The sequence below is a fragment of the Poromitra crassiceps genome (genome assembly GCF_964638095.1).
Source record: "Poromitra crassiceps genome assembly, chromosome: 1".
NCBI classification, from domain to species: Eukaryota; Metazoa; Chordata; class Actinopteri; order Beryciformes; family Melamphaidae; genus Poromitra; species Poromitra crassiceps.
The window spans coordinates 122,168,040-122,305,902 of NC_139623.1; the positions used below are offsets into that span (position 1 = coordinate 122,168,040).

At 43.6% G+C, this 137,863-nt stretch overlaps 3 protein-coding genes across 3 annotated transcripts in view; 2 read left to right on the forward strand and 1 right to left on the reverse strand.

Annotated features, from left to right (window-relative positions):
• The window catches only part of sra1 (steroid receptor RNA activator 1), a 59,953-nt gene extending 44,810 nt beyond the window's left edge, over positions 1-15,143 (forward strand). The window contains exons 5-6 of the mRNA XM_083649831.1: positions 3,385-3,493; positions 12,489-15,143. Of these exons, the coding sequence (XP_083505957.1) occupies positions 3,385-3,493; positions 12,489-12,787 (408 nt within the window). The 3' untranslated portion in view covers positions 12,788-15,143. The remainder of the gene's footprint in view (positions 1-3,384; positions 3,494-12,488) is intronic.
• Positions 15,144-37,015: 21,872 nt separating this feature from the next.
• On the reverse strand, positions 37,016-102,489 carry camk2a (calcium/calmodulin-dependent protein kinase II alpha; the record flags this gene model as incomplete). Its single annotated transcript, XM_083646698.1, has 18 exons — positions 37,016-37,113; positions 40,366-40,594; positions 41,843-41,937; positions 43,287-43,362; positions 49,213-49,261; positions 51,192-51,232; positions 54,434-54,476; positions 58,344-58,427; positions 58,597-58,719; positions 58,897-58,991; positions 67,341-67,424; positions 68,426-68,528; positions 68,720-68,792; positions 71,695-71,760; positions 73,308-73,362; positions 88,105-88,164; positions 99,230-99,324; positions 102,428-102,489. 18 exons carry the CDS (start codon positions 102,487-102,489, stop codon positions 37,110-37,112), a joined length of 1,437 nt encoding a protein of 478 aa, XP_083502824.1. The 3' UTR covers positions 37,016-37,109.
• Positions 102,490-119,505: 17,016 nt separating this feature from the next.
• On the forward strand, positions 119,506-130,922 carry rps14 (ribosomal protein S14). The gene is made up of 5 exons (XM_083639594.1): positions 119,506-119,559; positions 123,991-124,142; positions 124,533-124,694; positions 125,679-125,755; positions 130,789-130,922. The coding sequence occupies exons 2-5, from the start codon at positions 123,994-123,996 to the stop codon at positions 130,854-130,856; spliced, it is 456 nt and encodes a 151-aa protein (XP_083495720.1). The 5' UTR covers positions 119,506-119,559; positions 123,991-123,993; the 3' UTR covers positions 130,857-130,922.
• The last annotated feature ends 6,941 nt before the right edge of the window (positions 130,923-137,863 follow it).

A 137,863-nucleotide genomic window follows, 5' to 3' on the forward strand; every position in this document is an offset into this window, starting at 1 on the left:
AATCTCAGGCAGAACTCACTCTCAATTCTTTTATTTTGAACTGTATTGACATCAGACATGTAAATATTATTCGTTAGGACACAAATGACAAAAAAAAAAATATATATATATATATATATATACACATGAAGTGCTTTTTTTTTACATTCAACAATACAGTTTACTCGGTGTGAGTGAGTGTGCAGACAGACAGACAGACAGACAGACAGACAGACAGACAGACAGACACACCGACAGACAGACAGACAGACAGACACACACACACACAACACACACACACGTATCCCCCTTTTAGATTTCTAACCCCACATAGGATAAGCAATAACCACGCCCTGTGGCGCTGGGATTGGCCAGGAGCAACACTGGAGGGCACGCAGCCCAGCGATTTCATGAACCAACTGAATAGCTCTTGAGAAAGGACAGCGGGCTGCTGTGACTGCCGCTTCTGCCTTGTGCCTTGCTGTTGTGTGTTTATTTTGTTTATGTTCTGGTCCACCCGTCCTCGTCCATGTCTCCCTGTCATATCCTTCCTGAAATCGTTCCCGTTTTCCCCTCGGCTATTCAACACGTCCTCACCGCCCTCGCAAACTGATCGATCATTTCCTCATTCCTCCGATGATCAAACACATCTCTTGATTACTTTCTCCGTTTTCTCCCGGCTGGCACAGAGAGAAGGCGACTCCAGCTCGTGCAGCGCGCCGAGGCGCGTTTCAATGGCGTTTCTCCTGTCTGCACAAGGAAGCGTTACCCGTTTTCTGCTTTTCCTCTTGCTCAATTTCAAAACAACAGCTGCGGTATGTGTTTGTTCACGTGTTGTCTTAGATGCTAGGGACATGATACTATGTCAGAGGCTGGGTAAGTGTTTTGAAATACGCCCTGCAGTAATAAAAACAAAAACACGTCAAACACGTCATTGGTGGGGAGGGCTATTTCTGATAACACGTCAAAGACGTCATTGGCGGTGAATGAGTTAACAGGTCAAGTGACACAAACAGCCAATGAGCTGTGTGTATTGTAGCGCTATATTGGTAAGAAAATGCTTGTGATATCATGGGAATAGGCTTGGAGTTGTGAGGAGTCAGGAAAGGGTACAGGGGGAGTAGGGGATTTACTATCTTGAAATCCCATAGTCTTTGGGTACAATGTGACGTCAGGTTGTACCACATTTTGTGCAGTTTTGAGGGCAAAAAAAACAGTGTTCAACCCATAGAGGGCACTTATGCGGCTGAAAATGATACAAATGGTACAATGGCAACAGTTTGGTCTCAAATGTGGAAATTCTGACCAGAATTCTTCACACACCACCCCCAAAGTCATTGGTTAAAAGCTGAAGTGCTGAGTGACACGCACTACAGGATAATCTTCCCAGATTATCTTCCCTAGAATCTCAAACATGCACACACTACAAGATTTGTAAATGTGGCGCACCACGCACTACAGGATATTATTAAGATTATCGGCAGGATAATCACCTTGACGCCCCGGTCCATACTCGTTTTTGGGGTTCCAGCAGTGACCAAAGCGCTCCGCCCCCACCTCACCTCTCTCTCTCTTTTTCCCTCATTTTCATGCCCGTCTCGCCAAACAAATGAATCTCACGGTAGTTAGCATGCGTGTAAACAACGCGAGTCTATTGTCTGTACAAGTGAGAACACAAACACATGGGCTACCAAAATATATTCCCCTGCTGCATGCCATGATGAGATCGGCAAAAGTTTGGATAGACTGGATTGCTTCCTGCAGCAACAATGCCTTTTTCCCCCCACACTGCCTGATAGACAGGTAGGACAGCCTCTGACTGGCAGGGTCTCAAACTACGATATAACAACTTTTTATTCATTGGTCATTCATTGTGATATAAATTAGTGACATTTTCCCCCAAATCCTCATGGTTCTGTGCTGTTGGTATTTGGTAGCCTATCTGATGCCTGCAGTGCAGCGCATCAAATGAGCCGCGTCAATTAACGATAATGACGGGAGTCTCGCGCAGCAGGCAGAATGATGTATTCGCGCAGATTTTCAGTCCTAAATATCAAACATGTTTGATATGATCGGGACGGCCCCGATGAATGAGGCTGTGAGCAGATCGGGAGGCTTAAGATTGGATCTGCAAACAGCTCACACTACAAGATAATCGGTGCCCGAACGTCGGGCCCGACCAAGCTTGGCAAGCTGCCAGGCCAGATTTCTCCTCCGATTCTCGGGAGGGGGTGAATCGGGCATAAATCGGCCCGAAAATCCTGTAGTGTGAGCCAGCCTTAAGAGAATAGGCGGGTCTTGCCAAGTGAAATCCAACTCCGGTGGATTCATATTACTATTGCTAACATTAAAATGAGAGACGACAAACAAATGGCGATATGCATGGACTGAATACGGGTGGAGTTGGGTCAGTCGCCAAACCGTTTGACAATTGGTGTGACAAATGAACCTGTTTGCTCTGCACTGTCACACATCTGCAGAGAGAAAGATTTCTTTCCACCGTGAGGTAGGCTGGCTCATCCCAGACACTGGAGCCTTGTGATTTCCTGTATCACAGAGGTTATATATAACGTTACATCTCTGACGTTACAGCTACTTTGATCTGGTTCAAACAATCATAACGTGCAAACGCATATCAGTTTGCATCCCTGATGTTTACAGCCTGGTAAAAAAAATCAACTTGCAGACAGTCAACAATGGCACCCAACCAGCAGGGGGCCCTCAGAGTGAGTGGTTGAATGCCCTTATTGACTGAAACACTGCCCTCACCGTGCCGTGCTGCACCGGCACCTCATAGGCAAGGCAAAGAAATCTAGTGCTAGGTCTGTAGCTAATTTCACTGTTCATGACAACTATACAAGGACAGGGGGGTGAACTTTTATATAACACCCGTTTATACAGTCTGTGGCTGCAAAAAAATCTGATTGTACAGTATGAAGTCAATGGGAAATGACCCTACTTCTCACTTGATCTATGACCTCAGTAAACACTTTCCTAAGGAGTTTATGCCTCAATCGGTAGGTTCAAGTCTTCTTCAATACAGCGTGATGTTCATTTAGTAAATTATGGTCCCATTTAGAGTCAAATAGACGATAAAGCAGACTATGCTTTGGGGCGTGATTGACAGGTCGACTGTCCAGTGATTGTGCAGCTCGCTGATCATGGACCAATAGCAGGCGGCGCTGCGGCTCGGTGAGAAACCCCTGATCTCATGCTAGCTGCTTCTGGCTCCAAATAACCAAGATGGTGACGGACAAAATGCCAAACTTGAGGCTTCAAAGCGAGAGTCCACAAATCAATTAGGTGACATCACGGTGGCTACGTCCATATTTTTATACAGTCTATGGTGACGACTGACCCTGTGACCTCTGTGTGACCCCTCTGTGGCCTCTGTGACCCCTGCAGGCTCAGGTGTGTGATGACGTGGAGAAGAGGCTTCGTCTGCTGGAGGTCACCTGGAGATCAGGAAGACTCTCCCTGCCCGTCAGACGACGAATGAACTACCTCACACTGGGTAACCTGTCTGTCTGTCTGTCTGTCTGTCTGTCTGTGTTTTGGACTTTACTCTAGTCAGTCTAGCCGTACCGCTGTTCATGCCATTCTCTTTGTCTCTGCATACGTACTCTGCCTCCTCTCTGGATTTCTGCCACACTTAATAGCGCTGTGTCTCTCTTCTCAGTCCACAGCTCTGTTTCTCGCCGCACCACCTGACCACCCACATCCCTCCTCTGTTACTTCAAGTAGGACCTTCTTCATTGCTTCCCGAGAGTTGGGTCGATTTGCGGTTTTGCCTGTTCGATCCGGTGTAGGAGCTTAAACTGGTTTGATTTCATGCCAACCGGCTGAACCGACATGTTTCATTATGCCAGGTCCTGGCAAATTAAAAGGAAGCCTCAGCAGCCAGCGCCGACGGCATCACACGGCTAAATCCAATTTGTATTGCATTAGTAATAGCAACATGACAACGTGATTGATCTAATGTTTCTTAGTTATAGTTTGTTTCTAAATGGACTAACGGAGTCACTGAGAGTACTGCTGAGGCGAAGTCAGCAACATGAACGAAGGAGATCAAATTTAACTAGAGGGGGATGGGGGGAGATGCACACAGCGCACTGACAGCCTAAGCCTTCTACTTCAACACAAACAAGGGGCATTTGCCAATGGCACGAAATATAAACGGGACAGTGCTACAGTGTAGAGGGAAGGCGTGCACTGAAGCAGTCACCACTCACGTGGCTAAAGATATGGTGTCCTTCAGAACAGTGGAAAAGGAGTTTTTTAAATCCATGTTTTTGACACTCAACCGTCAATATGATCCACCAGTTGCCATCCTTGAGCTGTGTTTTTGTTATTATTCAGTTGTTCTGCTTCCTTTATTTAGTGTTATTGGTGGTTGGAAAACCAGCTTAGAGGGGCATTATCACCACCAAGTGGACTTGAGTCGCACTACAGTCATTTATTGGTTCCACTCGGGAGTGCACGTTCAAGTGCGACGCCTAGTGGAAAAATTCGGTATACGTGTTAGGTGCGGTTTAATGTATAATATCGAACTGGTTTAAAAAAATTTACACCGGCCCTCCCGCTTGCTGTCCACATTCCTCCTCTGTTACTTTAAGTAGGACCTTCTTCATCGCCTCCCACTTAGAATAGAATAGAATAGCCTTTATTGTCATTGCACAGTTCCCCATACAACTAAATTAAGAGTGCTTCAGCTGACATTGCATTAAAATCAGACGTTAAAAAAACATTAAAAACATTTAAGAAAAGCAAACATTAGAACAGATGAGGACACAGGACACCTAGACGGGGGGCAAAAAATCAAACAAAACAATAATAAAATACTAATAAAATACTGCTGAGGTAGTAAAAGAATATTGCACGTTTGATATATTGCACATGTTCAAGTATTGCACTGAGTGGGAGTTAACGGCTGCTGCTGTTTAGAGTCCGGATGGCCCATGGGAAGAAGCTGTTTTTCAGTCTTATTTGTTCGGCTCTTGATGCTCCTGTACCTCCTGCCCGAGGGCAGCAGGCTGAGCAGGTGATGACCAGGGTGGAGGTGGTCACGGGTGATCCGCTCTGCCCTGGAGAGACAGCGGGAGCTGGCTGTGTCATCTAGGGAGGGAAGAGGACAGCCAGTTATCCTCTCGGCTGTCCTGATCACCCTCTGTAGCCTCTTCCTGTCAGCTGCGGTGGAGCCAGCGTACCATACTGTGATGGAATACGCCAGTACGCTTTTGATGGAGCGGTAGAAGGTTACCAGCAGCTTCTCCTCCAGATTGTTCCATCTGAGTACTCTCAGGAAGTGGAGTCGCTGCTGGGCCTTCTTTACCACCGCTGCAGAGTTGACTGACCAGGCGAAGTCCTCAGATATGTGTGCCCCCAGGAACTTAAAATGGGGGACCCTCTCCACACAGTCCCCATTGATGTAAAGCGGGGCAGGGGCACTTGCAGTCCACATCCCTCCTCTGTTACTTCAAGTAGGACGTTCTTCATCACCTCCCACCTGACCACCCACATCCCTCCTCTGTTACCAGTGTTGTGCATGAACGCGCTCTAATGGCTCATTTCCACCACATATAACAGCACAGTACAGCTCTACTCGACCTGGTCTTACTCGGCTCTACTTGATATAGACTCTGTTTCCATAGCAAGTTTACTTGCCTCAGCCCACACCTGGTCGTCATAGCGACCGCATATCTGCCCTCCGCCCATAGCCGAAGTAGGCTATAACATATAACGTTAAAATTTAATCCATACACAGAACTTATAAACTGTTTATGAAATACTGGTGCCTCTAAATGACCTACAGTGTACATGGGCAAATGTGACAATCGGCCAGGAGAATGGATATCACTTTGTTGTTAGTCAAACTCACATGCATGCGCTGCGCGAGGGACGGGGGTTGCGCTATAGGGACAAGTAAAGCCTCTACCCCGGCGGTCTCTCACCAGACAAGACCGCGGCTTCACTAAACCCCCGCCTGCGGCCTAGCGGAGCCGACGCTGCACACAACTACAAGGGCTTCCTGAGGAGCGGACTTTTTCTCTCTCAAAACAATTGAAAACCACCGCCATGTTAAAGCTGAGTAAGGAGATCGATTTTATTTCACCAGAGTTGAAGGCAGCAATACAAAAGACTGATGGAAATAACATAACGGAAGAGAAGGTAAGCCCCACTAAACTGGTATGCAGCATTGACAGTCAGTAGATAGAGTAAACACGATTCTGCCTGACCAATCAGTCGTCTACAGTGTTTTCACGTCACCGTATGGTACCGGGTCCACAGCGCTAGAACCTCAACAGAGCAGGGACCAAAACTAGCACGACGCAACCCCGACTGTCCACGTTTTTGATCGGTGGAATGAGACAAAAATGCGAGACGAGCTGGGCGGGGCCGCGCTGATACCAGCAGTGGAAATATGCCATAAGAGCAAGCTCACTATTTTCATGAGCGGTGAGCTGAGCGCACCTTTTTGCAAATCCATGAGCGTACAGTGAGCTATGCTCACACCTGGGGGGGTGAACGGCCCTATTATCGTTCTTTTTCTCGCTCTCTTACCTCGATAATTACCCATTGTATACGTGCGTGTGCTAATTTACAGAGGAATAAAACCGGTTTTCTTTTCGCCAGGCTGCTGCTGCTCTCTACCCCACCCCCACCCCCACCCCTACAAATTCAGGCTGCACGTAGCTAGTTCTAACGTAGCTTAGCGCGCTCTCAATCAATCAGCTGATTCTCTGCGTCTTATACATAAAAGAGGAGGGTGTTTCATTCTGGAGTATAGAGTGTGTGAGGCGATCGGTTGAGTTGTACAGTCGCCTCGACGCGAGACTCAGCCTTCAGTCTTCATTCTGAGTCTCGACTTGCAACCCTTCATTCCACTGCAGGCTCGGCTTATGTCGGCTAAAATGACAATAAAACTGTACCCACCTCCGACACAATGTTGTTATCCAAGATTTGGGTCCCATGGTATTCCCAAATATTGCGTAGTTTCCAAGAGCCCTTATTCACATGCCAGAGCCAAAATGTAAACAGTGCAGTAGGCTACTACACCCTCCCAACCACTGAGCACCCAACCGATTCACTTGATCCCATTCCCAACAGTTGCATGTTATACTGTGGAATCCGCTTAAAGTGATGATTATACTAAAACGATCTATATAGATGTATAATAGCCTATAGAATAATAATATAATTAATTACAACATACAATACAATATATAGCCTACCATAAGTACCAAATAAATATGAATGAATGAATGAATGAATAAAGTTTATTTCGCGCCACATCACAAAAAAACAAACATGCGAAACAAAACAAACATACGATAACATATAAGATACAATACAAGAATTAGGCATATATATCTATAGGATATATCATTTAGAACAGCTGCCTGTGACTAACTGGACTGGGGGGGGGGGTGAATAGCTATGTAGGCTACTGTATTGTATTTTTAATTGAAAATTGTATATATATATATAATTGTATATTTTTTACTTTAGAGCAAGATAAAATACCGTAAATTCCGGACTATAAGGCGCACCGGTCTATAAGCCGCACCTTCAAAGTTGACTATTTTTTTCTTATATAAGCCGCACCGGTCTATAAGCCGCGGGTGTTTTGATGTTTAATTACCATATGTAAGGCTTCGTGCACAGAGGGGATTGTCGGGAAAGAGATGGCTGTTTGGGGAAGCTCCCATTTATTAACATTTCAACAAAACAAAAGTCAGGTCACTAATCCCCAGACAAAATCACACATTGTGAGATGCTTAAAAATCACCATCGGCGGGAGCTTTACTCCCCAGCCAAGAACACAAGTGAAATTCGTTCTCTCGTGACCTGTGGTTCTCAACGTGATGGACGATTCACCTTTCTTGTTAACAGTCCTAGTGAGAGGCAGGTCGAACGTCAAAGGCACTTCATCCATATTTATGATCTGCTCCGGTCCGATGGAATATTCCTTGATCTTTCTTTGTGTGAATTCGCCGAAGTTTGTAATTTTCTCCTGGTAGTCGGGAGGGAGTTGCTGACACAGTCGTCCGCGCCCTGACGGACAGTCCCTTTCGTCTCGGGTTTGTGCATGATCCTTTGCTGCTGCTGCTGTTGTTGTTGTTCCTGTCTCGCTACTGTCTCAGACATGGGCGGCTTTAGCTCAGGAGGTAGAGCGGGTCGGCCAATGACGCAAGGGTTGGCGGCTCGATCCCCGCTCCCTCCCAGCTGCTGTCGCTGTGTCCTTGGGCAAGACACTTAACCCTCCTTGCTCCCGATGGTGTGTAGGCACCCTGCGCGGCAGCCTGCCGCCATTGGTGTATGAATGGGTGAATGTAGACTATCTACTCATTGTAAAGCGCTTTGGATAAAAGCGCTATATAAATGCAGACCATTTACCATTTACCATTTACATGGCTTTCAGGCTCAATCGCCGCCATCGTCGTAACACAGCCAGTTCTCCATCTTTTGAAGCATGATGTTAGATTACAACGAGCTAGTTGTGTGGCTTAGCCTTCCAAAATGTTGCTGTTAGTTTTTTAGAATGTAATACATAGAATTGGGAATGTTACATTAAATTTCATTCAGACTGTCTTTCAGGCTCAATCGCTGCCTTTTTCCCCCCGGAGCGAGGGAGGAGGGAGGGTGTTTTACCGTAGTGGCTGAGAGAGAGTAGTGGCACAGTGCTCCAATCAGGTCGCGAGGCACATTTTTTGCAACATCATCCAATCAGGGTCTCGCTCTCATAATGTCTGTCTTGCTCTCGTTCTGCCTCATACCAACATCCATAGATTTTGGAGGTTCCCGAGTGGCCGTTTGCTGGAAAAATCCATAGATAAGCCGCACCGTTATATAAGCCGCAGGGGCCAAAAAAGGCCAAAAAACGGGAAAAAAGCCGCGGCTTATAGTCCGGAATTTACGGTATGTCTGCTCTTGTTGAAGCTTGGGCTAAAAGCTCCTGAATTTTACATAAAGATGTGTTTAAAAAGCTTTTGCGTGTTAAATGCTATTGTGTGTTACGTTTTCAGTGCTGTGCAATGTGCCTTTTCTCTGGGGAAACAAGAAGTGAGCTTGAAATGAACTGAGCTGCTCATTTTTTGGGACTGTGAGCTATAGCTCAAAGTTCAAAATATGAGCTATGAACAATCTGCATGAGCTGAACTTTGAGATAGCTCTATTGAAGTGTGAGCTTGCACAACACTGTCTGTTACTTCAAGTAGGACTATCTTCATCGCCTCCCACTGGCTGTCCACATACCTCCTCTCTTACTTCAAGTAGGGCGTTCTTCGTCGCCTCCCACTTGCGGTCCATTACATTACATTACATTACGTCATTTGACAGACGCTTTTATCCAATTTATCCAAAGCGACTTACAATAACACATTTTTGTCAGCAATAGAGCAATCAACTATGCAACACAGTCTATGACAACTACAACTTCTGAAGGAACAGTGGTACAAGTTTAGTTCAGGTTAGTTTTTTTTTTTTTTAAGAGAGAAAGAAGTTAGTTCAAGAAGGGCCCAGATGGAGCATGAGAAGGTGTGTCTTTAGTCTTTTCCGAAAGATTGGCAGTGATTCAGCTGTCCTGACCGAAGGTGGAAGCTCGTTCCACCATTGAGGTGCCAGGGACGAGAAGAGTCGCGAACAGGATGAGCGACTTTTGAGCCCCGTAGTGAAGGAGGGGCGAGGCGTCCTGCAAGCCGTCCACATCTCTCCTGTTACTTCAAGTAGGACCTTCTTCATCGCCTCCCAGTTGCCGTCCACATTAGGGGTGGGAATCACCAGATGCCCACGATACAATACTAAAACGATACTTGACTCACGATATGCTAGTATTGCGATATATTGAATATTGCGATATTTCGATATATAACTCGATATAACTCCTTTTCCTACCTTTTCCTTGACCTCACCGGAAGTAAAACATGCAGTGTTTTTTTGTATTGTTTTGTTTTTGCCCCACACGTAGGCTACATTGTTAAGCTTCTCTGGACTCAATATGCCATTGCAGGCGCGGACTGCAACATCGGGCGCTTCGGGCAGATGCCCGGTGGCCTGGCATGGCATGGCCTGCAAAAAAAAAAAATGTATATTAATACTTGGCGTCCAAATATCGATACAATATCGTCAGGCAAAATATCACGATACTATGGTGTATCGATTTTTTCCCCAACCCCTAGTCCACATCCCTCCTCTGTTACTTCAAGTAGGACCTTCTTCATCGCCCCCTATTTGCCGTCTGGGGTCCTTAAAGCCCCAATCAGTAAGATTTTTGACATTTTTTACTGTAATATAAGAGCTTTTTAGTCACAGGACATGGTAGATTGACTTTACATTACATTACATTACGTCATTTGGCAGACGCTTTTATCCAAAGCGACTTACAATAACACATTTTCTGTCAGCAATAGAGCAATCAACTATGGAGCACAGTCTATGACAACTACAACTTCTGAAGGAACAGTGGTACAAGTTTAGGTTAGTGGTACAAGGTTGGTTAGAGTTTTTTTTTTTTTTTTTTGTGTGTCAGAGAGAGAACGAAGTTAGATCAAGAAGGGCCCAGATGGAGCCTGAAAAGGTGAGTCTTTAGTCTTTTCTGAAAGATCGGCAGTGATTCAGCAGTCCTGACCGAAGGTGGAAGCTCGTTCCACCGTTCGACTTGTAATAGGGAGACCCTCGTCTTTATTTATCCCACACCGCCCTCCATTGGCCAGCCCTGGGACTAAGCAGTTTGCTGCCAGCGTCCCGTAGCAAGAAAAAAGAAAAAAGAAAAGGACGCACGCATGCGCTGTACAGCGGAAGCGCTGTGTTCATGAAAACAAGGAAGTAACTCGATTTGGATTTGCTACGAAAATGATGTTTCACGGAACTATGGATTATTATTTCATCACGTGGTGAGTACCCGATGTCACAACATGTACATAGAGCTTTCTGGCGCTGTGTTTTGTTGACTTTGAACGGCGATATCGTTATCGATACTATTGGACCCAGAGGGCGCAGTTTCTCCAACAGTAAAACTTGGAAAACTTACTGAATGGGGCTTTAAGGCTGTAACCACGGGGTACTTGAGGCTGTGTTTGTCTAACCATAGTTGAGGGTTTATTTGGAACAGGTTTTTACACCTGGATGCCCTTCGTGACGCCAATTCAAACGGGATTAATTTTCTGTAGGTTGACTCCCTTAGCCTATTCCTCTCCGAGGTATCCACTAGGCCAGCCATCCCCAACCAATGATACTTTATTTAATCTGTAATCAATTATTCATTAAGTAGCCTATTACAGACAGCCCCCACTTTTAGTTTCTGGTTTACGTGTGGTGCTGATGAACAGCTCCTTTTATCCACAAAATAAAAAGTGCCCTGAGAACGCATTATTTGGCCGCCATACTGTTTATGGTCGGATATAAGCCGCCAACATTTTTGAGAATTTGAAGTGGGCCATGAGCCGGAAAAGTGTGGGAACCGCTGCACTAGGCAGTGCCACTATTTAACCCATAGGTGGGGACTGGTTCATGTGAACCAGGGCATATCCACACACCGGTGGGCCTGCTAGGGCCACACCTCCTCCGACTCCCTTGTAGTTCAGCCAGGGTCCAAGACGTACCGGTTACCATGTGCAGCCACAAGGAGGCACTGCAGAGTTTGCAGTTAGACAGGTGATGTACTGGCAGGGAGAGACTGACGCCGGGATTGCACTGGTTGCATTTGCGTTGCGTTGCGGCTGTTCTCCGGTTTTGCTCCGTGCTCTGTGCTCCGCCAACACTAACCGGCTGCGTGCAGAGCACGTCACGGCTCCGCTCCGCCAGACAGCTAGAGTGACGAGATCGACAGGTTCTCACGGTGAAATCGCGCGAGACAATTTGTATGTTGGATAAATACAACGACAAACAGGCAGAAGATCATTGTTCCCAACTGGAGGAGCAGAGGAGGGGTGGACTTGCTTGGTGTTGTCCTTGTAAAAAGGATGTGTCGTGTCATATATTATTTTGTGGTTTTCCACTTCAATGATGAACTTTTCCTCATACATGTTTGTCCTCTGGCTTGATATTGAATGCTGTAAACACCTCTGCCCTGTTGATTTCATGCCTGGCTCCGCCCAACTTGCTGCGGCTTTGCTCCGTCATCCGTGAAAAATAGAAGCCTTGCGTATCTTTTTCGGAGAGCTCCGGATCGTCGGAGCTGGGACGGAGTAGACATGCAACGCAGCGGAGTAGGTGGGAGTTGACACAATGATTAGAGTGGAAACGTATCGGCTCCGATGCCGTACCGCAGCGCAGACGGACCGAACACGGACCTAGTGGAATGTAGGCGTTACGCACTCAGCTCTCCTGTTTGCGATTCCGCTAGCCAGCGGTGAAGGTTAAAAGTGAGAGGTGACATGCACGGGACACCTCACCAAGACACTACATGCTTCACAACAACCCCACCTCTTACAGTAGACAACAGTACTGTGTGGTGTCCAAGTTCTCTAAGCCCCCCCCCCCCTTTTCTCTCTCTCTGATTCTCTCCATAGAGTTGAAGTCTGGTCGGTGGGACACTGCCGATGAGATCCACCGCTCTCTGATGGTGGACCATGTGACTGAGGTCAGCCAATGGATAGTGGGCGTCAAGCGGCTCATCGCCGAGGCCCGGAAGCTCCGCCCAGAACTGTTGGATCCAGTCCAGGACCCCTCAGATCCAGTCCAGCACCCCTCAGATCCAGTCCAGGACCCCTCAGATCCAGTCCAGCACGACTCAGATCCAGTCCAGGACTCCTCAGATCCAGTCCAGGACCCCTCAGATCCAGTCCAGACCTCTATCTCCCGGTCCTGACTCCGGTCCTGACTATGGTTTCTCTTCACTCTTTTCAAAATTTGAATCTTTTCTTCAAAGAAGAATTTAGCTCTGTTCCAAACTGTTCCCTAATCAGTCCCTCCAGGATTTCACTGAGGTTTTTTTGTGATTGTTCGGATCATAAATGCTTGATTTTACAGCGGCTTTTCTCAAAGGTTGCAATGCAAATTGTGTGAAGATTTATGTGATTTATTTGCTGTAAAACTGTTTTGCCATTTTTGTCGAGAAATCACAAGAATTTCAAAAAATTGCAACCCCCGCAGATATTGTGGAGAATGTTTGAATTTGCTATAATTATTGTGATCGCAAAATCTCAATTTCCTGGAGGGACTGCTTATTACAGAAACCAAACAGTTTGTATGTCACCAAAATTAGATGTCCTCCAGTTTGGTGCATAATCCTACCAATGTCCAGCAACACGAGCGATCAGCGCACGACCTATTTGAAAACATCAAATCATGGTCATGGATAGGCAAGGAAAACAACTTGGTTAAGGTAAGGGTTTGGTCATGGTTAAATAAGAAAAGTCAAGTCAAGTCAACTTTATTTATATAGCACATTTACATACAGCGGCAGCCGAACCAAAGTGCTTCACAGGCGGGGGAGCAAAGTGCACAAATATAAATAGGTAAAGTGCAAAAATACTAATTTGAAGGCAACCTAATACAAAGTGCATATATGATGGCAATTAAAATCAGAAAGATAAGAGACTAAAACAATAAGACAATAAAACGATAAAAGCCAGGGACCTAACAATGGCTAAGTGGGTAAAATGTGGTTAAAGACTGAAACATACAGTACTTCTGCGTCCGCCTCGACTTGGACTTGGCCGGCGGCAGCTAGTCCTATATAGTCGAACGTCAGCTTGACGAGGGTCGAGGGGTCGCACGGGAGTCCCAAGCAAAATTTTCAAAGATTTCACTAGGATTTCAATGACTATAAGTTAGCCAAAGGAGAGTATGTAGTGCATATACTTGGTAATAGCTTTCGCTCTGTCCTGTTATCTCTTCATCTACATTATATTATACTCACGCTGTTCGCGTCATTTGCATCTAGTCATGTTTTCGAGGAGCTGCATGCAGGCTGCGCTGGCAGGCTCGTCGTCCGCGGCGAGGGGTTTGACGAGGAAGTATGTAAGGCCTTTCACGCTGGGGATCAAAACCGGGTCATCGGAATCCAAGGCAAACATATACGCCCATTCCACCATCTCGACCACAACACCCTTACTGCCCACCATTTTCTTTAAGGCACCTAATGCCTATATCACCCCCTGCTGGTTATGAGAGTTTTATATGAAATCATAGTGTGTATATATTACGGATAAACGATATGTTTTTTTTCAACCGATACGATAACCAATAAATATCTGCTGCTTCTCCTGGCCGATAACCGATATGATATTCCGATAATTATTATTAAAATATATATGCCGAGGCGATTGAGCCAACGCGGATTTTCCGGTGCAAACTAATGATTTGAAGCCTTTAGACCGAGATTGATGGATGAATGAAGCTCGTTTGTGTTTTTTGTGAAAACTAGCTGGCAGTCGAAAATTGACAGTTTCATCTTTTTTTTGTTAAATTTACCTTATTTGAAAGTACATCGTATCTCCGCGCCCGTTCGTTGTAGAGACTCGTGAATAGCATCGCTGGAATCGGCATCGAAAATTGACTCTAGATCTCTAATCTTGTCGTGATCATGCCGTTCTAAGATCGTTATATGACGCTTTGAGGTACACGCAAAGCAGCGAGGCACAGTAAATCCGATGCCCACGAAGGAGCCTCTCGGGCGGGGGAGGCGGTCAGAGCGTCATCCGTGGAGGCCAGTTCTGTGCTCTCTCGCTCATGGCCTAAATGGCGTCGTTCAAGCGTGTATTTTCAGCCGGATGTTCAACTACGGATATGAGGTAGGAGGAATGGAGTCAGGAAGGGATATGGATCGATAAAAAATAAGAAAATAGTTAATTATAAATATCAAAAACAAGTACTAATATCAAGATCCATGAAAGTTAAAAAAAAATGCAAATTTGCAATTCTCAAAAGATGGAAGATGGAAGAAAGTAATTCCTCCGTGAAAAATGTGACCAATCCAAAGCTACGATAATCCCACCACCCCGCCACCAGGTGGCATTCATGGAAAGGGGAAAAAATCATATTTTGTGTTTTCTACTGAAAATTTTATTGTACAGTAAATACAGTAAACTGGCATTTGAGGGGTTAAAATTCAGTAAGCATGAAATGTTGATATGAGGTATGAGAGATGAAGTTACCAATGGATAAAAATCAATAAAAAAAAAAAAAAAAAAAAAATTAAGACTATCAAAAATAAGAACTAATATCAAGGTCCATGTACACGGACCAGTGGACGGTTAAGGGTTAGCGGGTTAGCGGGGTACAAAAGTTAAAGTCCCTGGAAACCAGAAATATTTTTTTATTATTTAGCATTTTGAGTTTATCACATCACAGGAACCTATGTTAATAAGCCACCAGCCAAATTTGAACGATGATGAACATCGCAAAGTATATAAATTTAAGTTTGACAGTCATAGCAAAAGTCATGAGAAAGAGAGAGAGAGAGAAGGAAAGAAAGAGAGATGGAGTGTGTGTGTGTGTTTGCGCGTTGCTCGGCGAGAGGAAGACATCTCTGCCGCTGCGAGTGCACAGCGCTACTGTGTGTGTGTCAGTGTGTGTGTGCGTGCGAGCGTATGTGTGATTCGATTAAATCTTATGACGTGATAAGATCATGCATTTTAGCACCGCGCGCACCGCTCTCTTCAATGAGGAAATGGAAATCCAGACCTTGTAGAAAAGTGTCGATTTTTGGGGTTAGTGTTGAAAGTAATGTAAACCACTTTCTGAGGCACACAATTACTCACATAAGACCCTAAATTTAATAGAAGGTTTTTGTGGATTTTGGTTTCCAGGGACTTTAAGAAAAAGATAGATGTGTCTCAGAGAACAGTACAGATTGACTGAGTTTGAGTTTGATCAAAGGTTTAAAGTAGCTATGACCAAAGATTTCCTGCAGCACTAAAATAACTTATTTTGGACTTAAAGCCCCATTCTGTAGTTTTTCTATTTGGGGAAACTGTGCAGCCAATGCTACACTTCCCTGTTTGCATGTTCCAAATATCAGCCTGATTTGACTGTTTCTGCTTGTACTCTCTACTCTGTTGACCTTTCAGCAGTGTTTATAACGGGTTCACTGGAAAAAATAGCTCCAAATATCCACAAATGTTGTTGTCTCGTCTTGTTTCAGCGAGACAAGTAGCTAGGCACACTCCTAATCAATCGTCCTATACGTACTTCACAATAAAATTATCCTGTTAGTTTATCAGCAGAAAACTCTTAATTTGAAGGAGTCAAGTCAAGTTTATTTGTATAGCCCTAATTCACAAGCATGTCTCAGAGGACTTCACAGAGAATATGTCTAGCTAAATCTAGCTGACACAACAATAGCAATTACAGTAGTAATAATGAGAACATGGTTGAACAATCATATGATAAAGAGAGGGAGAAAGGGGGATGGAAATGTGGGGGAGGAGAGAGCAGGGAAAGGGAGGAGAGCGGGTGGATGTGGGGGAGGAGGGAAGGGCAGGAGGTGGGGAGGGAACAGGGAATGTTGTGGGAGGAGAGAGCAGGGAAAGGGAGGAGGTGAGGAGCTGTGCAGGAAATGGAGTTAAAAGTTCCAGGCAACTTGACACTGTCAAGCCGCCATTCTCCCTATCAGAAGTCACTGTACCATCAAAATGTTAAAAAAAGTTGTTATATTAAACCTCCCCTCCAGTCAGCTTTTCCTACCTGTACAACCATTGATGTTCTATGAAAACGTACATGTGCGTGTCAAAGAACTCTATTTTATTTTATTTGACCTTTATTTAACTAGGTAAAATCAATTGAGAACAAATTCTCATTTACAATGATGATCTGGCCAAAAAGAAACAGTGCAGGTAAGTCAAATGCATCTAAACATCAATAAATACAATGTACAAGAGAGGAGAGGTACAGCTCAGCAGGTACAGCTGTCGACTAACGCATCCAGCACTTGAACAGGGCAGTCGCTTTCTTTCTCGCTCTCCCTTATCTCCCTTCTTTCCCTCTGCCTGCAACAACACCCAGAGCAAACTTGCATTCGTCTACTCGAAATGACAAATATGGATTTATTGGATTTACTAAGCTGGTCTCTCAACGCAAATCAACTAAACTTTGAGGAATGCGGGGTCCGGGGAACCCCCACCCTCTGCCCAGACGGATCTTTCGCCGCGGGATACGGGAAGACAACAGCGATTGACCCTAGGCTGTGACGTCATGAAAATTGAGATGGGCGGTCAGTGAATTTGAACTGTGAAAAATGGATTATATCTGGATCCACTGATCTGCAATAAGGAGAATATGAACTAAGTTGGGAATCAGAGACTTGACACCTGCTGTTGACTTTCTGGTCTGTGTGACCCTGGTCTGTGTGACCGAAAGGAATTCCAGGCAACCAAAACATTTTATCCTAATCTGGACTCTCGTACTGCCAAGGACGCAGCTCCTGATATTTCGTCTGCAACTGAGCTCCCCCCCCCCCCCAAACCCCCCGCCTTGTTCCCTGACAGCTCTTGCATCATCCCCCACCACCCCCTCTTCCTCCGATATACATCCATCTGGCGCTGATGACAGCGAGCCACTTGCGTTGTTTGAGGAGCTAGTGCAACGGTGGCGCTGCGCACGCGGCGACCCGGCTGAGGGCAGTAGATGGTCCTTTGGAATCTGTACATAATGCAACAAATGTTTATGTATTGTATAATATTGAAGTGCGCCTTTATTACTTTAAAACTAGTAATAATGTATCTCAATTCTGAAGTGTGCTGTTATTACTAATCTCAAACTAGTAATGATGTTGTAATTATCCACTACTGTCTGATGTGAACCAAAGTGCCCTTCTGGGACATGTATTAAACTGATTGATTGATTGATTGATTGACCTGTTGCAGATGATGTTTGAATGCATTAAGTGAGGTGAAGTGTGCTCCAATCGTTTGCTGCAGCAAAATGAAAGGAATTGCGGCCAAAGACAGTGTGGACTTTCAGGATGATCAGCATGATGAAGTCACTGGATCCGGGAAACTGAAACTGAAACTGATGCTCATCAAACCGAACTTCTCAGGGTGACTTAAAAATCGTATTTAAAGCTGGAAATAAGTTCCGCGTTGTAAAAAAACTGAATTCTCATTTAAATTGATAAGAACCAAAGCTAATACCTTGTTCCACTCATTATTCAATTGTAGCATAATGACTGTCTGTTCTCTCTTTGTTCAACTCTCAGAGCGGAAACAGTTAGTTTAGAGCCACAATATTGTTATAATATCAACAACCAACCAACATATATCAAAGCTGGTGGGCTTTATGGAAAGAGCGTGACTAGAACTAGTCAACAGTTAATCAAACTCGTCATTCAGTGGCGTTTTGCTACCACCTAACTAACATAGCTGCTAGCTAACGCCAGCTATTTACTGTATACAGTACGTATTATCTGAATACCATATGTCAGTCGTCAGACCACACTATAATGTCTGACGCATTCACCCCTTTTTACCAACAGCTTATTTTTTAGGACTTTGAGCCCAAAATAATGTTGCTTGTCAACAAATGCCCAAATACAATGGAGGGGGGCTTTAAGGTAAAAATGTTACATAGCAATTATTAAATGCAGTCTAATTTCCTTTCTTTTTTATTATTTTATTATTGTTCAGCTCTAGTCAATTTGACAACTCATATGATGGAGTTCCACCAATCAGGTGTGATGTAAGAGCGCTCTATGCAGTAATTGTCAACTTCATTTTAATGATGCTGATGATTCTTTAACTATCAAATGTAATCTAAACGTAAACATAACATGAATCTATAAAATAATGTTTGTGTGGTTCTGCAGCACTGAGTCTGCTGCAGCTCCGTCTGGGCATTCTGAGAAGACTAACAATAAATTGTGTATGTTAACAGTAACAAAGTACGATTATATCTCCATAACATTGTGAATATGAAGAATGAAGACATGCAGAATGTTTTGTGTGAGAGTGTACTTCAAACTAAGACATTGGTGTTAAGCGCATATTAAAGCTCCCATCTGGCTCCATCTGTTGAAACCTCCTCACTCCAACATGCTCCATTGTTGTCTGGGTTTGCTGTTTATTTTTGAAGCGTTTTCTGAACATTTTTGACGATCACAGTTATACGCTTCAAAAGTCCTAAAAGTTGTCCTCATTTGTGAAGACAGTGTTAATTCTGACAGCTAATTTTGAGTTAGTTTTAGTCATAGTCTTTTGTCTAAAATGCCATTTAGTTTTAGTCATATTTCATAATCTGTCATGTCGTCATCAGAAATGTTTTAGTTTTAGTTGACTAAATATAAGATTTTAGTCGACTAAATCTACGGTAGACTTAGTATTATTTAAATGCTTCTCTAGAATTTCCAAACTCATTAGAAAGATCTATTAATATGGTATTATTGAATGGTATTCTGAATGTGCAATACAGACACAGATTAGGGTTAGTTTTTAGTTGTTGACAAAAGTGTCAAAAGATTTCCTCATAGTTTCTGTCATCACAACTTTGTTTTTATTTAGTTTTAACGTCTAGTTAAAGTCAGTCACCAAAGTCAGTATTGCTTCGGTCCCTTAGCAAAAATAAGTGTATACAAGTGTACATTAGTATACTTATTTTAAACTTAAAATGAGAGAGTATACTTTCAGTTTACTTTTTATATACTTATCAAATATATACTTGATACTTGATTGAGATACACTTAAGAAAAGTATAAATACGTATTCTTGCCTTATACAGAAAGTACAAGTATACTTGGCTTGTAGTTGATTTGTTTTATTTGAAGTATAGCAGTTCTGCATATAAAATGGAAAAATCAGGATAACACAATAAATCACAGAGGCTTATTTCCATTATGGTCCCTTATAGTTGATAGATTATAGCCTATTAAAATACAACACAATGCAAGGCATAGCATGTGAAAGTGCAATCTCTTATTCCCAACATGGTCCCCCTGTTAAGAACAGGACATACAATACAATCAACAGCATTTAACAAAATAGTACTGATGACTGGTTTTGCAATCAGGAAGAGTTCTGAATCAATATCTGATATCATAATATTGTACAGTAGCAAGATCGTCTGTCTTTGCATCTTTGTTTTTTTCTGCCTTTGTTTGGACATATTTTGACGAACGTTGCACGCGATGCTGCCTGCAGTCTCTCGGCCCTGTCAAGATCATCAGCATCTTCCTTCATGGGAGAAATGTGAAAGTCAGACTATTAAAAAAACAAGACAGTGTAATAATGGGCTGCTTTCCCTGTGCAATCTTTAGCTATGGATAGAGCGAGTTGCTTACGGCGTGGCCATCAGGCCGAGCCGTCTAGAACAGGGTTGGCCCGTATGTCTGTGACATCATCAGTGACATCGAGCAAAGGTCGCCGGCAAAACATTTGTGGCCGTTTGAAGCCAGATCTAGAGGAATATCTCATTTTAAATGAATGATTAGATGGTTGTGATCTCATGTTTCAGTCTTAACTAGGGATGTCAACGGTTAACCGTTAATCGATTAACCGTCGCTAACGTCTTGTTCGGTTATTGCTGTCGGTCTATCAGTTAATATTAAAAAAAAAAAAAAAAATTTTTTTTTTTTTTTTTTTTTGGTCTATTTACTCAATGAGCTCATGCCCAAACAAGGCGTGTCTATTTAGATGCTGAAATGTTAATGCTTTTTGTGTTAGAAATTCTAACACAAAAAGAATTTGTGTTGAAATGTTGATGCTTTTTGTTAATGCTTGTTAATGCTTTTTGTGTTAGAAATTCTAACACAAAAAGCATTAACATTTCAGCATCTAAATAGACACGCCTTGTTTGGGCATGAGTTCATTGAGTAAATAGACAAAAAAAAAAAAAAAAAAAAAAAAATAATATTAAAAAATTATGAATTAACCGATAGGTTAATCGATTATTAGCGTCGGTTAATCGAAAGTGAAATTAACCGAAAATTGACATCCCTAGTCTTAACTATCAAGATTACATCAACCTGCCATGGGACTACAGGTGGAAACTAGCCCTTGGGCTATAACCTGGCATGTTTACTGTACGGCTGTACTGTTCATTAATGTGCAATGTCCCATTCTTTAAATAAATGAATCTGAATCTGAATCTGAATCAATATTTGCTCCTTTGCTAGCTCACTCCCATCACCACCTGCTCTCCCTGCAGGGCTTGAAATTAACTTTTTCGATCACCAGCCAATATGGCCACTAGATTTTAAAGTTACCAGCCAATGTTTTTCTTAAAATAAACCAGAATACGAGTGCCACTTAGTTAATTTAAGCATAAGTAAGCACTCAGTAAGTGGTGCAGCGGTGTGCGCAGGCGGGGAATGCGTTCTGGCAATAAAAGTTTGTTTATGTGCAGATGTTGTTGTTGCTGCTATTACCCTTCTTCTTCTTCTTCTTCTTCTTCTTCTTATCATTATTATCATCATTATTATTATTATTAGTTGTAGTATTACTGTATCTTGGTAGTAGGTCTGGGATTCCCAAACCCTGTGTTGAGGGTCACACAAGAACTAGTCTCGCTGGCCAGCCTCCTCTCCCTTCCGTCCGAGGAGTCTGGTGCCGCAGGTCTCCATAACTGGGATAAACCCTCCCCTGCTCTACTCTGCTCTCCCATTTGAGCGACTGTTTCGGTGGCAGCCGGATGTCCGCTCCCGGCTTATTACAAACTCTGTCATTGGCTCCGACCATGTCAATCAGAGCGGCTTCCGCTCCCTCCTCCCTGTGTGTCGCTGTAAATAGTGCCCTGCCGCCGCAGTGAAAACAATGTCACCTATTGCAACTATAAAATCTCCTGGACTTCAAAGAATCACAACAACCAGTGTAGTTACGGTACAAAAATATACAATGTTTTATTCAACAGTTAAAATACAAAAATAAATCTATCGCAGCCATTTATCAAATCACATGAGCACTTGCAGTTTCAAATATCTAGGTTTGCTTTCCTGGTCGATTTAGGCCCTCTGAGGACGCGCGTCATGAACAGATCTAACACAGCACAGCACACAGATTCCCAGCAACAGGAATTAACATTGCACACTCCACTGCAAAGACAGACATTTCATCTGAATACCACTGCACACCAATATATTACGGCAGACACACTGCATAAGAATATTATTTCACCCTGTTATATTATGGCAGGCAACTGCAAAAGACCACTTCAAACAGCACAGCAAACGGGACACAACGTTAACAGGGGGGCGATCTTAGGACGGGCAATCCCACAGATATTGAGTTGCAGTGTCACGTGACCTACAATGAGCGCGAGCTACATTAGCAGCGTTAAGCAGAAGGAGAAAATAAAACGAACAACAAAAAGAGAAAAGGATTTAAAATGTCCGTCCCAACTCACATTAGACGTTCACCCTGTTCCTTCAGTGAGTTGGGATAATATAAGTGGTAAGAGTACTTATCAGAGCATAGTAGGCAGGCTGAGTATAGCCCTCAACAATGGATCCCGGCTCAGCAGGCTGGAGCGACGGCGGGCAGACGAGCAGGCCCGGGCGCGATGGCGGCGGGGGTCGAGGCGGAGAACGTCCACACGGCCACAGGTAACAGGCGGGCGGAGAACAACAAGCAGGCGGCGGGCAGACGAGCAGGCCCGGGCGCGATGGCGGCGAGGGTCGAGGCGGAGGACGTCCACACGGCCACCGGTACCAGGTGGGCGGAGAACAACAAGCAGGCAGCGGGCAGACGGAGGACAGCAAGCAGGCAGGGATCCGGCACTCTGGCGGGGGACCGTCGGCAACACCAGCGTAGATCAGAGTCACTTTAAAAACACAGAGCAGGAACACTCAGCAACAAGTTGCGCCCATGACACGCCACACACTCACTGAGGTATAGGTCAGATCGTCCCTTTGTGGCGGGATTAGCGAGCGTTGTGTATGGGTGTCTGGTCGTCCTGTAGAGCAGCTCAGCAGTCTCAGCACAGCAGTAGATTGGCGTCGATCTGGTCCGGCCGGCTCCTCACGTTCACTTAAGAGACACAGAAGCAGGAATACTCAATGACATAGTCGCGTCCAAGACACGCCACACACTCACTGAGTGAGAATAGGTCAGACCGTCCCTTTGTGGCGGGCTTAGCGAGCGTTGTGTGTGGGTTTCATCTCGATACGGCCAGCTCCTCCAGTCTGCTCTCCCCGTCGTCTCCTTCTTCCTGGGTTTTGTCTTGCCCCCTGGACGGTCGGCGTCCTCCTTATAAGGGCAGGCTGATCACTCGCGTCCCGGGGCAGAGGGCGGATCACCTGAGAATCAAGTCAGCGAGAGAATACAGTGCCCCCCTGGACAATAATATACACCACACACCAAAAAATGTTTCTGGCTGCAGGAGCCCAATCTCTCAAAGTCATAAGCCACAGTTCCACTCGCGACAACAACAACGCTAACTAGCTAGCAAGCTAACGGCAGAAACCTACACGCTAGCTCATTGGTACACGCTGCAAAGACAAGTTGGATTGTTTGAAACTATTTTCCAAGGGCACTGCCGGTAAGAGCCGCCCATCGCAATCCCACTATGGAGACCTGCGGCGCCAGACTCCTCAGACGGAAGGGAGAGGAGGCTGGCCAGCGAGACTACACAAGAACAAAAATGCACTCTTGAAACAAAACAAAACAAAACAAATTTGAAACCAAACCAAGTTCATTTAACTTTTTACTTCAAACTTCCTCAGAACAGTAATCTCTTACACATTAGATTACTTTTAAAGTCGAGCTGAACCCAAAAATGACTTTTCTTTTCTTTTAGTTCAAATACCTGGGTATAGAGACAGTCTGCATGTGTGGGAACTCCCACAAAATGTTAAACGGCTGGCGCGCGAGTGGGGTAAAACCGCCGATATATCTCATGGGCTGACTCACCAAAAGACGGTGCTGCGGCTCTAAACTACAGGTTTGGGGGTTCTAGAGCAGAACACAAGACGTCTGCTCAGATGTGCGTTTACTGCGGTGGTTAAATCCCCGATCCTGTCTGCCTGGGCTGGGCTAACTTTGCTGAATGGATAGAACGGGGGTTTTTACCCCACCCTGACCACGCCCCCAGCCAGGCTGAGCCAGCTAACCCAGCGTCTATTGTGGGCGTTCCTAGAGCCTGTATGGGCGTTCCCAGACATGCCGACTGTCTCTATGCAGTGCACCTATTAATAATGTATGCCAAAAAAAAATCACAAACATTTTTCTTTTTCACTTTTTCACATCAAAAGTTCATTTTTCAAGATTTCATTCATAACAGTAATCTACAGTTTGCTGACGTCACCTAGTACTATCAAATGTCTACCCCATTTCAACCAATCATATCACGACACGGCAGCTGTCAATCAAATCTTCATTTCAGGATAATTTTCTCTTCCAAATGAAGAGATCAAATCCGATAAAGCAAGCTGCAGGGTGTCAAAATCGGACTGCAGATTTGAAAAGGCAATCTCGGCAGTGGTAGGCAGCACAGGCATATCGTATCATCAGCATACAAATGGTACTTACAAAATGTGAACTTGTAGTAGTAGTGAGGTCTCCAGACCATATTTCAAGCAGAAGGCCACTCACGCATAATCCGATCATCCCCTGACGACAGTCAAGTTCTAGCATAATGTGGTCAGTCAAAAGTCCTAGTATGACGTCTGCTATGACGTCAAATATGACGTCAGTTAATCCTCATATATATAGCAAGGGTTCTACGTCACCTCTCTCTCTCTGGCCGATCATAGCAGCAGTAGCTTCACGGCAGTCCATCTCCCTTGAAGCCGGCCTCCGAAGCGTTGTTTTGCCCCACCCACCTCCCCAGTCCGCCACCAACGAGTCTTGACTCCTGATCCCCCACGGGGGGGGGATCTCCTAGCCTATGCAGGTGCCCTCCTCTTGCCTCAAGAGCAGCGCCACTGGCCAATGGAGTCAAGCGCCAAAGTATTTGCCATGCATGCCGATTGCTAAATAAAGTTTGTCTAATCCTACCAACTGGCCTCTCCTGATTGAATTATTTATGTGGACTAAAAAAAGTATGTAACACATTTATGTGTGATGAATGGTTTACACTTTAGATTAGGGGATGCAGAAAGCCTTGTAAATTAATTGTAAATCATTTACACATAATTTATAACAGGTGAGGAACACTTTATTTACTAAATGTTTATAGATGACTTAAAATGCATTTGTGATATGTTAACATAGCATTTATTAATAATCTACAAATGTATATTCATGTTTTGTAAGTGATTAGTTCATCATTAACTAAAGGCTTATAAATGACTTACGACTCAACGTTATTATAAAGTGTTACCAAACAATCTAGATTTTGGATTTTAGGGTGAGCTGTCCCTTTAAGGCCAATTCAAATGAAAACAACGGCACAGCAACTTGGTCTGCAGAGCTCCATATCAGAGTCATACTATTTCTGTCACAATGAAAGGCTCACACCACCATAACCACAGTTGCAAATACTGTTTTGTAGACTACTCCAACAAGTGGTACAGAAGAATAAGGGATGAAGAGACGGAGTGCCACTACAATCAGGGAAGGAGAGGATGCTGACACGCTGACCATTGCTATATGTACGGTCATATTGACAGGGGCTGATTGGCTATTGAGGATGGGGAAATGAGTCGAGACACATCATAACCGACGTCACTGGGAGACACACATCATAACTCGACGTCACACTTGACTTATGCTGAGAGCTGATGGCTACTGTGATATGAGGTAACAAGACTGGTCTCCATCTTGAAACTAGGTCAAGAACATAATTTGTTACAATATTTCTTTCAGTACTTCGGTCCTTGTTGAAGTCATGCACCTGTGATGCCTCCACCATATGCCAGTTATCAGTCTTCTTGGCTAGTGGCTAATGTAGAGGATTAACCCCTATAAAATATTATTTTAACGTGCAGTCCTTTGATTAAGTGGTTTGTGACAATGTATGGAAGATAAAAATGAATGGTGTGATGAATCAAATACAAAATTAAATGAACCTAATATGATAACCTATTTGATAAACCCCATAAGCAATCTTAATAAGTAACAACCTACAAATATTAATAAGTGAATGTCCAGAATGAGAGTCAAAGCTAGGATTAGCCCATTTATTTTACATTTGCTAGTTAGAGAAACATATTAGTTTTTTATCACAAGACAATGATTTTATTTTATTTTATTTTATTATGGATATTAAAATACAACACAATGCAAGGCATAGCATGTGAAAGTGCAATCTCTTATTCCCAACATGGCCCCCCTGTTGTTAAGAACAGGACATACAATACAATCAACAGCATTTAACAAAATAGTACTGATGACTGGTTTTGCAATCAGGAAGAGTTCTGAATCAATATCTGATATCATAATATTGTACAGTAGCAAGATCGTCTGTCTTTGCATCTTTGTTTTTTTCTGCCTTTGTTTGGACATATTTTGACGAACGTTGCACGCGATGCTGCCTGCAGTCTCTCGGCCCTGTCAAGATCATCAGCATCTTCCTTCATGGGAGAAATGTGAAAGTCAGACTATTAAAAAAACAAGACAGTGTAATAATGGGCTGCTTTCCCTGTGCAATCTTTAGCTATGGATAGAGCGAGTTGCTTACGGCGTGGCCATCAGGCCGAGCCGTCTAGAACAGGGTTGGCCCGTATGTCTGTGACATCATCAGTGATTTACGACATCGACCAAAGGTCGCCGGCAAAACATTTGTGGCCGTTTGAAGCCAGATCTAGAGGAATATCTAATTTTAAATGAATGATTAGATGGTTGTGATCTCATGTTTCAGTCTTAACTATCAAGATTACATCAACCTGCCATGGGACTACAGGTGGAAACTAGCCCTTGGGCTATAACCTGGCATGTTTACTGTACGGCTGTACTGTTCATTAATGTGCAATGTCCCATTCTTTAAATAAATGAATCTGAATCTGAATCTGAATCAATATTTGCTCCTTTGCTAGCTCACTCCCATCACCACCTGCTCTCCCTGCAGGGCTTGAAATTAACTTTTTCGATCACCAGCCAATATGGCCACTAGATTTTAAAGTTACCAGCCATTGTTTTTCTTAAAATAAACCAGAATACGAGTGCCACTTAGTTAATTTAAGCATAAGTAAGCACTCAGTAAGTGGTGCAGCGGTGTGCGCAGGCGGGGAATGCGTTCTGGCAATAAAAGTTTGTTTATGTGCAGATGTTGTTGTTGCTGCTATTACCCTTCTTCTTCTTCTTCTTCTTCTTCTTCTTCTTATCATTATTATCATCATTATTATTATTATTAGTTGTAGTATTACTGTATCTTGGTAGTAGGGGGCGCTGCTAGTAAAGGAGTAGAGTGTAGAGTGGGAGATCAGAAACGAAGAAGAGTGTAAACAAGCACTAAATACACTGATGGACGTTCCCTGTTGAATGCATACGTGTTAGTGGTCATTCCAAGCACTAACATAACACCCAGTCTGTGCAGTCTGCAGGCACCATCATCTTTCTCTTCACTTCATATCTCCTGCCTGAGGTAGTGGCCGGCCAGACAGACAGGCACAAGCCCGGTGCTCTTATTTTGGAGGGGTTATGGAGGAGGCGGGACATCCCATTGCAAGCGATCCCCCTCATTGGCTGATTACATTTGTGGATTTTATCTGCGCAACAAGAGTGTCAAAACAATTTGTAGACAAATGCAATGCATTCCACACACAGGCTGTGATGTGCAAACACCAATTCAACAATTGAAGACCTAGCATAGCGATCCACACACACACACACTGATGTGCAAACAGATTTGAGACTTGAACACTGTGCATTGCACATGATTTGTATGTGTGTCTGGAAACAGTGGTTTGAAAATACAAGTTAGACTGTGTTTGTTTGCAAATTGTGAAGAGTGCATTTGTAGAAAATTACACCATAAAACAGCGGTACAATAGTGTCAAAACTCTGAAAACAAATGCGAAACAATCTACAAACAGAAATTCTGGTTTTGAAATACAAGTCACTGAATTCTATTTGTGGATCATGATGTGTGTGTTTGTGAATTTTAAATATATTTGTGAGTTGTGTTTCACATTTGTGGATCATGGTGTGTGTGTTTGTGGATTTTAAATATATTTGTGAGTTGGGTTTCACATTTGTGGATCGTGTTATGTGTTTACAGATTGTACTATCTATTTGTGAATCATAATTTGTCCATTTACAGCTGATCTGACACCATTTTACCCCCATAGATTGCCGCCCGCCGCCGGTAACTTCTGCGTCCGCGCAAAATCTCTCCGGGGAGTTTAGCTGGCCCACTGACTGACTGACCCCTCCCTGACCTGACGTGCGGCTATCATGCTCTGTCACGTCAGTGACGTGACAATGATGGCCGCACGTCAGGTGGTCAGTCAGACTAAGATCAGAGTAATTAATTAAATTTGCACATTTTAAACATCCTACACATCCTACACACACACACATATTGTCTGGCAGAGACCTTATAATATGCTGCTGCGTGTACAATATATTTAAATAAATAAATAAATCAAAATCCAACAATTTCAAAAATGTAATCTCTTGCCACCAGGGGGTGCTGCAGCGCCCACCGCACCGTACTTCCAACGCCGTTGGTCCTATACCATGTGGGCATGTCCTGTGGTGTGTGTGGATCGCGAATAGCTCTTCACAGCCACATGAGGTGGCATGAGCGCACCAAGCGCTAAATACCTCTATACCCCTGGGAGATATGAAGTCATCATCGATATCGATGGACTGCCATAAGCAAGTAAGGGCATGTCCTATACCCTATCCCATTTCTTTAGAATTAGAATTAGAAATCTGTATTGTCCCCAAATGGGGCAATTCGGTTCAGAGCAAGCCGTTCATACATTAAAAAACAGTAAAACACATAAAAACATATACAGCATGACACAACTTCAAATGTGTGCTGAAAGAGAGAGAGAGAAAAAACAACAAAACTACAATCTGCCTTGATCCACATATCTAAAACTGCACGTAGCCTACGAATTCAACCTGCGGATCGCCTCAGGGATAAAAGAATGGCGGGAATCTGTTACTGCCACATTTTGGGAGGCTGAACCTGAACCTGCGGCCTGACCGGAGGAGGCAGAATTCCTCGAAAAGAGGATGCAGGGGCTCCTGAAGAATGTCACGATTCTTGGTCACTCTTTTCTGATAAATGTGACTGAGAGCATTTAGGTCAGTGCCAGTGATTTTAGCGCACACTTTCACGACTCCATTTAGCAGGTTCTTCTCTCTCTGATTTCGGTTGCCCGAACCAGCAAATGAGAGCAAAAGTAAGAACAGACTCAATACATGACGAGTAAAACATTTTCATAAAAGACTTCTGCACATTAAAGTTGCAGAGCTTTCTTGCCTTCACATTAGGCTCAAAGCTAAGCTCATCATCTAAGATTATGGCGCATTCCTTTATCGCAAAATAACTGGGATGTTGAGGCTAAATGACGTCGCATCCGTTTTGTTAGCGTTCCATTTGCAGAAAACTTGAGCTGGGAAGTTCACTGTTCATTGCTCAGATCCAGTCGCTAGCCAGGCTAGCCATTGTTAGCAATAACAATTGACAACATGGCATTTTGCGGCATTTTGCGCATACAAACAATGCAGCCTCATGTCCACACAGATATATTGTATGTTATGCAGTGCTGTGTGTACAGCTGATTTAATGAGAGACAAACAAAACAGAAGTGCTAAACAACATTACTACGATTATAACTACTGTTGTTACGCGGCGCAGCCATCTTGGATTTTTGAGGTCGGGGCTGCTGAGGCTCCTACGAGTTTGGAATGGGAAATACCAGCTCTGGTGACGTCACCGTCCCAGCTCATGACCTTTGAAGTCGCAAGATTACCAGTTCCCAGTTATAAAGGAATGCACGATTACCCCCAGATACTTATACTGCTTAACCACCACCTCTACTGGCTCACCATTGATGAGGGGAGGTGGGGGGGCAGCTCCCCTGCGAAAGTCAATGATAATTTCCTTGGTCTTAACATTGAGTTTGAGAAAGGATTCATTGCACCAATCTACAAATTCATTGACAATTGGGCCATGGCAAGTCTCAACTGCCTCATCATTCTCTAAAAGGCTCAGCACAACACAATCATCAGCAAATTCTAAAATAAAACTAGACCCGTGACGACTCATGCAATAATTGGTAGGCTATATAAAATGAACAGCAGGGAAGAGAGCACACATCTCTGTGGTGACCCAGTCGACGATTCAAGGAAACCAGAGAGGACCCCATTTACTCTAGGTTGCTGTAGCAACCTGTGTTGTTACCATTGTAGCTACCTACTAGCTAACAATGCTAACCGAACATGCTGAATGCTGAATTTCACACAGAGCGAAACATAGATCACAGAAACACATATTAACGTTAACATTACATAATTAAGACATCAAATGTTGTGTTATAATGTCAATAAACGTCTTTATAATACTGTAATTATGTGATTACCATTAACGATACAAGTTATTTTATGTGGCTATGACGTCAACTGGGACAAAGCGGAGCTCCGGATGATACCCGAATTTCCGATCTGTAATTCCGGCCTGGACGACCGTTCAACTTACTTTTTACAGGTCGGAACCCATCTTTTCCGGCAGTCCGAGTTGTCATGAACGTGGTAGTACCTTCCAGGTGTTTGAGCACTATAGGTTAAGGAGGGTGGAGGTGGCATCCTCTACCCCTCTCTTAGCTCTATAAGCAAACTGAAGAGGATCAAGTTTATCTACAGTCAAGGCAAGTATTCTGTTTCTTACAATCCTCTCAAAGGGCGACAGGGCGGTAGTCATTTTCATGACTTGGGAGCCTTAACTTTGGCAACTGGCAATAAATAATATAATAATATATATACTATACTATAATAACATATATAATTATAATATAACTAAATAATACATCCATGTGAAGAACAGGCAGAGTCACTCTGAGCGCCTCAGTTTATTTACAGAAACACGTCATCATACACAACAGATGCTTCCGTTACACCGTTACTCCAAAAAAATACACAACCCTGTTACAAAAACACACACCCCCACACGCAGGCTCTCTCTCTCTCTCTCTCTCACACACACACACACACATTCTCTCTCACACACACACCACCATCAGCACGTTATACACACTTGGCATGCGGCGTTATTGTCCAGTTAACACAGTACAGCACAATATCATCAGCGTAGAAAAAGCATTAAGTGTGGAACAGAAGAGAAGAGTAGAGTGGAGCATTCACTTCCCGGTAGGGATGGGTATTGTTTTGTATTTTTCCAAAACAATACATTTAAAACAGTAGCGGGGCCTAAATGGTGCCTGAACAGACTTTTTTAAGCAAAAAAAACATTATTTTATTTTTATTTTTTGCTTTTGCAAACACAAGGAAATTGAACAATATATAAATAATAAATAAATAGTTACGATAATGTTAGTGAAGGTGCATGCAGTGGTTTCGGAATAGCGGAGGGTGGATATTTCAATCAGCCACTCAGGCACGCCACCTAAACGAGTCCCCTAAATCTGCATTGTAATTCGGTACCGGATGGTAATACCGGCCGTAAAGGAACCGGTGCCATAGTGGTACTGGGTTTCGGTATCCAACCCTACTTCCTGGAACGACCCGGTCCCAGGACCATGCCACACACCAATCAATTCCAGATAGATTATCAGTAGGCCTACTGTGGTCCCATCAGGTGTGTTTGTGTGTGTGGAAGCAGGATTCATTTGAATAAGAAAACTGAAAATATGGCACGAAAATGGTTAAATGTAAAGATATTGATTATCATGATCAGTCACTTCAATCCAAAAGTATCAGTATCAGTAGTGTTGTTAGAATTCCTCACTGAAACCAATGGATACTGCTAACCACAAGCTAACTCACAAGTTTTTTTTGACGACCTGTTAGCTTGTGGCTAGAAGTGACCCCAGGTTTCAATGAGGAATGCTCACCAGTGGTTTTCAGGGGACTGAGGTTTCAGGGTCTCAGGAAGTGAGTGATGTTTTAAAGACACAGGTTTCCAACCCGACCTGCTCCCCTCTTCTGCTTCAAATTCAGCCATTTCATCACTTCGTCATCTGCGAAAGAACCAGGAATCAGTTCTCAACGAGGAGCCAAACACACTCAGACCTTCTGTCTGAGAGAATAAGGGGACCGGATTTGAGCGGATCTGGATCTGACGGCTCCTCAGGACCGAAACGGACTTCTGGAAGTGGAGCCAGAGTTGGAAAGCGTTGCTTTGGACTGAAGTCAACAGAGAAACACTGAGCATCATCACACGCATAAACATCTGGTAAAAAGACAGGAGAACATCAGAGCATCGGATCGCAGCAGTAACAAGTCAAGTCTAATAGTGACCATTTGTTTCAAGCAGAACACCAAAAATAGTTCCAAGTTCTAAAAAGAAGACATCTCTAATAGGTCCAGGTCTCCATGGGTGGAGTTAATGGGGCCAGGCCCCCCCCCAGTCGTTTTTTTTTTTTTTTTTTTTTTGCTCACCATTGTAAATCTCCATCTCACTGTCTGGCTGAATATTATCATACAATTTATATCCACTTTGACAAGAATCACAGGTATCTCTTTGCTAAAGCTGTGACAGGGGGGCCTCTGACAGGGCCTTGCTGCAGCCGCCCCGTCCCTCTGGAATGCCCTCCCCAGTCACATCTGTCAGGCCAAAACTCATTGTCTTTCATACTCATTATGTCATCTTTCCAAAAAAGCCCTTTTCACTGTTGCTTTTGACCTATAATATTTATCTCTCTCTCCCCCCCTCTCTCTCTAATTTTATTTTAATATTTTCTCTCTTTATTAAAGTTGTTTTATCCTGTATTTGTAAAGTGTCTTTGAGCACAGTCAAAAGCAACAGTGAACAGTGAAGCACTATATAATATACATTACATTACTAAACATACAATAATGAGTATTTATGTTCAGTAATTGTACTCATATTCTAATATTTATTATATTTCCATTCTTATACTTATTAAACAATAAGTAGAGAGAGACCATGATGATGCCAGCCTTAAAATGAGATATTCCTCTAAATCTGGCTTCAAACGGGCAACATTTCAAATGTAAAACGGAAAAAAAATTGGCCAAATGTCCGTCTCCTGCAGAAGTGCCCCCCCCCAAAGCTAAAAGTCAAACTCCGGCTATGCAGGTCTCAGTCCAGACCCGGTCCTGAACACTTCCACCGCTCCTGGTTTCAGGTGGCAACCATTCACTCAGTAGGATCTGGACCCAGGCCCAACATCCCAACTGAATCAGGATCCATCTGAACCTGGTGCCACACTGCAGCTCTGAGATCTGATCTAAACAGCCTTCAGCCAATCAGGAGAGACGAGATGATGCTCTGATCTCCCGATATGATTCGATGTGATCCGAGATTCAAATTTTCCGGCAATGCCATGTGCTGCTAGAATGTAAACAACAATTTAACTCTTGTGCCTCACAAGCAACCTAAAAAGGGCCTTTCAAGTTTTTTTTCTCAATCATTTTTGGCTGTGACTATAGAATTAGCCATGATATATGGCACTAATTTCTCATCAAAGTGGTCCTTTGTGAAGATTATCTTGCTGAACATACACTTTTGTTAACCATAGACCTTATTTCATGCATTTAATCGAAATTCCCATACAAATATCCCATTGACTTTTACACGTATGAACCACTGACCTAAATAATATGGACAGAGCTATCCCATTGATCTTGGTCTCCCGTTCAGAGTTGAAACGTTGGCCGTTCTCGATGTTTCGTCAGCAGAGTGGGAGGGAGTGCAGCTCACATGAGATGGGGGTTTCCCAGAGCCGCAGCTCCACCTCCTATTGGTCCGTGATCGCAAGCTGCGCGATCACTGGACAGGCGATCTGTCAATCACCTTTTCTCTATCATCTATTTTACTCCAAACGGGCAATTTATATAAAAAAAATTACCCCCCCTACAGTTGTTATGAAAAGGTGAAATTATCTATATAGACCAAAACCTCGTTTTGCCCCTCACTGGAAAGATGTTTAATCCTGTCACAAAGTCGGCCATTTTAACATGGGGGGGAATGCCTACTGCCGCCGACGACTAGTGGCCATTTGAGGAACTACGGCTTTTCAATTCACTTCTGCGTCATCAGAGGGAAGCTGGGGAGGTTGGCCACTGGTGTGAACCAGCAAGTGCAAGGACTTCTGGGTAAGCCTACAAAAATACGTCATCCTTGCGGTACTCTATTGAGTTTAAATTGATCGTCTTGTCCCTCTTCAGCAGTTCGGCATCTTGTTCTTTTGTTGTGAGGATTGAATCTGTGACCTTTCTATTACGGAACGTTGCTCTAACCACTGGACCAAAAACACGACTGGGGCGTGAGAGGAATGCACAGCATGCACTAGCTCCACAGATGCCCGTTTATACCTGGTGACATTGCAGTTTGATTCCACACAATGCTAGTACTGGAAGTTTGATTGAACATTAAAAAGCTCTTAATATACAAACGCGATATAGATAATATCATAAGAATCTGATTTTACAAAGTTATACATTCTCCAGATGGTAAAAAGCTTCTTAAAGCCTCTGAGACGGACAGCGGCTCAAAGTCTGAGAATATCAAGTCAAAAACGACGGCACCGTGGCGTTTCGTTAGCTCGCGGCTAGCAGGACGCATTGTTGTCAATGAGGAATGCTAACAGCGGTTTCCAGGTAAGCAGAGAGTTGGAAAACCGGTGGCCGAAGCTTCAAAACGCGACAGAAACTGAGTCAGAAGCACAAACACAAAGTCCCGCATGCAAAAAAACACTCGGCACAATTAATTAAACACCATCACAAGAGGAAGTAAAGACCTCTATAGTAATAAATAATGTTATTATTATTCATAATGCTGCAATCACACTAAAACCTCATATCTCCAAACAGGAGCAAACTTTGTGGGAATTGACAAAGAAAACCATATTGGACTTTTTTCAGATGGGGGGGGGGGCAGGTTAATGTTGCCATTCACAATCCAAGATGGGGGAAAATTCTAAAATGAAATCAAAAATTTATAGAAGGTTTTCATGGAATTGTGTTGCTAGCGAATATTGGAACCTACAGTAGATTATATCGTGTCAATTATTGTACTAGCAAACACTGCAACAGGAAGTAAGCTGGGGGCAATTTAGAATGTTTATGTTGTCGAGTCAAAACATCTAATTTGCTGTCTCTTGGAAAGATACAGAGATTTGATTTCTTTCTTTGGGTGTTTTTTTTTTGGGGGGGGGGGTTGTTTAAGGGTGTGTAAACTGGAGTATTTTCATTTTACCGTTGATATCAATGGAGAGAGGCACTGTTTGTGCTCAAAGGTTGACAATATTTGTGCTCAAAATTTGACAATATGACCAGCGTTGTTGTATTTCATAACTAAATGGCACTAAACACCAGTTTACAACTCAAGTGTTTTAGTGTAGAGTTTAAAACTAAAAGAAAAGTGCTCAGACAATAAAGTTTATTATTCTAATGATTCTACTCAGGGTGGAGAGGAGAACACCTCCGTTAAAGTCCCTGGAAACCAAAAATAAATGTTTTGAGTTTGTCACACCACAGAAACATGTTAGCCACCCAGCAAAATGTCACCGATTATATAATGTGAGGTTTCAAAATCATATTCTCTGCTCTGACACTGTGGGGGGTGTGTCTGCGTGCCCCCAGTGCCACAGCCCCCACCACCACCACAGTGCTGCACAACTTGATACATTCTGAGGCATTTTTTGAATTTGCAGGGTAGGCACTTCAACCCTTATAGTGTTATGGGAGGGCGCGTCATCATTCAGAAACCACGCCCAAACGTGCATGGTCGCGTGTTGCACACAAAGATCATATATGCAGAAGATGAACACGCCAACTTACTTAAAAAAAATAAAAAATAAACTTAACTTGTACCACTGTTCCTTCAGAAGTTGTAGTTGTCATAGACTGTGTTACATAGTTGATTGCTCTATTGCTGACAAAAATGTGTTATTGTAAGTCGCTTTGGATAAAAGCGTCTGCCAAATGATGTAATGTAATGTACTTCCTTGACAACTAGATCCACATTTTACTTCTCGCCAATTCTCAATGGCTTCCTTGTCTTGCTCGGGAGAACAAAAAAAACTTTAATTGGCGATTTTTGTTGTCTGCGCAGCCCCACCACACAACAGCTTTTAGCTATGTTTATTTCAAGGAAAATGACGCTGGTGTGTGGAAATGAATGGAGAGCTTTCCCCTGTGAGGGGCATGGCCTATTTCATGCAGTGTCTCTATTACATCATCAATAAACCTCCTCCCTCCAGTGTAGTTTTTTATTTTAAGATCATATGTTTCTGAATACTGTCCTGACCATGTTAATTAGCCCCACTGTTCGCCAAATATTTTTTGACAAATAACTTAATTCTGTGCTCAAGTAAAAACGAAGAAGAAAAAAAGCTGTTGCTAAAATGGAATCATGATGTACGACTCAATGGAATGCTATAGCATGTTAACTAGCTAGCTGTTAGCTATGTTAGCTAACCACTTCACCGGGCTCAAAATGCCACTGAGTGACCATTTCTGCTATCGCAGAAATGGTGACAAACTGAAAAACAATCCAACTCCACAATAAAGTGCCGACTTTTCAGATGTTTTCAGACACTAATTTCTAACACATGTAATGTGTTGAGAAACAAATCTCAGAATTTGGTTTCCAGGGACTTTAAAGGAGAATTTCGTTTTTTTACACCACGGTCCTTATTTCCCGCTTAAAATATGATGTTTTACTCACCCAAATCACTTTGGTTTCATTCGGATGTCCACAGAAGATTTTGAGCTCGGAGTAGCATCCTCAAACAGGCTATAACGGGCTATAACGGGCGCATGTCAATCATCCCATCATATTTCCATTCTTTATCCATATAGAGTTATGAGGTTTTCACACAACCGCCATATACAGTATTAATCATATATATTGTATAAATAATATGCATTATATGTATGTATTCTGTAGCTGTGTTATGATATTGCAACACAGACATGAAAGCCTATTGGCTGAAGCAAAGTCCAAACAAGCAGAAAGAGGAAGCTGATTGGTTGACTGATTGATTGGTTACGCAGTCAATCAGACTTTTTGGAGTGAGGCATTTGTCCCCGCCCCCCCTTTCCCACTGTGTCAAATCCTGATCGGTTGGCCGGCTGGTCAGTCGGTCGGCCCGCTGTCAATCAATTTGTTGTCAAGGAGACGGTCGCTCCATCGAAGGCCCCCGCCCACTCTGGAGTTAGCTAGCTGGGGGGAGGGGCGAGAGGGAGGAAAGAATGCAGGAAGATGAGAGAGAGTCAAACAGAAAGCATCAGCTAAGAAACTAAATGACTAATGACACGTTTAACCATACATGAATACGGTACATGGGTTTCAGTCACGGGATGTTTTTGTGGTGGCGGCCATCTTGAGGCCCGAATGCAGCACACAACTTTTTAGTATCTGTTGTAAGTCTATGGTAGCCTGGTAAACCATCCGATCACGTTAACTCACATTTGATTCGTTCTGCGGATCAGTCTGGCCTCCAACCCGGGGCGGGCGTTTTCAGAAACTACAAAGTGTACGGGCCATCATAACCGGCCAATCAGAGACACCGCTGGCAAAACAATAATGGTGGCCACCGAACCAATGAGCAGTAACGTTAATAGAGTAAACACAGTCATAATTGCAGTTATTGCATAAACACTCAATATAACGTCAATTCGAGTTTCTCGGCTGAAAAGACGTTTTCACCGTTCTTCTGAGTTGATTTGGATTTGACTGGATCCGACGCTGATTGGCTGAAGGAGTTGTCTGTCAAGGCAAGTAGTCCCACCCACTGAAATCTTAGTAGTTAGTTAGTAGTTAATAGCGGTTTCAGTTTTAGACTTTTTTCAACCTTTATCAGAATCAATATCACCTTTATTGCCACAGTATGCAAGTTACATACGAGGAATTTGTCTTAGTGTCTGTATGCAGCGTAGCGGTTACATCAATATACAGGGATAAGTAGGAAGATAACTAACGCAATTGCAAGGTTGCAAGTGCAATCAAATCGAGTCAATATATACAATATGTACATGAGTGGTGAAGTGTTCTGTGGATGATAAATATGAATTTACGTTGGATTTACATGAGATTTACAGACTGAGTTAAATATACATTAAATAGGCAGTGGATTTACATGAATTTACAGTCAGAGTTAGATAAGAGTTTACATTGAATGTACATGAATTTACAGGCTAACTTATAATGGGATCCTAAACGTTGAGTTATAGATGCTGGGGTAGCTGGCTGGGGGCGCGGTCAGGTTGGGGTACTGTAAATCCTCCAGTTCTCCTCATTCAGCATAGCATCATTTAGCTGCTAGCCCAGCGCAGGCAGACACGATCGGGGATTTAACCCCCGCAGTAAACGCACATCTGAACAGACGTATAATGTGCCTGCTCTAGAATTCCCAATCCTGTAGTGTAGAGCCGCAGCACTCTCCTTTGGTGAGTCAGCCCATTGGGATATATGTTTTTTTTTTTACCCCACCCGCGCGCCAGCCATAGTAACATTTTGTGGGCGTTAACACACAGACCGACTGTCTCTATAGCCCGGTTAAAACCATCCGAATCCAGGATCAGGATGTGAGTTCACGGATCCTGTTCCGTCTGGCCTCCGGCCCGGAGGCCAGACGGAACAGGATCCGTCTGACTCCCCCCATGAAGGACACTTACAGACGTTTGTAGAAAAAAAAAAAAAAAAACGTAGGCTACAGATGTTTGTTTACTTATGGATATTTATGGGCATTATTACCCCATTTATAGCCTACTTTGTACCTGGCTAAATAAAATTTAGCAGTTCAGCAGTTATGCCATCTTCTTTGGTGTGTGATTATTTTCAGTCACATTTGAAAGACCAGATTCAAATCACACATTTGCAAACCTTTCAATATTATGTGAAATGTTTCTCTATCAAGGGAAATGGCAATAACAGCTAGTAATGAAAACAGAAAATAAACACTGTAAAGGGAATAACATAACACATTTTTTAGAGTTGAATGTATTTTTTTTTTATATCATAGCCCCGGGGGGGGGGGGGGGGGGGGGGTCCGACCGTCCCGTATTGCTGGGATGGAATGTTGGCAACCCTACCTCCGGCCCGGGGTGGGCGTTTTCAGAAACTACAAAGTGTACGGGCCAATCAGGGACCTGCCTCGTAGTGGACATCGTAACTGGCCAATCAGGAAACACCGCTGGCAAAACAGTAATCGCTGCTTCCATGGCTCTGACTCGAGCAGTAACACCAACGTTCGTGGAGTTTACACAGCCATAAGTGCAGTTATTGCAGAAATAGACTCAATAACAATTAAACAGGAACAGGAGTATGCTCGGCGGGAAAAGACGTTTTCACTGTTCTTCGGAATGGATTTGGATTTGACTGGATCCGACGCTGATTGGCTGAAGGAGTGGCTACTTCCACCCACTGAAATGACGGTGCACAGCTCAGAGTCCAGACAGATCCATGGAACCAAACAGAATGTGAGTTCGCAGATGGTTTTAAAACTGGCTAGGGATCCTCTGAAGCCAGCCTTGATTGTGTGATGTCACAATTCACTCCAGAATGTACTTTTCATTAAGTTCACACATTTTAAAACTGACAGTTCACACGACTTTTAACACTACAAATTATACATCAAACCCTAATTCTGCTCTCACTCACAATGTCAAAATATAAGTGATGCAATGTTTGTTTGACTCTACCACTGTATTTCCAATTGTTTCAAATTGGTCCTCAAGATGGTGCTGCAACAGCTGTATGATGTCAATAGAAATTTAGGAGAACTTATTTTCCCCAGAGGAAAACAGATTTGTTCCATACAGCCGATATCTCCAAAATTCGACAACTCACACTAAAACGATCTAGATGGATAAATAGCTAATAGCTAGTAGTTCTAACATGGGAGTACAGAAAACTACAAACGTGGTGTCACGAGAGCCACCTCACGTTTTTTTCCCCCGGCTGACCTGAAGGCAGCACTCTACGGGGGTTCAGCACGGTGGGGGTTCAATTCCCGCCTGGGATGCTGTGGGCGCTGATGGTGTGTTCCCCCATGTCTTCAGTGCCTACTGCCCAGGTGGCCTATCTTGCCGAAAGGGCCTTTCTGTGTGGAGTTTGCATGTTCTCCGCGTGCTCCCTGGGGTTCCTCCATAGCCTATATAACCCCCCACTAAAAACATGCAGAAGATTGTCATCTGACCAGCAACGGTTGGGAGAAGTTGGTCCCCGGGCGCTTCACTGCAGCTGCCCACCGCTCCTGGCCTGAACCATGGAGGACGAGCCAGGATGGGTCAAAGGCGGAGGACAAATTTCACGGCACCTCCAAAGCATGTGTGTGTGTGTGTGTGTGTGTGTAGTGGCTGCCATGCACGTGTGTGCATGTGTGTGTGCTGAGCGTGTTTGGGTTAGGGTTTGTGGAGCCTGAGTGGTGGAACTTCCACTGTCTATCTCTCTCTGTCGGGGTGCCTGTCTTACTTGCTGAGTGTGGAGGCGGAGCCTGAGCGGTGGAAGTGGACGATGTGCCACTGTCCATCTTGACGGTGCCACACGCGGCTCTCCTGGCTCTGCGCACTGCGTGGCGTGCCGTTAGCATCCAGGTACTGAGTCACTCTGATGTAGGCTATCACCGCCGCCTCCTCCCCCACCAGGTGGATGTGAGGGTTCAAGATGGTGGTGTGCACCGGCTTACTGTTCTTAGACCACACTGTGTGTGTGTGGGGGGGGGGGGGGGGGGGGGGAGAGAGAGAGTGAGACACTTCTTTTTTCACATTAATGACATAGTTGATGGTTTTCAACTATAATGTTACAGTATGTTAAAAAGTGATGCCAAGGGGTCCTGACCAAACGTCAGGATTTGACAAGTTGAGAGAGAGAGAACGGGTTGGTGTGTGTATGTACGTGTGTGTGTGTGTGTGCGTGCATGCGTGTGTGTGTGTGTGTCATAGGAGCCGGAATGGGGGGGACAAAGAGACAATTTGTCCCCCCAACATGACAGAGTGGGGACAAAAGAGAGAGGAGAATAAACAGCGCAGCAGCACTCCTTAGGGGAGAGCGAGTGAGCGAGCGAGGACAACGACCTGACTGATGACGTGGACTTGCTCAAAGTTGTAGATGGCTTCTGCATTGGGAGTGATAGGCGCACACAGCACTTTAGGAAATAAGGGGAATAAGCCGCCATCTGCTGGTAGCTGCTGTATGCAGCTGAAACTCTAGAATGTCTTCACCTTGATTAGGAGCCATTTGATTTGACTGTTTGGCAATACGCAGTGTTTTTGTTCTGTTTTTCTTGTATTAGCCGTACTAAACAACCTTGACATACGGATAGTCCAGTTCCTTGGTTCGATGAGAATGATAGACCTACATTGTTTACACTGTTACTTTTTTCTGCAATTCGCTTTCACACAAGCCAGAGTTTGTTTTAATCAAAAACAAAAATTACTGGTTTGGTTGATTAATTGGTTAGCGGTGACAGTGTAACAATTACGACACTGTGGAATAAGCTCCCTTTGAACATCAAGTCTGCCAACACCTTACAGACTTTTAAGGCCTTGCTTAAAACCCACCTTTTCGCTCTAGATGATCACTGAGCTACTTTGCTGTTGTGATGTGCGTCTGAGGTGTACTTATGTTCTCTGTCTGTCCGTCTGCCTGGTTCCCTGTCTCCATTGTCCTGTCTATTCATTTCTTTTCTTTTTTTTTCCTCGGGCTGCACCCCGGACCAATGTAAAAGTTGGCTGAGGGGCGCAATATAAATGAAAATATCATATCATATCATATCATCAATTAAGACACTTCCTGAGTCATACCCTTTTTGGACACTTGGTGGCAGACCACTGCACTACATCATTGTCCCTCCATCTCAAAACTCATTCCGGCGCCACTGGTGTGTGTGAGTGAGTGAGTGAGTGAGTGAGTGAGTGAGTGAGTGAGTGGGTTGGTTTTTTGGTCTTACAGTTTTCGAAGTAGAAGCGGTGGAAGTCCAGGCCTTCGACCAGGTTCCCCAATGCCTCGGGTTCAAACGCCGTCACAGCAGGGTCGCACATTTTACTGAGAGGACAGACAGCTGTTACTGAGAGGACACACAGCTTTTACTCACAGGACAGATAGCTTTGTCCCCGCCTCTCTACCCTGTTTCACTCTAAATACGCCGCGATAAGGAATCCTACAGTGTGCAAATGGTGTGTCAGCTCGACTTTAAGCTGTTCCCCTGAAGTCTGCACTAGTTAATTTAGAACGGTGAACATAGTTTGACTGGAACTACTTAGTCCAGTAGATGTCCATTATCAGCAATTAATGGACACACTGCAGCCAATCAGAATCGAGTGCCTCTGTTTACAATTGATTGCAACATGTTAACACATAGGTGATCATCTCACATGCCATTTGTTATTCAACTTGCGACTTCAGGCTGTAGCCGACATAGAACTACAGCCTACCTCATTTGTTTATGAAAATCTTCATATTGATTTGGGGACGATAACATGGCTGGATAGCAAACTAGTCTTGTTAAACATACTGTCAAATTATAGGCTATTTACTGTTTGTCAACCATACACAATGTTATTTACTTTGAATCTTGCTAGCATAACTTTAGCTTACTGGCACTGAACTGAGCGGACTAGATGATCTCCCGTTGCCAAGTCGTATCTAATGTTGGTCATATTTACTGGAGCAGATGGTGTTGGAGGACCAGGAGGAGAATGAATGGTCTGATGAATAATCTGGTTTGATTAATAATCTCCCCAATGCCCCAGGGTAGAGACATGGAACTGAATGAATGAATGAATTTTATTTTGCACATGCACACACACCCACAAATTACACAGTTTAAGATGCATAAACTCTGTCCTGTGAGTGAGCACCGTCCTTCAGATGAGACGTTAAACTGAGGTCCTGACTCTCTGTGGTCATTCAAGATCCCATCGGCACTCTTCACAAGAGTAGGGGTTAAACCCCGGTGCTCTGGATAAATTCCCACACAGGCCTTCCTTTAATCATGGCCACCTAATCATCCCTTGTTACTTCATTGGCATTTGGCACATTCAGTCCTCAACTCTCCATCGTGAGAGAGCTGATGTGTGGTGAGCGTTCTGGCGCTAACTGGTTGTCATGCATCAACCAGGTGGGCGCTACACATCGGTGGTGGATGAGTTGAGTTCCCTCCTCCGATAGTGTGAAGCGCTTTGAGTGTATATATAAATCCAATCAATTATTATTATTATTATTGTTTCAGGTATTAGTCAAACCCTCAGGTGTTACCAGAGAAACTGAGTCATGGCTTATGAAAAACTTTAGATTTTGATGCAAAACACATGGAAATATAAATTCATCGTTTTAATTGTTTTGTGACCAATAGCAACACCAGTATGTGTGTGTGGGAAGGGGGGGGGGCGTACGTGTAGCTCTCAAAGTCTCCATTGCTGATGGCCTCAATCAGCTGCTCAGTCACTTTGATGATGTCCTGCTTCCTCACTGAGAGAGAGACACACAAACGGAGAGAGCGGGCGAGAGAGACACAGAGAGTGGGAGACAGAGAATAAACAGAAACAGAAGAATTCAACAGAACATTAATATTAACAACCCCTCTGTTCTGATTGGCTTAGCGTTTCGAGAGTGAAAGGTGAGACAGCACAGCACGGCGGCTACAGGGAGTGAAAATGCTAATAAACAACGAAAAGCTTCTTAGCGCTAAGAAGCTTCTTAGACCCCTCCCGTGGAGCCTTAAGAAGGGTCTAAGCTTGTTAGCGCTAAGAAGCTTTTGGGAAACCCAGCCCCACGGTGCTTTAATCCAATCAGACGTGTGAGTCAGATCTGAACCAGCAGGTGGGAGCAGTCAGTCGACATGTTGTGGCTGCATAAGATCTGATCATGTTTCCTTGTTTCCCCACACATTCTCCCCAATTGTATTTCCCCCTGCTCTCCCGGTCATTGCTCCACCCCCTCTGCCAATCTGCAGAGAGTTGTAGACATGCTTCCTTCGATACAAGTCACCAGCTGCTTCTTTTCACCTGAATTGTGGTGAGTGAGTGAGTTTCATCTACTGTAGGAACTATTTTTATTTAGACCGAAACAGAGATTGTTATTAGAGATAATAACAATTGTAAGAAATGGTAGGCTACAAGCAGGTCTCCTAAGTGGTCACGTAGTCGCCTCTCCCCTGAAGAGTTGTGACACCGGGGACAGACAGGAAGCGCTGCGCATGCGCCGGGAAGCGTATTTCCTGCACGAGCAGGCGCCTGGGCTGTCCACACAAGGAGCGCATTTCTCCGCGCCGGGCAAGCGACTCTGCCAGGGGCGGAGCGACCCTATCAGCCCAGAGGGGGCAAAGTTCTTAGGGGGGCCCCATCAAAAAAAAAAAAAAAAAAACATTTTTTTTTTTTTTTTTTTTTTTTGAAGGCCAGGCCAGGCCACAGGGCCGGTTCCAGAACAAGATGACTAGGGGTGCATCCTAGATAGGAAGGGGTGCAGATGCCCGGCCGGCTGCCCGAAAAATTTGACATGTTATTTTACTAAAAATAATGCATTTGACCATCATTTCAAGTAGAATGATACTACCCAAGCAAGAATATTTCAAGTGTTTCAAGTGCTTTACTGAAATATTTGGACCATATAATGATAATACAATTATCTCAACCTTAAAAGGTTACATATAGGTGCCAAAAAGCCATAAAATCACATCAAAGAACAAAGAAAAACAACAACTATAATTCAAGTTTAAACAGTAAGTGTGCAGCTGTAGCATTTATAAAAAAAAAATTTTTTTTTTTTTTTTTTTACTTTTCAACTGAGCATGCAGACAAATAAGGGTGCAATGCATGCTTTTGCACCCCCGTAGAACCGGGCCTGCCAGGCCGCGAAGAAAAATGTGCCTTTTTTGCATGTTTGAATCGGTTTTAGCCATATTTAGTGGAATATCTCATTTTAAACACACCAATGTTATTGTCTATTGATTGAATTCCTCTCAGACTCACACCACTGACTTTATTAAATAAAGTCATTTTAAGTCACAACTGTAAAATAGCTGATAGCCCCTATATCCAAAAACACAATTTGTCACTCATTGAGCCAAGTAATATTATGTCCAAGAAAGACTACAGTGAAGCCACTTTACAGACAAGCTTGTTCTGAAGAAGAAAAATAAAAACACAGGTTGCCAGCCAGGTGGCCTGGCCTGCAAAAAAAAAAAAAAAAAAAAAATTTTTTTTTTTTTTTTTTTTGATGGGCCCCCCTGACGAGTGGGCCCGTGGCGGCCGCACCCTCTGCCCCGGCGTACGCTCCGCTACTGGACTCTGCTCGTCTTCATCTTTTGTTTTCCCATACTGGTTTGGCCTCTCTCGCAACGTCACTCCCACCTCTCTTTCTTTCCCCCTCCCTCTCTCTCTGAATTAATTTGTGAATTGACTCAAACCCGGCCCCACCTCATATTGCCACCTCTTTCTCTCTCTCTCTCTCTCTCTCTCTCTCTCTCTCTCTCTGTGTGCGTGCGCCTGACATATATACCACCATTAATCAGTCTTTTATTTGGAAATTTGTTTTATTTGACAATTGGCCGGATTCTCTATGCCTTGACTTCCTGTTTGGTATGATCTCCTCTGTTAAGCTTGACAGATTCGCTCACGGAAAAAATAGAACAGATGCCGAACAGAAGTGCAGCAGGGCATGCGCGCGCTCCAGTCAGATCAGTTAACATGGGCGCCGAATGAAAACTGGCTGCGCTCCACAGCACTTTGCGGCGCTTCCGCATCCTGTGTGTTTTGGCCGTGAGAGAGAGAGCCTGGTGACGCAGGCTAACTTGAACTAGAGATCGTCAGTTCCCAAACCAGTGGGCAAGCCCACCCCCTTCCCTCTGATGATGCGGAAGGGAATTGAAAAGCTATAGTTCCTTGAATGGCCACTAGGCGTCGGGTCAGTAGGCATTCCCCCCATGTTAAAATGCCCGACTTTGTAACAGGATTAAACATCTTTCCAGTGAGGGGCAAAACACGGTTTTGGTCTATATAGCTAATTTCACCTTTTCATAACAACTGTAGGGGGGTCATTTTTTTATATAACTCGCCTCGTTTGGAGTAAAATAGATGATAGAAAAGGGGGTGATTGACAAATCGCCTGTCCAGTGATCGCGCAGCTTGCCGATCACGGACCAACAGCAGGTGGAGCTGCGGCTCTGGGAAACTCCCATCTCACGTGAGGTGCGCAAGGACTCACCCCATTCCCTCTGCTCTCTGCTGATGAAAAATCAAGATGGTGACGGCCAATGTTTGAACCCCCGCCAGGGAGAATAAATTCAACGGGATAGCTAGGTCCATATTTTTTTTATGTCTATGTGACCAAACTACACCCACTAGTTGCTAGCTACTTCCTACATGAAGCAGCAGCTGGCAGCTAGTTGTGTCAAAAGAAAATTGTTCCTAGATTAAACTGCTCACAACAAGGTCTGTGGCTTATGCAGCATATCTCTTCCACAATAGAAAGCCCCAGGAACAAGTCCGGAAAACATCGATGCTAACACTTCCTGGTTCTTCACTGTTTTCGCCTATGGGATTTTTTAATGGGTTTTTGGCACGATGCTTCTAATAAGGTCTCTGGGCAATGCAAGCTTAATCAAACGCGAACCAGTGTCCAGTAGGAGAATCTTCACACATGAGGACCACTTTTATGGGTTTTTAAGCTTTTCCGTGCCGTTAAAAGGGTGGCTAGCTAGCAAACGGCTAAATGAGACTACACTGTTGAGTCGACAGGGATATTGTACGTCAATAACGTCATCACTTCAAAGGACCAACACGGAAATTTTCTTTCCCTTACCTGGTTCAGCCTGGGGTAATCAGTGCACAGCAGCGCACACATCAACAACAGTCTAGGTTGAGTGGTGACGTGACGGGGAAGCCTATGCAACACTGTGTGTAGTTCTGTATTAGCTTAGCACAAGCTTTTTACTTGTAGCGCTCGCATTTACACTTCAAAACTCATGAAAGTGGTCCTCATGTGTGAAGATTATCCGGCTGAACACAGGTTCGCGTTTGATTAAGCTTGCCTTGCCCAGAGACCTTATTTGAAGCATCGCGGCAAAAACCCATTCAAAAATCCCATAGGCAGAAACAGTGAAGAACCAGGAGGTCCGGGACTTCCGCGTTCCGACTACAAAAATACGTCATCCCTGGGGCTCTCTATCGCCGAGTGCTCCAGAGACAGTCTGTCTGTAGGCTACTTCCACCAATAGAGCCAAAGTGACCGCCTACTTCCTACTTCAGCTACGAACCAGCCGTTCGAATTAATGAATGGTGAAGGGTGAGAGACTTTTTTTTGGACTTGTGCCATGAAGTCCACATGTGAATTTTGTCAATTTAAAAGATAACTTTGCATGTCAAGAAAGTTGCAGTTTGTTGTAAAAAACGTAAAGACGAGATGAACCCAACGGAGCCCAAGTGGCACGTGGGTCGGAGTCACAAAACTTGTCTGAGATGACAGGTTGAAAGGCGGGCCATAGTAGCATGTCGGTGATTTGATTTGACAATTTTGGGGACTGGATTTGGCTTTGGCCAATCCTGGCGTGTTCTGCCCCCAAATCGAGTGGGATTCAGCGTGTTGTGGCGCTACGCGAGTTAGAGCCGCAGGCAGCCAGCTTTGTGTGGAGCAGAGCGGAGAGTGCAGGCTGTCGGCCTGGAATCTCCGAGGGGCCGTGGGTCTGAATTCGGCCTTAACTACATTAACTAACATTATCCTGGAATGCGATTTTAATGAGACAGTTACATTTCTTTGCATCCTTAGACATTACCGTTTGCTTTATTTTGTATGTTACATACAATTGGCCAAGTTAGTAGTTAGTTTATGGGCTAGAAATTTCGCCAGATTATAAACACTAGGTGCCATTTTCTCCTTCATTTGGAGGAGGAAATTCTCCTGAAATAAAGATTGACAGCTGCCATGTCGTGATATGATTGGTTGAAATGGGGTAGAAATTTGATAGTACTATGTGACGTCAGCAAACTGTAGATTACTGTTATGAATGAAATCTTGAAAAATTAACTTTTGATGTGAAAAAGTGTGAAAAACTAAATAAATTGTTTGTGAATTTCTTTGCATACATTAATAATAAATAGGTGCACTGAATACCCAGGTATTCGAACTAAAGTGAAAAAAACAACATTCAGCTCAACTTTAATGTTTAGTTTTGTATGAAACCGCTCAATCAACGGCATCTCTCGTCTTGCACGATACGTCACACCAACACAGCTTGGCACGAGAGACGTCACTTATGTGACTGGTTGTGTGTAATCTTTCTGATGTATAACTTATAGTGCAACAGTTTTACCACAAACGGTGACTTTCTTGACTTGCCAAGTTCTCTTTTAAATGAACAAACATCATATGTGTACCTCATGGCACAATTCAAATGGGATAAAAAAAATATTGTCTCTTGCCGTTCACCACCATTCTTCTTTTTTCCATGACTGGTTTGCATAGGGCCCGAGCAGAAGCAGAGGGAATTTGGCTCTCTATCCAAATTTGGACAGAGGAAGTTGTCATCTTCCAAAGAAACTAGAACGACCGCACCGCAGATTTATGCCTCCGCCATTAGTTCATTATTGAGTCCAAATCCCCATTTGAGGCAAATTGGAAGAAATCCCGTCAAGGCATTCCTGAGATGTTGCGTTACAGAGCTTGGAAATTGGGTGTGTGAGTTCACAGTGACCTTGGCCTTTAACCTTTGATCACCAAAATGTAATCAGTTCATGCTTGAGTCCAAGGCGATGTTTGAGGCAAAGTTGATGAAATTCCGTCAAGGCATTCCTGAGATATCGCGTTAACAAGCTTGAAAATGGCGTTTGAGAGGTCACAGTGACCTTGGCCTTTGACCTTTGACCACCAAAATCTAATCAGATCATCCTTGAGTCTAAGTCGATGTTTGAGGAAAGTTTGATGAAATTCCGTCAAGGCGTTCCTCAGATATCGCGTTAATGAACATCGGACGGACGTACGGACGGACAACCCGGATCCATAATGCCTCCAGCCTGGCTATCGCCGGCAGAAGCATAACAAAACGCTTCAGGAATTTCAATGGTATTCGATAAATCACGACACTCGGAAACATAATCGAGGCAGGTGATTGGTTATCACCTTATTTTAACCAGATATTCCGCCTTATTCTTTTTTACCAACTCTGAGACCTGCATACATGCCATATGGGAACATTTGTAAATTGCGAGCCAACTTGTCTGTTTGAAGAAACTAGCCCAGGGCCTAGCATTACGCTAATGTTAAGACACCCCTGATGCTGTGAAACTATATCGTCTGGGATTTAAGTTGCTCTTATTTCTTGCTCACCTCTGGTGTCCTCGTCCTCTATAGTGGTGTTTGTGCTCTCTGATGATTCCTACAACAACACAGTGAAACAGCGTTCTGATTGGATGAGAGGCCTTTACATCCACTTCACATCCTACAGCCTGCATCCAGCCTTCTTTTCCATACTGTATATTACAGATATGATAGCCTGGTATACCAGCCGGTCACGTGAACTCACATTTCATTTCGTTCTTCGTTCACGTCTGGCCTGAAGCCTTCACAACAGTCTTTGCAGTGGGCGGAAGGTGGGCGGGTGTACTTGCCTTGACAGACAACTCCTTCAGCCAACCAGCGTTGGATCTAGTCAAACCCAAATCTACTCGGGAGAACCGCAAAAACATATTTTCCGCAGAGGAACTCCGCTGTTGCATACTCCTGTACTTGTTTAATTGTTGTTATTGCATCTATTTCTGCAATAACTGCACTTTATGGTTGTTTAAACTAGTCAAACGTTGACATTACTCCTCGAGGCGGACAGCCAAGGAGGCAGCCATTACTGTTTCGCTAGCGACGTTCCTGATTGGCCGGTTACGATGTCAACTATGAGGCGGGTCGCTGATTGGCTCGTCCGCTTTACAGTTTCTGCAGAAAGCCCTCCCAGAGTTGAGGCCAGACGGTCTGGTAGAACAAAATGGAATGTGAGTTCACACATTCATTCATAAATCAGTTGAACAACTGTCTGTGTTTTTATCCTTGTACTACTTTTTGTTACATACTTTATGTAATATTCTTGTACTAAATAAAAATCAATCAATCAATCAATCACGTGACCGGCTGGTTTACCAGGCTACAGATATGATATATATTACTGATAAAACTGATCCTAGAGTTACTACTAATTATATTATTAATTACTATTACAGCTGTTACTGTGCCATCAGTTTGATTTGAGCTCATTCCATTATTGGTTGAAGTATTAACTGATGAGACTCAATATTAGAAATAATCTACCTAAAGTTTATGAATTAGTCTACTTTGTGTTCAGCAAGATAATCTTAACAAATTATCAAGATTATCTTCCTGAACACAAAGTTTGCTGTTGCATAAACTTTTGTTGAAGGAACACTGCTGATTTTCAACCAGCTTTGTATCATTACAAAATCAGTAGTAGCCTATATCAGAAAACTGTAAACAGTTTTGAAGTCATTCATGTAGTTTGTCAGTTATTGAGAGTTGAGTTCATTTGTCCACAACAACTTAACTCAAATCAACTCTCACTAACTGTCACTAACTGTCACTCAACTGTGAGACAACTGTCTCACAACTCACTAAATGAATGTCTGCAAACGTTAACAGTTTTCTGATATACAGTACTACTGATTTTGTACTTTTAGACGAGGGAACCAGGAAGTGCTAACATTCAGGTCTTCCGGACTCATGCGGTACTTACAACAAAAAGGATATTGAGGTTGATCTTACCTTTACTTTTGGGTGTGGGTGCATGTGTGTGCCTGCATGTGTGTGTATGTGTGTGTATGTGTGTGTCTGTGTGTGTCTGTGTGTGTGCCTGCATGCGTGTATGTGTGCCTGTGTGTGTATGTGTGTGTCTGTGTGTGTGCCTGCATGCGTGTATGTGTGTGTGCGCATGTGTGTGTGGGTGTGTGTGTGTGTGCGCGCGCATGTGTGTGTGGGGGTGTGTGTCTGTGTGTGCCTGCATGTGTATATGGGTGTGTGTCTGTGTGTGTGCGCATGTGTGTGTGGGTGTGTGTGTGTGTGTGTGTCTGTGTGTGTGCCTGCATGTGTATATGGGTGTGTGTATGTCTGTTTGTGCGCGCATGTGGGTGTGTGTGTCTGTGTGTGTGCCTGCATGTGTATATGGGTGTGTGTGTGTCTGTGTTTGCGCGCATGTGTGTGTGGGTGTGTGGGTGTGTGTGTCTGTGTGTGTGTGTGCCTGCATGTGTATATGGGTGTGTGTGTGTGTGTGTGTGCGCATGTGTGTGGGTGTGTGTGTGTGATCTTACCTTCACTCCGTCTGCCTTCTTGTTGCTTCCACTCTTCCCTCCTGAACGAGGGATGAAAAGAATGAGAGATAAGAGCAGCAGAATCAGGAAGAAAGGAATGAACGCCCAGAAGAGGAGTGAAGGCATCCTGTCTCTCTAGTGACTGCCTGCCTGTCTGCCTGTCTGTCTGTCTGTCTGTCTACCTGCCTGTCTGTCTGTCTGTCTGTCTGTCTGTCTGTCTGTCTGTCTGTCTGTCTACCTGCCTCTGTCTGTCTGTCTGTCTGTCTGTCTACCTGCCTGTCTGCCTGTCTGTCTGTCTGTCTACCTGCCTGTCTGTCTGTCTGTCTGTCTGTCTGTCTGTCTGTCTACCTGCCTGTCTACAGACGATAAAAATGGATGAAAAAGAAAGAAAGAAAAAGAAAAGTTAAAAACTCTTAAAAATTAAAAACAATTTGATGACAAATGCTCATCTCAACAAATAAATCCTGAATCTTCAAACTGCCCAACTGCTCTCTCTGTCTCTGTCCCTCTCTCTCTCTCTCTCTCTCTCTCTCTCTCTCTATCTGTCCCTCTCTCTCTCCCTATGTCTCTCTGTCCCTCTCTCTCTCTTCTCTCTTGCCAACTTTCTTTCTAAAACTCTTACAACCCAACATCCAACTGTCATTATCTGTAAAGCAACAGAGAGAGAGAGAGGCAGAGAGACAGAAGAGAGAGAGAGAGAGAGAGAGGGAGGCAGAGACAGAAGAGTGAGGGAGGGAGAGAGAGAGGGAATTCCCAGCATGACATATGGGTCAGCGAGAGAGAGTGGTAGAGCAAGGCAGGACAAGGTAGAGAGAGAGAGTCGAGGCCAAATTTAGGACCAACTTGAGATAGATGGAGTTGACACATTCCTCTCTCTCTCCTGCTGTTTGTCAGTGTCTCTCTCTTTCTCTCTCTCTCTCTCTCTCTCTCTCTCTCTCTGGTAGTTAACATTCTTTCCTTACTCTCTCGCTCTCTTCTACTGTTTTATTATTATCATGAATATCACATGATCAGCGTTGCATCAGAATACATGACTAGTCTCTCTCTCTCCCTCTTTTTCTATGTCTCTCGCCCCTCTCTCGCTCACAATTCACCAACAAATTAAACCCTTTGATGTCAATTTCAGAATTAAATACTTTGATTTCTCTGTGTCTCTCTGTATGTATATCTCTCTCTTTCTCTCTGGTTTCCCCCAGCTATCAATAGATCATTGGTATCCTGCATGTCCGTGGGGGGTGGGGTGGGTGGGTTAAATGTTGTGGCAGCTGAGGTGAGGGACATTAACCCCCCCCCCCCACACACACACACACACACACACACACACACACACACACACACCACTCTCTCCCTTTCTATTCTGTCTCTCTGTCCCTCTCTGCAGATCAAACCGTTTTAACCTGTTAATTGTCTGTGAGCCAGAAGCTGATTGGTTGGTTCCTCTGGTATTAACTATTTCCCATTGCAAAGCTGCAGGTCAAAGGTTAAACTCTTTATGAAGTGCTGAACTGAGCTGAGATCAGTCTGCAGCTTTACACTTCCTGACTGAGCCCAACTATATTAGCACCGGACTGATCAGAATAACGCCGCCTTCAAAGCAACTCGCAAGTTTCAGAGATTTCTGACTTCCGACTTATTACAATGTAGACAACTGAAAACTCGGAAAGCCCAAGCTCCAACTTGTTAAAAATGAACTAAACCGTTGTCCAAGTCGGAATTACAGGTCATAAAATTCGGGTATCATTTCTGAGCTCAGAATTTCCGACCTGTAATTCCGACGTGGACAACCGTTCAAGTTGGGGCAAGTTTTTTTCAGAGTTCCAAGTTGTCTTGGATGCAACATAAAACAGAAGAAAGAGCAGCATTCAATCATTAGCAGTCATCTTGCTAATTAAGGCTAGCCATGTCCGTAGCCAGGGTTTGAGAAATACCGAGGTCATTTTAGCGTGGCGTGGGGGGTCCAGGGGGAGCTGTGCCTCCCCGGTTAGAACATTTTGTCCATTTTAAAGCCCAACCAAAGTCTCTTGCACACCTGAGAATTCTTGTGGCAGGTGCGTAGGTGGAGTAGAATCACTTAGAAAAAGAATGGACACCCGCACACTGTCTTCACTTGCTCAAAAATGGAAAATGTAATACACAACGTTTCGGTACAAGACCTTTTTCAAGTATATGCTGACAGGAGGAAATAGAAAACATTATATACAGGAGTCTGGCTTCACAGTGACCAATCATTACAGACATCATATCAGTGGCATATCTGGACTCCATTGTTATGTGATGAAAATTGTTGTGTAAATATGGGATTTATTCTAGTACTTTTTCTACTTGATTCTATATTGTTAGTGTTGTTGATGCCTTTATGTATTTTAATTGCTACTTTACTGACAGTCTTAAAAGACCCATATAGACCTACAATTGAGGTAATTGAAGGAGGAGCTGGCTGTGAGCCACAAGGTGAAGGCTTTTTGGGGCCATGTAAAGTGGCAAAACGCAATTCTTGTGACGACCATAATGACACGGCCATAATGACACGGCCCCACTTCACACATGGAAGACAATGAAAGAGTAGAAACAATGGAAGTAAACGGAATTCAACTATCAATATAGCCTTATACAACAATTAGTTTGATTTGATTGGACCAGAGGCATTCCATCCTCGCCGATACTTCAGTATAACATCACTGTGTGTATATCACTCTCCGCTTCACAGCTGTAACCTTGGGCCGAGTTCAAACAGCAGCGTTCATGCACCTAGTAGGGACAGCGATATGGATACATTTGACCTTAATTATGAATGGAAATCGTCTGTGCTAACCTCAAAGTAGCTAACATTAGCTTAGCTAGCTTGCATTCGGGAAACTGCAGGCAGCAAGTTTACCTGTTGTTGCTTGGCAACTCCTGTTAGTGTACTCCTGAGGGAACTATTTTTGTTGTTGGTGGAGACAAATAACAGTCTAATCTCAAATTACTTAAAAATGTGATTATAACATGATGAATAGCTTTGTTTACACTGTACAGCTGAACTGTTGTATAATAGCAATATCATACTCGAGGTCGTGCTGTTGTACTGTAATATCGTCACAGATGTGATCATCTTCCTACGACCGAATCACAGCCGATATTACAGTACAACAGCACTCCCTCTTGTGTGCACTAGAAAGACCACAGCGGCTGGATAGGGGCTGGATACCAGGTTAACAAAGAGCCCTGAGCTCTGACGAGCTGAGACAGACTGTCGGTCTTACCGGAGAAATTTCTGGTAGCCAACATGGTGGTCAAGATGGCTCCCTGAGGAGAGAGGGAGGAAGAGAGAGAGACAGAGAGAGAGAGAGACATTGCATTATTGCATATTGCATTGAAAAGTGCTAGATATTTAAATATTAAATTGATGGACTCTTTATTTGTTCTGACTTGACTTGCTCTTCTACATTTAGACTTTAGACTTGACATTGTACTTGACTTGGTAATCTACATTTAGACTTGGGACTTGAGTGAAGCTGACTTGGTCTTAATTAATCTCACACTAATCTGAAATTGCCAGGAAGCTTTTCTGTCATCTCTCCAAAACAAATCGAGGATCGACTCAGACTTCTTGGATTTGCTTCTCAGCCTGGATCTTGGTGAGTTGTTTAAATTCTATATTTTCAAATAACTTCCATGTTAACACTAAGTGGTCTATCGGAAGCAAGTGATTGCGGAAACTCCCAGATGACTTGAATGCCCTACACCAGGGGTGGGCAACTGGCGGCCATGCGGCCCGCTGTGTGGCCCGCGCTGGAATTGAAAAAAAAGAAATGAAAAAAGAAAAAAGAAAATTACAGTGCACCTGAACGCAGCATGCAAGATACCCGCTGAATAAGTGTCCAAATGTTCAATAATTAACTTGTTGGTTTTGGATTTATTTAGCTTCAAGAGTGCATTTTTGTTATTGTGTGACCCTCAACACAGGCTTTGAGAATCCCGGGCCACTTAAGCTTTGTTCACACGAGATATTTATTTTTCTCCCTGTCGCTCGATTCAACCCTTTGGAATCGCTCTGTCGCTGTGTTTTAATCGCTTGTCAACAGGCACAAGAATTGACGGACATCTGGCTAACGTTAGACAGGATGAAAACGCAATGTCATGATGTTTGTCCACTACGAGCCACCGTAGTTGTTTACAAACTAAGCCTATCAGCGTGCTCCTAACGCGAGCTTGTGTATCTATACCGGTAGTACAGACTTCACTTCATGTCAGCTGTCAGCCTGTCAATGCGATTTGTTGCCACACTAATAAACCAGCGGTTTGTTCCAAGCCAGTGTGATCCTTGACTCACACGGCAGCCAATCAGCGTTGAGCAGCAAGCGACTTTTGCCGGCGTAATTTCGCTCGAGTTGGGATATTTCATCTCGGGCGACAAGCGAATTTTCGCCCTATCGCTCTGTCTCTGTCGCTCGGACGCCCAGCGATTTTTCTCCCGGGCAAATATACGCTCAATCGCTCGTTTGCATTGACTTTGTATGTAAACTCGATGCCAGCGAAAAACTTTAATAGGTCGGTGTGAACGCACCTTTACTGATACTTATGCTTAAATTAACCCACTCATATTCTGGTATATTTCAAGAAAAACATTTTGGCTAGTGGAAATTCTAATTGGCTGGTAACTTTAAAATCTAGCAGGCATATTGGCAGGTGGTCAAAAAAGTTAATTTCAAGGCCTGCAGGGAGAGCAGGTGGTGACATAGGAGTGAATGAGAAAAGGATCAAATATTTTTTGGTTAAGACTGAATAATGACATCACAACTGTTCATTTAAAATGAGTTATTCCTCTAAACCTAGCTTCAAATGCCCAAAAATTTTCGCGCTGGCGCCGTTCGGCCCTCAGCAAAATCTGAGGGCATTTTTTTGTCCCCTCTCTATCATCAAAGTTGCCCATCCAAGATTCAAGATTCAAGATTTTTATTGTCACTCCATGGTACAAGTATCACGTGTGAAATTCTTGTGCTGTGGACTCCGTTTACAACATAGTACAAATATAACAGGGCATATGAGTGCAAAAATCAACAAGAGACACAACAAGCAATAAGGCAGTATAGTGATAAGACAAGTCAGAGACAGTGGCATATTCACTGCACATAGGTGCACATGTCATGTGCATACTTTAGACGTGCTTAAACATTTTAAATTCGGCGTATTTGACATACAGGTGCAAATAGCATATTCCTTATTAACACATTCACTGCCAGCCATTTTTTTTTTACTGTAGGTAGGTTCTGCCAGAGGGTTTTTTTGAGGATTCGGGCTCATCTTTCAAGACCCGAGGATTCTTTTCTGCTAAGATTTTGTGAACACACAATATCTCAAAAGAACTAATAGAATGTGTGCTTTCTCTGTCTAAAAGAGTTAGTTTGTAGAGTTAGTAGTTATGTAAGCATTAGCAGTTGAATACAGCATGGTTTCAGCGTCAGAAAAATTATTTTGAGATAAACGGCTTTTTGTGAAATTCGATAGAACAGTCACTTTAACCATTCATTTTTGGCATCAGTAAGACGTCAGACATCTAAACAATAGTTTTGAACAGTAATTTCCTCCATAACAGCAGGAAACCCCCCTCTGCTTCCAACTCCTCCCTCCGTGGGCGTTCTTCTTGGCTGCAGCGGGCATGTCACAAGCTTGTCACCAGTCTCACTGCTTTGCTGCTGCTCCTGCCTGTCTGCGCGGCCGCTCATTGAGGAAGTCTGGATGGACTCGCTCGCTTCTTGGAGTTTTGGTTGAGAGCTTTGATGAAGCTTTTGCGATTCTGGTCATATTTATGCTGCGTGTTTCAAAGTGTGTTCCACCGGTAATCTATTATGCAAATTTGCAAACCCGCACCGCCAGCAATCAGCGCGAAAACGAAAGCGTTTTCGCCAATCCATTTTCATGAGAATGGCTTCGTCACACTGCTTTTTGCTTGCCTTCCTCTAGTCAGGAAAGCACTGTCGCCACTTAGTGGGTCGGTGGAATGGGTTGTACACGTTGTACACGTCCAATACTTATATAAGAGATGTAAAAGGGTTAGATGCACATCCCACCGTCAAAAAAAAAATCGATTTTTTTTTTGACGTCTCAACTCGTCGTTGGCAGTGAACGGTTGGATTGTGTTTGACGAGTCAACTCGCCATTGGCAGTGAACGTGTTAAACATACAATTAAACTCGGCGTTTTAAATTTGGCGTATTTGACATACAGGTGCAAATAGCATATTCCTTATTAAACATACAATTAAACATTAGACATACGTAATGGTAGCAGCTACAGTACGGTACAGTACGGCTACTACACTATTTGTGTATGTTAAGGAGTCTCGTGGCCTGCGGGAAGAAACTGTTCCTCAAGCGATTTGTGCGTGCTTTTGGGACCCTGTATCTTCTCCCTGAGGGTAACAGGGAGAACAGGCTGTTGTGGGGATGGTTTGTGTCTTTGATGATCTTCAGGGACCTCCTGAGGCACCGCTGTTTATACAGTTCATGCAGTTCTGGCAACTCACATCCTGTTACGTGCTGGGCCGCGCGTCTCACTCTCCGTAGCGCCCTGCGGTCCATGGTGGTACAGTTCCCGTACCAGGTGGTGAAGCAGCCAGTCAGCAGGCTTTCAATGGTGCCTCTGTAGAAGTCCCTAAGGATTTCTGGCCTTAGCCCAAATTTCTTCAGGCGCCTGAGTCCGTGTATTCGCTGTTGGGCCTTTTTGACAACAGTGGTGGTATGGCCGGCCCAAGTCAGGTCCTGGTGAATGTTGACTCCCAGGTACTTGAAGCTGTCCACCCTTTCCACCACTGTGCCGTTGATGGTGATTGGGGGGTGATGCGCCCCCTTCCCTCCTGTAGTCTACAATGATCTCCTTGGTCTTGGAGACGTTCAGAGAGAGGTGGTTGTCCTGGCACCATTGTTCCAGGGCCCCCACCTCCTCTCTGTAGGCCGTCTCGTCGCCCCCCGAGATCAGCCCCACGACTGCTGTGTCGTCTGCAAACTTCACGATGGTGTTCGAAGTTTGAGTCGCCACGCAGTCGTGGGTGTAGAGGTCGTACCAGAAGGGGCTGGAGACGCACCCCTGGGGCGCTCCTATGCTGATGCTGATCCCTGCCCTACACCCTCCCCCTTCCCCGCCCCAACATCAGAAGTGCGATTTCCCAGCATACCTTGAGTTTCCGCCTGGCGTTGAACTTCTTCAGACATTCAACTGTCTCCTGTCTGTGCATACAAGAAGCTACAGTGGAGCGATGCTGAGAGAGAGAGAGAGAGAGAGAGAGAGAGAGAGAGAGAGAGAGAGAGAGAGAGAGAGAGATTTTCCGGTGTTACCACTGTTTTCTATAAACATTCAAATGATAAAACACAATGTTGAACGTGAAGGTTTTGGAGAGATGGGAGTGTTTGAGGGTCTTGGTAACGTACAGAGATCCAGGGGTGTTTCAGAGACTCAGCAGCTGTGATGCGTTTGGCCGGGTTGATGGTCAACATCTTATTGATGAGATCTTTGGCTTCAGGAGTCACCGTGTCCCATTCTGGAGAAGGAAACTAGCAGAGGAGAGAGGAGAACAGAGGAGTGAGATGTGACCTCCATCATAAACTCTGCCATTTAGCTCTGTGAGTTCCTAGATAAAGCTTTGTCATCTAGCTCTTTGAGTTCCTAGATAAAGCTCTGTCATCTAGCTCTTTGTGTCATGTGACTGACAGCTGGGTCATGTGACCTACATCATACGCTCCAGCCTTGATCTGCTGGTAGAGTCGATGTTGATCTTCATCCCAGAACGGAGGATAGCCCACCAGAAGGATGTATAGAATCACACCTGGTAAACAACAAGAAGAACATTACTACCCTGAACAAGCAGAACAGAACAGAACAGAATAGAATAGAGTAGAATAGAATAGAATAGAATAGAATAGAATAGAATAGAATAGAATAGAATAGAATGGATGGTATCAGAGGGGTAGCCATTGACTGGCTGAGAAACTACATCAGTGGTAGACAACAGTTTGTTCAGATGGGCCAGCACAAGTCAAGCTGCTCGGACATCGTCTGTCGGGTCCCCCAAGGGTCAGTTTTGGGTCCCAAGTTATTCATTTTATATATAAACGATATGTGCAAAGTGTCTGAGATACTGAAATTTGTTGTCTTTGCGGACGATACAAATACTTTTATTGTCTGGGGACAACTTGCAACAACAAAATGTTGGTTCGAAGCTAACAAGTTATCATTGAATCTGAATAAAACTAAAATTATGCTATTTGGAAATTGAAAAATAAACACAGAAATTCACTTGGATAATTGAAGTAATAAAAAAAAAGTAATTAAAAATTGAGTCTATATGAGATCAAGCTTTTGGGTATCTTGGTGGATCACAAGCTCTGCTGGAAACCCCACATAAAATATCTGTGCTCAAAGATAGTCAGAAACATCGGTATATTGGGTAAAACGAGACATATTTTAAATCAGAAATCACTATACACTGTACTGCACACTCATTGTACCTTATTTGTCATATTGTGTTGAAGTATGGGGAAATAATTATAAAAGCAACCTAGAAAAGATATGCACATTGCAGAAAAGAGCTCTAAGGATAGCGCATCATGCGGGTTATCGAGACCACACTAACCCTTTAATCTTGAAAAATCTAACATTGAAATTCATGGACCTCGTTAAATTCAAAACGGCGCAAATTATGTTTAAAGTAATAAATAATACAGTGCCTGGTAAGGGAATTTGAACTTAAAACACCCAACTCTAAAGAGCACTCTAAAGAGCATGTGCATCTCAGTTTGTGGGGTATCTCTTTGGAACGGCCTTAACGTACAGATAAAACTGAGTAATAATATTAAAACATTTAAATGCAGTTACAAACAGTCTTGAGGGGCACGGTGGTGCAGTGGTAAGCGCTGTCGCCTCACAGCTAGAAGGTCCTGGGTTCAATTCCCACCTGGGACGCTATGAGCGCTGAAGGAGTGCGTGCCCGTCCGCATGTCCTCGAGTGCCCACCACCCGGGTGGGGTCGTCAAAAGGGCCTATCTGTGTGGAGTTTGCATGTTCTCCCCATGCCCCCTGGGGGTTTCCTTCATATCGGAACCCCACACCAAAACGTGCAATATCATGGTCGTTGAAGTGGTGCCTCCTCTGGTTGTTAGGGGCGCCTGTTCGGAGGGAGGGGAACTCGTTGGAATAGCGTGATCCTCCCACGTGCTATGTCCTACCGGTGAAGCTTCCCCTGTCAGGTGAAAAGAAGCGGCTGGCAACTGGCCATGTCTCGGAGGAAGCATGGAGCCAGTTTCGGCTCTCCCCAGATCGGCAGAGGGTGGAGCAGCAACCAGGATAAATAAAGTTCTCCTTTAACTCTAACAAATTGGTGTGTGTGTGTGTGTGTGTGCGTGTGCGTGTGCGTGTGCGTGTGCGTGTGCGTGTGTGTGTGTGTGTGTGTGTGTGTGTGAGTGTGTGTATATATAGTATGTAGGTAAATGTAGGTTTTATGTATATTTATGTATGCATATGTGTTTATAAGGATACCTCAAATTTTATATAGTTATGGATGGCTGGGGGCAGGACTCGATAAGCCTCGGCTTCTTCCCGCCCCTTTTCAAACAGTTTTCTAATGGTGTTTTGACTAATCCACCATTCCATTTAGTCACCAGCAGGTTAGATGCAGGAGTTGCCGACACACATTCATTGTAAAGCACGCACGGAGAAGTTGTACTATCAACATAGAATTTAATAAACAAACTCCGGTTTACTTTTCCATATGAACAAAATAATATAAAACACAGGATCGACAAACTAGTATATCTTGTCTTATAAGTGAAGCGATGCGGTCGGAAAACTGTAGCTCTCCGCCGTCTAACCACACCTGTTCCACATTTCATTCATTAACTTAAGGTACTACAGAGGGGAGGAGCGTCACCCACGTCACCCCCCAGTCATCATCAGGTAAGTATATCAGGTAACTATTCATTTCAATATCAATTTAAATACAGGTAAGTCGTAATGGTAAGTAAATCTCATTAATTACATATTTCATCAATCTGAATAAAAATAGAATTCAAAATATATTTTCTTTTACAGGTTTCCTTATTTAACTTAAATATTCCCAACATGGCTCCAACATACCGGCCCCTAATTGGAGACGCCATAGCAAAACAATTATAGTTATATCAATAACATTAAATGGAGCCAGAATACACATGAAATTATAAACAAGAAATATCAGAAATCAATTCATCACATTCAGTAATGTTCAATATACATTTTTTTTCTTTTTTTTTTTCTTTTTTAGCATTTCATAATGTCCCAACTTGAAACCCCCCCCCAGTCCATATTCATCATGCCCCAACTTGACCCCCCACCCCCCAAAGTCACAGCGGCAAACGTGTTCATGGTGGTAAGACCACGATACGCAGTCCATTGAAAAGGAAAGGAATGTCCAATGGCAGTAGATGTGGTGCGAGTTTATGTATGTAAAGATGGGTGACAGGGGTGGTGTATGCAGGGGGCAAGGGCATAGTGGGCAGGGGCAAGGGCATAGTGGGCAGGGGCAAGGGATTTGAACATTTTAAGCTCAATCTTCAGCTTCCAGAAGCAAGCAGAGCTTATCAACGGGCCTTTGGAGTGTGTTTGTCTTGGTTTGAACTAAAACACTCCGAACCAGCCCTTTACAGTCCGGCAAGGTCTTGACCACACGGGCAAGGGGCCAAGAATTCCTTGGTGCAGTTTCGTCCACTATGACGACTACATCATTGACGTTGAAGTTCTTTCTTGTCTTGAGCCACTTTTGCCTTTGTTGCATGAGTGAAAGATATTCTTTAGTCCACCTTCGCCAGAACAGGTCTGCAAGGTATTGCACCTGTTTCCATCTTCTTCTTGCATAGAGTTCATCTTTACAAAAGAGTCCAGGTGGCAAGAGGGGTTTGGTCTTTAACTGCAGCAGGTGGTTAGGCGTTAAAGGCTCTAGATCATTTGGATCAGTTGAAACAGTTGTGATGGGTCTATCATTGAGAATGGATTCGACCTCGCATAGCGCAGTCTGTAGCACATCATCATCCATCGTTTTGTTTGGTTGTGAATGTATTTCAGTACTGACGTACTGTCTGTCCAGAATGTAGCATTCTCCAGTTCCATAGCTCCCTTCGTAACATTCTGTCAATTTTCACAGCAAGCGTTGCAGCTGCAAGCTCAAGCCTTGGGATGGTGATTTGTTTTAGCGGAGTTACCCTGGATTTGCCCAGCCTTGCTAGTGGCACTCCTAGAAGCGGGTTAGCCAAATCTGGACCTGGGAGAAGTTCTGTATTGATAGATTGACCCTTGTATGACGATGAACAGTCAAAGACAACTCTGAGTTTTTTCTTCCGCTTGTGGTAAACCCCGTGATGAGGGATATACCACATATGGCCGTCATATCTTTGGAGCTCCTTTTGCGGCACTTTTTCTGCATGACCTTTAGTCAGTACTTTTTCCATAAAGGCTTTGTATTCTGTAGCATAAGCAGAATCTCTTTTGAACTTCTTTGCAAGGTTCACTGTGCGTTGCACTGCCTTTGCATAGTTGTCTGGCAAGACAACATCTTTGTCCCGAAAAGGCAAGTTGTAGTGTCCGTTTTTGAAAACAACTGAACTTGTGGCTAGGTCCATGAATTTCTTGTCTTCACATGACATCTCCCTTTTCTCCTCATGCTCCCTTTCAGGGAAGTCCTGGTTGTATTGTTTAATCAGCATGTCCTTAATATTTTCCATTGAGATCCGATTAACTGACACTGACTTTGTTCCAGATTCCTCCATAGCAGAACAAGAGTTGAGTGGGCCATTGACCACCCATCCTAGACGTGTCTTGACTGCGTATGGTCCATTTCCTTGACTGTTTATTATTTGCCAAGGTTCCATGGCTTTAGGAACGTCCATTCCTATCAAGATTTCAATGTCCGCATCGATCTCCTTCAGTTGAATTCCACTGAGATAAGGCCATCTTTTCAGATCAGACTGGTTGAGTAGATTTTCCTTGGAAACGGGAATCTTGGCTTGTGTATATACTTTAGGCAAGTCAATATCCACCCCCATCTAGATTGCCTACCTCAAGTCCTTTGAGTTCATAGCTCTTGACAGGTCCTTCTTGTCCCATTGTTCGCAGGAGAATTTGCGTTCTGCGTCCTTTTGCATTCAGCTGATTCATGAGGCTCTCAGTGCAAAATGTCGCCGAGCTTCCTGGATCCAGAAAAGCATAGGTTGTAATAGACTTGTTTCCTTTTGCGACTTTAACTTGAACCGGCACAATTGCTAGTGCACATTCTCTGCCGGCCCCTGTTCCTTGATCTGCTGAGACTAGTGCACTGTTGATGGAGGTTTCATTTGAATTTGTGGGAGTCAGGTGTTGTGCAGTTTCCTGTTTTAAGTTTTTGCCATCAATGTGCAGCAATGTTGGATGCTTTCGCTGACATGTCTGGCAATCCAGTTTTCTTTTGCACTCTTTGCTCATGTGACCTTTCTTTAAGCATCCAAAGCAGTGGCCATTCCTTTTCAGATGTTCCACCTTTTTCTCATGTGGCTCTGATCTAAATCGAAAGCAATCCCCTATTGCATGTTTGCCTTTACAGAAGCTACATGAGGCCTGAATAGCAACCTGTATGCTAGTGTGCTGCTGCACTTTAGGTGTTTGTTGTTTGGTGCTGCATTCTTCAACTGCTGCCACAGTGGTAACAAAGCTACTGCGTCTTCTCGGTGCTCTTAAGTCAGATGTTTTAATCTTTGAGATCAACCTTTTAGGTTGAGTAGTTGGATCTTTATCTTTAATGTCTCCAAACACAGGGTGCAGTAAGATGTTAGCCTGTGTTTCCATAAATTCCACCAGATGTATGAATCGAGCCCTTGTGTTTGTTTTTTGGAATTTCTCATACGCTGTAGTCCGCCATCGTTCTCTGAGCTTGTATGGGAGCTTGGATAATATCAGTCTTAAAGTAGATGTAACATCCAGTTCATCCATGTACTCCAAGTCTTGCATAGCATTGCAACATTCCCTCAGGTATAAGGCATATGCATGGAGTGATTTCCCCTCATCTGCTTTAACAGCTGTCCAGTGAAGTGCTTTATCCAGGTATGCATTTGCGATCTTCATCTCATCACCAAAATGTGTCTTTAACAGTCGCATAGCTTCTGAATATCCTCTTCGCACATTCATGTGCAGACAGCTGCTCACTATAGCTCTGGCTGGACCTGCTGTGAACTGTTCAAGAAAGTAGAGCCTATCCTGGCAGCTACTTGTCTTGTCCTCAATTGAGTATTTAAATGCAAGCATGAAAGACTGATAAGATAGCGGATCCCCATCAAACACTGGGACTTCTCTTTTCGGTAATAGGGAGATATTTTGCTGTCTTATTATAAGATCAGCAATTTCATTTTGTTTTTGCACCATAGCACTGAGATCTTCGTGCGATACATTACTGACGTCATGATCTTCCAACTGTGGGAGAGATGCACTTGTGGCTCTTTGAAGGCTACTGCTGATGTGTCCCACTGCCCCCTGTCGTTGGGTATTAGGTACTGCAGGCCCTTGAGAACTACTGTGGATGTGTCCCACTGCCCTCTGCAGTGGGGTCTTTGGTAGTGCAGTCAATTGAATGAATTCCACAGGAGAAGTGTCAGAATCCAGTGTATATTCCACCTTTGGTGCTGATTCCACCGTTCCTTGATCAAAATATTCATTCATAGCATCCACTTGTGACTCAGACTCATCATTGCTTAGGAGTATTTTCATTTTGGCATCTGCTGCTGCTATTTGTGCCTCCAACTCCACTTTTTCCATCTTTGCTTTGATCACAGTTTCTTCCATCCTTAAAGCATGTATGTCCTTTAAAGCAGCAGATCGGGCCTCCAGAGCTGCCTTTTCAGCTGCTGCCATTTTAGCTGCAGAGGAGGCCCTAGAGGAGGCTCTTGATGATGATTTTGAGCCTTTTGATGATTTTGAGCCTTTTGTTGCAACAGAGATACTGTCCTGGGGACTGACTTTTGTCTGTGCAATTTGTTCATTTCTCCAAGTTTCAACTTGCATTAAAAAATTAGTGAAATTCATCATTCTGGGTTTATACCACTCAGTCTGGTCTTTCTCCTTTTCATCCTCTGATAAAAGCTGTTGCACTCGTTGATGCACCTCTTTGAGTTCATCAACAGCTTGGCTCAACACGTCCACATTGATATTAACATGATCCACATTTCCACCATCCACAAGCAACGGTTTTGTCTCATTTAATTTCCTTGTGCATCCTGCAAGTTTTCCTTTGCGAGTTGCAATCAGAGATTTTAGGAGTTCCTCTGCCTCAGCCGCAGTCTTAGGTGGGCTGGTCATTTTGTCTTGGACACTTTTTATCCACAAGCTGCTTTTATCTTCTTTGACATCAGTTGAATTAGTATCAATTTTACTGCTTAATCCTCCGCTATTTTGCGTTGCATGTATTTACACAGACATCCTTTAAATCATCAGATGCGCTGTTGGCATGCTTCCATTCAAAACACCTTCATAGCGCGTAAAAGCGCTTCCATTCATATTTCCCCGTTGCGGACTGTAGCGCGTCATAGCGCTTCACTTCGCCATCCAGTACGTAAAGCCCAAGCGTATTCATTCATAAATCGTTTATTTGGCTTGGTTTACTCACGACCGCCGTTTCCATTCACAAAGCTGGTCGCGTCCGGGGATCCACTTCACACGGACATCAAGCTTGAATTCTCCTTTCCTCGTTTGTCTTTCTTGAAAACCAGCTCGCCCGTCATTGCTTTTTGCGTCTTTGCGCAGAGTTTTCCGACTTTGTTTTGACTAATCCACCATTCCATTTAGTCACCAGCAGGTTAGATGCAGGAGTTGCCGACACACATTCATTGTAAAGCACGCACGGAGAAGTTGTACTATCAACATAGAATTTAATAAACAAACTCCGGTTTACTTTTCCATATGAACAAAATAATATAAAACACAGGATCGACAAACTAGTATATCTTGTCTTATAAGTGAAGCGATGCGGTCGGAAAACTGTAGCTCTCCGCCGTCTAACCACACCTGTTCCACATTTCATTCATTAACTTAAGGTACTACAGAGGGGAGGAGCGTCACCCACGTCACCCCCCAGTCATCATCAGGTAAGTATATCAGGTAACTATTCATTTCAATATCAATTTAAATACAGGTAAGTCGTAATGGTAAGTAAATCTCATTAATTACATATTTCATCAATCTGAATAAAAATAGAATTCAAAATATATTTTCTTTTACAGGTTTCCTTATTTAACTTAAATATTCCCAACATGGCTCCAACAAATGGAGTTTACTTGTTTTCTTGGTTATTGGTTTTTATTCCTGTTTATTTAACATATTTGTTTTATGTAATGTTTTAACTGTTTGAAATAAATCTTCTCAATCAAAAATCTTCTTCTCAATCAATCAATAGAATAGAATAGAATAGAAAAGAACAGAACAGAATTTCATTTCATTTAATTTCATTTAATTTCATTTAATTTCATTTAATTGAACAGAATAACAATAAAAATTCTATTTGTGTGAGTGAGTTAGCAGAAATTGTGTTTCGTGTAATGGAGCCAGATTTTTGAATTAGGTAATTAGGGCCGACTAAATGCGTACAAATTGCTAATTAGTGGCCAAAATGAGTCAACACAGGCTCAGTACAATGGAGAGCTCCATTCGTTACTGCTGGAAGACACCTGAGCGGAGGAGCACAGCTGAGTGGAGTTGGAATCAGCCAGGGAAGTGGATATGAAAACCCTCTGGGGAGAGAGGAGAGGCTGCATGCCAACTGAGTGAGGCCTGACTAAATGGCCAGTCACACAGAGACGGGTATTCCGTTTAAGATTAGAGCTACATGAGATGAGAGCTACTTACAAAATCTAAAACTAGTCGCAAGCTACTTCTTTTCCCCTTGTCCCCCCAAGTACATATTTAGCACATTTTAACAGTATTATATTATTTATTTAACATTATTTAATGATGTCATAATGTTAAATACTGTAGATACTGAGTTAGCTATACATGATTGGGATTTAGTTTATGCATAATTTCTTTTTCTTTTTCTTTGGAGAGCTATTTATTGATGGCCCAAGATCACAATCTACCTATTGGGCACCCCTGCGCTAGTAGAATAGAATAGAATAGAATAGAATCTGACCGCAGGCCCACAGGTCGACTGCCTTGCCGTACGGATCCTTCCGCAAAACTTCTGGAGACAAATAACCTGGAGTCCCAGCAAAACCTGCACACACATGCACACACACACACACACACACACACACACACACACACACACACACACACACACACACACCAATTTGTTAGAGTTAAAGGAGAACTTCACAGAAAAATTATGCTGTTTTATTTTGCACATGATCTCACACATATCCGAAAACTGTAAACAGTTTAATGTAATTTGTGCATGAATGACATCACTGGTCCACAACTTAAATAAAATCTCAATAACTGTTAAACTAAATGCATGTCAGCAAAACTGTTTACAGTTTTTGGATATGTGTGAGATTGTGTGCAAAATAAATTAGCATTGTTTTTCAGTGAAGTTCTCCTTTAGGTAAACAGTTAAAGAACAAAGACAGAAAGTGCTAGTAGTTGTAGTAGTAGTAGTAGTAGTACAGTAGTAGTGTATTACTGTAGTAGTAGTAGTATTAGTACAGTAGTAGTGTAGTAGCATGGTAGTAGTAGTAGTACAGTAGTAGTGTAGTACTGTAGTAGTAGTAGTAGTAGTAGTGTAGTAGCACGGTAGTAGTAGTAGTACAGTAGTACTGTAGTAGTAGTAGTGTAGTAGCACGGTAGTAGTAGTAGTACAGTAGTAGTGTATTACTGTAGTAGTACTAGTAGTACAGTACTAGTGTAGTACTGTAGTAGTAGTAGTAGTAGTAGTAGTACAGTAGTAGTGTATTACTGTAGTAGTAGTAGTAGTAGTAGTAGTAGTGTAGTAGCACGGTAGTAGTAGTAGTACAGTAGTAGTGTATTACTGTAGTAGTAGTAGTAGTAGTGTAGTAGCATGGTAGTAGTAGTAGTACAGTAGTAGTGTATTACTGTAGTAGTAGTAGTAGTAGTACAGTACTAGTGTAGTACTGTAGTAGTAGTAGTAGTACAGTAGTAGTGGAGTAGTAGTACATTAGTAGTGTAATAATAGTACTGTAGTAGTGTAGTAGTAGTACAGTAATAGTGTAGTAGTACTGTAGTACAGTAGTGGTGCAGTAGATACTCAGGACATACCAAACCAGGCCTGCTGCTCTCCCTCCACCTCGATGGCCAGGCCGAAGTCGGCCAGCTTCACGGCGGCTCCTTTGGACTTGGAGGCCAGCAGCAGATTCTCTGGCTGAGACACAGGAGACAAGCTCACCACTAGCTCTGCCCATTGGATTACATTATGAACACTAACAAAGCTAACAAGACCTTAAATATACGGTGTGATGACACCAGTCGGCTAACAGCAGGGAAAAAACCATCTGTGCCCATGCAGCTTTATCACAGGTATGACAGACAGACAGACAGACAGATCTACAGTACCTTCAGGTCTCGATGGACCACACCCATCTGGTGACAGTGAAGCACCGCCTCCAAAATCTGCTGAATACAGTGACTGGAGAGAGAGAGAGAGAGAGAGAGAGAGAGAGAGAGAGAGAGGGACAGAGAAAGAGAGAGATAGATCTATAAATCTATTATAAAATATAAGTCTATAAAGGTCCAATGTCCCAACAAATCTTGGTATCATGGTAGTGGCATAGCAGGTATTTAGAGTAAATTTGCTGAAGAAAACTTTTCTTTCGAGTCATTTTCTGAGTCACTGCTGCTGTCACTGCTCTCAAGTGTTGCAGTATATATCCTGTTGCATTTGTCCTATGTAGCATGGAACCTTCTTAGTGCAGGAACAGTTCTGCTGGCAGCCTTCCACACATCTACATGAGATTCTCTTGTACATCGACACAGGCCAGGCTGGCTGTGTAGATGGAAATGGAACAGCATTTCCATCATTTAGAGACCATCCAAATCCTGTGCATGAGTGAATTTCTGGCTTGCTGATGTGTGCATTCTTGTCAATGATGGTTTGCCAGAGCAGCCCTTTTCAGGTGCAGGAGAAGTGCATTCTATGCTGGGGGTAGTACTGTTGCTCAGGAACTTGTATGCTCTCAGTTTGCCCAGATCAGAATCTTCAAAGTGATCAGCTGTGGTTGTGTACACAGCTGTGGTGAGGTCTCGCACCTGGTTGAGGAGGTCATATATTATGCCTGGCATCGGTGGGGTTCTCACCAAACTCTTCAAGGGCAGGTATGTCCAGACTCATGCTGCTCTTGAACCATACCTTCTTGCCAGTGAACAGCCCGTTCTCACTCCGAACGCATCTCAGAGCCTTTATTTTAGCGACGTGCTGCTTACCGCTTTGGGAAGCCTATCTCGTTTGATAGAATGTGCTCCGGGAAGCAGTGTAGAGTTGCGACGGTTGTACCATCCAGGGGACGGGAGCACCACCCTGGTTTGGGGCTAGGGTCTCCAGGGGAGACCAGGGTGAAGGGTCTATCAAACGAGATAGGCTTCCCAAAGTGGTAAGTAGATGCACAAATGGCACTTGACAAACTGTGGCTCCTGGATGAGTTCAGAGTGAGAACGTGTTGCAGAGAAATATGAATAACTACTTGTATCTCTACCACTTGGACTGTGGATGAAGAGCATGCTGTGTGCCATGGCACGACACTGTGAAGGTCCCACTGCCACAAGATAGGTAGGTGCCTTCGGGACTGTTCTCACTCACAGCTCTGGTAGATCTCTGAGGTGTGTTGCACCATAGTACAGGCACATGGTAATGATGTCGGTGTCAATGGCATGGATGACAACTCGTGAGTCAACACCACACTCTTCATCTCTTATTTGAATCCACCACCCATGTAGATATGAGTTGGGCCGAGAAGCTCCAGTTGCTCACTCTCGCATCATTTCACACAAAGGAAACTGTGAAGGTTTGCTTTGATAGATGACACTGCGAAAAAACTCCTGTGGATCAGGAGCTGTGTACTGCTCGCTGACTTCATATACTTTGGCTGGTTTTGATTGGGTGTATCTGTTTTGCTGCTCAGCTGACTTAAGGCTGGTCTACTGTACCTAAACTTACCGAATGCGAGCACACTCACAACTCAAGTTGCATTAAGGTGCAAGGCCACACAAAGTCACAAGAGTAATAGAAGAAGTAGGCCAGCACTCAAAAATGTCCTTTCAGAAATGTAATATGTCACCTGGGACGGCACATAACAAACGTTTCAGCGTCAAGCCTTCATCAGCGTTGTCACAACGCTGATGAAGGCTGCTCTCTGCTCTCCTACCAACCAATGCACCGGCCATCAGTGCTTCATGTACCTCTGGGGCTGTTTCTGACTATGGGAGAGGATTATTTCCTGTGTATTTAATTGCCACATGACTCTGTTGTTGTTGTTTATTGTGCAATACTGTGTTTACTTGGTTAAATTTTAACCAAATAAATTGTTTTAACTGTTGTCATGTACAGTATGTCTTGGGATAATTTTAGCAACTCAAAATTTTGTTATGGGGCTGGTAGTAGTTACATCTAAACTGGCGCCAAAAGCGCTATTTGCAGTAGATGTCGCATAGGTTGAGGCGATGTCTCGTCATAGACGCTGGGTTAGCTGGCTCAGCCTGGCTGGGGGCGTGGTCAGGGTGACACACAAGACGTCTGCTCAGATGTGCGTTTACTGCGGGGGTAAATCCCCCGTTCTATCGATTCAGCAAAGTTAGAATTTAGCTGATAGCCCAGCCCAGGCAGACACGATCGGGGATTTAACCACCGCAGTAAACGCACATCTGAGCAGACGTCTTGTGTTCTGCTCTAGAACCCCCAAACCTGTAGTTTAGAGCCGCAGCACCGTCCTTTGGTGAGTCAGCCCATTGAGATATATCGGCGGTTTTACCCCACTCGCGCGCCAGCCGTATAACATTTTGTGGGCGTTCCCACACATGCCGACTGTCTCTATTGTTTGGACCCAGTAGCTTTCCAGTAGCTAGTTGATGAGGTTGTGATCGTTGATGGTCCTTGATATCATTTCTGTGTCCCAACCTTTCATAACATTCCATGTCTGATTTCCATGAAAAAATTGGGGTTTGCCCCCTGGGTATAAAATAAGTTTTGAAGGCCATCTTGTTTTTATAAGGAAAATAATTTTATTTGAAAACTATAATAAAAACACATTGAATAAAACAAGGTAGGCTGTTGTTTTTAACATCTTTTAAATAAAATATTTTGGATAAAAAAAAAAACATTTATGAATGACTTATGGTATTTAAATACCACAAAAATGAAAATATACTGTAGTCTCTTGAGACGGTGGCTCGCTTGAGGGAACACTCATTTTACGGATATTTGGCGCCATCTGTTGTTGTATCGACGTATTTCCAGGAAGAAGAAGAAAGTCTATATTGAGACCAATACAGTAATAATAGAAAGAGGTAGAATGCGGTGATGGATGAGGTTTTCTTACCTGGCATCAGCTTCACTGTAATATTCTCTGGCTACAATATCCTCAAATAACTCTCCACCTGTTACACTGAGAGGGAGAGAGAAGAGGGGGGAGGGAGAGGGAGGGAGAGATAGAGAGAGAGAGAAAGTGAAACAGGAGTCTGCTAGACCATGATCATGTGAACTCACATCCTGTTTGGTTCTGTGGATCAGTCTGGTCTCCAGCCCGCCCCCAGCCATTTACACAAATTACAAAGTCCACGGGCCAATAAGGGACCTGCCTCATAGTTGACAACGTGACCAGCCAATCAGGGACACCACTGGCAAAACAGTAATGGCGTCTCCCGAAGTAACGAGTGGTAACCTTAACGTTAGTAGAGTAAACACAACCATAAGTACAGTTATTAGATAGACTCAATAACAACAATTAAACAAAAACAAGAGTATGCACCAGACGAGTTTCTCAGAGGAAAATACATTTTTGCTGGATTCAGATTGGATTTGGCGATGCTGATTGGCTGAAGGAGTTGTTGTCAAGGTAAGTAGTCCCGCCCACTGAAATCTCTGTGGACAGCTTGGAGTCCAGACTGATACATACAGCCCAACAGGATAACCAGAAGTTATCAGGATAGTTTTTACCAAGGCTGAGAGGTGGCATCAACATCCCAAAAACTACAGTACAGATAATGACAGACATAACACTTTACAATAATGGTACATTAATTAAGGGGATTTGACCGTAAGCTAGCTCTTATCTTTACCTCAACCCAACCATAATACCTTAGTTAACATGAACACCATAAGTACATGAGACACATTAGTTACCTGTTAAAGGAGAATTCTGTTTTTTTATAACTTGGACCTTATTTTCGTCTTTTTTTTTTAATGATTTCTAACTCACCCTGAAAAGAAATGTTCCAAATCCATCCACCACAACGCAATAATGACCCCATCCACGGCCTGAAACAGGTAAAATGCGGGCATGTGCAATGTGTGTATTTACCTACTATAAATAGCTTATTTTCTAACATGCAACAATTCATATTGTTATTATATCATAGTGACAGCAAGGCAGCTGTAATTTACCTTGTTGAGGGCGAGTTGAAAGGTTGAAAGCACTTCACAACAGGGCGAGTTGGAAGCACATCCGGGGCTGAGCAGAGTAGCTATCTATAGCTCAATAAACCTAGCATGCTAAAAACATCATGGACGATGCAATTGAATTCGATGGCCGTGTGTATTTATATGAGCTGGAATAACGTGGATCGTTTGGAGGAGCAGAAGAACGGGAGCTTTTGTGATGGACAGCAGAGAGACAGGGTAAACAAACAGGCTTCCTGCAACAAGGTAAATTACAGCTGCCATTATCTTGCTGTCACTATGATATAATAACCATAGGAATTGCTGCATGTTAGAAAATAAGCTATTTATAGTAGGTAAATACACACATTGTTTCAGCCGTGGCTGGGCTCGTTATTGCATTGTGGTGGATGGATTTGGAACATTTCTTTTCATGGTGAGTTAGAATGAATAAAAAAAGCAGAAAATAAGGTCCAGGTTGTCATTTTTTTTTTTAAATAACCCTTAATTAAGGTATACCTTCAGTAGGATAGAATAGAACTGAACTGAACTCACAGGTCGAAGATGAGGTAATGATGTGCCTCCTCAGAAATACTGTCATGTAGCCGGACTGCAGGAAAGAAAGAAAGAAAGAAAGAAAGGGATGGTAACTGATCATCTACAGTGACAGTTGATTGAAAGCTATTTTTCAACCTGGAACCTATTTTCATATTTGTTTATGTATAACTAAATCAGGTGAACATATTTTTTTTATTTGGTGCAGTATTGGCCAAGATTGCTTCTGTTGGCTGCTGCTTTTTCCACATGTCCCTACTGCACTGAGCAAGCTTGTTTTTACCACTGAGAGGATCGAATTATTCCATCATGACATTATTAGAAAGATATATCATTTTCCCTCTGTCCCCCCCCCCCCCGAATTTTATCCCATTTTTATTCCCTATTAGTGCTAAACTTTAATTTATTTATCCTGGTTGCTGCTCCACCCTCTGCCGATCTGGGGAGAGTCGAAACTGGCTCCATGCTTCCTCCAAGACATGGGCAGTAGCCAGCCGCTTCTTTTCACCTGACAGGGGAAGCTTCACCAGTAGGACATAGCACGTGGGAGGATCACGCTATTCCAACGAGTTCCCCTCCCTCCGAACAGGCGCCCCTAACAACCAGAGGAGGCACCACTTCAGCAACCAGGATATTGCAGGTTTTGGTGTGGTGTTCCTATATGAAGGAAACCCCCAGGGGGCACGGAGAGAACATGCAAACTCCACACAGAAAGGCCCTTTTGACGACCCCACCCGGGTGGTGGGCACTCGAGGACATGCGGACGGGCACGCACTCCTTCAGCGCTCACAGCGTCCCAGGTGGGAATCGAACCCAGGACCTTCTAGCTGTGAGGTGACAGCGCTTACCACTGCACCACCATGCCCCCTTAATTTTCCCTCTGGTTGATCTACGTCTCGCTCAAGTTTCACGAGAGTTGCGTCTTTTTCCAGAAGTCAGCTGTTGTGGGGAAAGCAAAGGGGCTGCCATCTTTGTTTGGGGTAACAGATAGCTGGCAGCTCCATGTTTCGCTTGGAGTATCCTAACCGTGTAGCTGAAGGATTTTGTAAGTGAGGGCTGAATATTTTCCTGATTTTGGGAATATGGACGATGCATTTGAATTCGATGGCCGCTCGTGTTTATTTGAGCCAGAGTAATGCTATTATGGATACTGTCATGATGATGAGTGAAGACGCGGTTTTAATACTTCTTAGTTACTTAGTTCCTAATGCAATCAATGTAGTCAATAAACTACAGTAATGCGAACAGGGGAGTGTAGGCTGTGCACATGAGAACTGAGGAGTGCAATAGTGAGTGCGTTTACACATGCACACAATAAACGGATAACAGAATAATCAGGTAACTGGCAATAATCTGATATCCGCGTTTACATGTACATGCACTTAGTAAATAGCGGGAACTCACCTCAAAGTGCATGAGTGGACATTGACGGCAATGAATAAACCTGATGACTCAGCAGTAACCTAGATGTGTTTATCAGTTTTCTCATAAACTAATAATGGCCTTTATCCAATAAAGGATGCTGTTTACATGACACCTGAATAATCAGGTAACTCCGCTAATAAACAGTTTATTAGTGTGCATGTAAACACACTGATTGACTAATCTATGATGTGATGTGTTATCTTTAGGCTGTTGATGTTCCCTTTTGTAGACATGTTTGTGCTTTTGTGGCTTTTATGTAATTTGTGTAGACATGTTTGTGTTTTTATGTAATTGGGTCAGATGACCAATGACACATTTCCTGCCTTGGCTGGAGAAGAAAGTTGTTTATATTCTATTCTATTTAGTTAGTCAGACGAGCGTTAGTCGAGTGCAAACTCATGTGCTGTCAAGTGTGAACATACAGACGCATACGTGTGACGTCATTCCAAGTGTGCCTGTGTCAACCAATAGATCTCACAACATCTCCCTCTTTTTAAAACAAAGAAAACTGTAAGGTACAACTTAAAATCTATAAACACTCCTACCATCTAGGCTATAAGAAACACTCTCCTAGATAACACTTTAGTCTTGTCTTTTGTTTTTATTAAAGTTTTTTTTTTAAATTATAACCTGAACACAGTCCCAATTCGAACACTAGGACATCGGGGTGGCCTGCCTTTTTGTCCACAGCAACATGGGGATTATTCTGCCCCTTGAACAGTTGCTGTTCCTATAGAATAACGGTCAAAAGTGTCTTTCAGTCCACATTTTCTGATTATGGACAGTTAATGTAATTTTCTATGGTGGGTTATGGTGGTACGAATTTGTTGTCCTGTCAGCTGTGCGGGGCTTGCCCCGGTTTTAGCAATTGGTGTTGCACGATAACCCATCAGGGCCAAGCAGGGGGCGGGCTGTTTGAGTATGTGCTTGGCTGTTTGGACAGGTCTCTCTGCGGCCCCATTAGCCTGTGGGTAATGCGTGATTTCTAACCCCACATAGGATAAGCAATAACCACGCCCTGTGGCGCCGGGATTGGCCAGGAGCAACACTGGAGGGCACGCAGCCCAGTGATTTCATGAACCAACTGAATAGCTCTTGAGAACGGACAGCGATTTCGAGAGCAGACATTGAAATTAATTATGGTCACCTACCTTCCTTAGCATAGTAATAATAATAAGCATAATAATTGTAATCTACACAATGTACACAATCTACAAAAACATGCAATAATATAAACGGTGTTGTGTTCACGTTCATAGCTCATATAATATAATGTATCATATCGTTAATTTCAAGCTCAATTCTTACCCAGAGAAAAGGTACAGCACTGAAAATGTAACAAGCAATAGTTTTTTAAACATCTTTATTTTAAAAGATGAAAAAACCCAGGTGCTTTAGTCCCAAGCTTCAATGCTCCTGGCCAATCCCGGCGCCACAGGGCGTGGTTATTGCTTATCCTATGTGGGGTTAGAAATCACGCGTGGGTAATGCAGGGCTTAAAATTCACTTCGCAGAGAAGTATGTTATTCAGATAGGGGGGATTTATAGATTTTGGGGGGATCTATAGACTTTGGGGGGGGGGGGGGTTTCAGCCGATACTATAACCGACAAATATCTGCTTCTCCTGTCTGATGATAAGCGATAATACAATTTTTGTATTTAAAAGGAAGTTCTTAACCTGTAGTTTATGCACACCTGAGTCTAAATTACTATGACTTTTTTCATTGTGTTTTATCTGCAGACTAAGCAGTCATCGGCTTTCAGTTCTATCAAAGCCTTTATTTTTTTTGTATTGAGTGACACTACACTTTAATAAAACAACATCACATTATATCAGAAATGTTCTTTGTTGGGGTTATGGTGGCGCAGTGGTAAGCGCTGTCGCCTCACAGCTCGAAGGTCCTGGGTTCGATTCCCACCTGGGACGCTGTGAGCACTGAGGGAATGCGTGCCCGTCCGCATGTCCTCGAGTGCCCACCGCCCGGGTGGGGTCGTCAAAAGGGCCTTTCTGTGTGGAGTTTGCATGTTCTCCCCGTGCCTCCCGGGGGGTTCCCCTTCACCAAAAACATGCAATATCCTGGTAGCTGAAGTGGTTCCTCCTCTGGTCGTTAAGGGCGCCTGTTCGGAGGGAGGGGAACTCGTTGGAATAGCGTGATCCTCCCACATGCTATGTCCTACTGGTGAAGCTTCCCCTGTCAGGTGAAAAGAAACGGCTGGCTAACTGCCCATGTCTCGGAGGAAGCATGGAGCCAGTTTTCGGCTCTCCCCAGATCGGCAGAGGGTGGAGCAGCAACCAGGATAAACAAATTAAAATTAGCACTAATGGGGGATAAAAATGGGATAAAAAATCGGGAAAAAAATATTAGGCTATTAAAAAAAAAAAAAAAATCTCTGTTTTGTGTTCACAGTTAGATTTGGTTACATCTGCCTTTCTTACTGTCATGTTACTGGCAAAGCTGTTAGAATTTTGCATTGGGGAGAGTTCTATTGAAGTGAATGGGAAGTCTGTCTAAACCATTATCTGTGTTGTTCCACTTTATTGAAAATATTTCCACCTAATTAAAAAAAGACATTATGTGATGTTGACTGATGTTTTTACATAAAATATTACACACATTTTCTTTAATCAGGTGGAAGCATTTTTCAATCAAAAGTGAAAGGACACAGATATTATGGTTTATAGAGGGACTGACTTACCCTGCAATTTAACATTAACTCCGGTTAGCCACCGTAACGTTAGCCGGCTGCTTATGGAGCCACCGACCAACACAAAACCTGGATGTTTCATTTTGGGTAAAACATCAGGGTTTTTTATATGGATTACGCCAGCTCTGGGAGTATGATGTTCTTTGAATGCGGGGATATTTGGTGCTTGCCGAGTGGGGAGGCTACCCGGGTACGCCTGAGGCAACGTTCTGGTTCAGCAAAACAGTCCGTTGCCAAATGTGTCCGACCAGTCATCCGTATTTTAGCAACGTTGGTTCCGCACCATCGGCTTAAAGGAGAATTTCGTTTTTTTACACCACGGTCCTTATTTCCAGCTTAAATTATGATGTTTTACTCACCCAAATAGCTTTGGTTTCATTCGGATGTCCACAGAAGATTTTGAGCTCGGAGTAGCATCCTCAAACAGGCTATAACGGGAGCAAACGGGGCAAGGAGCATGCGCTCTGTAAATAACACTTTTTCTGTCACGCTGCGGTCCATATCCTCATTATATGATACATAAATACACGTGAGGCTGTTTGTACGCCTCCGGGCTGTTCTGGTCTCCTCATACGGGGTCTGTGAACCGTGAGAGTTACAGCGTCCACATGAACACCACCAATCACCATTTATTCTCGGCCGTGCAGCGGCTTGTTCATCCCTGCTGTCCCTCTCTCTCCTCGTCCGCTCTTCAATTTCGGCCAACTCTTCAAGCATATACTCTGGCTCAAATCGATAGGGGCGGCCATCTTCAAGTTGTTGTGAACAAGACAATAGTCACGAGGGGAATGGCTCCTGTAAATTCAGAGCAGCCAGTGTGGAAACTCTCACGAGACTTGAACGGGACGAACGAGATTTAGATTCACAGACCCCGTATGAGGAGACCAGAACAGCCTGGAGGTACAAACCTGGTACAAACAGCCTCACGTGTATTTATGTATCATATGATGAGGATATGGACCGCGGCGTGACAGAAAAAGTGTTATTTACAGAGTGCATGCACCTTGCCCCGTTTGCTCCCGTTATAGCCTGTTTGAGGATGCTACTCCGAGCTCAAAATCTTCTGTGGACATCCGAATGAAACCAAAGCTATTTGGGTGAGTAAAAGATCATATTTTAAGCTGGAAATAAGGTCCGTGGTGTAAAAAACCTAAATTCTCCTTTAACATAATAGACATCGGCGCGCAAACAATTGCGCGGCTTGTCCCGCATTATAAATTACAAATCTGCAAGAATTGACAAAAATATGCGCGATTCTCGCAATCCTGCGCGGAATTTTAAGCCCTGTAATGAGGGCTGGAGGTTATGTGGGTGAAACCATAGTTCTGTTTAAAGTCCTGGAACTCGGCTGATGTAAACTGTGTAGCGTTGTCACTAACCAGTTCTAGTGGAATTCCCCATCTCACAAACATGTGCTTGAGTCGGCTTATAGACTGTTGGCTGGTTGTAGTGGGTAGGTGAACTATTTCATTGTCTCTTGAAAAGTAGTCCACTACTATGAGGTACTTCTTGCTCTCCAGCTCACACAGATCAGCTGCAATCCTTTGCCATGGACCGCTGGGCAGGAGAGTAGTTACGAGTGGTTCTCGCCTGGTTGGTTTATTCTCTGTGCAAAATTCACAGAACATCATCGCCTTTTTGATTTCAGCACCAACACTGGGCCACCAGACTGTTGTCTTCACTCTCTCTCGACACTTTGTTAGCCCCTGGTGCCCAAGACCATCCAACTCAGAGAGGTGAGCCCTGGCTGTGCAGGGAGGAAGACAGACATTCTCTGTGGCCACCCATTCCTTATGAAAGCGATTCCCTTCAAGAGGTCAGCGTCACTTTGTGTGGCTTTGCGGATGTCCTCAAGCTTGTGTGATGCGATCGGTTTGCTTGCCACCACGGCATCCACATATGCTTTGATGTGTTCATCTGTGTCCGACATGTCCTCCCCGCTCAGAGGGCGCCTCGAGAGCGTGCCGGCCACCACCAGCTGTTTCCGTGGACATGCTCGGCGATGACGTTGAACCTCATAAGGCGCATGAGTAGTCTTTGACACCTCACCGGTGCTTTGTCGATGTCATATGTGTTAATTAACGGTACCAAGGGTTTGTGGTCCGTCTGGAGATGAAAGCAGCCCATGCCCTGGACATAGCGGACAAAGAGCTCACAGTCCCACACCCCTGCCAATCACTCTTTTTCGATCTGGGAATATCTCTTTTCCGTGTCTGTTAGAGTGCACGAACAGAAGGCGATGGGCCGCAGTTCACCACCATGGTCCTGTAACAGTGCGGCGTCCAGGCCGTAGCTGCTGGCATCAGCACTGACCACGGTCTTCCGGCCTGCGTCGTAGTAGCTGAGTGCCGGCGCTGTCACGAGCATGGCTTTGACTTTGCAGAACACCTGCTCCTGAGGCTCATCCCAGACCCAGCTACTCTCCTTTTTGAGTAGGTGGGTGAGCAGGTGCAACATGGTGGACAGACCCGGTTTAAACTTGCCCAGATAGTCCCAACTCCTGGCAAAGTTCATCGACATTGGTGGGGCTTGGCATTCGGGACATAGCCTGCACCTTGGTCTTGTCTGGCTTCACGCCATCGGCACCGATGACGTGACCGAAATACTGTAATTTCCGATTTGCCAAATTGGCACTTGGCTCGATTGAGCTTTAGGATTGACACCTTGATAGTCCGTATGACCGCGTCCAGGCGGGGGTCATGCGGCGGTCGTGCTCCTCTTTGCATGATCCGTAGACTAGAATGTCGTCTATCACGGCAATGGTTCTTTCCAGGTCCTTGAGCATCAGCCTTTGGAAAATCTCGGGAGCTGATGTAATGTTGAATGGTAGCCGTCTGAAACAGAACCTGCCCATTGGGGTTATGAACGTGGTCAGTCTCTGGCAGCTGGGGTCCAATGGAATCTGCCAAAAGCCACTTGAAGCATCTAAGGTTGAGAAGACTTTGGCCCCGGCCAGTTTGGGAGTCATCGAACAAGGTGGGCAGGATGTACCTTTCCCGCTTCACTGCTTTATTTAGCCGTTTCAGATCGACACACACTCTGACCTCTTCCTTGTTCCGTTTTGCAGCTGGCACCATTGGTGCGCACCAGTCTGTGGGTTCTGTGACTTCCTCTATAATCCCCAGACTATACTCCGTTCAAGACAACTCGGACCACCGGAAGAAATTGGTTCCGACCTGTAAAAAGTTAATTGAACGGTCGTTCAGGCCGGAACTACAGCTTGGAAATTCGGATATCATCCAGAGCGTCGGTTTGTCCGAGTTGAGGTCACAGCCACATCAAAATGGCGACTTGTATCGTTAATGGTAATCACAGAATTTATATAAAGGCGTTTGTTAATGTTTTAACACACAATTTGATGTCTTAATGTGTTTGTGTCATCTGTGTTTCGCTCTGTGTGAAATTCAGCATTCAGCATGTTTGGTTAGCATTGTTAGCTAGTAGGTAGCTACAATGCTAACACGGGTTGCTATAGAGAGCTGCAGGAATGAGTCCGGAAAACATAGATGCTAACACTTCCGGTTCTTCACTGTTTTCACGTATGGGATTTTTGAATGGGTTTTTGGCGCGATGCTTCAAATAAGGTCTGTGGTTAACGCAACTTATTCAAATGCGAACCAGTGTTCAGCAGGATTCAGGATTCAAACCAAACGGTACAGATATATCTAGAAACAGGAGAGATCGCATAACATTTCACTCGGGCCAAAACATAAAAAAAACATGCGGGTTTGAAGAAAATATTTTTTCAATGTTGTTTTTAGTTTTGGTCTGAGTGAAATGTTCTATGGTCTCTCCCAATTATAGCGTTAGCCAGGGCCAGCTCGCCCTACAGGCGAAACAGTTTCCTGCCTGGGGCTAAGGCGCTCTGTAGCCCTCACAAAACAACAACAAACATAAACAAAAATCGCTGGTGTGCGCCCAGGCGCCCCCTCCTCTTATGCACAATCAGTGCCTGAAATTGGGCCAAATCGAGTCTCGCCTAGGGCTCCAATATGACTAGAGCTGAACGTTTGGTTTGAACCAGTAAAACTATTTTTATAAGCATTTTACGAAATGTCTATGGGAAAATATATGGCGGATGAAAATCTCTGGTACAGTGCTGAAGCAGGAAGTAGGTGTCTGCTCACATTACACGGAAAAATACGAAAATAGGGTCCAGGTTGAAAAATACCGAAATTCTTCTTTAAATTTGAGTAATAGAATATGTTACAATTGACATTTTACGGCATGTATTCAGTAATCTGTAGTGGGGTACGTTTTAAAAGTAACTCTCCCAACACTGGACACTACCCAGACGCCCCCACCTGATTGAATTTTAAGATTGTCGACTTTTCAAACGTTTGCTTCGAACCTGACTGGAAACCTGAAAACCTGACTGGAAACATAATGTACAGCAGACTGGAAATTAAAGCCTGACTGGAAACAATGTACAGCAGACAGGAAACATAACGTACAGCAGACAGGAAGTTCAAACCTGACTGGAAACATAACGTACAGCAGACAGGAAGTTCAAACCTGACTCGAAACATGCATACAGCAGACAGGAAGTAAAAACATTGCTGGAAACACACATACAGCAGACAGGAAGTGGATTTGATTGACAGCTGATTGATTCTTTCTTTCAGTCGTTTCTTTCGGAACGACTGAAGCACAGACTCAGCTGCGTGGATGTGATAATATGAGAGATAGGCCTACAGTGTCACAGTGGAAGAGAAGCTGCCCACGCACGCACGCACACACGCACACGCACACACACACACACACACACACACACACACATGCGTGCACACACACACACACACACACACACACACACACACACACGCACACACACCAAAATCCCGCTGCTGCAGTGTGTAGGAGTACTTCAGAGAGAAACCTGATTATGACTTTCACAGGCATGTGTGTGTGTGTGTGTGTACGCTTGCGCATGTGTATGATAGAGAGAGAGAGTGTGTGTGTGTGTGTGTGTGTGTATGTGTGTGTGAGAGAGAGAGTGTGTGTGTAGGAGGAGAGATGGATTTGATGCCTTCACCTAAGGACACTGTTGCATAGCAACACGCACATGCCCCCCCCCCCACACACACACACACACACACACACCCACATGCACACGCATACACTGTGTTGCGTAACACTCCACAGAATCTGTTGAGCATCACCCCCACCTGCCCACACATGATTGGCTGCTGGATTCAGCTGCAGCCCGCTGATTGGCTGGTTGGGTCCATGTGAGGTCACATCTGAATGCCGATAGATATTGTACATGGTTGGCTGTGTGTGTGTGTGTGTGGGGGGGGGGGGGGGTGGATCTGGCGAGCCCAATGCCCACATCAAATCCCCCTACCCACCCCTCGAACCCCCGACTCTCTACGACCTTGCTATCCCTAGCTACGCCCCCCTTTCCATAGCCCTGCCCCCTCCTATTGACCCGACCCGGATCGGATAGATACAGTTGGGTGTGGGGACGTTAGGGCCGTGGGGGAAAATCCAAATAGCGGCTTACATCATTAGTGTTGCACTACTGCCATCTTCTTGAGTTAGTTAGCTCCTACAATGTCCACAGTTGATCGTATTTTTTCCGATCACTCCCGTTGATGTAGGACTGACGATCGTTTGTCTAGCATTTCCAGGCATGGGGGGGGATTTCCCCCACGCTGACCACGCGTCTATTACGAGACATTGCCTAAATGTAGGCATATCTGCTCAAAAATGTAATGTGTTCTTCCTTGGCCTGTGCTACACCCTTCCACCAAGTTTCATGAACATTTCGGTAATCCTGCTAACAGACAGACGAACGGACAAATGGCACCGAAAACATAACCTCCTTGGCAGAGGTGATAAAATTCAGTTTTTTAAGCGGTGCTATAAGTGTCCGTCCTATAAGTTCTATAAGTCTGTCCGTGTGTAGCATGAGATGTCCGTACATTTGTAGCCTATAAGCCCCTCCCACCGGCTCCAGAAGCGGGTGTGCGTACGCGAGAAAGAGTGGTTCGGTGGTCGAGCTCGAGAGTGAATGGAGAGAGAGCGGTGATGTAAAGCTGCCGCAACGTCATTGTCACAGCTATGCCGCTGTGCGGCGTCGCCCGTAGCTCGTCCTCACCTGTCCCAGCAGCTGTTCTGCCCTTGGGGTCAGTACCTCCCCTGGCCCATGAAGTTTGCCTTTTCTCCTGATGACTCATCACTGATGACATCACATCACTGGTGACATCATCACAGATGACATCACATCGAAGATCCAGCTCCATCATTAGTGATGTCACTATTGACTATCACTGACCAGTCTTGTCACAATGCCTCCTTGTGTGTGTGTGTGTTTGTGTGTGTGTGTGTGTGTGTGTGTGTGTGTGTGTGCTTACTTTTGACATCACTTTTGACATAATCACTGATGACATCACTGATGACATCACGTCATTAGCTAATTAGCTTAATTAAAAAATCCGGCTCTGTCAGGTTACCCGCACTGGTGCCCTTTACACCCCCTGAAAGTTTCAGCCTGATCGCACTTGAAACGGCGCAGCTGGGGCCATGGCGGACACAGAATTTCTTGCCCCTTTGGGGCCAAGAAAGGGGCGGCGCTACGGAACTGAGGTGTCCGTTTGTAGCATGAGGGGATAGACTAATCAGGAGTAACCTATGCATATGGAGAGGCGGGCAGGGAAGAAGGGGCCGACCTGCACAACCTGCATCGCTTACTTCAACACCTGAGTGTGATTTTTTAAGCACATTCATTTGAATGCAATTAACCCTCCCAGCAATAGTTATATGCAAACTATCCCACCTCTCCAGGTCCAATTTAAGCTTGTAAATTAAAGGTGGCTGTTTGTGTAAAGATCTATACCGGGATATTCACACCTAAATACTGTACTTGAAATTGCTTCTTGACATCTTAAAGGGGAAGTACTTGGCACCTGAAGGGGTAGATTGTACAGGAAAACATTCCCTCTTTGAAAAGTTCAATTTATAACCTGAAAAATGTCCAAATCTGTTTAGCAATTGGCTGGAGGATGATAGATATCAGGTCAGAAATAAACGTGTAAAGAAAATGTGTTCTGAGCCACATCTGGAAATTCCTTGACTAAAACTGGCAGATTAAAAGTGTGATAGATCCCACTGGCGGGTTCCTCTAACAAATGTGAAGTATTGGGATTTCAAAGTTCTGTGAGTTTGAACAAAGCTGAGGTTTTAACAGTTGTTTTATCAAGTTTTTTGTCCACCTTCTGGTGAAGTGTTGAATCCGAAAGCATTTGGTATGGCTGATGCCAGTTTGCTCTACTTGCTTGTTTGCTCTACTTGCTTGTTCATCAGAGAGGTCTGATGATCACAGCGCTTCTCCCACACAGCATAGCCCCCCTCCCTCCGCTGAGAGCAGGCACTGTAGGTATTATTCATATAATTATGAATATATATTATGTATCTGGTGACTTCTAGCAACTTTTTGAGCAGCGAATAGCTACTGTCTTTGGAAAAAAGTACAAGTGCACAAAAAAGCTACTCAATTACAGTAATTTGAGTACTTAATTAATTAATTACATTCCACCTCTGCCAATCTGCAAATGAGACGACTTTACACAGTGAATACGCCTCGCCTGTGACATGTGTAAAGCTAGTCAGAATGACATAATTTGTCTGGTCATGACTTTCACAATAAAAGCCCCTGCAGGTCATAACTTTCACAATAAATGCTCATGCAGGTCAAAACTTTCACAGTAAAAGCCCCTGCAGGTCATAACCTTTACAATAAAACCCCTGCAGGTTATATCTTTCACAATAAAAGCCCCTGCAGGTCATAACTTTCACAATAAAAGCCCCTGCAATTCATAACTTTCACAATAAAAGGCCCTGCAACACAACCTAGATATTAATGCTAAATGTTTGATCTCAAACTAGTTTTTTTTATATGAATATATATTATGTATCTGGTGACTTCTAGCAACTTTTTGAGCAGCTAATAGCTACTGTCTTTGGAAAAAAGTACAAGTGCACAAAAAAGCTACTCAATTACAGTAATTTGAGTACCTACCTAATTAATTAATTACATCCCACCTCTGCCGATCTGCAAATGAGACGACTTTACACAGTGAATAGGCCTTGCCTGGGACATGTGTAAAGCTAGTCAGAATGACATCATTTGTCTGGTCATGACTTTCACAATAAAAGCCCCTGCAGGTCATAACTTTCACAATAAATGCTCATGCAGGTCAAAACTTTCACAGTAAAAGTCCCTGCAGGTCATAACTTTTACAATAAAACCCCTGCAGGTTATATCTTTCACAATAAAAGCCCCTGCAGGTCATAACTTTCACAATAAAAGCCACTGTAATTCATAACTTTCACAATAAAAGCCCCTGCAACACAACCTAGATATTAATGCTAAATGTTTGATCTCAAACTAGTTTTAAATTCCAAAAAGACCAAATGGATGTTATCCTCAAGATATCCGATTGTCAATAACAGTCTTTGTATTCTTACGCTCCAGGGTGAACAAATTTAATCTGTTCATTCCTATAAATACCTTGGCAATTGGCTGGACAATAAACGTTCTTTTCAGGCCCATGTGGAACACACACACACACACACACACACACACACACACACACACACACACACACAGCACACCTTACAAAGGAGCTGAGGAGACAAATGGGCTTTCTATCCACCTTATAGCGGCCATGATGCCTCTGGGTTTTTCTTCCGGTGTGATCCTCCCAGCCTTGTTGCTGACAGCTTGACACCCGTCTGGGCGAACGGAGCAAATCACTAATCAGGTCCAGCTTGGCAAAAATCTCGTCCATAAATATCCCTTTAAGAGCACAGTGCATCATGTGTGTAATCGCCTACTGTGGCTAATGTTAGCGGCTAGCTAGCTATGTTACATGGCAGTAAAACGCCACTGAAGGACCAAATTGATATAACTTTTAACCATTTCGAGTAACACTGTTTCCATACGGACCCCCAGCCTTGGTTAGTTGTTTATAACGTGACTATATTTATAAAGTTTATAACGTACTCCAGCAGGGGCGGACTGGGATCATAATTCAGGCCGGGCATTAGATACCAAGCAGGCCAGGCCGATAAGGGCCGACGCGTGTGAAAAAATTTGGGGCGTTTGAAGCTCAATTTGGGCCGTTTGAAGCCCAATTTGGGCCGTTTGAAGCCAGATTTGGGTCGTTTAAAGCCAGATTTGGGCCGTTTGAAGCCCAATTTGGGCCGTTTGAAGCCCAATTTGGGCCAAGTCCAATTTTACAATGAGATGCACCCACTTTAAACCTGAATAAAGTAATAAAACCACTAGTAAACCAGTAGGCGGCGCCTGGCCTGCTGTTCAGTGAGTGGCCTGGCCTGGCCTGCAAAAAAAAAAAAAAAAAAAAAATTGCCAGGCCACCGGGCATTTGCCCGACGTGCCCGATTATGCAGTCTGCCACTGTACTCCAGTTTCCGGTTTATAATTCGGGTACAGCCAAAGAGTATAACAAAGGAAATGGCAAGCTGCAACAATAAGTCATGTTAAACCGGACCTTGTACCCATAATTATTTGTACAGCGGGGCATTCAAAAATAAGGTGGATACAGGAATAACTTGCTTTTCATTCTACACCAGAAAATCCATTGTCGCTAATAATGTCTGTGTTTGATTACGGTGATGTTGTGTATATGGATGCCTCATCGACCATCTTGAAGACACTCGATGCGGTGTATCATATAGCACTCTGCGTTTTCTAATGGCTGATTTCTTTATCCTATATGAACTATTGTATATGAAAAGGTGGACTGGCCCTCCGTACCGGCTCGAAGAGAGCAACACTGTCTTTCATTTATTTACAAAGCTCTAACTGGCAAGCTTCCTTTGTCTGTCCTCACTTCTCAGTCTTAAAGTCACACATTTATTCTCATGTGAGGACCGAACAGGGAAAGACTGCTTTTTGCCCCTGACAAATGGGATAGGCTCCAGGACACCCTAAAATTGGAGCAATTGGTCTCGTTATAGTCGTTAGGAGTGCTCCTAGAGGGTACCTTGCACGGGGAGTGCTCGTGTTTTTGTCTTTATCTTGTCTGTGGAATTTTGTAACTCTTTATAAATGTTTTACTAACAGGGCACTCTTGCGAATGAGAGCTCACTCTCAAGGGCCACCCCTGTATAAAAAAGGTAAAATAAAACAAATAAAATGTGTCTGATGTGTTTCCTCTCTCTGTTAACACTGTGAGTGAAGGGGTTAAACTTTTACACAGAAATCTGGAGCTCTAATAATTTCAGCACACACACACACACACACACACACACACACACACACACACATACACACACACACACACACACACACACACACACACACGCACACACACAGTATGTAGGAGTGGAGGAGATGGTGGAAAATCTCTCTCTATCTCTCGTTCCGTCTCCGTGGTAATAATATCTCGTTATGAATTAGTCATTATGGTCTGGTTGCCGTTAGTAACGAGTTGCCAACGGTTCCATAATTCATCACCATCCATTTTTTATCAAATCTCATCGAAGCCCCGACCTCTGAGAGTGTGTGTGGTGTGTGTGTGTGTGTGTGTGTGTGTGTGTGTGTGTGTGTGTGTGTGTGTGTGTGTATGTGTGTGTGCGTGTGCGTGTGCGTGCATGTGTGCGTGCGTGTGTGTGTGTGTGCATGTGTGGTACTCACCTATATTTGGGTGTTTGAGTAGGCGACAGATGCGAGCTTCGCGGTCGAGCTTCTGATGATCTGACGACAGACAGAAACACACACAGCCTGATTATTAATAAATATGTTAATTATTGGTGATCAATAATGTGTCGATAAACATTAAGAAGGCTTATTTTGAGGAAGACAGTGGAGACTGCAGTGAATATGACTCATAATAAGTCTAAACCGGAGACAAATATTTGCTCTCAGTATAGAGTACAGTAGGGTTGATGTATTTTTGTATTCTTACCCAGAAGTCCCTGTACTTCTGGTTCCTTCGTTTCAAAGTGGGGTTTTATGGCTCATTTCCACCACATTTTACTGCCCTGCACAGCTCGTCACCAGTCGGCTCTACTCGTTTCGGCCCGATGGATGTTCTGCTTCGACCGCCGATCATCTGCCCCCGCCCACAGCTGGTCGTCATAGCGACCGCATATCTGTCCTCCGCCTAATAGCCGAAGTAGGCTATAACATAACGTTACAATTAAATCCATCCACAGAACTTTTAAACTGTTTATGAAATACTGGTGCCTCTAAATGACCTACAGTGTACATGGGCAAATGTGACAATCGGCCAGGAGATGCATGCGCTGCGCTGCGCGGGGACGGGAGAGGCGCTACAGACAGAGTGTGAAGCCTGTACCCCAGCGGCCTCTCACCAGGTAAGACCGCGGCTTCACCAAAGACCCGCCTGCGGCCTAGCGGAGCACTGCACTCAACTCATTCACTCAACTACAGGAGCTTCCTGAGCAGCGGACTTTTTTCACACTCAAAACAATTGAAACCACCGCCACGATTTTATTTCACCAGAGGCGAAGGCAGCAACACAAAAGACTGATGGAAATATACATAACAGAAGAGAAGGTAAGCCCACTAAACTGGTATGCAGCATTGCATTGACAGTCAGTAGATAGACAGAGTAAACACGATTCTGCCTGACCAATCAGTTGTCAACAATGTTTTCACGTCACCGTATGGTACCGGGTTCACAGAATAGAACCCCGATGAGGCAGGTATGAAAAGTAACACGACTCAACCCCAATACAACCCGGGCTGGGACAGTTTTTAGCGGTGGAATGAGATCATTTATCGAGTCGAGCGGAGCAGGACCGCGCTACTACTACCTGCAGTGGAAATGGGCCATTAGTATCGGGATTTTGGTTCAAGGTGAGACACCCCATGTGAATAGTTTTTTTTTAATAATAATGAAACTTCCCCAGGTGATTACTTACATTAAGATAATAGTTTCTTTGCACTACGTTTTCTGAAATAGTATGTTTAAATATGCAAATGATGCATTATCTACTAAAATATGTGCTAATTTGCATAAATTTGACAGAAATCTGGACATAGGAGAAATCCAGGTTAAGTTCTTGTTTCATTTTGTTGACATATAGCCAAAGGTTTTGAGGACCACGTTTTTGTATGTGATTTTCAGAAAACGCTTCAAACGTCACAAAAGTACCAGAGCCATACCCATATACCAGACCCATAAATCATCCTCACTTCCCACCTTCATAAGAAACTCATTACTGAAGTCATTATAACAGAGGCACATAGACACAGAGAGAGAGAGAGAGAGAGAGACAGAGAGAGAGCAATGCGAGCATTTTTTATATTAACTTATCTTTACTTGCTAGTTCAACAACAAAAGGAATTATTTTGTACTTTTTTGATGGATTGTGTTTGTTTACTAATATGACATCATCAGAACGGTGAAGCCATTTCTATAACTGACTTTGCGTGACTTCCGTCCTTCCACTCAATGATTGTGGGGCATGACATCATCAGTGGGTATACCATCATCAGTGGGTATGACATCATCGGTGGGTATGACATCATCAGTGGGTATGACATCATCAGTGGGTATGATACCATCAGTCGGAGGCTTTTGCATGCTCAGTTGATGGATTGTGCTTCTTTACTAATATAATCTGTTTGGGCTGCTTCTATAAGTGACAGATGGACAGTCCATGCCATAACGGACAGTCCCGCCATCACTGATGATGTCAATGACAAGGCTATAAGGCTATAAGTAGGACCGGTCGAACGGTTACCATCTATCACCAAGAACTCATTACCGACCAGATACTGTGAGGAGCGAGTCCAAGACTCGACAGCCAGCGCAGGCTGCTGCCGCAGCTTTCTGGTGGGGTGAGAGGGTCATGGAAACCAAAGTGTTGGGTACAGTCAAATGGTTCAACATGAAGAACAGATACGTTTCATCAATAGGAACGATACAAAAGAGGTCATTTTTCTACACCAGATGGCCATTAACAAAAAAGACAACCCAAAGAAATACCTCCGCAGTGTTGGAGATGGAGAAGCTGTAGTTTGATGTGGGTGAAGGGGAGAAGGCGGCAATCGTCACTGGGCCAGGATGCGTTCCAGTCCAGGGGGTCAAGTACTCCACTGATACGACCCACAGGGCGCGCTACCCCTGCAGGAGACCCAGCCCGGCGCGGAGACCGCACAGACTAGAGCCATGGCCAGGTTTTCAGGTGAAAAGAAGCCACTGGTAGAAAGCATGTGCTAGTCGACAGCTCTCCCCAGATAAGCAGAGGGGGTGGAACGACAAGGACAGCAGGGGGGATTGGCCAAAAACAAACAAAAAAACACGGACAGACCTTCTTCATCAATGATGAGTGTCTGAGTGAGTGAGGACATCGGTGATGATGACATCACTGATGACATCAATTACTGATGACCTCATCACTGATGATTAAAAAAATCATCACTGATCACATAGCTGATGTCATCATCACCCATGACATCAGCTCACTGATGACATCACAATCACTCGAGTGACATCACTGATGAGATCACATCGCAATTGCTCAAGTGATGATGTCTTGCCCAGTGTGGAAGGACGGACGGACACTCAAAAGCGGCTTTATTATTCTGATTACGTCAGGCAACGCTCTGCCCCTCATCCAGTACCCTCAGCTGTTCCCTGGTCTCAGGATGCCAGTCTTCAGCACCTACAATGCTTCCGTACTCAAACAACATGTGGAGGTCGGCCAACTCTCCATGGATGGTGCAGAGGATGGCCTGGATGTGTCTTGCAGTTTGGTGAGGGTGGCCAAGATCTCAGTGGTGTGCTCAACAATGAACATGGCCTAGTCTTTTAACACATTTGCTGGGACTCCGGCCCGGTAATGTGATGTGTGTGTAACGTTCGGCGGGGTGGTGCGATGCCGAATTGCACGAAATTCGGCACTGAACTCCGTCAGGTCGCCGTAAGCGCACTCCCCGAGGTTGAAGTCAATCCGACGAATGGTTCTCGAGATAAACCACTTTTTGTGTTGCCAGTAGGTCGCGCTATGTGCGCTAGGTGGCGCTATGTCGAATTGCAAAGAATTTGGCCTTGCAATCCGTCAGGTCCCCCCAGGGGCGCCGCCAGGGATTTTGGGCCCCATGACAGGACATAGCACGGGCCCCACTGATGCCGGCGTCCAAAGGGCCCCGGCCGAAAAATTGGGGCTGTTTGAAGCTGATTTAGAGGATAATATCGCATTTTAAATTATATTAGGATAACACTGTAGTGTTGTCATTATTCAGTCTTAACCATCAATATTTGCTCCTTTTCTCACTCATCTCTGTTGAATCATCATACTCTCTCTCTGCTCTGAATACACCAGAGGGAACAAAGAAATACTATCAACTAATGACTAGAAAGAATATTGATACACATGTGGAGTCCAACAGGAGAGTGTTTAGCATGAGACTGTTGTGATATCATTATTCAGTCTTAATATCATTATGTTCTCCTTTTCTCATTGGCTGTCATTTGTGGGCTACTTTTCCTTTCATATGATGGTCATTATGTGGACAAATAAATTGTGTTGATCCTTCTTATTTTTTTATTATTATTATTACTATTATTATTATTATTATTATTATTATTATTATTAGTATTACAAATAAATCCCCACAGACCCACTGCAATTGTGCCAACTACCATGTCATTCAACACAATGCTGCTGTGTGTGTCTCACCTCCTTCATCAGTTAGGAACGGCTTGCAAACAAGGTTCAAGGTTTCTTTATTAGTACCCGAGGGTAAAATAGTTATGCAGACGGGAAGTTCAGCTGTCCAGAAGATAAAAATAAAACATACGAAATCACAAGACATCAAACAAGCATCAATACAATAGAGCACATTAAAATACAGTAAGATCAAAGTAAGACCATGATAAAGTGCTTTGTGACAGGACACTAAAGTGCTGAAAGACTAAAGTGCTTCTGCACACGCTTGTGCGCGCACACTCGTGCACGCACACACACACACACACACACACATGTAGCTACTCATGAGACCCTCAGAGTGTCATGTATGTGCGGAGTAAGAATGAGAAATAAAACAAAGAAATCATCCTGTAACAGCTTTGTTTAGCAGTGCAATGGCAGCAGGTACAAAAGTGCTTTTGTAGCGTTTGGTCCTACAGCGAGGGACCGCAAACCGCCGGCCAGAGCGAAGGAGCTGGAATTCACTGTGTAAGGGATGGGAACAGTGTTGTAGAATAGAGCTGGCTTTACACTGCAGCTGTGAGCAGTAGATAACTGATAGGTTGAGTTGAGGCTCACCTATAAGCTTACTAGCCCACTTCACAATTTGGTTCAGAGCGTTTCTGTTTTTCAGTGACAGGTTACCAAACCATGACACAAGAGAGAAGGACAGGATCGATTCAACATAGGCCCGGTAAAAGAGGGTCAACATGGTTTTGTTCAACAATTGTTTGCATTGATTAAATGTTCGCTAGACAGGAGGGAAATGTAAACACTCTGTGAAGTAAGCATATTTCACTAAATAACAGGGTAATTTCCAGTAGTTAAGAAAAGTTGAATAAATGTTCAGATGGCGCCGGACAGACTAGACAGTTCTCTAGGTTAACATGGCAGAGTGATTCACGTAGCGTAGCCTATCTGCCTCGCCTCACACAGAGACAGGCAGACAGCAGCTGCAGCAGTCCAGCACTCACCTGCCTGCTGCCTTAGCCTTCCTATTCACCTTATTCACCACGCCTACTTTTTCTCTCTTCCGCGTTCAACGCAAACGTATTTGTTCTTCCGGTGCAGCGCTAGTTGCCTTCTGTGGCTAATATTAGCCGCTAGTTAGTTATGTTATATGGCAGTAAAATGCCACTGAATGACCAAATTGATATAACTTTTAACCATTTCGAGTAACACTGTTTCCATACGGATCACCAGCGTTAGTTTGTTGTTTATAACGTGGCTATATTCATAACGTTTCTATCTCGGATGCGTTATTTCGAATCGCACATAGGTTACGTAACCTATGTGCGTTTCAGGACGAAACAGCCTCGACTCCACTCACGTCATCTTTAGAGCACAATATTCCTGGAATGCAAGTTTAACTAAACAGTTACATGTCCTCTGCATTCTACATAAAATTAAGATATTACGGGTTGTTTTATTTTGTATGTTACATACGTATTGGCCAAGATATGTTAGTTTATGGGGGAGTAATTTTGCCACTTTAGGAGCGGAGTGTGCGCTGCCATTTTGCCTGCGGGGTTTTTGGCAAGTCAAAACGGAAATACTATTACGAAATGACGTAATGCGGAAGCGTCCATGTGTGGGCAAATAATAAGGTGAATAAAACTGCGTGAGGAACTGTTTCTTTTATCTCTCCTCTCTTTCTTCCCTATCCTTATTTTTTGGAAACCTTTTGGCATGTTGCTGGTTGCTGGTCTCTCCTCTCTGCTCTCTCCTCCCATCTGATTGATCAGCGCGCAACTCTGCCCTGCTGCCTGGATGGGAGACATGCCTATTTCTCAGCTGGGTGAAACCATTTCTTGAAAATCGAAGGGGGGTGTGTGTGCAAGGTGATTTGTTTTTTTTGCCAAAAAGAAGCAATTCGTTTTACTAGTACATTGAATAAAATAGTATATTCATTACAATAGGTTAATAATTTAATACTGCAAAAAATTCCCTAGTGTCCAAGCTTTTAGGGCCCCTGTCAGCTTCACTATGGCGCCCCTGGGTCCCCCTAAGCGCATTCCTCAAGTTAGAGGTCGATCGGACGAACAGTTCTCAAGATGAACCACTTTTTGTATTTGCCAGTAGGTGGTGCTATGCTGAATAGCAGGAAATTCTGTACTGAACTCCGCCAGGTCCCCCCTAAGCGCACTCCGCCAGGTCCCCCCCTAAGCGCACTCCCCAAGTTTGAAGTCGATCCGACGAATGGTTATCGAGATAAACAGTTTTTTGTGTTTGCCAGTAGGTGGCACTATGCCGAATTGCACACCATCGGCACTGCACTCCATCAGGTCCCACGAAGCGCACTCCCCAAGTTTAAAGTTGATCAGACAGACGGTTCTCGAGATAAACCTCTTTTTGTGTTTGCCAGTAGGTGCCGCTATGCCGAGCCTGTGTGTGGAGGGGGCTCGGGGGGGTCTGTGTGTGAGGGGGTGGCGTGGTATCGGTCGGCCGGAAATCTGCGGGAAATCTGCGGGAGTTCTGCGCGCGCAGATTCTGTGTGAGCCTAGTGATGTCACTTGAGCAATTGTGATGTCATCAGTGAAGATGTCAGTTTTGACATTGTGACATCATCGCCGCACAATTGCTCAGGTAGCATGCTTAGCCCAAGTGACATCACTGATGATGTCATAAAGGCAATGCAATGGTCAGCTCCTCTTCCATCAGACTGGTCTATGGCACTTGAGGGAAATAAAGCAGATCTCACTCTACTACTTTCAAACCATCTAAGTGAACACAGCCCAAAAGATGTAACAGTGGTTGTAGTATCAGGGAGGGTTGCCGAAGCGACCACTGTCAAGTCATGGCATCCAAGGCCCTTAGACCACAAGGAAGCTGATACCACATGTGGCACAGTGGCACTGCATCCATGCTCATAATGGAAACAATAGTCCTGTGTGATACAGAAAGGCTCCAAAGTATTTTCCAGTACATGAAATTTGCATGTTATCTACTTGTGTGAATCGCATGCCGTCACTGGCTGTGATAGTGTCTCACTGTAAGAAAACAGCCTGGCAGGTGTTCCAGCAACATCACACTTTTAGCCTTGGCAAGGGCACTCTCACAGAAGACAGCAAAATCAACAGAAAAATCAACAGTGTGTGTGCCCGAGGTTGATACATGCAACGAAGCAAGAGTCAAGTTGTTTTGGTAGAGGTCATGACTCGTGCACAAGAGACGCCACCAACCTCAGATGCAGTAGAGTTTCACATCCTGTTCACACCATCAAGCAATTTTCTGGAACCAAGCTTACTTGCCACAATCTTCCTCCAGTGATCGACATGGGATGGATGCACTTGGATGGTCACCATGTTCACATTACAGGCAAATCCGATTTGCTGCTAAAGTCGTTAATCATCATTATCTTGATTGGTTTCACAAATCTGATTTGGGCAAGTGTTCAAGTCGGATTTGTGTGTCCAGATACAATGAGCCAATGAGCCAACATACAATGTTTCTGGTTTGCATGTCTGTTCTCTGCTCTTCAAGTCCCCGACCCCCGACGTATGATCGGCCAGACGTATGATCAGCCAGATCATACGTCACCACGGTCTCAACTTCCACTGCTACGCTGATGATACTCAGCTCTATCTCAGCACCTCCCCATCCACTCAGCTCCCCCCACAGTCTCTGGTCAACTGCCTCCACGCCATAAAAACCTGGATGACAACCAACCTACTCAAACTCAACAGCAGTAAAACTGAGCTCATGGTTGTGGCCCCCAACCCACTGCTCCGGAAGGTTGATCTCCTCCTCCACGTCGAGGGCTGTTCCATCAAACCATCTCCTGAAGTCCGCAACCTGGGCGTCATCATTGACTCCACCCTTTCCTTCCAGTTCCACATCAAATCCATCACCAAGTCCGCCTTCTACCACCACAAAAACATTTCCCGTCTCCGTCCCTCACTCTCAGACTCCGTGGCAGAAACCCTCATCCATGTATTCATCACCTCCTGGCTTGACTACTGTAATGGAGTCCTGTCCGGGGTTCCAAGCAAAGCCCTGGACAGGCTCCAGTACATGCAGAACTCAGCTTCCAGGGTTCTCACTCACACCAAGCCCTGGCAGCACATCACCCCCACCCTCATCCACCTCCACTGGCTCCCGGTCAAGTTCCGCATCCTGTACAAACTCCTCCTGCTCACTTATAAATCCCTTCACGCACTTGCCCCCCAATACCTGTCCGACCTCCTTCACCAACACACTCCATCCCGAAACTGCAGCTGAACTGAATATTCACATGGAATGCATCAAGGCATACCACTGCAGGAAATGTGGCAACACCTGATGGAACACTGATGATGACTGGGAATAAAGTTCATGACATCTACAGTACCTCTACACACCAAGATGGACATAGCGATTTGACAGCAGATACTGTATGTTAAAAAGTATTTAGATAAATACAACGAACCATTTCGGCAATAAATATTTCAAGGAGTTTCTTCACCTTTTATTTAAAAACTGAATGTGTCATTGTATTCCCCATATATGAAAACCTACAAAAGGGGTTACCCATTGGAGCACAAATCATGTTAATGGATGACATACAAGGTTTGTAGGGGTACTGAACTCAACTCTGCTGTATTTGGTTGATGAATTATTCATCAAGCAATTTCTTCATATTTTATTTTAAATCAGAATGGCATTGGATTCCCCATATAGGAAAACCTACATTTGATTCAAGTTTCTACCTTGTTTAGTTGTTTTTTTCTTTTTGAATATTTTTTACAGATTTTTTTATCCCATTTTTATCCCCCATTAGTGATCATTTTAATGTATTTATCCTGGTTGCTGCTCCACCCTCTGCCGATCTGGGGAGAGCCGAAACTGGCTCCATGCTTCCTCCGAGACATGGGCAGTTAGCCAGCCGCTTCTTTTCACCTGACAGGGGAAGCTTCACCGGTAGGACATAGCACGTGGGAGGATCACGCTATTCCAACGAGTTCCCCTCCCTCCGAACAGGCGCCCCTAACGACCAGAGGAGGCACCACTTCAGCTATCAGGATACTGCATGTTTTGGTGTGGGGTTCCTATGAAACCCCCAGGGGGCACGGGGAGAACATGCAAACTCCACACAGAAAGGCCCTTTTTGACGACCCCACCCGGGCGGTGGGCACTCGAGGACATGCGGACGGGCACACACTCCTTCAGCGCTCACAGCGTCCCAAGTGGGAATCGAACCCAGGACCTTCTAGCTGTGAGGCGACAGTGCTTACCACTGCGCCACCGTGCCCCTCTAAAATAACTAAAACATATATTTTTAGTTCAAAAGACATGTACATACAGTAAATACATTTCAGCCCGGTGGTGGTGGCCATCTTGGATTTGAGGCATTATCATCCATTTTTGAGCTGGGCATACAGTAGATTTGATGTCAGCACCCTTCAATAGCGCTAAGAAAAACATGTATGTGATAACTTAACACAGTTTGCCTTCAGCACTTTAAATAAGAACATTTTCATAAAGTCTGCCTAGTCTATATATAGTCCACGATAAAATACCCACAAGAGCAATTTCTAGTGGAGAGAGAATGTACCCTACATTTTCTCCCATATGCCACAATGCAATGTGGTCGTGTTTACCAAAGGAGAAGACTGAGGTAGTCTGAAACTTGTTTGATCATTCCCCAAATAGTTCACTATATGATAAACACCACCTTGGGAGTAGTGAGTGAGTGAATGAGTGTACCATTCCGAACACATCACTGGGACCTTCCTGGATAAAAAAAATAAAATCGGTACTCCGCAAACAATGGAGCGTTTGCAATGGTGTTGTTTGCCCCCAACACTTTTTTTTATAGGAATAAATATATAAGACTGCATCATTTATTATTAGTATTATTAGCATTATTAGTATTATTAGTATTATTAGTATTATTATTATATAATTAATAATTGTTCTTATTATTATTATTATTATTATTATTATTATTATTATTATTATCTATGAGTTTATATAATATTACTTTTAATATGATATTTCCTTCCCATCAGACCAATAAGACAGAATGAGATGGAGAGAGATGTAGACAGGGACACACACACACACACACACACACACACTGCTTTGTCAACTTTGGGCGGTGTTGCTAAGCAACCAAAAGAAGTCTAAAAACCAGAATAGTTATCTGAAGAAGAAAAAATCTGCAGAAATGGACACACACACAGACACACACACACACACACACACACACACACACACACACACACAATGCTACTTGAATTTATATGCATAACAAAGTTCTTTACAAAAACATTTAACGTACATTCCAAGATTTTGTGGCCGACATTCTTTCAGAGGCTGTACGGGCTCATTTTTAAAGTGAAGACTGAAAGGAGAGTGAAGATACCGGTATCATATGAAACTAGAAGACATAAGGCTTTTTAGGAAGGTGGCTAAATAACGCTCCAAATTTAGGGTACATTTTAGCAAGGGAAAAACTGGCATGGCCATTTTCAAAGGAGTCCCTTGACCTCACTCTCACCTCTTGACCTCTCACCTCAAGATATCTCAATGAGAATGAGTTATATGGGTCTCCCCTTTACAGACGTGCCCACTTTACGCTAATCCCATGCCGTTTTCATAGACATCTCGGTGTTGGTGTGGATTTATTTATCAATGCATTCATTTGTGACTTTATTTGATGGAACTGATGTTTATTGTATAAGTGTTGTTAATAAGTTATTATAAAATCAAACAATCTGTTTGGTTCACATCTGTGGTATATTTAGCATATATACCAGGTGTTTTCAAAGTGTTGCAGAGTGAGCCTACCCTGAGAGAACAGACCTTGATCGCCCTGAGCTCTCTCGCCGTACGACCTCTGATGGACTACCCCCATTGACTATGAATGGAGTGCGGGGGGGGGCCAATGCGAGTGCCTGATCCTGTGTGAATCCGGCCTTAGATATGTGGATATGCCTCGGATCCAGTATCACATGGTTTTCAGCAATCGTGAAAAAATACTGTTCAAATAAAAAATATACCTGCTAACTTATTAAAAGCCTAAATATATAATGAGACAAATAACAATGCTATAATAATCCACTAATGGTGTATGGGGCAGGTTTGGGAGTGCCTGACCTCAGTGAGGTCCTCACCTCTGGCAGAGAGCTTCTTGGTGTTGATGATCTTGGCGGCGTACTCCTGACCTGATAGCACCTTGACGCAGCGACGCACGATGGAGAACGCTCCCCTGGAAACAGCAGGCAGGGGGACCAAACACAGCAGGGGGGGAGCGAGCAAGCGTTAGGAGTAGAGTAGCACAGGAATAAGGTCTGTGGTTAACAAAAGTTTATGAAACAGTAAAGTTTATGTTCAGCAAGATCATCTTCACAAATGAGAGGAGCTTCCTATGTGTCCTACCTGAAGGAGACAAGACGCTTCCTATGTGTCCTACCTGAAGGAGACAAGAATCTTCCTATGTGTCCTACCTGAAGGAGACAAGAAGCTTCCTATGTGTCCTACCTGAAGGAGACAAGAAGCTTCTTATGTGTCCTACCTGAAGGAGACAAGAAGCTTCCTATGTGTCCTACATGAAGGAGACAAGGAGCTTCCTATGTGTCCTACCTGAAGGGGACAAGACGCTTCCTATGTGTCCTACCTGAAGGAGACAAGTAGGATTATGTATCCTACCTGAAGGAGACAAGACGTTTCCTATGTGTCCTACCTGAAGGAGACAAGCAGCTTCCTATGTGTTTTACCTGAAGGAGGCAAGAAGTTTCCTATGTGTCCTACCTGAAGGAGACAAGAAGCTTCCTATGTGTCCTACCTGAAGGAGACAAGAAGCTTCTTATGTGTCCTACCTGAAGGACACAAGAAGCTTCCTATGTGTCCTACATGAAGGAGACAAGGAGCTTCCTATGTGTCCTACCTGAAGGGGACAAGACGCTTCCTATGTGTCCTACCTGAAGGAGACAAGTAGGATTATGTATCCTACCTGAAGGAGACAAGACGTTTCCTATGTGTCCTACCTGAAGGAGACAAGCAGCTTCCTATGTGTTTTACCTGAAGGAGGCAAGAAGTTTCCTATGTGTCTTACATGAAGGAGACACAAAGCTTGTGTCCTACCTGAAGGAGAAACTAAGCTTATATGTCCTACCTGAAGGAGACAAGAAGCTTCCTATGTGTCCTAGTTGAAGGAGACAATAAGCTTCCTATGTGTCCTACCTGAAGGAGACAGGAAGCTCCCTATGTGTCTTACCTGAAGGAGACAAGATGTTTCCTATATGTCCTATCTGAAGGAGACAATGAGCTTCCTATGTGTCCTACCTGAAGAAGTAGGAAGTAGCTGATAGTATTTAAGGGTCAATCACTTCCTGGTACTTTGTATACTGAGGAAGACAATTACTGTCGAAACATTTGTACCTTGCCATCTGCTTTATTAAATCAACAAAAAGGACATTTTGAGAGTGCTGGCCTTTCTTCTCCTTTAAAGATCTTTTTGAGCCGTGCACCCACCAACTGTTTTATCTGTGAGTGTGCTTGCTTTTCCCCCTTTTTCATTGTCCTACCTGAAGGAGACAATAAGCTTCCTATGTTTCCTACCTGAAGGAGACAAGGAGCTTCCTATGTGTCCTACCTGAAGGAGACAATACGCTTCCTATGTGTCCTACCTGAAGGAGACAAGTAGGATTATGTATCCTACCTGAAGGAGACAAGACGTTTCCTATGTGTCCTACCTAAAGGAAACAAGAAGCTTCCTATGTGTCCTACTTGAAGGAGACAAGAAGCTTCCTATGTGTCCTACTTGAAGGAGACAAGAAGCGTCCTATGTGTCCTACCTGAAGGAGACAAGGAGCTTCCTATGTGTCCTACCTGAAGGAGACAAGAAGCTTCCTATGTGTCCTACCTGAAGGAGACAATAAGCTTCCTATGTGTCCTACTTGAAGGAGACAAGAAGCTTCCTATGTGTCCTACCTGCAGGAGAAAAGAAGCTTCCTATGTGTCCTACCTGAAGGAGACAACAAGCTTCATATGTGTCCTACCTGAAGGAGACAAGAAGCTTCCTATGTGTCCTACTTGAAGGAGACAAGAAGCTTCCTATGTGTCCTACTTGAAGGAGACAAGAAGCTTCCTATGTGTCCTACCTGCAGGAGAAAATAAGCTTCCTATGTGTCCTACCTGAAGGAGACAACAAGCTTCCTATGTCTACTACCTGAAGGAGACAAGAAGCTTCCTATGTGTCCTACTTGAAGGAGACAAGAAGCTTCCTATGTGTCCTACTTGAAGGAGACAAGAAGCTTCCTATGTGTTCTACCTGCAGGAGACAAGAAGCGTATGTGTCCTACCTGAAGGAGACAAGAAGCTTCCTATGTGTCCTACCTGAAGGAGACAAGAAGCTTCCTATGTCTACTACCTGAAGGAGACAAGGAGCATAGGTGTCCTACCTGAAGGAGACAAGAAGCTTCCTATGTGTCCTACTTGAAGGAGACAAGAAGCTTCCTATGTGTTCTACCTGCAGGAGACAAGAAGCGTATGTGTCCTACCTGAAGGAGACAAGAAGCTTCCTATGTGTCCTACCTGAAGGAGACAAGAAGCTTCCTATGTCTACTACCTGAAGGAGACAAGGAGCATAGGTGTCCTACCTGAAGGAGACAAGAAGCTTCCTATGTGTCCTACTTGAAGGAGACAAGAAGCTTCCTATGTGTTCTACCTGCAGGAGACAAGAAGCGTATGTGTCCTACCTGCAGGAGACAAGAAGCGTATGTGTCCTACCTGAAGGAGACAAGGAGCATAGGTGTCCTACCTGAAGGACAATTTATACTTCCTACCTAGGAATGTTTCCTTATTAGGGCTGGCGAACTGACATCAGAAACATTCGGTTTTAGGTGTCTCTCTCTCTCTCCCCTCTCTCTAACTCTCTCTCTCTCTCTCTCATCTCTCTTATGTCTCTCTTATGAAAGCTGTATTTTGCCACCCACCCATACATTATGTAAGGGATTCTTGGCGGTGTGTGTGTGTGTGTGTGTGTGTGTGTGTGTGTGTGTGTGTGTGCGTGTGCGTGTGTGTGCGTGTGTGTGCTTGTGTGTGTTTGCGCGCGTGCGTGTTTGTGTGTGTGTGTAGGCGGTGAGTGGGTTGGGGTCAGAAAGGTGTAATATCCATCCCTCTCTATGATGACGATCGGAAGGTTGTTGGTTTGGGTATCAGGTAATAAAAATAGTTCTACTAATGATAACAATGGAAATTCATGATAACATGAATTATAATAATACACTTTATTGAAACAAAATATAATAAATAAATACATAAATAAATAATGACAGCAAATAATAATAATAAATAATAATAATACGTACTTGCCCAGCTCTTCGTACAGCTGAAACTCTTCGGTGAAACGAGTGCAGATGACCGTTGCCATGGTGACCCAGCAGGGCGAGGGTCAGAGACCGAGACGACCCGTTTGCCTGTCTGCCTGACTGACTGTCTGCCTGACTGACTGTCTGTCTGACTGACTGACTGTCTGCCTGTATGTCTTCTTGTCTATCTGTCTGTTTGTCTCTGGATGGAAGCACAGAGAAAAAGAGTAGATGGAAGGATGGAGAGAGCAGGGAGAAGAAGCTGCCTCTCTCTCTCTCTCTCTCTGTCTTCATCTGTGGGAGAGAGACGCGCTTTCGGTCGCTCGACCCGCCCGCCCACTCCCCAGGCAGCCAATCACAGGCTGGGCTTATGGAAACACACACACACACACACACACACACACACACACACACACACACACACACACACACACACACACACACACACGTAACCATGGCGACTGCATCCTCTCTCTTCAAGCTGGAAAGTGAATCTTTGTTTGATGCCAACTCTCTCTTACACAAATTATTTGATAGATTATTAAATAGGCTATATTATTAAATACAACTACAAAAGGCAAAATTTTCAAAACAAAATGTTATTGTGCTTGCTGCCCTCACGACACCTCACCCCCTTGCAACGCCCCTGCCCTCGACCCTGCCCTCATACTTGCCGTTGATCCAGTATAAATATAGCCCCAATCTGTAATGTGTTGCTAGGGCGTTTCTAGACAGTTTATAGGATGTTCTACCTGGTTGCTAGGGCGTTAAGAGAAGTAATTGTGTAAAGGAATTGTGTTTCTATGATTTACAATCACCCAGTTGCAACCTTTTAAATTTCGAAATGTTGTAATAGCACCCCCTATAGGCAAAATTACATACTTGTTATTTATCAAGTCAGAGTACATCCCGCCACACCTGTACCAAGTTAAGGCGTTTTTTGTGAAATAGGCTCCACCCACAAAATTTGGAAGTAAATTGTATGAAAATGGTGCGGACTTCCAAAAAAACATGACAAAGGCTTTGTGCAGGTCAGTCCAGACATGCTGTGTGTCGTGTGTGTGTGTGTGTGTGTGTGTGTGTGTGTGTGTGTGTGTGTGTGTGTGTGTGTGTGTGTGTGTGTGTGTGTGTGTGTGTGTGTGTGTGCGTGCGTGTATGTGTGTGTGTGTGTGTGTGTGTGTGTGTGTGTGTGCGTGTGTGTGTGTACATGTGTGTGTGTGTGTGTGTGTGTGTGTGTGTGTGTGTGTGTGTGTGTGTGTGTGTGTGTGGTGGTTTGGTGAAGATTGGCCAAAATGTGTAGGAGGAGTAGCGAAAAAAGATCTCTGGGCAAAATTCAAGATGGCAGTAAACCACGAGGGCAGAAATGTAACATTGACATACTAAGGGGAAGGACCTGTATTCCTGCCTTTCACCCAGGAGGGCCGTATTCGATTCCCAGCATGTACTTTAAAAAAAAACAGATAGTTAGAGTTCTTGATTGTGAGCTGCGTATGTGAGCCCGCGGAGTGGGTGAGACCTCGAGGGAAAACCAACGAGGTACAGTAGAAATGAGTGATGAGGAGGAGGAGGGGAATGAGGACGAGGACGAGTCTAGTTATAATATCAAAGCTGGTGGGCTTTATGGAAAGAAGGTGACTCAAACTGGTTAACAGTTATATCAAATTGGTCATTCAGTGGCCTATGTCACTAACGTAGCTAACAGCAAACTAACGCCAGAGGCTAACGCTAGCTGTAGCCTACTGTGAATAACTATATTTTATGGCGGACGAATGATTTGGCATTTTGCTATCAATAAATTATTGAAATGTTTGTTGCTGTGTGTTTATTTTATAAAACCTCGGCAGGTATAGTAACCGTTTTATGAAAGCAATAAACCCCACTCTGCTTCGCATCGTGCCTTATAATTAAGCAATATCACACGAGAGGGAGTGCATTGTTGGCTAATATTGGCACTGCTGTGATTCGGTCGCAGGCACGAGGCCGCAGGCCGAGTGCCGTAGATAATCACAGCAGTGCCAATATTAGACAACAATGCACGACCTCGAGTGTGATATTGCTTTTATACAACAGTTCTATTAAACAAAGCTGATTAAAAAAATGACAAAAAGCTGAGAAAATAGATGATTTCTGTATTTATTCCTCCGCCAACAAAAATAGTCCCCTCAGCTTTCTGCTTTGCTGAAAATGTAGCCTAATCAGCCTAATTAACTGCAGGCTGTCTACTTTACTACTGTCTACTCTACAGCTGTGAAGCGTTTTGTTGATTAGGGCAGCTGTGAAGCGGAGTGATCTACACACAGTGAAGCGCCAGTGCATTATCGTGAAATATAGGCACTCGTAGGATCCCTCTTGTCCAATCAAATTGCTCGGCCGGAACTACCTGTTGTATAACAGCCATTAGCCGTTGTAAAATCAGTGTAGAAACATGGCCTCTTGGGGTTTATTGCTTAATTTGAACCTTAGCCCAAACCATAACACTAGCCTTATTGCTTCAGTTGCCTAAACCCAACCAACTTTTTAATTGCCTAAACTTAACCAAGTTGTTTCAGTTGCCTTTACGCGGCGTGCCATAAACCCCTATTAGCTGTTGTAAAATCACTGTAAACCATAGCCTCTTGGGGCTTATTGCTTAATTTGAAACCTTGCTTATTTCAGGAAGTAAGCTTGGGGCAATTTAGAATGTTTCTGTTGTCAAGTTAAAACCGTCTAAAGTGCACTGAGGGGTCCTGACCCAAAGCGTCAGAATGTGACTCTCTGGGATGAGAACATGTTGGTATACTGCTGCTGCTAATAGAGCACCGCAAGGATGACATCTTTTTGTAGGCCAACTCAGCTAGTCATGCTAGCTCCGCTTCCCTCGTCTCAAAGTCAATGGGATTTTAGTATGGGGATTTTGGTTTAATGCATGAAATAAGTTTGGTGGTTAACAAACATTTTCGGCAAGGAAATCTTCACAAATGAGGAGCACTTTTATGACTTTCGAATAATTTTCTGAAAATCGCGATGAAAGAAAAACGCATTTGCGCTTCAAAAGTCATAAAAGTGGTCCTCATTTGTGAAGATGATCTTGCTGAAGACAAAATTCACTGTTTCAAAGACGTTTGTTAACCACAGACCTTATTTCATGCATTTAACTGAAATCCCCATACAGAAATCTCTTTAACGTTTAGACGAAGGAAGTGGAAGTGCTAACAACATCCCAGGTCTTCCGGACTCATTCCTGCGGTCCTCTGTTGATGCTGTAGACCAGTTCTCAAACTAGTTTGGCTTCAGTACCCCTTCCCTGATTTCTGAATCCAAGCACCCCCTTTACCAGACTACAACATTTTGCTTAGAAAACTGCAAGAGAAAACAATAGCTTATGATTCAATAAATGAATGATAACCCACCTTTTGAAGAATATAACATTACAAAATAAGACATGGAGTGAAAGTGTTGCAAGCCTCCTGACCAGATTTATTTGTCCATTTATTCATCCCCTAGTAGTACCTCCATGTACCCCTAGGGCTTCGTGCACCTGAGAAACGTGGCTGAAGACGATGTAAGTTTTTATGATAGATTAATATTTGTATACAGTAGTTACTTTAGTGGATTGGAGAGATCATCATTATGTCACTTTAAATCAGGGGTTCTCAACCTTTTGTAACTTAAGGCCCACTTCTGATTGTTAAAACAGTTCTGAGGACCACCTTCCCAGATAAATGAAAGAGAGAGAATCAGGTAATTGAAATCATGCATTTTAATTTGGAAGTTTTTGATCTATATAATTCTTGAGCAGATTTAGATATAACTGCATACTGCTCTGCATACTGCTCTGCATACTGCTCTGCATACTACACTGCATACTTCACTGCATACTTCATTGCATACTGCACTGCATACTACACTGCATACGACACTGCATACTGCTCTGCATACTGTTCTGCATACTGCACTGCATACTGCTCTGCATACTTCACTGCATACTTCACTGCATACTGCTCTGCATACTACACTGCATACTGTTCTGCATACTGCACTGCATACTGCACTGCATACTGCATACTACACTGCATACTGCACTGCATACTACACTGCATACTGCACTGCATACTGCTCTGCATACTGCTCTGCATACTGCACTGCATACTGCTCTGCATACTGCACTGCATACTACACTGCATACTACACTGCATACTGCACTGCATACTATACTGCATACTACACTGCATACTACACTGCATACTTCACTGCATACTGCATACTACACTGCATACTGCACTGCATACTTCACTGCATACTGCATACTACACTGCATACTGCACTGCATACTGCACTGCATACTGGACTGTTCTGCATACTGCATTGCATACTGCACTGCATACTGCATACTACACTGCATACTGCACTGCATACTGCACTGCATACTGCACTGCATACTGCACTGCATACTGCACTGCATACTACACTGCATACTGCTCTGCATACTGCACTGCATACTACACTGCATACTGCTCTGCATACTGCTCTGCATACTGCACTGCATACTACACTGCATACTGCTCTGCATACTGCACTGCATACTACACTGCATATTGCTCTGCATACTGCACTGCATACTACACTGCATACTGCTCTGCATACTGCTCTGCATACTGCACTGCATACTACACTGCATACTGCTCTGCATACTGCTCTGCATACTGCTCTGCATACTGCACTAATTCAAATTCCTAATTTGTAATCTGCTTACTTACTGTGGCTATTAAAGTGAATCTTGCATCTTGACAAAACTGACAGACATCTCTGTCTGTCTGTCTGTCTGTATGTCTGTCTGTCTGTCTGTCTGTCTGTCTGTCTGTCTGTCTGTCTGTCTGTCTCTCTATAGAATCAGTTCTGCTAGTGGGATATCAGGTAAGATACTGACAGAGCAAGAACAGTATTGAGATAGCATTATACCAATACACAATTGTACTATACCACTACAAATTATAACAATAGTATTAACAATACATACAGTGTTAGAATGATAACAAGATAAAGAGACAGTCAAACAGACCTCTCTCTCTGCTTCTCTCTTTCTATTTTTAGCTGTGTTTTCAGCCCTGGGGATGAGGCACTTTCTCTCCTCTCATTCTTTCTTTCTTTTTGTCACTCATCTTTTCCGCTTGGCTTCTTCTCTTCCAGCCCATCCATCTCCCCATCCCCTCCTCTCCTCCTCTCATCTCTCCTCTCCCCTCTCCCCTCCCCTCCCCTCCCCTCCCCTCCCCTCCCCTCTCCCCTCCTCTCTCCCCTCCTCTTCCCCTCTCCTCTCTCCTCCCCTCGCCCCTCCTATCCTCTTCCCCTCCTCTCTCCTCTCCTCTCCTCCTTTCCCCACCCCCTCTCATCTCCCCTATCAAAATGTCCCCTTGCGGAAATGAAAAACTGACTTCATAGCGTTCTAGAGGACAAGTTGGTGAACAATTTAAAGTGTTTACCTCAATGCAGAAATCTCCCATTGTGATTACATTAGAACGTGTTCAGAGCGGGGGGTTTGTGCTCTGCCGCGGCCGGCCTCGTGTCACTATGCTCTTTTAACATTAGTTACATGGGAGTCAATGGCAGTTAAGCAGTTAGCCACTGAATGACCAAATTGATATAACGTTCAACCATTTTGAGCAACACTGTTTCCATACAGGCCACCAGCGTTGGCTAGTTGTTCATATTTATAAAGATTTTGTAACTCTCATATAACGTTTTTCTTGATGCGGTGGGCAAACTATCATGGCGTCGTTTTCCGGAAGTTTCCTGTCTGAGCACAGCCAAAGAGTATAGTGAGACAAGAGGAGACGATCTTTGCCTTCATTTCTTGTTTTTTTCCAAAGGTTTTTTCAAATCAAGCAGCCAGAAATCTGGGGGTTTAGTCCTGCTTTAAGTTATTTCAACTGTCTTAATGACACGGTATGGTATCTTCCCATACTCAATGAACAAGGGGGTTGGGATGTCTACACTAAGCGACAATATTGCCCCATATACAGTACAGTATATCACCATATATGATCATATCATATACAGTACAGTATATCACCATATATGATCATAACATATACAGTACAGTATATCACCATATATGATCATATCATATACAGTACAGTATATCACCATATATGATCATATCATATACAGTACAGTATATCACCATATATGATCATAACATATACAGTACAGTATATCACCATATATGATCATATCATATACAGTACAGTATATCACCATATATGATCATAACATATACAGTACAGTATATCACCATATATGATCATAACATATACAGTAAAGTATATCACCATATATGATCATATCATATACAGTACAGTATATCACCATATATGATCATAACATATACAGTACAGTATATCACCATATATGATCATAACATATACAGTACAGTATATCACCATATATGATCATAACATATACAGTACAGTATATCACCATATATGATCATATCATATACAGTACAGTATATCACCATATATGATCATAACATATACAGTACAGTATATCACCATATATGATCATAACATATACAGTACAGTATATCACCATATATGATCATAACATATACAGTACAGTATATCACCATATATGATCATATCATATACAGTACAGTATATCACCATATATGATCATAACATATACAGTACAGTATATCACCATATATGATCATAACATATACAGTACAGTATATCACCATATATGATCATAACATATACAGTACAGTATATCACCATATATGATCATAACATATACAGTACAGTATATCACCATATATGATCATATCATATACAGTACAGTATATCACCATATATGATCATATCATATACAGTACAGTATATCACCATATATGATCATAACATATACAGTACAGTATATCACCATATATGATCATATCATATACAGTACAGTATATCACCATATATGATCATAACATATACAGTACAGTATATCACCATATATGATCATATCAAAGGATCACGCTATTCGCCCCATGCGCCCCGACCAACCAGACAACCAGAGGAGGCACTAGTGCAACACCTGCAGTCATGGCCAATTGAGTCTGTAGGAACATATGACCAAGCTGTAAGTACCGCTGCCGGGAAATGAACCCGGCGTGGTACACGAGTGCTTTTACCTCTAGCAGACACACCTCCACAGTTTCAGGCTGAGAATACCAGATGCCCCGTGTCTGTCTGTCTGTCTGTGTATGCGTAGTGACTGGCGGCACAGTTCGGGGGCCTCATCACTGTCGTCCAGAGACAGTCATTGTTTTCCAGCGCTCTTGGATACAGTGGTTATTCTTACAGGCAAACTCCCAAGGCTGGCACTGGGGAGGGGGGAGGTAGGAGGGGTTGGCTATGGAGGGATAAAAAAGGGAGAGAGAATAAGGAAGAGAGCATGAGTGAAAGAGACACATAAAATGAATATAACAGAGAAACAGGGGAGGAAGTAGAAGTGACAAAATAAACTTTTGAATTACTAATTTTTTCAACAAGAAAAACAGGCTTTTTGGAAAGCATCAGTCAAAACTGCTGAGTGAGGAAAGAAACAAGCTCTTATCAGAGCCTGAAGTTGAGGCAAATGGTCAGTGCACGCTACACAGGGATTAAAGTAAAAAAATTGACTGAAGATATAAAATATTCTCTTTTCAGTGCAAACGCTTCCTGTTCTTCCTGTCCTTCCTGTTTTGATGTGGTGGGAATGGTGGGACAGAGGAAACAAGAGATGAAAAGGTGATATTAGCAGTCTTAACCCTGTTGCACATGCAGCCCTGTGCGACCTCAGTGCTCCACAGGTGCACCAAGCTGTTTTGCCCGATGCTATCTGCCTGTACCGACGCTTCTGTGTGATTGTTGTCCCCTAACACCACAACGTAAAGCAACATGTGTATTTAGCTTGGTGAGGAGGAGCTACAGTTCCAGTTGGTCCAGAGGCCATGGATCATGGTTAGCTTCTCACCAAGTTAAAGAAAAAATGTTAATGTCCCATTCACTACAATATGCATATTTCTATGTATTTTTTAAAGTATAGAGTATTATACTGACTCTTTGACTTCTGGGCTACTGGCCAGCTACAGCATTAGCTGGCCAAGTTTTGTTTTCCATCTTGTTTTTGTAGTACTGCATTTACTCTGTTTGTTGTAAGTATCCTTTGTGCTCATTGCATTTTACTATTTTTTATCTTTTTACTTTTGTATTTTACTACTGCTTTTTACTCTGTTTTGTATGTAATGTGTAATGTGTCTGGACCCCAGGAAGACTAGTGGTCGTCCAGGCGGCAGCTAATGGGGATCCTTTTAAATAAACAAACATATAACTTGAAGCAACCACATAACACGACCCACTATTGTCTTACCATGCGATCCTGTCTGTCAATTTAGAACTGTTGCCAGATAAAGCAAAATATAGCATGCAAAATATAGAAAATAGTGTGACATGCAATCTTTTTTTTGTTTTTCTATTTGAGTGTCACTCTTCTTCTTTGAAATAGATTCAAGATTCAAGATTTTTATTGTCACTCCATGGTACAAGTATCACGTGTGAAATTCTTGTGCTGTGGACTCCGTTTACAACATAGTACAAATATAGCAGGGCATATGAGTGCAAAAAAACAACAAGAGACACAACAAGCAATAAGGCAGTATAGTGATAAGACAAGTCAGAGACAGTGGCATATTCACTGTCACATGTCATGTGCATACTTTAGACGTGCTTAAACATTTTAAATTCGGCGTATTTGACATACAGGTGCAAATAGCATATTCCTTATTAAACATACAATTAAACTTGGCGTTTTAAATTCGGCGTATTTGACATACAGGTGCAAATAGCATATTCCTTATTAAACATACAATTAAACATTAGACATACGTAATGGTAGCAGCTACAGTACGGTACAGTACGGCTACTACACTATTTGTGTATGTTAAGGAGTCTCGTGGCCTGCGGGAAGAAACTGTTCCTCAAGCGATTTGTGCATGCTTTTGGAACCCTGTATCTTCTCCCTGAGGGTAACAGGGAGAACAGGCTGTTGTGGGGATGGTTTGTGTCTTTGATGATCTTCAGGGACCTCCTGAGGCACCGCTGTTTATACAGTTCATGCAGTTCTGGCAACTCACATCCTGTTACGTGCTGGGCCGCGCGTCTCACTCTCCGTAGCGCCCTGCGGTCCATGGTGGTACAGTTCCCGTACCAGGTGGTGAATCAGCCAGTCAGCAGGCTTTCAATGGTCCCTCTGTAGAAGTCACTAAGGATTTCTGGCCTTAGCCCAAATTTCTTCAGGCGCCTGAGTCCGTGTATTCGCTGTTGGGCCTTTTTGACAACAGTGGCGGTGTGGCCGGCCCAAGTCAGGTCCTGGTGGATGTTGACTCCCAGGTACTTGAAGCTGTCCACCCTTTCCACCACTGTGCCGTTGATGGTGATTGGGGGGTGTGTGCCCCCCCCCCCCTCCTGTAGTGACCTCCTTGGTCTTGGAGACGTTCAGAGAGAGGTGGTTGTCTGGGCACCATTGTTCCAGGGCCCCCACCTCCTCTCTGTAGGCCGTCTCGTCGCCCCCCGAGATCAGCCCCACGACTGCTGTGTCGTTTGCAAACTTCACGATGGTGTTCGAAGTTTGAGTCGCCACGCAGTCGTGGGTGTAGAGGTCGTACCAGAAGGGGCTGGAGACGCACCCCTGGGGCGCTCCTATGCTGATGGTCAGTGGTGAGGAGCTGAGGTTGCCCACCCTCACCACCTGGCGGCGGTCTGTCAGGAAATCCAGGATCCAGTCGCACATTGCTGTGTTTAATCCCAGATCCTTGAGCTTGCGTACCAGCCTGGAGGGTACTATGGTGTTGAATGCTGAGCTGTAGTCCACGAACAGCATTCTTACATAGGTGTCCTTCCCCTCCAGGTGGGACAGGGCGGTGTGGAGCACGTGTGCTACTGCGTCCGCTGTGCTCCTGTTGGGGCGGTACGCAAATTGTAGCGGGTCGTGGTCCGGGGGGAGTGTGGGGCGGATCTTTGATATGACCAGCTTTTCAAAGCACTTGCTGGCTATTGGCGTGAGGGCTATTGGGCGCCAGTCATTGAGGCTGGTCACTTTAATATAGATTTCAATTTCAAGTTCTGTCCAATGCATGCCACACCCTGAGATAGAGTTTCAACATACAAAGAAAGAACTGGTTCCTGGAATGATTAGAGATTTATTTTACTGACTAACCTGGAAGATTTGAGGCCTGACTGGAGGTGGTGAGAGGGTGAGTCAGGGACTCTGCTCTGCTGGCTCTGCTGTTTGAGCCGGTAAAGCTGGAACAGCCGTATTCTACTGCAGATCAGATGCTGGCCCAGGTGTCCTCCAGGTCTGTGGCTCTGTTAATCAGATCAGTGCATGTATTCATAAGTTACAGGACTGATGGCTGTCTAGGATACTTTTTAAACTACTATATTCAGTTTAACTCCAAGATAATATATAATAGCTGGCACCACTGCTAATTATTTAGCTAAAGCTAACATTTACAGTTAGTCAAACAACAATAGATGGTTACATACCTTCACTCTCCTTGCCCTGCTAGGTAGAAATAGTTACACTAGAGACTGTATACCTGCGTGTGCCCTGCACTACAGCACTCAAGCTACACAAAACATGCTGTGAGACAGTCACAGTAAAGCCGTTTTCCCACATGCGTACCGGAAAATTACCTGTAAGTCAATATCGGACATTTCCCTTCACACCTCTCCTCTGGCATGTGGGAATCTATCAGCGAAATTGCCTGTATGTGGGGGGGGGGGGGGGGGGGGGGGGGGCGGCACTGCAGAGCGGGTGGGGAGTGACGTGTCGGCAAAACTCCGAATGGTGAAATAAGTTTGCTTGTTTATCCGTTCACCTGCGTCGCGTTGAAACACTTTTTACAGACTGGCTTCATTTGATGTGTCCGGGCTTGCCTTGGCTGTCGGCAACGTTGCTTAGTCCCTGTCGGGCTGTTACTGAAGGAGGAGGACGGACTGTGGCCAGAGAGCGAGCAGAGAGGAGAGGGGGAAATCGGCACACACACACACATGAAGCTGACATAGGCTACTGCTCTTATTATCACAAGATCATTTCGCCAGTTTGCTTTAATGTGCGCTAATGATTAGAATATGCCCGCTGGAACATTAAGCAACGTGTGTACACCTCGCCCATGAGAGTGTCGCGCAGAATATGAAGATAGACTAAACCGGGGACAGATCATGACAGTGTTATGTACCTCTGCGCTGCTGCGTGAGACTAGAGCCGTCTGGAAGCGAGAGAGACCAGGAGGGAATTTATTTTCGGAAGATGCTCTGAACAATTTTGACGACGTGGAATGGAAGCGTCATTTTCGCATGTCCCGGTATTACGTGCTGAGTCTGGTCCGACCCGCACGCAAGATCACCCGGTGGCGAAAACCACTGGAAGCGCGTTTCCGACTGGCAATAGTCCTTTGGTGGTACGCAACACCAGGGGAATATCGAACAATCAGCTGTGTATTTGGTGTTGGACTGTCTACTGTGTGCAACCTGGTCCACGAAGTCACAGCCCACTGATAGCGGAAAATGACTGGACCCCTTTCTCACCTGTCTGTCTATCGCGGCATACCGCTCTTCTGACTAGCTAAAAACTGGTGAAATGGCCGCGATGACGGGGTCGCGCTTATACCGGCACGGCGCCTTCACATGCAGCCATTTGACCACGTTCCGGTCATTTTGCGGTACAAAGCGCATGTGGGAAAAGGGCTTTAATAGTGACTGCATGAAAACTGTTACCTGACACAACCTGAAATCATTAGTGTACTGTACACTATGCTATACTGTACTGTACACACCACAACAATACAGTATGACTAAGAGGAGTTAGCTTACAGTAACATTTTGACAGCTAGCCTACACTACTACTACATCCAGGCCCGTAGCCAGGGTTTGAGAAATACCGAGATCATTTTAGCGCGGCGTGGGGGGTCCAGGGGGGGTCCCGGTTAGAAAATTGTGTCCATTTTAAAGTAGCAGAAAGGATCTCTGCACACCTGGGAATATGACAGGTGCGTCGGGGGAAAGACATGAAACTGTAAAGAAAAGTTATACGTTTCGGTCACTAGGACCTTCATCAGTATTCTTCTAAGAAGGTGAGACAGTGTGCGGGAGCTTTTCTTTATAGTTTCATGTCCATTTTAAAGTAAAATACTTCAATCTGGTGCACTTTGAGAGCAAAATTAAGACTCTAGATCTATAAAGAACTACAGATATCATGTTAGATTAATATCCTCTTTACTGTGCTGTTGCTTTAAAATGATAAAAAAAAAATAGATGTCTCCCCATATAATAAAATTTATATTCTGCATACAGGTCACATGGCAGAATACTGCTCAATTAAATACAATGGCCCATCTACACAAACATCACTTACAGGGGAGTTACTTACCCATTCACTTCAATAGAACTGTCCCCAAAGTCTAGCCCCAATGCAAAATTTGAATGTTGTGGTGAGTTATGTCTCTTCCTTCTATAGCTCACAGAGAGGAAGCAAATTGTTGCATTTCTGATCAACTGTCATATTATTTATGAGGGCTTTAAAACATCAATGACAGATGAATAGATCTGGGGGCCGGGACTATTTTTCTTTTCTTTTTTATACGGAGGTCATGACCTCGGTGTCCTCAATGGTAGCTACGGGCCTGTACACATCACTCATGCATGCACAGCATGATGAATAAGAGTAGTAGTTAACGTTTTGACAGCTTAGCACACAAGTAATTTCAGATGACCCGATAGCTTTAACCAGCTAACATTACACAATAACATACAGCAACCAGCATGCATGCTGGTTGACTCCACAATGAAACGCTGAAGTCTCCGGCGGATGCAAACTACCCTTCTTTGCTTTTCACCATGCATGTGTAGCCGGTCCTAGCCGACCACACTGCATTGTGTTCTGGTGCACAATGATCACGGCCAACCATGACTGCAGGCGATGATCTTTTATTTCTTCCTGCAATTCAATTGACAAGAGAGCAAATCGTCTTGGTCACATCAGAGACGCTAGTAGTTGCTCATCCCTCTCTGCAGGCCATGTGCAGACTCTGATTATACAATTGAAATGCAATAAACATACAAAAAAAATATACTAGCCTATATCAAAATTAAATCAGTTAGTCAGATTATGCCTGACATTATTGTTGTCGAGTAGCAATGATTGAAGCTTGATGTGCTGAGCTCAATCAAGCTAATGTTATTAATTTGCACTGCTCTGGCTAACGTCATTAGGCATTGATTAACTGAATGCTATAATGCTAACTGTTACTTTGAACATAATGCTAACTTTGTTACATTTGCAATGATTCTGGCTGGATATTAACTATTGTAAATTTGTCACAATGAATGCACTTTGTGTACAATGTGTAAATACATTTTATATTGATTGTTTAGGCCTAATTATTTGTAAAGTCACAACACATTAGAGATGTGTGTAGTTCTTCATAGATTTAGCCTCTTCATTTTGCTCTCAAATGCACCAGGTTGATGAATTTTACTTTAAAATGTACAACATTTTCTTGTGCCCCCCTTGAGAGTCCAAGGCCCATCCCATAGCCAACTACTTTTCCTATCTGGCTGACTACTCAGAAATGTGGAGAACCCCCTGATATACCTTATAGGGCTATATGATTCAGATTAAGTTGTTCGGTAACACTTTACAATAACGTACACAAATCCTATAGTAGTTACTAGTAAACTAACCATTAACTAATAGCCAGTTAATGAGTAGCTAATGAAAAATTTGGCATTAGTCAATCACTAGTTAATCATAGTTAATGAGTAGGTAGTCATTAGTTAATGATTAGTATCTAATTTCCTGAGTAGAGTAGTTAATCATTACCTAATGATTACTAAATGTCAGCTCGTGAATAGAGTAGTTAATCATTACGTAATGATTCCAAAATGTCAGTGCGTGAATGTATTAATTAATCATTAGTTAATCATTAGTTAAGGTCACATTGTGAGTATAGTAGTTAATCATTAGTTCATGATTAGTTGTTAGTTCCTTAGTAGAGTAATTACTCATTAGTTAATGGTTAGTCAATGGTCAGTTTGGGAGTATATAGTTAATTGTTAGTTATTCATTACTTAATTATTACCTGTCCATTAGTTACTCTTTTTGTGTACCCTATTGTAAAGTGGTGCATCATACTCAGTAGTTTATGAATACTGAATCATTACTTAATTATTATCTGTCTATTAGTTAGTCTTTTTGTGTACCCTATTGTAAAGTGGTGCATCATACTCGGTAGTTTATGAATACTGAATCATTACTTAATTATTACCTGTCCATTAGTTACTCGTTTCGTGTACCCTATTGTAAAGTGGTGCATCATACTCTGTAGTTTATGAGTACTGAATCATTACCTGTCCATTTGTTACTCTTTTCGCACCCTAATATAAAGTGAAAGATATCCTTATCAAATAACCACTCCCTCCAGGTGAGATTCGAACCCTGAACCCCAAGATTGTTAAATTGCAAGTCTGGTTCTCTACCATCTGAGCTAACCAGGCTGTTATTTGGTAGAGCCATACTATAGGTCTGTAGAGTCAGAGACTAAGTATTATGTCCTATCCACATACTACTTTCTGTTCAAGTACTTATAGTTTTTAAGATATATTCCACCCAAATACTACCTTCTCTCCAAATACTTATAGTTTTAAAGGTATATTCCATCCAAATACTACTTCATGTCCAAGTACTTATGCATGTTTCAGCCAAATACTACTTATGTCTAAGTACTTGTAAGTACTTGGACAGAAAGTAGTATTTGGGTGGAATATACCTTTAAACTATAATACTTGGTCTCCGGCTCTACATTCGATAGTATGGCTCTAACATGCAACAGGCTGGTTAGCTCAGATGGTAGAGAACCAGACTTACAATTTAACAATCTTGGGGTTCAGGGTTCGAATCTCACCTGGAGGCAGTGTTTATTTGATAAGGATATCTTTCACTTTATATTAGGGTGCAAAAAGAGTAACAAATGGACAGGTAATGATTCAGTACTCATAAACTACAGAGTATAATGCACCACTTTACAATAGGGTACACAAAAAGAGTAACTAATGGACAGGTAATAATTAAGTAATGATTCAGTATTGATAAACTACTGAGTATGATGCACCACTTTACAATAGGGTACACAAAAAGACTAACTAATAGACAGATAATAATTAAGTAATGATTCAGTATTCATAAACTACTGAGTATGATGCACCACTTTACAATAGGGTACACAAAAAGAGTAACTAATGGACAGGTAATAATTAAGTAATTAAGTAATGAATAACTAACAATTAACTATATACTCCCAAACTGACCATTGACTAACCATTAACTAATGAGTAATTACTCTACTAAGGAACTAACAACTAATCATGAACTAATGATTAACTACTATACTCACAATGTGACCTTAACTAATGATTAACTAATGATTAACTAATACATTCACGCACTGACATTTTGGAATCATTAAGTAATGATTAACTACTCTATTCACGAGCTGACATTTAGTAATCATTAGGTAATGATTAACTACTCTACTCAGGAAATTAGATACTAATCATTAACTAATGACTACCTACTCATTAACTATGATTAACTAGTGATTGACTAATGCCAATTTTTTCATTAGCTACTCATTAACTGACTATTAGTTAATGGTTAGTTTACTAGTAACTACTATAGGATTTGTGTACGTTATTGTAAAGTGTTACCAGTTGTTCTACTCTCATATTTTGTCTTGTATATCGGTGCCGCGTGAGAAAGCTGCCTCAAAAGTATAGTTTGCCCACCTTTTTTTTTACCACTAGGCCAACAGCACTGGGCACCAGAGAGACAGCGCCGGAGATCAAAACAACTCTTACTCATTCATTCATAACAAACCAAAGTGAGGGATTTTGGTCAAATAAATCCTATGAATTATGTGTGCTACAGAGTGAGGCCCTTTCAGAGAGCTCCTCTGAGGTGTTTTGGCTGTCAAGAGTACGGACATGTGGCTGAGATGTGTAGAAAAAACAAAATATGTAGGAGATGTGGAAAAAATTATTGTTATATTGAAAGTTGTAAAGTAAGTAAGGAGCAAGCCAAGTGCTTGCATTGCAAGGGTAATCATGAAGTGTCAGTGTCTGAGAAGAAAGAAAGAAGGGGAGGTGAGTAGGATCAGAGAGGAACAGGGATTGTCATATGCAGAGGTAGCCTGGGTAAACCCAGCCCCCAGTGACCTGCTCTCAGGCTTACCCTGCTTACAGTCACAAGGTAGTGCCTAGTGACTGAGAGCAGGTCTGAGAGCAGGTCACGTGGGGGCTGGGTTTACCCAGGCTAATGCAGAGGCTGCTAAGAGGTGGAGAGGGGAAAGGAATGAGGACAGGGTGGGATATACCAAACACAGGAGGTTTTTCTGGTGAGGCAATTGTCTTTTTTGAGAAGAAAATGGAGAGTTTATATATTTTTAATAAATAAACCAAATATTTCCATATATTTTCTCTCCTCTTTGAACAAATTCCATTATTGAAAATGCTTTAATGGTGACACCTGCAGGCAGACAGTCCTCCCTTGCTTTCAAGCTCAGGAGCCGCCAGTGCCACTGAAATTACCAAAGGATCCAGAGAAGGGGGAAAAGGACAGATCAAGACAGAGTGACGTTGTTTGTATGGACAAGAGACGATTTCTGGCCTTTATGGCAATGGTCATTAGCTGTGCTACTGGCATGACTGGGAGGACGAGAGGACGGAAATGGTGGTTGATGCTGTGAAGAAGAGGTTCCTGGATATTGTGGACGTAACTGGAGCAGAAATAGATAAAATGCCGCGGGACGCATTTGCGCAGACTCAGGCAACTGCGTCTGAGTAATAGCATGGACAATGGATTTTGAATTGGAGCACTTTGGGTGGACACTTATTTTTTCAATGTAAATAACTGAATTTTGAAAACTATAAGATTACAGTAGGTGGCGGTATGCACCTTAATAGTGGTTGCAATCTGCCAATAAACACAAGGAAGAAGAAGAAGTGTTGCAAGATCTTTGACCCGGAAGCAGTCGTCTTTCCTTTCCTGTTTCTGCTCCCGAAGAGAACACAGAGGTTTGTCATCTCTCTCTCCGCCATCCTCTCTCATCCTCCTAACCAGAACCCATCCGAGCCCGTCCGCCCTCTGTACTGACCCGGTACCGTGTGGAGCGTGTGTCCGTCGTCATATCGTGTGTTTGTGTGTGAGAAGCTGGCGCTGACAAACCGTTTTTCTGTCCGTTACTGACAAGCTTCCAGCCAACATGGCGGATCTGCTGAGGCTCGCCCTGCGTGTTAGACTGTTACATGTTTCGTTAAATCAGACTGTTTTCCCCCTTTAAATTGTTAAGTCGGCGGGGAAGCCTCCAGCTAACGTTAGGTGCTGCGATACTGAATGCTGCAGCTAGCATGCTAACAGGTTAGCACGCTAAGCTAGCTGCTGCTCGTGTGTTGGTGTGTTGTGGGAAAAACAGGTGGAGTTACCGGCAAATGTTTCTGGCCAGATGACTGGTGGCTCGGTAAAATCAGGGTTAGTGGTGCTGTGGTGTGAGCTGAACTGACACGCTAGCTCTGCGCCCCGGGCTGCTCGTCTGACTGATGCGAATGTGACTTAATCCATTGATGCTGCAGCTAACGTTACCATGTGACTATCAGAAGTTCCATTATCGGACACTGAATCGGGTCCTTTTACGTTACTCTGTAGAGATGTGTGTCGTGTGCAATGTGTAAAAAAAGAAAAGCGCGCTTTAAAACTGTTGTGCCGAGAACTGCATCCCAACTACTGAGGTAACTGTACTGCAGCCAGTCAGTTCTGTTGAATGCATTCAGCCCTTAAGGGATAGTTCAGTTTGTTTGAAGTGGGGTCCTCAGCTAGCTAGTTCCATACACTAACTGAAATAGGTACAGTGTTCTGGATGCTGAGCGCACCGTTTATCGAGACCCGACACTGAAGCAACAGCCTCCACAGCTCTGTCTCTCTAGTTCAGGGGGCCAAGAACTAAAATGTAAATTTAGCCACCTAAAACAACGCCCACCTAAACAAATCAATATCAGTGTAAATGTACGCTCTATTTTGACAATTTTTTGCGCCTTTACTTTACCGTCAAACAGCCCTCATTCGCCACTATTTCCTCCCAACCGTAGAACTACCGTATTCCTCCGCTAAACGCCTGCACAGAGTTTACAAAACAGGAAGGCTTAGAAGAGAGACAAAACACTGACTTACTTAAAGTTTAGAGACAGCAAGTCACCTGGCCTCTCTGGTCTGGGACGTTTTACCCAATTTATCCTGGGAATGGTGAAAAAGGTCTGCAGTGCACCCCGGCATTTAGGCAGCATATTATGGCAGTTCCTCGTATCTCTCTTTCTGCCTGTTCACTCTCTCTCTGCAAAAGTTCCTCTTCTGTATATTACTCTCGCTGGTTCATAATTGTATCCTCTTGTCACCAAGGTGAATGGCATATCGTCCTCGCTATCAAAATCACTCATATTTTCGTTCGTGTATTCTATTTGTTGTGTCTTCACTAACAAGCCGGGAGAAATAACCCAACATAACAGCTGATCTGCGGAGTAATCCAGCGCCGCGGCTATGTGCAGGCGTTTAGCGGAGGAATACGGCAGTTGTACGGTTGGGAGAAAAAGTAGTGCCGAATGAGACGGCCGTTTGGCGGAAAAGTAAAGCGCTGAAAATTGTCAAAATAGAGCGTGCATGTACACTGATATTGATTTGTTTAGGTGGGCGTTGTTTTAGGTGGCTAAATTACGTTTTAGTTCTTGGCCCCATGTACTAGAGAGACAGAGCTGTGGAGGCTGTTGCTTCAGAGTGCTGGGTCTCGATAAACGGTGCGCTCAGCGTCCAGATCACTGTACCTATTTCAGTTAGTGTATGGAACTAGCTGATAGGACCCCACTTCAAACAAACCGAACTATCCCTTTAACGCTCAACAGGCTTCCCCCATGGCTCCTAAGTGCTTGAATTCATATCTTGTGCAAGAATAGAAATATATATATTTTTTTAATTCACATTAGTACTGCAAGTAGGGATGGGCATTTTAAGCAATTTAAATACTCGAGTACTCTCCTTCTATTATGAACGAGCACTCGAGTACTCGCGCGGGGGGGACGGTGGGGGTCTGTGTGATTACTATGGTAATGACGGAGCAGGGGTAATCTGCTGTGTGTGGGGCTGTTCACACATAACGTTTGCATTTTTGCATGGAGAAAGCGTTACCTGGAGCATGTGAGGAGAGGGACTGACTGACTGTGATATTAGGTGAGGTGACGCTAAGCTAACGTCTAAAGCCTACCTCAGACAGCATCTCCGATGGTTGGATGGATGGCATTAGCGCTTCGGAGCGGACAATATTGTTGTCAAACAAGCGAAGGCTCAATTCCAATACATGTCCATTGTCCAGTATCATCCATTTTACTTTATGATCACTGTTACACTAACGTAAATCCATGGATTACAAGGTCCGGTGTTCTGCCAAAAAGAGAAAACTGACCACTGACCAGTGTGATTAACGTTGCAGCTGCAGCTAAATAGTGATCACCATGAAACGATTGTCTCCCAAAAAGCGATTCTTTCTCCACATTTCTTGTGACTAACGTTATGGGAAACGACAGTGTAGTCAGTAAACTACTGCAGTTTTGAATGAGTTTTATCGGGCGTGCGCTATGAAGAAGCGTGCATCTTTCTCCTTCGGGAGCATATCTTCAGCCACTATTTTCGGGATGAGCTGGAAAACTTCTGGTTAAAACTTTCAAAATAATGTTACTTAAACAAAAGTAAATAGCTTATTTATGCACGTTGGACGAGAAAAGGCTATTTCAACGAACGAAGCAGCAAACCTTGTATCAAAATACTCGTTGTGATGTTATATGGCGTGAAACTATGGCTGTAACACATTACTCAAAATAAATAAGGTTACAACTTTTATTTTGAAATCAACAAAGCGGATGACGTACTTGTACATTCTGGCTGACTTGACGCCCGTGCAGTTCATGCTGCCAGATCCACATAACGATGCATGCGTAGATTTAGACCATTTTAAAGGGGTGGGGAGTGGGGCGAGTACCCGAACAGCGGAAACGTTACTCGAGTACTGACGTTATGAACGAGTACTCGAGTACCCGAGTACTCTCGCCCATCCCTAACCGCAAGTAGCACAGTTGAAGTGTGCCTCTCTCTTCTGTCTTTGTAATAGTTGTCTGTGATCTTTTGTAAAGCTGCTAGTTCTGATTATAAACATTCTCAGTGTTGTAAGAGTAATTCACCTTGATCTGTGTCCATAGGCACAGGCCCCTGGGCCTGGATGCATAATGGGCCTCCCCTCACAGCGCACAATTAAGACCAGAATAGTAACTAAGACATACATCCACCTGCATCAACAGGATTTACAGCACAGCCACCTGAACACTCAAAGCCAATAACAATAAACAAATTCACCCGTATCTCAATACAGGGTCCAAAATTAACTTTTTTGTCCACCATAAAATGTTACCAGCCACTGCCATATTTTACCAACATTTGGCTGGTGCTAATTTTCGACCCTGTCTCAATAAGTTTACAGCGCCGGTATACAAAATAAAGGGTTAGGGTCCTAAGGGATCATTTGGTCCCAGGCCTGGGCAAGATACCCGGTGGCCCTGTGAAGAGGCTCTGGGTTATAGGGCCTCCTGAGCCCTTGGGGGGGCCTACGCCCGTTCTGTAATATATCCCTGTCTGTGTCTCAAACTATGCCGTGTTGGGTCCTTGAATTTGATGGAATTGGGCCTCGAAAGTCACGTGGGAACCCTGATTGTAATGATTCCTATAGCAACGTACTGGTTACAGGGTTCCTTTTAGGGATGCAAGTTGTATGCAAATTCCTTAACGATCATGATTAATTAGTGGCCGGGCCAGCGAAGCGGTGTCCTCCACAAAAGTATCAAACAGATTTTTGATAGATCAAAAATTGAGCCCACAGTGCATCAAAATGTTTTACTGTAAATGGTACTTTAATGCAAATTCTTGCTAAATAAAGCTTGAATCTCCACTGATCACTGATGATGTCATCAGTGATGTCATCAGTTTTGTGACATCACTGATGATGTCATCTATAAATCGCTCAGCCTTCCTCTCCATAACATCAGCTCTGCCTTCTGCCCCAGCCCTGTCATGAACTGCAGTGTTCTAAGCAGACTGGATTGCATGCAGCAGATGATAGAAAGCTCATCCATAAGAGACTTGAGACTTGACTTGTGACTAAAGACTTGAGACGTGACTTGGACTATACCTAAAAGACTTGAGACTTGCCCGGCCACGACCCATTGCTGCGCAGCAGCTATAATTGTAATTAAAATGCCAGATTTACCAAACAATACCAAAAGCTTTATTTCCACAGGAGTAACATATTGATTGATTCCAGGTGGTCCCCAGCAAATTGACTAGTTAAACTTCAGCATTATTTCATTTACAAGACGTGAACACAGAATGTAAAGTAATGACTCGTCTCCTCTCCTCAGACCATGGCTCCCCGTAAAGGTAAAGAGAAGAAGGAAGAGCAGGTGATCAGCCTGGGCCCTCAGGTGGCCGAGGGAGAGAACGTATTTGGAGTCTGTCACATCTTCGCCTCCTTCAACGACACCTTTGTCCACGTCACTGACCTGTCCGGCAAGTAAGTACCGTACGCTAACGAAGTAACTGATTACAATACTTGAATTGCAAAAATAATGTTAATGTTATGTTACTCGTTACAACAAAAAGTAGTTTGAGTCTCCAATATGAATTTGTTTGATAGGGGAACTTCACCGAAAAACAATGCTGATTTATTTTGCATTCATATAGTTTGACAGTTATTGAGATTTGATTTAAGTTGTGGATCAGTGATGTCATTCATGCACAAATTATATCACTGGTCCACAACTTTAAATCAATTCTCAATAACTGTCAAACTAAATGAATGTCAGCAAAACTGTTGAGTTTTCGGATAATAGATAAAATCAGCGTTGTTTTTCACTGGTTCAGACTGATATTTGTCTCTCTGTCTCTCTGTCTGTGTTCCCAGGGAGACCATCTGCCGTGTGACAGGTGGGATGAAGGTGAAGGCGGACAGAGACGAGTCTTCGCCGTACGCCGCCATGTTGGCTGCTCAGGATGTGGCTCAACGCTGCAAAGAGCTGGGCATCACTGCTCTGCACATCAAACTCAGAGCTACAGGGGGAAACAGGTCTGTCCGTCCCTACGGCTACTAGTTGTAGGCTGACCCTTATGGCATTTTATGCTTAAAACGAATCAAAGTCTGACAAATTGAAATCTCCCAGACACCAGGTGTGGTGAGTGAAAGCAGCCATCGTTAACAGCTAAGCTAACCAGTCGATCAGGAAAAACATGTAAACAGCCGTGTGATTAGTGAGAAAGTCGGTAAAAGGAGGAGAGCTGCAACGAGTGCTTATGCAGAACTTGTAGATGACGTGGTGGAATAACGTGCAGACAGTCAGCTGTACTGTGTAACAACTTAGATTGTCCATGACGACAACAACAACACTGAACCAAAGAATATGACTGAACATCCTAGTACCCAGCATCCCTAGCGAGTGTGCCATGATGTATAACGGGGCGGTTGTTAGGGCAACTATCAATTCTGGATACTCTATAGAATAGTCAACAGAGTACACTGTCTAGGTTAAGTTCCATAATGTATAGCATCCACAACATGTATGTATTTTAGCTTGAACCACAGCTATTTAAACAGAAGACCAAAACAGTGTGCATGTAGTGTAAACAAGGTGCAAGGTTCACAAACAGGTCATGTTCTCTCTTTTTTGTTGTTGTCCTAAGCTGTCAGAATGGTAGCACTTAAAATGTTTTATATTTTTTGAAAGATTATTTTATTTCAAATTGTTTTATTTATTTATTTTTAATATTTAATTTATTTGTTCCGTTTCTCATCTATTAGGTATCGAGTATTGTCTTACTAAATTTGGTATCGATATCAAAGTCAAAATTTTGGTGGTATGACAACACGGGCATTTTAATCTGGACTCATTTCACATTAAAAACAGCAACTTTATGCACTAATAAAAAAAAAAAATAGTGCCCCCAAAATTTTGAAAATGCTGGGGGCAAAAATTGCCCCCAAAAGATATTGTTAAATTCCTACACTGACTGCCTGTCTGTCTACATGTCTGTCTCTCCTCTCTCTCACTCACAGGACGAAGACCCCCGGCCCCGGGGCCCAGTCAGCGCTGAGAGCCCTCGCTCGCTCCGGCATGAAGATTGGACGCATCGGTACGCACACAGCGACACACACACAGAGGTCTCACTCCGTTCAGAAATCTGGGAACCCAGAGTCCATCAGTCTGATGACTTAACAGCCTCTGGGACAGACGGCGTCCCGCCTAGATTTCCTCTTCTGTCATTTTTTACAGTCTGACGACGCCAAAGTATCGTCCGTCTGTCCCACACTAGGGCTGCATGATGGGCCTAAAATAAAATCATATTTGTATTGACAGATATTGCGATTGCAATATGCGATACAATTTTAGTGGGAATGGTCATTTTTGTATTTCATTGTCACAAAAAATAAAGTAAAAATGTGATGCCATTTTTACTGTACCAAACAAGCATGTTCTCTTATGTCTGGAGAATATGATTTGTAGGCCGGGATGGGACATGAAGCACCACAATGCTGGATTTAATGCTGTGTTGTGACTAGGGATGGGCGGGAGTACTCGAGTACTCATTCATAACGTCAGTACTCGAGTAACGTTTCTGCTGTTGGGGTACTCGCCCCACTCCCCACCCCTTTAAAAATGGTCTAGATCTACACACGCATCATCATGTGGATCTGGCAGCATGAACTGCACGGGCGTCAAGTCAGCCAGAATGTACAAGTATGTCATCCGCTTTGTTGCTTTCAAAATAAAACGCTTATTATAACGTAACCTTATTTATTTTGAGTAATGCGTTACAGCCACAGTTTCATACCATATAACATCACGAGTATTTTGATACAAGGTTTGCTGCTTCGTTCGTTGAAATACCTTTTTCTCCTCCAACGTGCATCAATAAGCCATTTACTTTTGTTTAAGTCACATTGTTTTGAAAGTTTTAACCAGAAGTTTTCCAGTTCATCCCAAATCCGCGAGCTCGAAAATAGTGGCTGGAGTGGAGATATGCTCCCGAAGGAGACAGATGCACGCTTCTTCATAGCGCACGCCGATAAAACTCATTCAAAACTTTGCACTAGTTTACTGACTACACTGTCGTTTCCCATAACATTAGTCACAAGAAATGTGGAGAAAGAATCACTTTCACTTTGGGGGACAACCGCACAACTATAAGGGGCTCGCCTACCGCTGTAATCAGGAAACTCCCCACAGTCTGCGGTCTTAATTCTTCCTACATGCACCACCAATCTCAAATAAAAAGTACACACCTTTGAGCCACGGTTGTTGTCTCGGAGCCGTTTGTTCGTTCTGAAGTACGGTAGTCCATAGTTTACGAGTAGGTCTGTTTCCCCTGACACGGTTGTCCTCCTTTTCTCAAATGCCATTGTTTTTTCGTGCAGGCGGTTCATCTCGTTATTTGTCAGTCGAATCATATTTCTTGCTCGTTCATTTGTGATGTTGACAGCAGATTAACGTTAGTTGGGGCTGCATATTTTGCTGTTTGCTGCTCTGCTTATTTTTTACATGTTAAAACGTGGTTGCCCGGGGCAACTGGGCATCCGTTAATGTCGAGCCCTGCATATTCTCTTGTGTTATTGTTGATTCACGTCACGTGTGGTGTCAGGGTGAGACCATGCCTGTTTGCGTCACTAGCACTGCCCATTGTCAAGGGATATGATTGGCTGTTTGTGAGCTGGGGCGGGTGCACGCTCGGGGTGTGCCTGTTAAATGATTGGCTGTTTCTGTGTCACTCTTAGCACGCTTCACGGAGGAGAAGTGATCTTGATTATTTTTTTCATGCAGCCGCGAGTTAAATTATCAAACGTGTATTGAACTTTTTTTTTTTTTTTACTGAAAACTGAAACTGAAATATATTGCTATCATTTTATCGCCCTGCCTCAACCCATTTGGAAAGCACTCGGACTTGAGTAATGTTATCACCTGTCATGCTCTCCGATATTTCCCCTTGTGATATTATAATTACTGGAAAGTATTTTTTTTTCTTCTGGGCAAATCAAGGAATAGCATTGCCAGGTTTGGTATACATTTGATTGACAAAATGGAATGTGATTTATTAGCGGTAATTAAACGGGGAAATCGCTATGAACCATTTGGAAATGCATTCAGAATTATCTTTGCATTAGTCATAATAATTTAGCCTATGCAACTTTAAAGGAAAGGAAGTAGGCTGCGCCTCATTATATTAATTAGAGGGATGACTATATTGATATACAAATTAGCACATGACGACCAATATCAAACATAACGTTAAGATGAGTGAAGGAGAAGAGCCGACTTAATTTGGTGACCACGTAGCTGCGGGGCTAGTTTCGGGCCGATACCCTAGTATCTGAAAACTAAACCGTTTTGCAGGCATTCAAAATTAAAGAAAAAATATGGTGTCGGTGGGTAAGTCACCCGACCACCGTTGAACACAGATTACTGTCGAGCTCAAACTATGGGCCCAAAGGGAGCTGAGATGACTCATGGAACAGTAGACAGAATATCCGCTTTTCTTCATGCAGTAACAAGCCTTGAAACCGTTTCATTGTGGCTGTAATGTTGACAATTTAAGACCATTTATTTTCTACTACGTTCTACAGTTTCTACCAAGCAGTTGCTGCTGGGTGCTGCTGTCTGCTGGGTGCTGCTGTCTGCTGGGTGCTGCTGTCTGCTGGGTGCTACTGTCGCTACACTGACAGGCTGAGCCGTTCTGCTCCTTGCGTGAATGAGTGCACAGCAGCTACGGCAACGTCACATTGACAAACTTGCTGCTCTTAAAGAGACAGGCGCTAATAAAAACAATGGAAAACATACTTTTTAATACAAGATTGTCAAACGATTTTCGACTTTCAATAATAAAAGTCCATCTTGATAATAAAAATGATTATTCGAAAATTCTAAATTCATTGCCCATCCCTAATTGGTACTCTACTATTGGCGTAATTCGGTCGATACCATAAAAGTATCAGTTTGATACCCACTGCCCAGCCCTACTGATCCCCCACTGGCAGAGACAGACATAAAAATTGTCAATGCTGGGGGGCATGGTGGCGCAGTGGTAGCGCTGTTGCCTCACAGCAAGATGGTCTTGGGTTCGATTCCCGCCTGGGATGCTGTGGGCACTGGGGGTGTGTCCCATCCCCATATCCTCAGTGCTAGTCTCTCCCCAGATTCAAATATTACGTTGAATTGCTGTGCTCCGCATACTACATAAGTGAGTCTGTGCCAGTTAATAGCCACTGCTGGTTTTGAAGGCGGGTTGAAATTGAATGAGTGACAGATCGTAGCACCGATAAGAGAGAGGTTTGAAAAATGGGCTGCGCCTCCCGTGTTGTCTGACCGCAAAGTCGTTACTGATGGGAGAGGACTGAATCCATCCCTGGCATATGACTGACCAAGTGAACGGTTCCCTCCCATAACCAGCCATCTGAGGTGTCCCAGACCCAGAGAGAGCTCTGCAGCATGCAGTAACGTAGTGTATCAGCGTAAGAACTCGTGTGTCTGGCGTTGAGACTACCTCAGTGCCTACTGCCCAGGTGGGGCTGTCAAAAAACCCGCTCTGTGTGGAGTTTGTATGTTCTCCCCGTGCTCCCCTGGGGCTTCCTCCAGACAGGAACCCCCCGCTAAAAAAAAACGTGTCAATGTCAAAATGTCAATGCTTTTCAAAATGGACACATTGACTACAGTTTGAGACTGACTGCAGTCTGAAGCTCAATGCAGACCCAAAGTCAAAGATGACGTCCTCAAATGTATTCTTTTGTCCTAACCAACACTCCACCACCCAAAGATAATCAGTTTACTGTCCTAGAAGACTAAAGACACTAGAAAATATTCACATTTAACAAGCTGGAACCAGATAGTTAAAAAATGTTCTTCTTACAAATAGTCTAAACGATAATTGATTTGATTATACAAAATATTTTTAGAGCTGCAACGATTCATCAGATCGACAGAAAATTAATCGATAACTATGCTGATAATTAATCATTTTGAATTTTGAGGGGTTTTTTTTAGAAAAAAAAGTCCATTCTCTGATTCCAGCTTCTTAACACATTCACTGCCAGCCTTTTTTTTTACTGTAGGTAGGTTCTGCCAGAGGTTTTTTTGGAGGATTCTGGCTCATCTTTCAAGACCCGAGGATTCTTTTCTGCTAAGATTTTGTGAACACACAATATCTCAAAAGAACTAATAGAATGTGTGCTTTCTCTGTCTAAAAGAGTTAGTTTGTAGAGTTAGTAGTTATGTAAGCATTAGCAGTTGAATACAGCATGGTTTCAGCGTCTGGAAATTTATTCTGAGATAAACGGCTTTTTGTGAAATTCGATAGAACAGTCACTTTAACCATTCATTTTTGGCATCAGTAAGACGTCAGACATCTAAACAATAGTTTTGAACAGTAATTTCCTCCATAACAGCAGGAAACCCCCCTCTGCTTCCAACTCCTCCCTCCGTGGGCGTTCTCCTCCGCAGCATTTGTCACAAGCGAGTGTTCTGCTGCTGCGAGTTTGAGCAGCCTCCCTCCCTGGCAGCGAGTGTGGATAGGGCTCACTTGTTTCTTGGGTTTGAGAGCTTTGATGAAGCTTTGTGCGATTCTAGGCTTTATGCTGCGTGTTTCAAAGTGTTTTCCACCCAGTCTATTTTTGGAATCCCCCACCGCCAGCTCCCAGCGCGATAATGCGCGATGAAAGCGTTTTCGCCAATCCATTTTACAGTAGAGAATGGTTTCCTCGCGCGTTACCCTACAGTTTTGGCTCTGCGTTTCCTAGTGTGGAGAGCACTGTCGCCACTTAGTGGGTCCGTGGAATGGGTTGTACACGTTCGCTGACTCCAATATTTTTATAGGAGCCGTGGGGAGCGTTGATCCACGTCCCACCGTCAAATTTTTTTTTTTTTTTTAAGCCGAGATAACTCGTCCTTGGCAGTGAACCGTCGGATTCTGTAAGCCGAGATAACTCGTCAATGGCAGTGAACGTGTTAAATGTGAATATTTTCTGTTTATCTACTCTGCAAAACAGTAAATACTGGACAGGTTAATCCACAGAAAATAATGGTTAGTTAATTTAAATGAATGGGTTGCGGCTGTATGGCGGTCGGTTGTATGGCGGACAGACGCAGGCTAACGTTTGTCTCCTCTCTCTCTCTCCTCAGAGGACGTGACCCCCATCCCCTCTGACTCCACCCGGAGGAAGGGCGGGCGCCGCGGGCGCCGTCTGTAAACCAGTACTCCTCCGCTGTTTTGGAGACTTCCTGTTCGGTTCAATTCCAATAAAAGTTTGATTTACCTTCTGCCTCTCTGTGTATCTTTTCCACTCACAGTCAGAGTCTGGGACAGGATAGGCTAAAGCAGTGGTTCTCAATGTGGGGTCCGGGGACCACTGGGGGAAGGCCCTTATGTTTGGGCGACCTGACCTTGTGGATGGCTGTGTCAGCAGACTTGGCCCCCTAACGTCCAACAATCGTCCTTATGTTAAGAATCTTGGTGTGTGGTGGTGGTGTGTCTCTGACGGCTCTTTTAAATTCGATAAACAAATCAGTCTGTAGTTGGAAGCAGTTTCTTTCAGCTGAGACTTTTAGCTAAGGTAAAAGCCTCTCTCTCCCCCCCAAAACTTTGAAAGAGTTATCCATGCCTTTATTACCTCTAGTGATTACTGTAATTCTCTGTGGGTCTAGAACAATCGTCCTGTGTCGTCGGAAACGGGATCATGTAACTCCATTGTTGGCCTCCCTCCATTGGCTTCCTGTCAGTTTCAGGATTGATTTGAAGACTTTGTTGATTGTTTACAAGGCTTTAAATGGTCTGCAGAACTCCTGCACCATCACACTCCAGCCACAGCTGTTTTTAGATGCATGTCTGAATTTATCAGGGTTCGTACAAAGTCGTTAAAGTTTGGAAAATGCTTAAAGGTCCCTTATGTTATTTTTAACTATAAAACATCTCATGGGTCTTTAAAACAAGTTATGTGCAGCTGTCTCTCCCCTCATATGTGCTGTTTTGATCAGATCAGATGATCTGTTGGGATAGATTAATCTTTGGTGCAGTTGAATGTTTTCTGTAAATTCTTCCATTCTGCACAGCAGCTCTGCTACAGACGAGGTTTGGTCTTCCACATTCAGTTGGTGGGGCGGCGCTGTAAGTGGGCAAATTAAATGAGTGTTACTTTGTGATCTCACAAAGTAACACTCATTTATAAGTAAATTAATGATAGCCTTTCCACAGGAGCAGCTTTTTTTTAAGTATATATCCATAGATTATATTTTAGTATGATAGCCTTTGCAGAATGGTAGGTTTGTCACAGCTATCGGCTTGTGAATTTAGCCAGCCCCTATAATAAATTGGATTCTAGGCGCTGATGCATATCCTATATCATTTTCAGGACCTTTACTCATGTTCTATGAGAACATGTTTGACAACATTTTAAAGGGTAGCTTCTTAGCTTTCATATAAGCTATGTTATGAGTCTGTCTGACAAATAAAGAGGTCACATGGTTCAAAGTATCAGTGACATTCATTTTTCCACAGTTTTCGCCTAAACTATAGTCTATTTCAGCACTGTGGCATATAGGAACATCACAGACAAACACTGGAATAGTCACTGGACTATAAGGATTCAGAAAAGGTATAATCCACTCATAAGGGGTGAATTTGGCCCTTAAGGTAGAAGAATGCCTTCTTGAGGTAAATGGGTGTGTCTGGACTACTGACTGTTAATATTACATGTCTAGATATAGGCATACCATACTATACTAGATACATACTATACTTAAAGTCCCTGGAAACCAGAAATATTTCTTTATTATTTAGCATTTTGAGTTCATCACATCACAGGACCCTATGTTAATAAGCTACCAGCCAAATTTGAACGATGATGAACGTTGCAAAGTATATAAATTTAGGTTTGACAGGTGTGGCAAAACGCATGAGATTTCATTATTTTTTAGAGTGTACTTTCTCCCGCGGAATGTGTGGGCGTGTCCGTCTGCAGCAGGGACATTTATCTCCTCCGAGAGAGAGAGAGCGCGAGAGAGAGGGGGGGGAGGGAAACGGAGAAAGAGATCAAGTTACACAGCACTTGCGAGTGTGTGTGTGTGTGTGTGTGTGTGTGTGTGTGTGTGTGTGTGTGTGTGTGTGTGTGTGTGTGTGTGAGAGAGCCACCAGCCTGTGTGTCTCTCGCTCTCTCTCACTAGTCGAGAGAGAGAGAGAGAGAGAGAGAGAGAGAGAGAGAGAGAGAGAGAGAGAGAGAGAGAGAGAGAGAGAGCGAGAGAGAGAGAGAGAGAGAGAGAGAGAGAGAGAGAGAGAGAAGCACATGGCCTGGCTGAAACCCGACACCTTGCTAATCTCACAAGCATAGCGCTTGGCAGACGCACACAGGGAGATGGACAGCAAGGGAGCGCTGTCACTGGGGGCAAAGAACGGACTTGCCATAGGTGGGTGCGGATTGCGCGCGTGTACAAAGGTTATATAGAGCTTATGACGTCATAAGCTCCTGCGTTTTAGCAGCTCACGCACTGCTGTCTTCAATGAGGAAGTACTTTGTAGAATCTTGTAGAAAAGTGGCGATTTTAAGGCTTTGGGTTGAAAGTAATGTATAATAATTTCGGAGGCACAAAATTACTAACATAAGACCCTAAATAACATAGTTAGAACGTTTTTGTGGATTTTGGTTTCCAGGGACTTTAAGTGTCTACTAAATTAGCACATTTCCCAGTCAAAAAGAGTAAATTGGCACGCTTTTCAGTCATTTTTATTTTATTTTGTGTTATGGTATAGATGGTTTTAACTTGACAACAATAACAACCGTCACAACCCACCTGAATATCCGGTTTACTTCCTGTATACATAGCTGAGCGCAGGCTGATATTCGGCCCTCATATTAAATGTTAACGTTAGGCCGTGTCTCCGACAGACACATTAAAAGGGTAGCCTATTTCGGTCTTTATGTCTTGTAGTAGTTAGTAGTAGTAGTTGTTGTTGTTGTTGTTGATAGTTGCCATAACAACCACCCCTGTCGGAAAGACGTGCACACGCTGGGTAGGAAGCGTTGTTGCCCCGGAGGCGATATTTTTTTTCGGATGATGGCGAAGGCTATGCGAAGGCATAACCCGCCCCTCTCTGCCTCTGATTGGCCTAGCGTCAAACTTCCATCCAAACATTCGCTTGGCTATCCTGCATTACATCTCTTTCTACAGTCTGTGGTCAGTACTTCATTTGAATTTGATTATAGTACTGTGTTAATTTGAATTTGATTATAGTACTGTGTTCATTTGAATTTGATTATAGTACTGTTCATTTGAATTTGATTATAGTACTGTTCATTTGAATTTGATTATAGTACTGTGTTCATTTGAATTTGATTATAGTACTGTTCATTTGAATTTGATTATAGTACTGTTCATTTTAATTTGATTATAGTACTGTGTTCATTTGAATTTGATTATAGTACTGTGTTCATTTGGCACCCCTAAATTAGTGGGTGCAGTAATTCCAACAAAATTACCATGGCATTCGGCTACATTGAACAGTTCTGATTGGACATGAAGTTATGGCATTGAACTTGCAATGATTTCACATCAGATATGTGGAACGAGACGTGATTGGAACAATTAGTGCCAGTGTTGCATTTAATCCAACATATTCAAGTAACAAGCACAAATGCGAAGTAGCTGCTACAATGTACAGATCCTTTCCAAAAAATTAGCATATCATGGAAAAGGTAGTTTTTTCCATAATTCCTTTCAAAAAGTGAAACTTTCATAGATTATCGATTCATTACACACAAAGTGAAATATTTCTAGCCTTTATTTGTGTCATTTTTCATCATTTTGGCCTACAGCTCCAGAAAACCCCCCAAAACAGTATTTCAAGAAATTAGAATAGTGTGAAGAAAATCAGCAGTTACTTCTCAGTTATGACTGACTCCAGCCTCAGTCCACTCCCTCTGAATCTCCGCCAAATTTCTTTAATCGTCTGCTTGACAATCCACTGAAGCCCACGGTCATCCATGGTATTTCCATGATATTCAATTTTTTTTGAAAGGATCTGTATGTGTATGTACATGAATTCAAGCTTTCTCTCTCACACACACACTTTTGTAACATTCATGGTGGCAGGTGCAGGATCCATTCTACTCTGCCACCCTGCAGTTATTAAATATGGCCCCCATTGCCCCCTTTTTCCATCAATTGACATGAACACAAACACAGGCGCACACTGACACGACTACCTTGCCTCATTTAACCTAAGTGTGGTGAAATTGTTGGGGACCGGCCAACCGACAGAATGACCTGCTGAGCTGCTGGTCACAACTCTTAAATTAAATAGGATTTGAACATTTAATAACTTCTCAAATACTTTCCATTGACATTTGTCTGGCCATGTCTGTGCACACTGTGCAGGTGATGTAAACGCAAATGAGCGTCTTTCTAGGACAGGGGTCACCAACCTTTTTGAGGTCGAGGGCTACCTGAAGGGTAGAGAGTCATGTCGGGGGCTACCTGTTGAAATTTGCTCGATTTACCTTTAAATAATGAGTATTATGCATTTAATCGAGACATACTCTTTTCTTTCACTTCCTCCTTCCTCTTGAAATTGGTAATGTTTTTTTCTTTCGCTTTTCTGCCATTGTTCTTGCGTTCCATCATTTAGCTTAGCCGACTGATATAATCATTGGCAGCTGGCAGTCGCACTGTCGCAGAGTGAATGACGTAGTGACGTAATGTAAAACTAAACTTTGACCCCAGCCCAGGCGGATCAAAATAGTTAATCAATAATTAATTATACACAGACAATAAATTATACACAGACAATAAACGTTTTTAAAACGTATGCATTGTTAAACCAATTATTTTTCTACATTCGTGTGTTATTGTGGGGAGGAGAAAAACAAATAAAAAATACATTTTTCTGATTATATTTTTTTGTTTCGTTTTATTGTTTTTCCTTTCTTTCCCCTGTTTGTCTGTTTTGTCTTTTTTTTTTTTTTTTTACATTTTTCCTGAACGTGGCCTGGGGGCGCCACAGCGCCACCCCCGCGGGCGACCAGGTGCCCGCGGGCACCGTGTTGGCTACCACTGTTCTAGGACATGGTAGCCATGTCCTAGAACATGGCTACCTCACTAGCACCCCCTCACTGCTGCCCACAGCAGCTCAGCAGCATATGACTGGAATATTCTTCAGAGCACCCCTCAAACTCGCAACCCTGACATCACTTTCCATTTTCAAACAGCAACTCCAACAGCTCTTTGTTGACCGCTGTGTCTGCTTCCCCCCCCTCATAGTACCCCCCCTCCCCCCTTCTCCCTTTACTACCCCCCCCTCTCCCTCTCTACCCCCTCCCCCTTCTCCTTTTCCTACCCCCCCTTCTTCCCATCTCCCCCTCCCTCTTTACCCCTTCCCTCCCTCCTCTACCCCCTTTCCCTTCTCCTTTTCCTCCCTCCCCCCTCCCTCTTCCCATCCCCCCTCCCTCTACCCCCTTCCCCTTTTCCTCCCCTCCCCCTCCCTTCTTCCCTCCCCCCTCCCTCTACCCCCTTTCCCCTTCTCCTTTCCTCCCTCCTCCTCCCTTCTTCCCATCCCCCCTCCCTCCCCTCTCTACCCTCCCTCCATCTACCCCCTTCCCCCATCATGCTGTGTTTTGTTTGGTTTATCCTGTATTGTTTTGTCTTGTTGTGTTGTGCTGCGTTGTGCTGTGTTGTGTTATGTTGTGTTTTGGCTCTATCCTATGTGATTGTTGTTATGTTTTATACCCTGTTTTATAATGCACTGTTTTTATCCTTTTTATCCTTAACATGACTCTTTTTGCAGCCCCTCTCCCTTACCCCACAGGCCGTCAGTGTAAATAAGAATTTGTTCTTAATGACTCGCCTGTCTAAATAAAGGTTAAATAAATAAAAAGCACCCCCCTCACTGCTGCCACAGCGTACTTGGCTCCACCCCCTGTACGATCTGCTTCCCAGCTCTGCGAGTAAGTCCTGCCCTGCAAGGCCTGTCATGTTTGGTATTCACCTCTGTAAATCAGTCCTCAGATTGACTGTTACCTTTTCCATTCCATACACAGGACGGAGAATTCAGGACTCTTTCCGAAGAAGAACATTGAACCAACCTCAAAGAGGCAATTATTTTTATTCTTTTTTAGTAATCTCTGGTGAAATGTGTATTGACGAGCAATAATGACTTGAAATATGTTTAACTTAAAGTGGAACTGAAGCCCATGCCCTATAATAGTAATATGCCAAACAGTAACATTACCTGGATGAAATTTGTATTTGTTTGTAAATATTGTAAATACATTACACCTTGGGGGCTACACAAGAGGTGGTGGTTAAGTGGAGCACTGTTTGGGGTTGGAGATGTGTGTCTTCACTGTAGTCTGTTGCCCATGTCACTGCAGCGTCTCAGCCGTGCGGGGAAGCCTTCCTGCCTGGCCATAGTTAACACTCTGTGTGCTGTGTCCACGTAATCCTCCTGCAATCTCTCACGTTGTAAAATCCAGTCAAACAGTTAAATAACAACACAGAGACATTTTATTAGCTAATGACTTTATTGGGAAACATTGTGTAACCCTAACCCTGTGCAAAACGTTCGTACCCCCGTGTGTTTTCTCACCGTTTCATTTCTCTTCCTGATCTGCCCGGCCCGCACACAGACTGCAATCATCAAGACAGGTCTCATCTACTATTAAAGGTAAGATGTGAGGCATCGTTATTACATTTAGACTGTTTAATAACAATTGAAAATCTTGCTCGTACACTGCTCAAAAAAAATTAAAGGAACACTTTGAAAACACATCAGATCTCAATGGGGGGAAAAATCATGCTGGATATCTTTCCTAACATGGACTTGTAATGTGTTAGGAACGAAAGGATGCCTACATTGTTTGGAAAATAAAATGATCAACCTGCACTAGAGGGGCAACAATAGAGAGGCAAAAGTGACCGCCTACTTCCTGCTTCAGCACTGTACCAGAGAATTTCATCCGCCATTTATTTTCCCATAGACATTTCGTAAAATGCTTATAAAATAGTTCATCGAACCAAACGGTTCAGCTAACGCTATAATCGGGAGAGACAATAGAACATTTCACTTGGACCAACAACAAAAAAACATTGAAAAAATATTGTCTTTAAACCTGCATTTGTTTTACGTTTTGGTCCCAGTGAGATGTTATGCCATCTCTCCTGTTTCTAAATATATCTGTACCGTTTGGTTTGAACAAAACCATTTGGCAGT

What these genes read in the sequence shown, in the direction of transcription:
- rps14 (XM_083639594.1), top strand. Translation starts at nt 123,994, where the DNA reads ATGGCTCCCCGTAAAGGTAAAGAGAAGAAGGAAGAGCAGGTGATCAGC. An exon ending in GTCACTGACCTGTCCGGCAA is followed by an intron (nt 124,143 to 124,532) that starts GTAAGTACCGTA and finishes CTGTGTTCCCAG; the next exon opens with GGAGACCATCTGCCGTGTGA. An exon ending in AGAGCTACAGGGGGAAACAG is followed by an intron (nt 124,695 to 125,678) that starts GTCTGTCCGTCC and finishes TCTCACTCACAG; the next exon opens with GACGAAGACCCCCGGCCCCG.